The sequence below is a fragment of the Camelus dromedarius genome, chromosome 15 (genome assembly GCF_036321535.1).
Source record: "Camelus dromedarius isolate mCamDro1 chromosome 15, mCamDro1.pat, whole genome shotgun sequence".
Taxonomy (NCBI): Eukaryota; Metazoa; Chordata; class Mammalia; order Artiodactyla; family Camelidae; genus Camelus; species Camelus dromedarius.
The window spans coordinates 50,787,129-50,931,307 of record NC_087450.1 but is presented as its reverse complement, the minus strand read 5'-3'; the positions used below and the strand labels follow the sequence as shown (position 1 = coordinate 50,931,307).

Genomic DNA, 144,179 nt, shown 5'->3' with positions numbered 1-144,179 from the left:
GTTAGCAGGACAAGGTATGGTTGTCTCCCCTCTCTGAGAACCCACAATGCCACCTTCCTACCCCTGGGGCAGGCCACAATGCAATTCTGCCTCATACCGTAGAAATCAGTGTTCTCTTTAAATCTGCCCCATCAGACCAAAAAGCTCTGAGGGCAGAGACAGCCCCTTATATCAGCATGGCCCCACGCAGGGGCCAGCCTGGATGCACGTCCCTTATCTGAATCCGATCAACCTCAGTTTTACAGGTGAGGCAACAGGACTCAAGGCCTTTCAGCCCATTAGGGGTCAAAGTGGACCTGCCCATTGGTCTCTTCTGCTTCATGCCGAAACTCTGTTCCCAGGACTACCACCGTCCCCTCTGGGTACCAGAGTGGCACTCCACACCTATCTCGTGGTGGAATGGGCGCTCACTGCAGACCAAGCTCTGTCCGGGCAGGAGAGGGGACTGTGGGAAAGGCTGAGAGCCCTGCCGAGGTCCAGGGACGACAATGCCAAGATCCCAGCTGGTAACAGCATGTTGGCCTTGGCTGTGCCTTGCCTTTGGAAACCAGGCCAAGGGAAGTCTCTCCCTGATGGCCAGCACAGGCGGGTCTGGCTGAGCCTCCCGCCACCCGGGAAGCTGGCCAGCAGCACCCAGATAGTGCTTGAGCCAGCCACCCAGCTGCACTCTCCTCACCCATGTTCCCACAAGAGCCCTGTCCCCAACACTGCTCCAACCACCTGCTCCATCTGGGGTGAGGCTTCTAGAACCCAAGTCCAACCACCTTACTTGCCCAGCTCCATGCTCCTGCACCTTCCCTCTGCATAATTCCTGGAACTGAACTGAAACAGCTGGAAGATAGAAAATGGGAGTCTCCATCCGTGGCCCCCGGGGAATGCTCTGTCTCTAGGCACCTGGGCCCACTGGACTCCCAGCCTATGTCACCTGGAAACCCCTCATGTATCCGTTCACCTGGACATCAATCCAACCAACCCACAATAACTAGGAAGGGAATCTCAAGGATGAAAGGGCTGGAGAAATTAAAAGACTAGTATTTGAGCTGGACAACCAGGAAACCAGATTTTAGCCCTGGATCTGTGCTAACTCGCCATGAATTGTCTTACACTGGCCCCATCTCCTTCTGTGCTTTCATGGATCTCTGCTTTCAAACGGTCACCTGGAGCCCCAATTCCCACTACAAACCAGAGCTATCGTCTTTGAGACAGGGGTGGGGAGGGGGTGGAGACCACCCCACTCAGGTCCCCCTCTCTTTCTCTGAAGGTCCTGAGGACAAGGATCAGCCAGGTTCAGCTCTGCCCAGTGGTGCTGCAATCAGATGTGACCCAGGGGATGGTGGGCAGCTCAGCTCCAAGGAGAACGTTTTTTCACAGCAGAGCAGGGATTGTCGACTGTGGACAGGGCCTCTCCTGACCCGCACAGCTAACCCCAACCAGCATGAATGAAGTCACTGCCACCCTTAAGCCCTCCCAGAAAATGCATAAAATATGAACAATGATAGACATTTTCTGTGCCTATCAAGATGGAGGCAACCACCTCCACCCCAGGACATCCACCCAGAAAGCTGCCTGCCTCACCTGAGCAGACCCTCCACACAGCTCGGCCACCTGCTCCAGCACATCCTGCAGGCCAGACTGGGAGTCAGGTGTCCATCCGCACCAGGGAAAGGACAAGATGAGGAAGACGTGGGCCACCCAGGCTGATGAGGGGAGCAGACCGGGACCAAGGAGTGTGGTCATTGCAGGACGGAAGGGAACAGTGGTGCTGGGGACAAAGGGCAAACAGCAAACTGCCAAGGAGGATTCGGACGGGGCGGGAGCGATAAGGCGGAAGTGGCACTCACAGCTGAAATCCACACCGTGGGGGCGCTGCTACCCCTAGAGCCACAGCGCCCTCTGCCTGTGACGGGCTGCTCGGAGGACACTCCAGCCAGAGAGGTCAAGGTCCTGGCTAACCCGCAAAGGACCCTCACCCTGAGCTTAAAATGATAAACTAATTAAAACACTGTGTCTTCCCCACAAAATGGAAGAAACCGAGATAACAGAGAACAATGGAAAGAGGAAACTGGTGTTTGGGTCCTCTAGCTGTGTGACTTCAGGTGAGGCATTAACCTCTCTGATCCTTCCTTCCTTGTCTAATAATGTATAGTAGCATCTTACGTTTATTTTTAAAATGTTTAGATCACAATGTACTTGTACATCAACTATCTTGATTTAATTCTCACAAACCCCTGTGAGATAAGAACTGTCTCCTTCATTTCAAAGATGAGGAAAAATAGGATCTGAAGAGGTCAAACTTTCTTCAAGTAAGGGGTGGAGTGCCTGGTCTGGAACCAGATCTCTTAAATGGGCCCTTTACTCCTGACTCTGCCCACCTGCCTGGGACAAGCTTCTAGTCCAGGTTGTGCAAACCTCTTGTTACCTGTGGAGACTTTCTGCCTCTCGTGTCTTAAATGTCTGGTTTCCAGCATCCTGATTTTCTGCAGGCTGGGTCCCTCCAGGGAAGCTGGGGGGAAAGCCCTCCAGCTCCAGGGACACTCATTGTTCAAAGACCCCCAGATGGAACATTCTCTTCTACCTCGGCTCTGCCAGACATAGCATCTCCATCAACAGATCCCTAGAGACAACAGAGGGAGCAGGACCTCCGGGTCAGCTGCGAGGATGGGTGGCCAGGTTGGGCCAGGAGGTTGAGGGGTTCATCCAGAAGCAGATAAATGTTACAGGAAAAAGGGGGAAGGGGGCGACCACAGCAGCAACTGCCTGCATCGACGACGCTGGCTGACAACACCAGTGGAAGAAGGCACCCTGTGAGGTAGCAGGGCGGGTGATGGGACAGTGAAGCCTCAGTCCCAGCAGGACGAGGCTGCACCTGGCTCGGCGGCCCGCTGGGCCCACTGCCCAGCCGGCCTCGCGGGCAGCACTGACTCACCGGGGGGCCTGGGGGCCAGCCTGGCCCGGCTCTCAGCACATCTGACTCACCGTCTCCTGCCTGAGCCACTGTACGACATTCCTTCTCCCAGAAACAACATCCATCTTTTTTTTTTAAACTGGCAGAGGAGCTTTTTCATGTTCTTGGGACTGTAAACTAAGCATCGAATTTTCCGCAACTTTTCCTAGTAAGTATGCTTTGTGGGAAAGTGAAAAACAAGTCCATTTTAGGGCCTGAACATTTCCATAATTTTGAGCTGCCTTAGTTTCTTCCCTGGTCATTCACCTGGTGGAGGCCCAAGGCGAAAATGTTTTCGAGGGGCCAGGGACCAAAGTAAGCACAAGGTCAGGTGGCCAGATCCGCTCAAAGGAGTATTTAGCATACAATAAGCGTATCTTTACAATAAGCTGAAACAGTCAGAATTATCATCCCCATTTTACAGCCATGGAAACTGAGGCTCAAGGAGATTAAGGAACTTCCCTTAAGGTAAGGGTTGGAGTCAGGATTCAAGTTCAGGTCCCAAAGCTTCCATGTATTGCCTAAACCACATGGCTTCTCTACTTTCAGCCCCAACACGTCCAGGTAGAGAGTAGCCCATTCTCCTGCAATTTGCACACTCCTACAGGTGTGCCGAGGTGTTTCCTTAAGGAGAATCCCCCTGCATCTCCTTGGCCAGGCTCCTGCCCCACCCAACTCCTGAGGCCCAAGCCCCTGGCTACATCTGCTGGGGAAAAGGCAGACGATGGAAGAGGCACTGCCATCTGGTCAGGGAGCGTGTCCTCCTGGGAAATGACTGACCTCTGCCAAACTGTGCAAGACTCCACTCCCCAGGTCCCCCCATGAACCCACCTGGGCACAAGGCAAAGCCTCGTAACATAAAGTCTCCAGCAAGGACACAGATTGTCCTTGGGAGGATATCTGCTCATTGGCAGATGGGCATACTAACACGCAGGTGGCCTGCCCAGGTGCAGCAAGCCCATGCTGAATGTTGGATTTGCTCCTCCAAACCCACCCTCTGCCCTGCTCTGTGCCCTGCAGGCTGGCCTGGGGCTCTAGAAATGGGCTCCCTTGCCCTCTGGTTTCTGGGTGGGTTTGGCCGGTGGAAGGTGCTAGCACCAGAGCAGAGGGTGAGAGTGAGTACTTATTACTGCCCAGCAACCACCATATCACCAAGCCACGGCCTCTTCCACCAGAGTCCCCTGCTCCTCTCTGCAGCCTTTCCCCTCAGCCACCACTGTCCCTACACTGTCAGCTACGGCTCCTCCCGCTCCTCGCCCCCCACTGTTGCCTGCCCAGGGCGCTCCAGCATCCCTTTTGTGGCCCTCGTCCTTCTCACACTTTGTAAACAGTCCCTTCATTCAACTCTCCCCAGTTACCCCTTCTGTCTCCTGCCAGGACCCTGACTCATGTTGAGCCATTTAGGGCAGAGGCACTGATCTAAGCAGAAGGAAGGGTGGGGTAAGCGGGGGCTACTTCTGTGGCTTTTCTTTGGCTTTTCTCACCATCAGAGTCTGAACATTTTTCATGCTGCTCTTAGTGCATTTGCTATTCATTTAAATTATCAGATGCAATCTAGAAGTACACATTCCTGCTAGCCACAGCCTCAATGCCCTGGCAGTAAATTCCTTGATGACTAAAGGAAGAAAGACCTTGGGCTTGGAGGCTTCCCAGGAGCCACAGGTGCACATACTCACCCTCACTACACAGGCCAGGTGGCATCGTGACCCCATGTGACATCGTGACCCCATGTGACATGCTGTTCATGGCATGGTTTTGGATTTAAGTGTAGCATTTTTATCCTAACATTTTTTTTTTTTGATAAATCCATTAACATCTCTGTCTCCAATAGTACTGACTTGCTTTTAGTCTGTACAGGTCTATTCTTGATGCGAGAGATAAAGACGACCAAGATCCATGTCCCACCCTCAAGGAGCTCGCAGAGGAGAATACAGTATGTTGGAGCTGTAAGAGCATTAAGGTGGCCCGAACGCCGCCAGGAGGTAGCAGGGAAAGCTGCACGTTGGAGGTGGGACGCAAGTGATTGCGGAAAGGTGGAAAAGGAGCTCCGCGGGTGAACCTGGTGAAAACGCACTCCAGGCGGTGGGTACAGTACATGTAACGGTGTGGAGGCAGGGAATAGTAGGCTGGGTTTCGGGGGCCACGACCAGGGCCCTATGACTAAAGCTTGGCATGTGCGTAGGGACCTAATAGTCATCAAACTGGAGAGGGAGGCCAAGACCTTGCAACCATGCTCGTAATTCAGAAGGAAGTTAAAAAAAAAAAAAACAAAAAAAAACCCGTAAACCAAATTATAAAGGACTGTGTCAGCAAAGACCCACATGTGAGGCGCTGCTAAAAGACAAAATGGTCTTTTAAGTACAAAGCACTACGTAGTCAACCCATTTCTGGGTTCAAATTTATGCCCCAGAAAAATGAGACCTGAAAAGTTAAAAAACACAGGTCACATTTTTGAAGTTGTTTAAATAATAGACATTATTGAGGATACATAGTTCATGAACTAGTGTGTATCTGAGCCAGCTGGTCAGAAATAGCTCTTAAAAATGGAGATACAGATGGATGGAAGGAAGGAACATGGATGAGATAGAATGAATGTATACATAGAAGATATAAATACATAAAAAAAGAGAAATAGGTTAAAAACAAGTAGGATGTTCCCAAAGCATTCATCGGCCCCCACCCCCACCCCATCAAGTTTCTTTCTAACTCAGTGAATGAGCTCTGCCTGCTGTCATAAGAACAAAAATAATTTGGAAACGAGAGGCTGAATTGGGAGCCAAGTTCAAAACTCCCAGAGCCTTGAGAACACACAGTGCTGACCCCTACACAATCCCACAGGAAGCTGGGGAGAGGACCAACGTGCCCATCTTTGCCTCTTGTTGGCCCCGCTCCCCTGGACAAAGTGGAGCTCACATGTGGGGATCCTGCAAGAGAACAGGACTCAGGGGAGCATCCCAGACTGTAAATTCCGAGGAACATTACAACCAATTGAAGGAAACTCTTGCAATTTTGTGAGCCACAAATGTCTCCAAGGAAAGTCTGGTTCGACTTTCAGAACTGGCAATGCCTTCCTTCACGGCAAAAAGACAGTGGCCATGAAAAGACCAGTTTTTCCTTCCCCGTTTTCCCAAAGGAATGGACCCTGAGCTGGGAAGGTTGTATTTTCCCCACCTGCGGTTTTAGGTTCAAGCCAAGTCAATAAACTGAAATACTGCTCGGGTTCAGATGATCCTCAAAGAGGAAAACGGCAATTTTGCCTTCAAAGGGACAGACCCTGGAGCCAGGAAATAAGAATTATGTTTCCGGCTGTGCCAGGGGAAAGCTGGGCTGCAGGCTTTGCAGGGCCAAGCTGCCACCAAGTCCAGGGTAGCTGGGGACGGCCCAGGCCCTGGTGACAGTGGGCACCTGCCACAAAAGGAAGACAAGCATTCGTCAGTGGGCAGAGCAAATGCTGAAAGGAGAGTCAACTGAACCAGGACACAGCTGTCTGCTGGTGCCTCCAAGAGCAGGGAAAATGGGGCAAAAACACCAAGGAAGGAACAGTCAGTCGTACAGATAACTGGTAGTGGCCATGTGAAATGGATGGAAAGCTGCCCTCGAAATCACGAGGCCCCCATTCAAGCCTCTGCTTGACCACTCAGTTCCCTGTGGCTTCAGGCAAGTCATTCTGCCGGCCTGGGCCTTCATTTTCTCATCCATAAAATGGACATAGTCACATCAGCCTTGCTTATCTCACCAGCTCCCATGAAAGAATGAATGTGAGATGGCCTCAGGGTTCCAGCAAAAACCATTTTATGCAGGGGAAGGTATAGCTCAGGGGTAGAGTGCGTGCTTAGCATGCACGAGGTCCTGGGTTCAATCCTGTGTCTCCATTAATAATAAATAAAATAAATAAACCTAATTACCTACGCCCTCAAAACAAATTTTAAAAAAACACTTCATAGCATGTTCCAGAACAGGAGAGCCCCTCCCCAAGGGATCTTGTTATCACGGACTTTCCTTGAGTCTTGGCTGCCATAGCAAGCCAGACCCCTCTCTTCCTGCTCCAGTAAGTCTAGCTGCATGCCTGGCCTTGCCTAATTCCCCCATAACCAGCCCCAAATGTGGGCCTTCATGCTGTCAGACATCCCAGAGTCCAAACCCGGAGGATCTGTGCACAATGTCAACACACCCCAACACTCAACCAAGCCCTGACAATGTGTACCACGAACTCAGTCTGATTAATCACACCGGTGTCTTCCTAGGCACAACGCTACACAGAAAGACGTTTAATAGCTTTCAATACACATGGGAACCTGTGTTCCTCTCCACTCGGGGAAAATCTGCAAGATGCCAAGAGGTTTATTTTTCTAGGATTAATACAATGACAGGGAATCAGCCATATATATTGTTGAGTATGACGAGCCAAATATTTTTCTGTAATTTCTACAATAATATGAGGAAAGCTGAAAAAAAAAAAAAAAAGGAAAAAAGCAGCCGCTGGTGTTAGGCTGGTCTTAGCAGGCGCCAGCCTCCGAAACTAATAGCCATTCCTACCAATTACCAACAACGCTGTTTGCAAGACAGTTGCTTGATACACAAAATGGAATGTATGAACAGGAGCTTCCTGAGAAGAAGGGGCTTAGGGAGGACAGACTGACCCAAGACAGAGGACTCAGGGGAGGGCCGGAGCACTCAGCCTCCAGACCCTGTGATGCGCCTTCCCTGGGCCTTGCACACAGCCGGCAAGGTCATGGAGATGCTGCCCCAAACGTACACTGATTTTAGCACAACTAGGGGTGGGGCGCAGTGGCAGGAGGGAGTTTGAGCTAGGAGGAGGACACCGGGTTCCAGCCACGCATGTCCTCTAGCACCTTCAAACAACCTATTAACTGGGTTTTTCTTTCCCACCTTGAAACCTGATGGCGTGATGCTGGAGGGGCAAACATGAAACCAAAATTAAAAGAGAGACGAAGAAAGGAAGCTCAGTGAGAAGACAGGCCAAGGGTAAAACCATCTGCCTCCTTCTTCAGATGTGTGGTCGGAGAAGTGCCCCCACCCCAGTCCCACCCTAGGCCTGGCAGTAAGAGGTCCTAGAGCCTCCATGCTCAGCCTCGAGGAGAAGGGAAACTGCAGGAATGGAGTTGCAAGGTCATGTGGAGAGGAAGAGAGTGCCCCAGGCTGGGAATCCCCACTCACTGGCTCTACGGTCTTAGATCAGCTGTCCCAGCCTCGGGGCTAAGGTGTCCTCAGTTCATGAGACTGTCATACAAATGAAGTGGGAGTGAGAGAATTAATGAAATACAAGGGAAGGCTGGAAGCTGGGGTCTAGGGGCTAGGCCCTTCTGTCTTCAAACCCTACTCTAAGGGAGATCACGTGGGCAGTGGGAAGCGAGCTCTCGCAGCATCCAGCCAGAGCGGGGACTTCCTCTCATCAGGCCCAAGTCACTTCCAAGTCAGCTCAGAGGTGTTATCTGCCACTGGCCCCTGAAAGCAGTTCCCAAGCTTATAAGCTCCTAGATTATAAAACAAGAAGATCTTATAAGAAGCCAAGAAGCAGAGGCTGTGCCCCTCTCAGACCCCCAAGAACAAGGCACTATCCTGGGCATCACCCCACCCCAGGGAACTGGAGCCCTGGCTGATGGCTACTTAGGTCAACTGATGGCTGGTACTTGTTCAGAGTCACAGAGGACTCTGTGCCAGAGTCGCCAGTGTGCGCTTCCTGAACTCAGACGTCTGCGCAGTAGAAGGAAGAACTTTCTACCTGTCAAAGTCACCAGCATAGCAGGTGGCTACCTTCCCCACCCCCTCACTGGTCCACCCAACTGTGTCCTCACACTCATAACCTCCTATCTCCCTAAGGCCTTATTTAAGCAAAAAGAGGTCTGGTTTAAAAAAAAGAAGAAGAAGAATCTTGCTGGGGAAGGTGCTGGGAGGGAGGAGTGACCCCATCGTGCCCTGCACTACTCAGACTAGTGGAAGGGCTGAGGCAGAGACCCCCAAGACGAGCGCAGATTCTGACACTGTGCGGACCAGGTGTCCCAAGGGGCCAGTGAGAGGGCCCTCTGGCTGCTGGGGTTAACAGAGTGAGAGAAAAGGGAGCCAGCAAAGCAGGCTCCCAGCAGGAGGCCAGCAGGAAACCCAGTGCTGGCTCTGACCGCCCTCTCCTGCCACACTGTGGGAACACAAGTGAGAGGTCCTGCAGAGAAGATGGCAAACACTCCAGGGACAGGCAACAAGGTCCTGGTACATCCTGGATCTCCTGCACCCCCTCCCCGACTCCCCCTTCCTTGCCCCATGTCTGCCTGAGAACGCTGTCTGCTTTGTCCTTCCTCTGGGGTCCAGCGAGGAGGATGGGAGCAGCCCTGGGGCTCACTTGGCTATGCCCAGCCTTTTCTCTTTTAAAGTTCCATCCATTCACTGAGCATGTCGCGGGTGCCAGGACACGGGCACGAAGGGGACCCTGCCAGCTGTCGAGGAGCTCCTGGTCTGTGGGTTCATGGGTATCAGGGAAGGGAGAGCAGAGTGCTGTCCCCCCACGCCCGGCCAGCAGAAGGCCGTCTCCACCGGGGAGCCAGGGATTTGAGGGACAAACACCAAATGCTTTACCACTGGAATAAAATTGAAAATGTCTCTGGAACCCTCTTTCTCCAGAATTTCCAGGGGAGTTTGGTGCAAATGAGTCACCAAGGACACAATGGCTGGTTCCGAATGCCAGGCCAGCTGAGCTCGGTGGATGTTTAAACAGAGCTTGGGGAAAAGATGGTCCAAAACACTCGGGCTGCGCCTGCCCCAAAGCCAAAAGGGTTGCCTCCATCCTTTCCAGCCCAGCCAGCTGCGGGCGGCTCGGCAGCCCAGTGCTCCTCTCTGAGGCTGGCTGAGGACAGGCGGAAACCCAGAAAACAGAGCAGACAATAAATCTCTGCCTGCCCATGACAGCGCTCTGGCTCACCCAGCGTTCTTCCCTCTGTGAGGGGGAAAAAAGGCGTAACGAATAACAATCCCCAAGATAGGAAGGCTGTTAGGGAAGTTTGGTCCTACTTCCCACTCTCCTCACAGACTAAACGTAGGCTTTCCAACAATGCCTCCAGCCGCTGCCCCATGAAGCCCCTTTGTCCTTTGAGAAATGAGCTTAGGACACAGGCTGAGGAGCAGAGATCATCCTGTTCTGTTCCCCACATGCCCATGCTTCTGGGAAAGAAAACCCAGACCCCACATGAGAGAAGGTGGCTTGACTTCTTATTTTATCTTTTGGTGGGGGTGGGGGGGCAGCAGGAAGAAGGTTATTAGGTTTATTTATTTATTTATTTTAATGGAGGTACTGGGGATTGAACCCAGGACCTTGTGCATGCTAAGCACGTGCTCTACCACTGAGCTATACTCTCCCCCTACGGCTTGACTTCTAAGAACAATTTCCCCTTAACAGCTCAAGAAACTGTTTCAGAAAGTGAGAAAGACAATAACTGTAAGTGACCACTGAACATCAACCATATGTCAGCATTTGAGCCTGACAACGATGCCTCCAGGGAGAATTCCCATTTAACAGATGAGAATACTGAGGCTCTGGGAGACTGCATGCCCAGTCCCAGGTAGTAGCTGCAGTGAGATGGCGAGCGGCAGATTCACACATCAAAATCCCCATCTTAAGGCCACACTCCTGCCACTTCCCTGCCCCTTGTTCATCTTGACCTCAATAAATACCTGACCCCTAACAGGAGTGAGCTCTCAAAGTGCACGAACAGTGGAAACGGCTCTAATATTCGGGAAGCACAACAGAAGAGCATCTGTACAGCCTGGGTACACCTGGAAGTGGGGCTAATTGAGGCCCAGTGGCCACTGTAAAGATCATAATCATGATAATATAATAATAATATCACATTTTTGTTACTGTGGAGCCTTCCCTTTTTGCCCCCACTTAACGGAAGTACAGGGAATTGAACCCAGAACCTTGTGCACACCAATCACGCACTCTACCACTGAGCTATACTCCCCACCCCATATGAAGTCTTCCCTGGTGCAGCAAAAACACTGGGCTTCTGGATATTCCCTTGTGGAGAGAATCCAAAACTTGATCCTGAGGGGAAGGAAGGACGCTTCTTTCTAGTGCTGACTTCCCAAGTGAGATGCATGGAGCAGGTGGAGAGCACCCAGCTCCCAGCAGGCCCAGGTCACAGAGCCACATCAGGCCAAGCCTCCTGCCCTCACCCCCTGGCCCCAGTCAGAGCGCCCCCATCCCCCGGGCTCCTCTAACCCTCCCCCTGGGAACCAAGCAGCCCCCCAGAGCCAGGCCCCACATAAGCTGCATCTTTCCTGCCCAAGTGCAGCAGGTGCTGGACGCAGAGACACCCCAATGCTGAGCGCACCCACCACAGGCCTCCCTCTGAGAGGTGGTCAAAAGCTCAGACAGGATCAAAGTCACAGACAGGTGTCTGAGTCCTTGTGGTGTAATTCTGAGCCTCGGTTTCTTCTGTAAGTTGCAACAATATTAGTCCTCACTGCAAGAACCGTTGTGAAGATTCAAACATACAAATGGCACAAACTCTCAACATGGGGTCAGGTCCACAGTTGGTGCTCATTAAATGCTACCTATTGATACGAGGATGATTAACTCCAAAGATTCAACACACCAGAAGGCCAAGGCACATCTGCCCCATTTGTCCCCAACTATCCTGAAACCCCCTCCCAGCCTCAGCCTGGCTCTCGGGTCCCCAACACATGCAGCTCCACTGAGAATGAAGTCACTCATTCAGGCCGCCTCTAACGTGGGCAGGGCCTGGGGCAAGAGGACAAGTGCGAGACTGTGGCCCACCCCTCTGTCCATCCCAGCTCCGGCTCCGGCCCACACCACCAGGGCCTTCGTGAGGGCCTCAGGCCTAGAGCTGCCCTCACTGGGCCTCAGGCAGACCCTCACAAGGTCCCCAAGCAGGCCTCAGGGCCATCTGGGCAGAGGATTCCAGGGCCCCTGGCACCAGCTGTTTGCAGGGGAGGGGGCCTGGCTCCAGGCTCCCTTTGGAAGCGTCACTTTGAACCCGTCCTCTGGGGAAGGGCACGGCCAGAGGAAGAACAAAGCAGAGACACGGGGCACGTGGCCAGGACGGTTGCATTCACTTGTTTATCCAGTACCTTCGCAAGTATCCTGTGCGTGCTAGGAATAGAGAGATAATAATGCCCGGGGCCTGCTTGCAAGGAGCTCACACCCCAGGAGGTGATTGCTTCCTTATAACTGCAGTCAGGTGAGCCCCAGGGAGAGAGGCAGCAAAGCACAGGGGTGGCGCAGCTCCAGAGAGCAGCAAACACCAGAGCAGAGGATGAAGAGGAGTCTCCTGGGGAGAAGGGAGGCCAAGGCCTGCCAAGAGGTGGATGCGGGCATGGGGCTGAGAGAAGGGACAGCACGGGCCATGGGGACTGGCACAGTTTGGGGTGCAGAGTGCAGGTGAGGGGGAGCTGGAGATGAGGCCCAGAAGGCAAAGAGGGGTGACCCGGGAAGGCCGTTTGGGCTGAAAGGTTCCAGGAGCATATCTGGACTCTAAATCCCAGCCCCCACTCTGCTGCCACCTGCAGTGTGATCTCTGTTCACCCACAGCCCCCCAGTCTCAGCTCCCCCATCTACAAGCTGGGGGCGCCTGAGAGCTCAGGACCCTGACGCTGGCACTGGGCTGGCTGGTGTATTACCCAGTCTCCCCTTTCCTGCTGAGAGACAGCTGATTAGAGCACATTTCCAGATGGATCTCCAGCAACTCCAGATCCACAAAGGAACAAATGTGCAAAGTGGTTCCAGCTCTTTCTTTCCTATAACAGCTAGAGAAAAATTGCTCTGCTCTCTCCCTCCCTAGGTCCCTCTGCCCTATACCGGGCCAAATCCTCCACCTCCAGGCCCTGCTCTGGTCCCAGCTCCTCTAGGAAGCTTCCTCAGCCTGCTTCACAGTCCCTCCTGGTGCTGGGCCCCACCCGAGCTCTGAGCCCAACTCACCTCAGTCGTAGGCTACCTGGGGACAGTGGCCAGTCTGCCCCTTCTCAGTACAAAAACTCATCCCCACTCGGCATGGCTGGCACAGAACTGGACAGATTAGGGACATGAGTGAACAAACAAGTGCTAAAGAGAGGCATCGGTGTCCCAGAGAAGCGCCACATCCATGGAGTGCCCCACATACTGTCCGCAGGCCCTGAGCCTGTGGGCCACTCAGCTGCTAGTGGCACTTGTGGAGGCTGGACTGAGCGGTAACACTCAGCCCTTCTACCTTCTCCACATCTTATCATTGTCCCTGAAATAGCCCTGGCACCACGTGTGGACCATTCACTTCACAGAGGCCTATTGCCAAGTAACAGAGAACTGGAAAGATGCTCTAAGAGCAGCTAGTCCAACCTCATCACTTCCCAGATAGGAGGACAGAGGCCCCAGGGGGTGAGGTCTCACCCAGCTCACTCCAGGTACTAACAGAAAACTTCCATTTGAATCTCTTGCCCCTGTGGCTCGATCCTGCACCCCTGCTCGGTGCCAGTGCCTCCCTGAGAACATCCGTGGCAGCTTCAGCCCCCAGGCATCTGCAGCTCCGGACAACACCCAGCCCCCACCAGCCCGTGGCTTAAGCTTACTGAGCTGGAAGGGGCTGAGCCTCGGGCTGATTGTTGCAGGCCAGCTGAACCCTGAGCCCTCCACCGCCAACGCCTATCCCTTGCTGGGGCGCAGTCCCATGCTACCAAGGGGCTAGTTCAATCCATTCAGAAGGCCCCTCAGAACCACTGGTACCTCATTTCCTTAGCTCAGAGAGTGAAACTATGAAACAGGAAAAGCAACTTCTCCAAAACTTGAGGACATATCAGAACTACAGATTTAGAAATTCCTAGAGAACGGAAGGCAGAAAGTCACATGACCTTTTCAGGCCTACTTTCCTACAGCTGATGATTCAGTCAATGAGGTGGAGGGTCGTCAGGATTAGGGTATAAGGAAGTGGGTGAGACGCCTACCGCCCCCTTCCTCCGATCAGTAAGCCCCAGGCCTGCTTCATACCTTCCCAAAGCATCACCCTCCTCTCAGCCTACACCTACCCACCAACTCCCAGCCTCGTCGCACACGGCTCCTCAAACACACACTGCTGCACACAGTGGGGTCTCTGCTCAATCCCCTGCTTATATCTCCATAAATGCAACACTGAGCCCTCCAGGAAGGCAATACCCTAGGTCTCAAAAAGAACCTAGTAGGGTAAAGGAAGGCAGCCCAAGAAGACAGAGCAACCTGGTCACAGGCAAGGAGGCAGGGAACAGCATGACACGGCCCGTGTAGCCGGGGGGTGGGGAGCAGCAGAGATGAAATGAAAATTGTAGCTCGAGGTCAGATCACTGAGAGTCCCTAATACCAGGCTGAGAATCTATGCAAGGCATAGGTTTGGGTTAGAATTGAAGCTATACTGAGTATATCTTGGGCTACCCCAGGGCAGCCTCTGGAGTCTTGGGTCATGACTGTGGCCCAAGGACCAAGGCTGTCTAGGCCTATATGCCAAACATACCTTCAGCTACCAGACCCGAGCTCAAGGGTCACCTGCTCTCTGCAGTTTTACTAACCACCCAGATCCTTCCTTGACTCAAGGGACCTCTGCAGAGTCAATTACAGCACCTGAGGCACTTCATTGTGCTCGACGGTTGGTATTTCTATCTCCTCCCATACCCTGAGTCTTTCAGGTGGAAAGACTATGTATGTCTTATTTATCTCTGTATCTCTAGAGCCAAGCAAAATGACTGGCATGACATGCTTGCTCAAAGGACGAGTGGATGGATAGGTGGATGGATGGCCCAGACGAACAGATAGATGGATGGTAAAGCCTGCCCTGAACAGTCAGAATTTGTGGAAAAGACCTTTAGTTTCCAGCAGTCATAGACTCCATGGACATACCCTCAAGTTACCAGTTGCCAAAACTCTAAAATACATAAAAGTATTTGACCCAATTATCTTGGTTTTCCCAGTCCCCTTTCCTCTGTCTGGCTATCTATCCCAGTGGTGCCTAAATCCCTTGGCAGGCTCCTCACTAGAGCCGGGCTGGGGCATCGGGCCCAGCCTCCAAAAGACATCATGGGAGAGGAAGAGCCACGGCTGGATCCTGGCACCAGAGCATCCCTTTAGTAATTACATGATTCCAGACAGACATAAATAGACAGATTAGCCTTTCTGCATTTTTCTCATAAAAATAACAACAGTTCCTAAGCACACTGGCATGAGTGTGGACATTAAGCATTGCAACCTGCTGTTCTTGGCAGTCGAGGGCTGGCCTTCCTTGCTGCTCCCCCCCTCCACCATCTCCTCCTCCTCCTCCTCAGGCTCTTGGAGGGCTCCTCATGCCTGGCTCTATCCACCCCTCTTGCCCCAGAGCAGGTTGGCAGCCAAGCCCTGAGCCTGGCTAAGGACTTTTATTAGCATCATGTCCATGGTTTGCTGTTCTCTTGGCTGGATCTTTATCTGCTTTTAGTCATTATGTAACTAGAAATCCTGTACACACAGTGAAATAATTATACACCCCATCTGGTACTAGAGGAGATAGGGAGAATGTCTGCTCTGTATCTGCCCTGACCTAGAAGAGCAGTCTCCAAGGTGAGACTTCACACAAACAGATATGTGACCTCTCTCCTTCCCCCTCCCCTTTCTCCTCCTCCTTTTCCCTCTTCCTCTCTCCCTCCTTCACTTTCTTGCTATCACACTCCCTTATTATTTTTCGTTTCTCCTCTGGGGCCCATGCTAACCCTGGGTCATGACTGTGGCCCAAGGACCAAAGCAGCTACTCCTCTGTCTCTCTCCCCTACACCTGACCTTGACCCCTCAGGCTCAGGGCTCCAGAATCAGAGGCAGGACACTGGAGCCTGGAGTACTGATTACCAAGACCCTCCTCTCTCAGGTGCATAAATTCCCCAAGTCCTCCTGGCAGATACAGATCCAGCCAGTCCTCTGGCTGCAGGTCAAGTGTCCGGAAGTGATTGTCAGATGGCTATCACTCCCTCTGGAGACAAAAGATAACCGGAATTGCTTGCAGGCCACTGAAAATTTCATTTTCTTTTCCATGTGATGCTATTCCTCCTTGTGGCCTCCTCCAGAAAGGTCCAGAACAAGGTGTGGGAGTTTGATCAGGCTACGTGCCCCACACCCAATCAACTATGCAAGGAATCTCATGAGGGCCATGCCGCTAAGTGAAAAGAAAGAGGAATCTGAAGTCAGAGGCCTTAGGCTCAAGCCCCAGCTCCCTCCACTCACCAGCTGTGAGATTTGGGCACGTCTCAAAAACAATTTATAATATAACATTTTGATCATTGCCAAATGCTGGTGAAAAATAGTATCTCAGTATGATTTGCGTTACTCTTGTTTTTAGTGGACAAGAGAATCTTTTCATATTTTTGTGACCATGTATATTTCCTTTTCTGTCTGTAATTTTTGCCCATTGTTTTATTGTCACTGGATTGAGTCACAGGACCTTTACCTTGGAACTTCAGAGGGTCGGTCCAAAAACCTCCAAAAATTGAATATAAATGTTGTACTAGTAAGCGGGCATTCATTTTTCTTGACAATTGCTTCATTGCTTTTATCAAATTCTCAGGTCTGTAAACTTTAAAAGTTAACAACCTGTGGATGAGATCACCACCAAGAAACTTCCAGGAGTTAACAATCATTCTCATGGACCCATAAATGTGGCCACGTTTAGGGCCCGAGCATCACCAGGCTCTCATCTGTGCCCAGCACTGGCTCTACAGAGTCAGAGGACACTCTAAAGGCCTGGCTTTGCAAATCCAAAATGAGTTCGCTACACACGTTCCACCTGCAGTTCAGGTGTGCTACTCCTCGGTGGGAGGGTGGTGCCCAAGTGGTATCATCACCATTCACTTCAAAAAACTACAGTTCCCATGGTCTGGAAATTGAGTGAGAGACTATGACTTTCCATTTGTGCTGCCCCAACCAATTCGGGGCTTTGTTCATTAGATCTAAAATCTCTCCCAGTTACATAGATCAAGTAAAGCTCTCATTGGCTACCCACCTAGTCACCCCTAGGGATGTCTTGATAATTAGACACAATGGGATTCCGATTACTACTCTAGTCCTGCTGTGGGCTTCATTAACCACAATCACCTTGTTTCTAGAGGTTAAATACTGACCTTTGGCATTTACCACTCCGGGATCCTATTGTCCCCAGTGAAATGAAGAAAACCTTCACAATGGCAGTGTCTGCCCCCCATCAACCCCTGCCTGCAGAGAATAACCATCACAAAGCTTTTCAAAGCCACTGATACTTCTATCAGCAATATATTTCTCAATGACTTTGTAAAAATACTGCCGTTAGGCAACCCCTCCCATAAGGTGTTGCGTGACTAGGTTGCACATGATAAACCCATCCCAACATTCCAGTCTCTTTTAGCCTTTCGCTTTCTTTGTCTGCATTATACCAAGGAAGTCCTGATATCTCAGTTTCATTTAGCACAGGCCACCACTGAGTCCAGGTTTAAGTCAAAAAGAAAATAAATTGCTGTAGTCACTCTGAGCCGCTCAAACTAACATATTAAATCAAGAATCTCTGGTTAATACATACATCTTGATAAATCCGGCCCAATCCAACATTACATAGTTGGATTCCTCCCTAGTCTGTCTCCTTGTAATTCTTCTGGTACATATGCTTTCTCCTCCCGGGTCTCACCGCATTCTCATCCCCCTTAGTCATGCTAGGATCTGCCTTAGTTATAGATCTGGAGGCAATGAGGGTACTGGGAATACACCTTAAAGAGACTCAGCACCATATGGTCTTCAATCAAGTAGAAAGAAGGCCCCTCATACAGTGACGGGGAAGGCTGCTTCTGACAGCAAAGTAGGCACAGAGAGATTGGAGGAGTAGGTGAAGCTACTCCGATTCAGCTCAGTCTGCCCAAATGTCCCCATCCCAATTCTCGGATCTCACTCTTTCTTGAACAATGTCCCCACTTGCCCATAAGAAATCTGGTGCAGCCGTGAATTGTATTATGCTACTATCTAAGACCTCACAATCAAACTTTATAAAAAGTAATTCATTTAGGACAAATACAGAAGCACCCTGATTCTCTGGCCATGAACTGAGCTGAGAAGGTAAGACCCTGAGATTATTCATTTTTTTCTTTTCAGTGCAATCAGAAATAGCCAACCTGCCCATATCCCAGCAGTCCTCACACTGCATTTCCACCATAATATCCTGTAGCCGCAGCCATTTAATCTGCCAAAGTTTTGCCCTCCATAAGCACTTTAACCCTAGGCAACTTCAAGTGTCTAAAGACCATTTGTTAATATAAGCCATGCATTATCAGTATTTCACTTTCTATTGACAAGAGGGTCATCCCTGGCTCAAACCTAACCTGAAGGGATAACCAACCCATCTTCCCATCTTCAAAGGTCTGTTTTCTCAAAGTTCTTGTGGTGAAAAGTGCTGAATCAGTCAGGAGCCAATCAGGAAAATGAAAATTGTTCTAGGTATATCAAGCAGAAAGTAATTTCATACAAAAAACGTAGACATTTATAGAACTGTGAGAATGGAATGGAATGGAATAAAATCAGAGAAGACCACCATTAGCTCTCAGGCATACCACTAGCTTTCAGAGAGTCTGGAAGTTGTAGGAATCACACAAAACCACAAAAGATGATCTGGGCAGGCAAACGCCCACAGAATCTCCTTTCTACCTAGGCTCAGTGGAGTGAACAATGAATAAACTTTCCATTCTCTGTTATAATTTTTCTGCTGAAAAATCTGTAATACAATTAGGAATCTGGGCAAAGACACTATGCTGTTTTAACATTACATACTTAAAGTATTATATACTTTAGAAAAGCAAAGGCCAAAACAAGTTGACATAGTTGTCTCTGGCTCCTCTGGGGCTCAGGACTAGGAAGAGCTCAGATTTCTAAAGTCTTAAAGTCACCTGCTCACTTGACTTTGGGTTTTGTTTTAACTGTTTTCATGTGGACTCACAACTGCCTTGTCCACAGTTCTGGGATTTCCAGCAGCTTCCCCAGCCTTTCTTCCACCAAGGCCATCACTTTCCTAGAGAAAAGCTTTTATCTTTGATAACCACTTTCTACTACTCCCTGAAAGAAGGCCTGTGAGCTCTCTTCATAAACCCCAAATTGGGTCTGTGAGAGCCTGATACTCCAGAATGTTCTATTCTCCTGCGCAGAAATCGCTCTGCACCAGAATTCACATAAACTCACAATGACTCCGATGTACCCTCAGGCGTTGACACCTGCAGTCACGGCTCTCCAGAGAAGCAGAACCAACAGGGCATGTATGTATGGAGAGAGAGATTTATTGTAAAGAACTGGCTCACACAATTGTGGAGGCTTGGCAAGTCCAAAATCTACAGGGTAGGCCAGCAGCTGGAGATCCAGGGAACAGTTACAGTTTGTGGCCAGAGACCATCTGCTAGAAGAATTCCTTCTCACTTCAGGGAGGTCAATCTTTTTCTATTAAGGCCTTCTAATGACGGGATGAGGCCCACCCACATCCTGGAAGGAATCTGCTTTCCTCAAAGTCTTCTGATTTAAATGTTAGTCTCATCCAAAAATACCTTCACAGAAACGTCTAAAATAATGTTTGACCAAACATCTGAGTACCATGGTGCAGACATGTTGACACATGAAATTAACCATCACAACACCTCCTCCAGAAAGCCTTTCTAGGTGCCGACTCACTGAACTGCCTTGGAACATATCCTTCCTCCCTTGCAGCATCCCCAGGCCTCCTGGGTGTTAGGGTATTCTATAAACATGTCACATCTCACCTACTTGGAGCCTCAAAGACAGAATCACTTCTGTGTCATCTTTGCAGCTTACTGCCCAGCCCCAAACGAGCAGAAATCACTCAGTAAGTGTTTGTGAAATGAAAGAGTGAATGATCACTGCAAGAGCTGGGAGCTTACAGCCCAATGACTGATCCTAGTTCTGCTCTCGACAGGGTCTTGCTCTCTCAGAATATCTGAACGGACATTTGAATGTACATGAAGCAGAGTTTTAAGGCAGACCCAGTGTGATTGCTTCGAGAGGACAGGAGGCACACGTGAGATCAGTTAAAGATTACAGAGCACCAGCCTCACTAAATACCAAGTTGGTATCACCAATCATGCCTTGAAAAAACTTCTGTGGGTCCTTCTGCTGATTATCTCTCAATGAGTCACTACTAAGGGACAGGCACACTGACTAAAAGCACCTCTAAGTCAGAGTCTAAACACTGGTAGGAATCCTCTTGCTTCTCACTCTGGTCCAGGTGACTGACATCTTCCTGCAAAGTAAACACATCAGGCTCCCAAACCACACCCCTGCTGTCAGAAGGGGCTCGTGCAGAAAGGCATTCACTGCGGGGCTCCGACGGTTCCCTGTCCCGCCAAGTCACTGACTGGCTTCCCCAGACATTGGTCATCGTGCCAGCAGGTCCCACTGAGAGCCGTCTCCTCATGTCCTGATGTTCAGACAGACTCAGGGAGGGGAGTGTGAACATGACATATGCAGCAATGTGGCCATAAGCCAGGGACATCCAGAGCCCGGCCTGTTCTTTTGGGGGGTGAAGACAGACCTGGCATTCGCGGCAGGGGGACGCTAGATTTCCCCAGCAAATTCCAGACCTCTCTGCTGGGAGCCTCAGAAACTTCCAGGCTCCAAGGTTACTTGACAAGTGTTCGGTGGAGGGCCAAGGAGCCACAAGGCCAGGAAGGAGAGAGAAGGAAAGAGAGCTGGTGCAAGAATGGCCTGAGTGGGAAGGGACCTCTCCCCACCACCCAGATTCCTGGACTCTGATGATGGATGGAGCAAGCGTTGCCCCTCACGGGTGCGGGGGGAGCAGCACAGATCTGGAGTCAGATCTGCCTCTTATCAGCTGGGAGACTCTCAGCAAGGTCTCTGGATGTCCTGGTCTGTGTCATGATGGAGAGCAGCCAGTCCTCTGGCGATTAAATGATGCCTGGGTTTCTGCTTCCAGGACCACAGCTCTAGTTCTCATCAGAGAACTGGATGCTCCCTCTCACTCCCCACCCACCCCAACAGCACAAACTAAGCCCAGGGCCAGGCACGCAGATCTCTCCATCAGTTGCTCTTCAACTGACCAACTAAGAAAAGGCTTCCGAAGGGAAAACATGGTTTTCTATTGGCTGCGGGGTTAACAACCTGAGGATATCCCAAGACCCTGGACTCTAAACTGTAGTGTAATGGGCCAGGTGCTTTCCTCAGTGCTGTTCTGCTGGTAGGTTTCCTCTGGACAGGAGAGCAGGGCCTACTCCTCCTGCCCCAGCCTCCCAGCTGAGAACAGGACCAGACACCAGCTGGGCGCTTCATGAAGAATGGCAGACACAGACAGACGGATGGAAAAGGGGCCCGGTCTCTGCCGACCATGCTCGGTCCAGACTGGCTGCTTCTTTCCCAGCCTCCATGGCCGAGCTTTGTTTTGCAGGGACGTGGATCGGTGAGCTCAGAGCTCCACATACTTCCCCGGTGAGCTTCAGCTCACTCTTCACCATTAATCTCCAGGAGGTTGGCTCCCCAAGTGGCTCCATTTCCAGTTTTATCTGAAATAAAAATAGACTTTTGCAAACATTCCAGCCTTTGGGTCATTGGTTCACCGGCTTCATCCAGCCCTGGCTGGGGTTCCTCTCTCTGAGCTCACTTGGAGCACCAGGGCTGCCCGGGCACAGTCAGCTGGTTGACCCTGTGGCTTCACTCCATACAGCATGTTCTGATGGTCCTTGGACATGAAGCAATTCAGAGACACTGATGCCAACCATCCAGACACCTTAAACCGCGGCCAAGGCGCAGGCCCCTGAAGCCAATGAGGTCCCTCTTGGGGCATGATTCGGTCATCACAGGAGAGCTGCCACCCTCCCTGGGGGCTATCAGGGCCCGCTGTTTGCACAGGTCTTTCCTCATTTAACTCAGTCCACTCTGTGGGTGTTTGTTTATTTATACATCTTGCCTGGTTGTTAGAGTAGAAGCTTCTGGAGGGTAAGAGCCACATGTGATTCTGCTCTAGGACCCTGCCAGAAAATAGAATAATATCCCTCTTATACGATTTTTTATACAAAGAGCCCTCAAGAAAAGAGAAATACTTCTTGAAGGACTGACCAAGGACATGCACTCATGCTGGAGATTCTGCAAAGCTCAGGCTGGACTAGGCCAGGTAATCAAGAGCTACTTATCCAGGCTGCTTTCTTGACCATCACGTTTCCCATCAACTCCTGTTGTTTTCCTGAATTGAAGCACTGTCATTACGTCCTCTGCTTGCACTGAGACCGAGATTAAAAAGAGCCGTGGGAAACACTCTTATTTACAGGTGGAAAGTTGTCTAATATTTGACAGACTGTCCCATTTCTATGTAAAGTTTTTCCCAAGCATCTTATAGGTACTGTTATATATATAACATCATATAATACAGATATATGTAAAACACTGTAAACACTGTTTGTGGCTATATTATGCATGCTGTTACTGGTCAGATTTCCCTATCTACCCTGGCTGATAAGATCACAGACTAAATGTCCACTCATCAGTAGGAAATACACAGGAATGCATTTTGAGGACTAATTTCCCTCTGACTTTATTTTTATACCCCTATTTTCCCTTTACTCAATCCCTACCTTTTTATGTTATCCTGCTCTTTATAAACTGCCCTAAGTCCTTTTAGAACAAATGGAGGTATAAATTAATTGAGCAATAGATTAATTTATTTCATAGCTTTAGCAATTAAGGTAGGTTAAGTTTTGCCACAATAATAAATAACCCCAAAATATCAGTGGCTTAACACCACAAAGATCTATGCACACAAATGTGTGTGTGTGTTTATTCCTCACACTTCATCATTTATTTCTCACCCAGCATCACTACGAGCTGTGCTCCAGGCCTTCATCATTCAGAGCTGCAACCTGACAGAAGCTGACAGAAGCTCCTCCTTGACATGAGCTGCCATGACAATGGCAGCAGGAGAAAGAAGATAAATCATGGACTGGGTCTTAGCAACATCACGCACCACTTCTGCTCACATTTCATTGGCCAAAATAAGTCACACAGTCATGACTAATTACAAAAAGAGCAGGGACACACAAAACTACCATCAGCCTAAAAGGTGGAAAATCAGAATATTTGTGACTTATGCTAATGGCAAATGTAATAGCAATGTGCTGTCCAAATTGAGACAAACTTGAGAGTGACAGAAAAAACTAAAAATAATAAAAGTTATGCAATTTTTAAATATTTATATATTAGCAAATTGATTTGGTTTGATTGGTGGACCATAAAATTGTTCTACACAAAAAGCTAATCTCAAAAATAAAATGTTTTCCAAAACTATAATATATATATTTATAGCTGTATACATCAAATTTTAAAAATTTTCTTTATGTTGATAACCTGAACTTTAAAAAATAACATCAGCAAAATAATTTATTCTTGGTCCATATTCACACAATTTAATCAGTTTCTTAGACATATCACTCTTTAATATTGTATTACTGAATTTTTCTGAAGAATGTAATTTTTCAATATGATCTTATCATTTTAGATTTTTTCCATAAAATTGCTTGCAGTTTTCTTCAGCATTGCATGGTATGAGTAATAAATTTGAGATTATTGACTCTTTCAATTGACCCTTCTGTGTAGATCACAATTTTTTAATTGAGACAACATTCTGCCTCCTGGTGCTGAGATATCTGGTGAGCTTGGAGAAAATTTGGCTAAATAGAAGCTATTGTCAATTTCAATTATTTTTCACATTGAAAAGAGTAAATATTTCACTTCAAATAATTTCACAGATGCTTTCCTTTTGCCTCAGAGTAGTTTTCCTTGACAAAACATGTCAAATAAGTTGTCTCTATTTATGATTCTTCTGAATGGCTCACCACTTAGATGCTGCAAAATCATAGGTCTGCTCAATTTCGTTCCATTGCAGAGCAGAATATAAATTCACTTCATTACCATATGAGCACCATCACAAGACTCTTTCCTAAACCAAGATATCCCAGACCCTCTTATAAAATTTGCATATTAACTGTTGCGCATCATTTATGTTCTCATTGTTTCATTTTTTTCATCTCCTCCTTTGCTTTCCTAGAAATGTCTCCCTTGCTTTGGTAGCGATAAAGCATGCAGGTTTTGTTTTCAATCACTGCAATTCACTGAAAGATTGAAAACCTGATGTTGCAGGGTGAACCCTTCATTTAATTTTGATTAAATATTTCCAGCTGGTGTTGAACAAAATGAACCAAAACTTAGAGAGTTTGTTTACACAAAACCTGAACAACATTTTAGGACCTTTAACTTGGTTCACAACATAGTTCTTTAAAAGTTCAAAGATTCCTAAAATCTGATTAATGATAGGCAGCAAAAGGAGAAAGTCTATATCGCCATGATGATGTATTTTGTACTCAAAATCAGTTTTGTCACAAAATGCTTGTAGTTCAGTTTTTCTAAGCGTGTATAAAATTATTTCACTTTTTACAAATGCAGCTTGTGATTCAGTTGATAGAGCAACGCAATTAATAATTATGTGTACAGCCAAGCAACTCCAAGAACATTCCTGGTCTATAAATGTCTTAGTTTAGTAAGAATATTATTTGTTTCTACAACACTCAATTCCACCAAAATTTGTATTTTTATTATCAGTGCGAAAAAAAAATTCAACGTTCAACTTCTTGACAAATTCAATTGGATTCATTTCAGCTATTTCATCTTTGACAGAATTAACTTCTAAAATCTTTACTTTGATTCCATAAATTGGGTGAAAAATTGAACTAGTATTAAAATTAACTTAGTGGGTATTCTGTTTGAAGCATCTGGCAACATTGATACAATGCTGGCTTCATACAACTCTTGGAGAAGTTAATCTTCTGCTGATAGAGCCAACACATCCACTACCATCACTTCACTTTCCATCCATGCCCAGGAAAACTTGGAGTTGAGAATGAGTGGAATTAACTTAGTAGAACAGTCATTTGGTCTAAATGAGTCATAAAATGACATGTAAACACACCTTTTGTAGTTATTAATCATCATTACCTTTGGGCACAGACTTAACTACAAACTTTTGAGACTGATACCTCTTCAACAGGCACATTTGTGTCTTCTAGTTTCCATGGAATTAGTGGTATAATTACCCCTGTGGTATCAACAAACACTTTTTGCAAGTTACTCATTAATCATTAACTTTCTTGAAAGAAAAATAATCATACTTAATTTTGTATTAAACATGTATTTAGAGTTTTTGAACTCAGTGCTACAGAGTATGTTACCAAAAAAAGTTTTCTTATTACCAAACCAACAGAGTAAATAGTTAATCATTGAAACCAAAAATAAATGACAAAACTTTTCTAGAAAGAGTATCCAGATTTCTTCTTATTCACTCTACAGCAGACTTTGCAGCCTCTGTCTTCCACACATGCTTCACTTACAGTTAACACATAATTTCCCCCATTTTCCAGTGGCCCCACTGATCTGTGGCCTGGCTGTCTTTCTGTACATCTTACAGGTGGAGGTACTTGCCATAGCATAACTGGATGGTATACCAGATGAATCTCTCCCATCACTATTCAAGACCTGGAGCCCCATCATGCTTTGTTATTTATCAGGAAGCAAGGGTAACTGGCACGCTGCCCTTAAAAGGTGGATGTTGCTTATGTTCTGTCTGAAAAGGGAGCTAGATAAATATAAGTTTGCTAGAGCAAGGGGCCTACGTTTTCTAAGAAGTCATACATTTTTAACTCTAATTATAAAGCAATAAGCTGAAGATGTACATTGTGTTCCCTAGAGAAACCACTAAAATAATAACTCAAAGTGTTAAAATAATAGCTAAAATTTCAATAGGAAATCAAAATGGAACACTAACGTATATTCAATCAATCCAAAACAAGGAAAAAATAGAAGAAAAGTGGAACTTAAAACAGATGTGACGAATACAAAACAAATGGCAAAATGACATACCTGAATCCAACTATATCCATAATCACTCTGAACACCAGTGTATTAAACACTACAATTTAAAGGTCCAGACAGAGTGGATTTTTTAAGTCTCAGTGATGTGCTGTCTTCAGGAGATAAATTTAAAACAACTTATTTGTAAATAGTTGAAATTAAAAGAAAATAAAAAGACAAACTATGCAAACACATATTATAAGGTCCCCTAAAACCACTGTATTTCCAAAACCACAGGGCTAAAACATAGGAGACACACTCGGTATTTGCTCCCACAATGAATGAACTAGGTCAAGGGCCAGCGTTTCCTCACCCAACTCACCCCTCTCAGGACTTCACTTTCCACAGGTACATCAAAGCCCAACACCACCCAGCATCCTCTCTGTCCCTGGATCTCTGAGAACCTACTTTAGAGACACCACTTTTCCTAAAAAATGCCTCTAACTGGCTGCTCTCTGGACCACAGCATCCTGGGATGGTTTTGTCAGTCAACGGAAGTGCCCACATTGGAGCAAGTTCCACCTAGAAGAGTGGTTACTTAATTGAGGTGGTTTGGCTTGTTTTATTTTTTTCACTCAAAAGTATATCATGAATATCTTTTTTTCCAACTGATTTGAAGGTACTTTATCATTTTATAAAGACCACATAGTTTTCATCTGTAGTATGACCCATACTTCAGTTAAGTGGCCCCTTAATAATGGACATTAGAGGTTTTTCCAGTTTTCCATTAATCAGAAATTAATGAATATACCAGTGCATCCTAATACAACTTTCCCCATGTGAACAGCTTCCTTCTTACGGTAAATTTTTCAAAGTAGGATTGCTGGATCAAAGGATATAGGCATTTTATGTTCTGAAACTTGTCAAGCTGCCTTACAAACAGGTTGTACTAATTTATACTCTTCTGAATGAAACATTTCTCAAAACTTTAACTAAAACTTACTATTTTTCACCCAATTTATTTACCTTCACTAATAGGCAAAACATGATATCTCAATTATGAATTAGGATTTTTTCATCATTAACAAGTTTGAACATCTTTTTATATGTTGACCACTTTATTTCTTCTTTTTGTAAATTGCCTATTCAGTCTATCTGCCCATTTGTCTATGTGGGTTGTTTTTCTTTCTTCTTTTGCTTTTTAAGTGTGTTGTAAACATCGGGCTTATTAACCCTACTGGAAATGCTGCAAATATCTTTCCCGGTTTGTCATCTGGCTTTAAATCCTAATCTGATTTTCACAAGGCAGATGCTTTTTAGTTTTGTTAAATAAAACGTACATGTTACATTTTGTGATTGTGATTCTGATATCCATATACTCCTAAATAGCCCACAGATAATGCAACCTTCCCTCCAGGAGCAATGATCTAAGCTCTGGGGACAATAAGACACTGATTACATATCTTATGTGACACTGTGCCTTTGCCTCTATACTTTTCCCTTCCCAGTCTCTTCCCCTTGACTCCCAAAGCTCTCACTGAGGCATAGTGGGAGCCATCTGCATGATCACCCCCTTCCAAGGCTCCTGCTTTTTAAGGGTGATGTACATTCAAAAGTTTAGTCTTGGCACTGGAACCCAGCCCTTTGCCTTTGTGTATATGTTTGAATAATCCTTAGGAACCACCAACACTCAGCATATTCGGCCCGTGTTGGATGGCAAATCCACTGAAGTGCCTCTCTGGTTGATAGTGGAGTTGCTCTGTCCCATCCCCCAAAGAGAGAAAAGACAGGAAGACAGAGAGTCAGATCAGCAAGGAGAAAGCCCACAGTGGAGCTCTGCAGCTCAAGGTCTTGCCCCAGCCTCCTTGTCATGACTGTGGTTGCAATGCAGGTTGTCATCTGTGAACAGGCCCAGCCTTCTGTCGACAAAGCCCAGTTGTTGCCAAACCTCAAAGGCCTCCAAGTGCACCGTGGCAAGAGTCTGCTCAAAGAGATGACTTCACCAGCACAGGGTAGAGCCAAGAACCGAAATACTCTTGTCTTCTGCTGTTTATTTTAAAATCATGATTATGTGTTCCCTCTTCTTTCAGGGACATCAAACATGTAGGACATTTTATGAACATTGTGCAGGGACTTCTGGGGGGCCTGGCCACTGGCAAGAGCACAGAGGAGATATCAGGCAGGTGCAGGGAACAGTGTATTCATGGCAGATGTTCAAAGGGCTGACCACACTTGGCTAGACTTGTTATTCAATGTGTCTAATCCCAAGGCTGTGGTCATCTGGGAACTGTCGTGGGGCACATGGTTCTCCATCCCTAAGAACTGTACTTCCCCTGCTGCATCCTCCAGAGGAAGCTGCTTATCTTCAAGATCAAGAGGTGAAGCTGACATCTTCCTTGATCTCCAGCTCTTGCAAAGCAATGTTTCTTCACTCTGTGCAAATCCCAGCTCTTCGAAGGCTTATGCCTTCAAGCAATATACTCACTACCACTCCCTACCACTGTTCATTCATCAAAAACTTCAGCATCAGGTGAATAATTATCTCCACCAACCAAAGTCCCTAGGTGACCTCAACATCTGCACCCAGCACCTGGGCTTCTAACTTCCTTGACCTTCCAATCAACAGTGACCTGTACCTCCACTCCACCTTAATCATCATTCCTATTATTACACTGTAGAACTTGTCTTCATCCATACTCCTTCAACTCTGAAATCTTGAATTCAGTCACCCTGATTTCTGACCACAATCTTGAATGCTTTCAGCTCATTCATTTGTATGCACTACTGTTATACCAACATGCTCCTCCTACTGTATGCATTCTTCAGCCATGTAGATAACGTCTGCCCTCATTTCTTTGACTTTCTCTCTCTCTCTCTCTTCCTTCTACTCTTCACTTCCTCCCCTGCCCACCTGAAATTTCATGGTTTAATACCAAAATCCCGCTCTTGCCAATGTCCTCAAATCAAACCCTTGTGCCTTTGATGTTTCACCACATTCCCCCAACAAAACTGCAACCCTGGATTCTTTTTGACTGATTAATTTCCTGAGCCTAACTCTGGGCAGCCGAACCCTACAGAAGAAATTAACTCAACCCTAGGTTTGGAGTCACTGTAAGTGTCTGGCCACCAACTAACCCAATACTGTTCTCATTTTCCCAGAGAGCTGGCTCAAATCTTCTCCGCTCTCAAACCTCCGACTCGGCCCCGACACTCTTTCACCTCTGGCTCCAGGGAGATGACCTCATGCCCTCGCTGGACAGGAGTTTTGTAAGATGCTTGCCACCAACTGTCCCCTCTGCCTCCTTCCCTTCTCCCGCTCCTCAAATGGGAGATCTCCTTCTTGCCCAAGGCTAAGGATCCCACTTATTCTTCCTCCTGTCTGCTTCTTCCTTAGAAGTCTTGTTATTATCTACTCCCTCTCTTGTCTCCAACTCCTCTGTCTTGCTATTGATTCTTTGGCATCAGTACTTAAACATGCTCAAATGTGCCTGACTTTACACAAAGATAAAATAACTTTCCTCAGCCCCAGGTACCACCCCAACCCTTCTCATTCTTTTCCCCAGTCATAGTCAGACAGGTTTAACCTTTTTGTTGAAAAATAAAACACAGATATGGAAAACCAATGTACATACATAATGTAATGAATTATTACAAAGTAAATAATTTTGTCAAGATGTTCAAGAAATGGTATTTTTCTAGCCACCCCAGAAGCCATGCGGTTGCTCCATCTCCATCATATTTCCACTTTCCCAAAAAGTAATCACTTTATTGTGTGTTTTTAGAGTATCACCAAAGTTGTGTCCCTAGACGCTGTAGTTTAGTTGTGATATATCTTTTAAGTACCTATTATCTATCTACATGTTTCTCCTTGATCCCTTTTTCTTTGGTCATTTGACCTGCAGCGTTTCCCACAGTCTGGATTTTGCTGATTGCATACTCTTGGTGAAGTTTAGCACATTCCTCTGTCTTCTGTTTTCCTGTACATTGGCCCCTGGCTCTGGAGGCTCCATCAGGCTCAGGCCTGACCCCTTATTTCAAGACTATAGGTGGTGGTGTTTCTTTCATCAGGAAGTGTTTAGTGTCTGGTTGTCTTTCTTCTCAAATGTTAGCAATCATTGATGCTCATGGTCTAGACCCTAATTCTATCATTTCCTTTTGTAGCTGGAATTCTGTAAAAGATGTATCTCCTCTCTTATAGCTTGGTTACATGGTGGTATAGTTAAGATGGAAAAGACAGGATAAATGTTTGATTCTTTCCTTATCTTTACCCAGTTCTTAAGATAATAAATGTGTTCCCTAACATCCTCCCAAGGTGACAAGTAGTTTTGGGGTTTATTATTATGAAGTCATGGATTCCTATGTTTTACCAGTAGGAGCCTCTTCAGATTGGCCCCTGGGTGCCTTTGACACAGCCCTAGCAGTCACTGATAGCACCCTTGCTATCTGGTATGACAAGATGTTCCAGGCTCATCTTTTATATTTTCTTCCCAGACCCAGAATTAGCTATTTATCCTAAAAGCCTTGATTTGTTTTAATGGAAAATGGTTTTTCAAGATCATGATCTTGGTGATAGGGATGCTCATGGATAGACTTCTTAAGAGGCTTATCCTCACTCCTCCATTCCCATTTAGCCCTTAGCCCACCACACCTAATTTCTGCCACCACCCCTTTCTCAAAAATATTCTTACCAGAGTCTTTATTCGCAACTGACAGAATTGACCACTCCCTTCTTCTTGAAATACTCAGTAACGCTGATATCCATGACACCACCTCTTTTCTTTTATTCCTCCTACTTTTTCAAGTGCTCCTTCTCATTCTCCGTTGTGACCTCTGCCCAGCCCTTAAATACTGTGGTCCTGAAAGGATTAAAGGCATCTTAAAATTTTCACCTTTTCACCAGACCTCTCTGTCTCTGATCTATGGCACCGACTCCATGGCTGAAATTATTAATTTCTTCGTTGATAATTCTCAAATCTCTCATCAAGATCTCTGTCCAGAATATAAAGCTAAACTAGCCAACTCTTGGCTTGGATGTCCCACCCAAGGAGTCCAGATACCCTCATGTCCCCATCTCCCTGCTGTGATGCTTTCTATCTCAGCGATTAGTGTCTGCATCTATCTAGTTGCCGGAATCAGAACCAGGTATTCATTCACCTTTTTTTGAGAGAGAGGCTTGAGCTTTTGCATTTATTTATTTATTGGGCATTCGCCTTTGACTCACTCATTTTTCTCCATCTCTAACCCAAACAAAAATTGAAACTGACTCAGTCCATGCCCCCACCTAACTGTCCAGCATCTGTCCACCTCTCTCCACCAACACTACCCTTACCCCAGCTCATGCTGCCATCGTCCAGCTGCATGTAAGCAACAGCCTCCTACCTGATCTCTTGCCTCTGGTGTGGCCCCTCCAGTCCATTCCCAATCTTTCTAAAACACACACTGGATCATGTCATTCTACTGTTTAAATGTCTTCACATCAGTCTTGGAATAAAGTCCAAATTTTTTCTTAAGGTGTTTGTTACAAGACTTCTGCTCTTTTCAGAGAAGTGAGCTGATAAGTTCCCTTTTTGCTTAAGGTAGTTTGGGTTGTGATTTCTGGCCCTGGAAAGCAAAAGAGTCAGATGGATATAATCCCATGATGGCTCAACCCATCTCAGGTCTCACCAGTCCATGGCAGACATCTGGTCACATCAACAATAGTACGATGGCTCTTACCTTCCACCTACTGCACAGGGACTCAGCACCACCCCCCCTCCCAAGGCTCCCTCAGTTATTTCGTGGTAGGGATTTTCCCCAATGGGTGCCTCACACATGTTCAGGAACAATTCTGGTCACATTCTTTTATAACACACTCTTGTTGAATGACTGTGGCCAGAAGGGTGAGATAAATTGATTGACCCCACTATACTCATGGGCAGAGATGAGAGGAGAGTGAGTATGGCTGGCAGCCTCCACTAAGATCACTCAATTAACATGGAGGAGAGGCCACCCCGTAGAGAAGGGAGAATGATTATCAGAAGAACAGGGGAAGGAGAGTTGGGCAGACAAGACAATGGGGCCCACCAAGAATAAGGAGGACCATCATCACCAATGATGACAAAATGAAGGCCTAGGAAAGGGAAGTGATGTGCCCATGGTCACTGGGGGAGGAATTTGCAGGGTTCAAACTTGAGCTCCGGGATCCAAGGTGCTTCTGCTCACCCACTTCCTTTGCAGGAAAGCTGGGCACAATTTAGAAAGAGCCAGGAATGTTCATGAATTCACAGGCTGGTTCTTTCCAATCCACTGTCAAGTCTGAGCACACGCCTAAATAGTGGGGCAAAGGCATGATCTGTTTAACTGCCCAACATCCTCACAACGTGAACACCAGACTCCCAGGCTCCCCATGATGTAAACTGTCACAGAACAGACACCCAGACCACTGCAGCCTTCCTCAACTCAGAAAGTGGCCATTTTATGGATTTGAAATAAGGCCCTTTTGCCCCAAGCTTGATCCAAGCACTTCCTGATTCACACCCACTTCAGCCATGCCTATGACTCTAAGATCCTGCAATTCCCTCACGTTTTACTGAGAAAATTCCCCTGGTTGTTTAGACTTTTTGTCTCTCCATCATCCCGGAATTCCCTGTCCCATTTCTATACTCCAAAAGCCTTTTTCTCACTTCTTTATCTAATATTTTTCTTCTTAACATTCTCAGTATCACTAATTATTAGAGAAATGCAAATCAAAACAACACAGAAATATCACCTCACACTAGTCAGAATGGCCATCATTAAAAAGTTCACAAATGATAAACACTAGAGAGGGTGTGGAGAAAAGGGAACCCTCCTACACTGCTGGTGGGAATGTAGTTTGGTGCAGCCATTATAGAAAGCATGAAAAACAAAAAACATAGTTTTTTTGAAGAGATTCCTCAAAAAACTAAAAATAAACTTACCATATGATCCAGCAATCCCACTCCTGGGCATATATCTGGAGGAAATGCTGATTCAGAAAGACACATGCACTTCAATGTTCATAGCAGCACTACTTACAATAGCCAAGACATGGAAACAACCTAAATGTCCACTGACAGATGACTGGATAAAGAAGTTGTGGTATATTTATACAATGGAATATTACTCAGCCATAAAAAAGAATAAAATAATGCCATTGGCAGCAACATGGATGGACCTGGAGATTATCATTCTAAGTGAAGTAAGACAGAAAGAGAAAGAAAAATATCATATGATATCACTTATATGTGGAATCTTAAAAAAAAAAAAAAGACACCAAATGAAACAGACTCCCAGACATAGAAAACAAACTTATAGTTGAAAGGGAAAAGGAGTGGGAAGGGATAAACTTGGATTTGAGATTTACAGATACTATTATATATAAAACAGATAAATGCCAAGTTTATACTGTATAGCACAGGGAACTATATTCAATATCTTGTGGTAACCTACAATGAAAAAGAATATATGTATGTATATGTCTGACTGAAACATTATGCTGTACACCAGAAACTGACACAACATTGTAAACTGACTATACTTCAATTTTAAAAATGGAAAAAAAGGAAAAAAAAGATTTTTCTTCTTTAAACCAAGCCCCAATTCAACCTCCAAATCTCAGACTTCCAATAGAAAGAAGCCTGGACTGAGAGCAGGAGACGGGAGGGTGGAGCATCCTGGGACTGCTTCCCTTGACGATGCTGAGCCAGTCCCTCCTCCCCTTGGGCTTCAGTTTGCCCTTCCCGATGCCCCAGCACACAAATGCCAGAATTTCCTATGCCATCTGACCCACTATAAACACAAAAGATGGGGCCCCCTCCCCCAACCCAAATCTTCATGACACCAAATTCTCCAGCGTTCACACCAAGGCTGCATTCTGCTCCCAGGCTAGACCTGAATAGCAGGAAGAGACATTCTTGGCCCTTGGGGACACAGAGTCCAAGGCTGTTTCTGTTTTGAAAATGAACCATATGACTCTTTCAGATTTGGGGGCTGAAGAGCAAAGAGAAAGGGGATATAAGAGAAGCTTCAGGGCTGATTGCCAAAAATGTTTCCCACCCTTCAATTTCTTTAACTGGGAGAATCTCAAAGGAGAGCTGGCCACATGGTCTTGATTTATTACAACTTCACTCATCAGGCTGGTATCCTTGCAGGCGTTCTGGACGGCCAACAGGCCAGAGCCTTTTCAAAGCCCCTTCCCCTCAGTCCCGGGGCTGGCTGGTGGCCAGGAGAGAGGCCCCAAAGCAGGAGCCCTGTGCAGCCTCCCAGGAACCTACTCCTGCTAGAAAACATCCCCCCACTGAGCCAGAAGAAAGCTCTGCAGAGGACCACAGAGATGTGGGGACAAATGGCTCAGGAAGCCAAAGTCTGAATGGAAGCCTTGGGACTGGGCACGGTGTGATGGACATGCATCAGTGGGTATGGATGACAACATGGACAGCATCACACACAACCAGCCCCCCATGGGAGTCACCTCCCCTCACACCAGTTCACACTCACATACGTGGACAACAGTCCTTTCCTGCAGAAGGGACACACCCAACGAGCTCAGTCTTTACCTGCAGCTGGGTGCCACTGGCTCCCAAGCTACCTGTGAATTGGATGTTGAACCTTCGCGTGGACTCTCTCTCTCACACACACACACACACACACACATTCCTGAGAAACCATCACCATGAAAAGCCATTTTAGTTATGCCAAGAGTTTATGTTCCTCTTCTCACTCTCCAAGATCTGGATGAAGAGTTAAAGTAAGTGCATCTGTTCCCCACAACTGCCTGCAGGAGAGGGTCTGTGCTGTGATGGAGTCTTGCAACCAGCACCTATGTCCGAGGTGTGTGTCTGCAACAACAAACACGTGCCCATTAGACCCCAAAGCCCTCAGACACACAGGAGGAAATGCCCCCACTGGAGCTGGCTATTAGAGGTCAGGGAAGAACTCTGGGAAATAAAAGAAGGAGGACCAAACAGCTCATGTGGGCTCCTCTCTCACCTTGTGGCTTTTTCCAAGCATTATCGTAGAGCCAGCAAAGGCATAAACTCAGCCACAGTCTAGTGCCAAGATGCATTTTCCCACCAATGGGTCCTCACAAGAATGTTCTTTCCCCAGAGCCAGTCAGGGGCCATGTGTCCTGGCTTCTGAGCAGAGCCCAGTCTGAGCATGTCTTCTTTCCTAGCCTGGAGTCCTTGTACCCCAGATGCCCAGCCTTCACACATTTCTATTCATAGGTTGCAGATCAGCTCAGTGTGTCCATCCTGGGGTCCAGCCTGGCTGGAAGAGGACTCCTGGACCTCCCTGGGGCTTAGTCTGTAATCAACACTGCAACCAGGAGACCAACCATGGGCACAAAGGATGAGCCAGCCTGGGTATTCCCCAGGGACGAGGTCCCCTACCCCCCAGCTTAGGGAGGGGACACATTTTATGATTGGGAAATACATCAATGGTGACAGAGGAAAGGGTCAAACTCAGCAACTGGCTGTTCCCCAGACCAGGAAGTTCTAGAACATGCTGCTTCCCTAAACACCTCCCAGCCACACTCACTTTTGGGAACACTCCAGGGTGGTGGCATTCACGGATGATGGCTCTGGAAGGGGATATGGATCAACACCTCATTTTCCAAATGGAAAACTGAGGCCCAGAGGAGAAGACAGGCCCAAAGTAGTGCAGAGCCGGACCATGAAACCAGGCTGGTCCAGCAACAAGAGCATAGGCTTTGGGGACATGTGGTCCTGAGTTCAACCCAAACCCCACTGTGTCCAAGCGTCAACAGCTTAGCTGCAACTCACCAGCCAGGAAAGGCCAAGCTAAAACACTCAGCCTTCCTCCCCAACCCAGAAATTGGAAACTCACTTGCCGCGTGAGCCTAGCAAAGCAAGATCTACCGCGCTGACCCAGTGAGGGAAGTAGGCCGCCCAATGGGGGGCTACCTGTGATTGGCGCCTGCAGTGAAGCGTTCCAGGCTGAGCCTCCCAGGACACACACATCTCTGTCTGCTCAGTCTCCACACCATTAACAAGCAGAGATTTCCCTAGGCTGGTCCTCATCAGGCTAAATGGGGAGAAAGAAGTCTGCTTTCCTGGGACAAAGAAAGTCCCTTTGTCCGGGAACTTGTCGTTGCCAAAGTGGGCCATCGCTCTTCTCTGGATCCTAGACCTCTGTGCCAGGAGTGCTGACAGAGAAGGGGCCCTGGGGTCCAGTACAGTCTGAGTCCAGGAGTGGAGGCAGCCCAGTGGTCAACAAAGAGTGCTTCGAGCCACAGAGAGAAAGAGGAAACTCTCATGAAGACACAGGCTTCCTTTTCTCTGCATTAATTCTTGGGTCTTATGGAAGCTCCGTAGCCATTTTGGCTTTATATTGTTTTATCAAGGTAGGAATGCGGTAACAATCAGAATGTCGTTTATTGCCATGACGTACAGGTGACTCACCCTAGTGGTTTTCAGACTATGCTTGATGGAGCCCTGTGGGTCGCAGAGTCCTTTAAAGAGTGCTGGGGAGGGGGCTGTAGGGCAAAGTAGGGCCCTGCCACACAGCCCCCAAAAGAGCAATTCTGAGTCTGTCTATTCTATATGTGGGGCTTTTTGTCTGATGAAAGGGTCTAATGGATTTTTTTTTAATATCTACCTTTTGCTTTTTAGAAGAGAGAATGAAACCAAGGCCCAAGAAGAGCAGGGAACTGGCAAAGTCCCACTGAATGGGATGTGATGATCTCCTGACTGCCCAGCCAGAGTGCTTCTCATCAACTCACCCAAGCTTCAGCCCTCCTTCGGGGTACAAGGTGCAAAAGGAATATTGAAAGTGAGAGGTGAGGGGCATTACTCCCTAACTGAATCATAAGAAGTGCAAATTACATGGGTTTTTTCCCCCATGGGCAGAACATTTGAGCTTAACCTTGAGACCTCGGCAGGTACCTATGCTAGACTGTTATCAGGACAGATTGATGGTCTCAATGTCATCGTGCCCAGTTTCAGGGCCCACGCAAAGCCCTGCTAATGCTTCACTTCCCTGAGCCCGTCTGTGAATTTGAGCATAGAATTGATCCTAAGGGAGCTACCTGGCTCAGGTATGGAATCTTTCAAGGCCCCAGGCCAGAAGGCCCCAGGCAGGGCCTGGCGGGGCTGAGTCAGTGTCAGGAGGAGACATGGTGTCAGCGTCTAGCTAATGCGCAAATAGATCATGAATAATTTGCTGGAAGCAGCTGAAGGCCATACGCATTCTACAGCCATCAAATGTAGACTGTACATTGTTTTTAAACTTATTCCATTTTCTCCTTTGCCAAAAGAGGGGCGGGGGGGAGACACAAGTTTTGGGCCATGAGATCAACCCACTTCATTTGCTCTATGGCCCTGGGTTTCTCCGGGCCTGGGCTTTTATTGGTGTTTTGTCTGCGATGGGCTTTGGCCATGTAAACGTGAACAAAATGAGGTAACTCACACTTAAATCTTCTGGTTATATTGTGGCTGATGGCTAATGCCTCCGAGTGTCAGCGGAGATAGGCCGGCAAGCACCCCAATCATGTGGCCATCAGGTGGGGAGCCAGCATGTTCCATAGGTTAGGGGTTCAAAAGAGTGGTCTGGCGGTGGGGTGGGGTGAGGCTCGGGAAAGCAGGACAGGATCAACTGAGCTATAGGCTGCGGGGTCTGCTTCACAAAATCGGGCACTGAGAGTCAGTCTCCTGAGCTATGGTGGGGCCCCCATTCTGAGTGTAGCACAGGGGGAATTCACTGCCTGAGGACTTCCTGCCCCCAAGTGGACCACACAGTCCTGGGCAAGGAGAAATGGCCAAAAGGAGACAACAGTCTGCTTTCCTATAGCCCGTCCTTGCACCTCAAGGGAAGGAAGAGAGAAGAGGAGGAGGGGGCCAGGCATGGCAGGGGGCGGGGGGGGGACGGGAGTGGGGAGGGTGGGGAGACACACATAATGAGAGAGATTGGACATCCCACAGCCATGAGGCTGGGGACTGAGCCCAATTTGATTCAGAAAAATAAATGTGACATTTCTTACACCCAAATGATGTGGATCAAATTCACACTGGTTACACTTAAGTTTATCAAACTTACAGTTTGCCAGCCATCCACATCCACAGATACTAAGCACCCTTTTTTTTTTTTTTATCAGCTCTTCTGCTATGACCCAGGACAGCCTGGCTTGCTGACACTCCAGACCCCATGACAGGGTATGAGCTGAGCCTTTCTGCCTTGAGAGAAACTTGGGACCTGGCGGAGGGCTTTGCATTTAGAAAGCAAATGATAAACACCTGAAATGCTCCCACGTGAAGAGTAAAGAGAACACTCTCCAGATGAGGAGAGGTGCACGTGGCTTCTTCTTCCCTTCCTTGTGTTCATTTACCCATCCAACCAAAGTTTCTGGGGCCACTTCAGGAGACATATCAGTGCCCACCAAGATCTGTTTCTTTTCTTCTTCCTAGAAGTAGAAGACCCCACGTTCCAGCCCACTTGCAGTTAGATGGGGCCCCACAACTAATTCTGGCCGATGGGCCGTGAATGAACGTGATGAGCATCATTTCCAAGCTGAAGCATGAAGAGCAGTTGGGGACCCACCTTCATCCCCTCCTCCTACCACAGCATCAAGAGAGGCTGCGTGCTCCAGATGGTAAAGATACAAGTGATGGAGACTATGTCAGCTTAGGGCCTTGAGTGACTGCGTGGAGCAGAGTTTCTGCCCCCTGATCTGTGATGGGCAGGCAGCATGAACAAGACATGAAACACTGTATTAAACCATTGGGATTTCCAGGTCAATCTGCTACCTAACCTAGCTGATCCTGATTACAATAATGGCCAACCCCATAAAACCTGCCCCCAAAACAGGAGTTTGGAGGGGAGGTTCAGAAATCAGCAGAAGGTAGAGAGAATGGAGAGCATCAGGAGAAACCACAGAAAGCAGGGCCTAGGGGCTGCCAGGAGGAACTCTGCTAAGCTCATGGTCCCTGGAGGTCAATCCCACCCCGTTCCATCCCAGCCAGAGCCACACCCCACCATCCAAAATGCCCACATCCCAGCCCTCCAGAGTCACCCATCTAAGCTGCATGAGGGCTGGAAGGGACTACCTGGGGTTGGGAAAAGGACCAGGGGGCCCAGAGCAGACTGAAAATATGAGTCCTCTTATTCAAAACTTAAGAAAAGTTTCAAGATGATACTGTGAGGTCCTTCTAAGCACGGACACTCATGAAGTGGGGAGACAACAAGACAGAGGCACAGGCAGGAAAGAGAGCCTCACATGGGGTCTCCATGCCACTGAGGCTGAGTCATAGCACTCTGTTCCTAAAACACCCCCCAGGAAAAGCAGCAGCTCCTGGAAAAGCACAATGGGCCATACAGCCAGTGAGTGGCACACGTGTAACCCCTGAAGCCAGGCCTCCCCCTGTACCCCAGTGGCAGATGAGATGCCCGTGGAGCTGAAGCCATGAGCTCAGCCCTGCGGCGGCCCAGGAGGCGCAGGCATGAGGTTCAGATCCACCACCTCCCAGGGGCTGCCGCCATCAACAGAGTAAGGGAGGAATGAGTCATTCTCACATACCCACCCCAGGAGAGAGGCCTCAAGGGCTGAGCTCCCTGGCAACCCCTGGCCAGCAGCAGGCGGCCTCAGGGGAGGCACCAGGGCATCTCAGCAGCACCTGGCTCAGTGCCAGGGGTAGGGGGAAGGGAAGTCACAGGCTGGGAGGGCAAGCAATGGCTCAGGCATCCTACACAGACAGGAGGACCAAGTCCCCACAAGTTCCAGGGACATGCCTGCCTCCTCTTCTCTTTGGTCCAAAGATGCAAACGGAGGTGGGGGTAAGAGGTCTGGTCTCAGCTCCACCACTGACCTACTACGTGACTCTCAGCAAGGCTCCCCTGTCTCTCCAAGCCTGTTTCTTCCACAGTAAAATCCAAATCTGGGTTGTATGATCTCAGAGGCACTGCTGTCTCCAAAATCATGATTGTTCCTGAGAGGACTCATACTCGAGCAGGACAAGTCACGTCAGCTTTGGGGACTGAGTTCCAAGTCCTCCTGAGAACAGACAGGGAGACGGGGCTGCATGACTTTACTTCCTTACTAGCTTTTCTGGAGCCAAACTCCCGGTGGGGGCCTGGGGCCCCTCTGCCCAGCCACAGGTCGTGTAGCGCGATCTCACACCGTGGGGGCCGCCCCGGGCCGGGGCTTTGCCGTGCAACCAGCCAGAAGCCGCTGTCCAGCTGGCAACGTGTGGGACCTCGGACAAAGGCCATGTAAATCACCCATAAAATCACTCTCTTGCTCCCCACCCAGCTCTAATGGACCCCACAGAATAATTTATGAAGCCCAAGTGGGGAAGACTTCATCCCCCACCCAGGGCCATAAAGCAGTTTCCCCAACCAGCCCACCGGCCCCAGGCTGGAGCAGAAGACCTTCCCTCATGCATATGCTTCTGGCCCCAACACAGGGGGACTGGCTGACTCCCGTGAAGGCCTGGGTGTCACGGCCTCGGAATAAGGACTTGGGCAAAAGCACAGGGTTTCCAGAGCTGTTTATCACCATCACTGGCCCTGGGATCTAGAGCAGAGACTGACACACTCACGGAGCATTTTGTAAATGTTTTCCAGATATCTAGTTTCTTATTAAAATCAAATTGATGCCTATACAGGGTTAAAAAGTCAAACTGCACACAGAGTTATGCAATGAAAAGAAACACCCCCACCCCATCTAACACTGTAATAAGCATCTCATGAGTAGAGTCTAGTTCCCTCTACAGATACGGAAACTGCAGGAAGAGAGAACAAGCAGCTTGTCCAAGGTCACTCGGCTGGTCTGTAAGGAAGCCCAGGCCTGCTGACCTCACCTGAGGTGATGGGGCCCTCGGGGTGGCATTTGCCACACATCCTAGAACTGGGAGGCTGGCAGTGCCTCCTCACCATTCCTGGGCCCCACACAAAGATTGATGCACAGCCCACCCTAAAGAAAGATGGGGAAAGAGGATGGTCCCTCCCGTGCCCATGTAAGGCCTGGCGTCGGGCATCTCATCCACCAACAGGCCCCTCTGCCATCAGCTCGGCGGCCCCAGCTCCTCCTAGAGCTGGCTTCGTCCTGCCTCCATGCACAGCTCACACTGAGAGGGTCTGAGCGAGAGTTGGTGGGACATGGGGGGGGCAGGGAGAGAAAATTTCTGTCCAGCTCCTGGGGGATGGGGGTCCTAACAAGCAGAGTCAACTCATGGAGAGGGCAGGACACGGATTGGTGACTCGAATAAAGAGTAGAGAAGTGAGTACCTCATTCGGGGACAAGCTAGCCCCGGGGGAAAGGCCCAGCAGGGCAGGAGGAAGGAGGCTGGAGATCACCAGGGCCAGACCCCCAGCTGGACATGCAGGGTCTCTCCCAGCAGGGCAGGATGGTAGTGTCGGGGGGCGCTCACATTCTGAGAGAGAAACCCGCACCATCTAGGCCTGGCTCACCCAGAGCTGTGTGATCTGGGACAGGTCCCAGAATCATCTGAACCCCTCAAAGCACCCATAAGTCTAGGAAACTGAATGTTAGGAGAGCCCAGGATAGAACCTTTTATATCCTTAAACAGAATCACAGAGAGGAGGAGAAAAGCTACCTATGATCATACCCTTCTCCCCACCCCAGGGCAGGGGTCCTCCCCTCAATCTCCCTGACCAGCAGTCATCCTCACTCACCTTAAATTCTCCCTCCAAGGGCATTTATGCCCCTAGAAATCTACTCATTCCTTGGTTGAAATTTGTAATTTTTGAAAGTTTTTTTATTAGACTAAAATCCACTTTTTTTGCAATTTCTGCTAACTGGCTCATGTCTAATCTCTTAAAGCAGATTTTTGCATGGATGTAAATTTTTGTAATGGATGACCCCCAGTGCCCACACATGGGCATTGGTTCATGTAACATATTTTATTGAGTATCTACTAGGTGCCAAGCACTAAAGCAGAACAGAGCATGAAAGAGACAAAAACCCCTGCCTTGTAGGCCCTATATTTATTATTGCTTATATTATAATAATAAATAAAATACACAATATGTCAAATGGAGATACATAGAAAAATAAAGCAGGGAAGGGGTTTAGAACTCAGGGTATATTTTTAAATAGAGTGGTCAGGAAGGCTGCATTGAGTAAGGACCTAAAAGAGGGGAGGGAGCAAGCAAGTCACACAGCGGGAGCGGCAGGTGCAAAGGCCCTGAGGCAGCAAAGGCCAGTGCACAGATTGGCTTCAGGACAGGCATGAGAGTCTGGGAAAAACTCAACCCTGAGCTCTCCATTCAACAAGGAACTGGAAACGCAAGGGAACGAGAAGGATGTCGCAGAGATGAACCTTGAATCTGCTTTCATGTCTTTTAGGATGTACGTTAGTTCTTTACTATTATGCTGGCAACACACCTCACATAGAAGATGACGCCCCAAAGCGTCGCCACCCCGTGCTGAGAACACTCTCCTAGCGACAAACACAACCAACCCAGTGCTCTCCTTGGAGAAAAGGAGGGAGCGTTCCCATCCCTCACTGTCCTGTCCCCCTCCTGGACCCCCTCCAGCCTGTCTAGGCCAATCAATCAGTCTCCATCCTTTTTTAAACCACGATGTGCAGCTCGCAACACAAAAGATGGAGAAAAGGCACGCTGCATATCTGTTCACACACAACTCAGGTTGCTGTAACCCAGACGCCTGACCTCCATGTTGGGGAGTCCGCGCACGGGCCCGCCCCCCTCCCCTTGCATCCATGTCACCTCCAATACCAGAAACATGTATCATTCGGATCCTTTCCTTTTTTTAAGATGTTCCCAGGGAAATCTGTATTTAATTTATGGGCAATTTATAATGGAAATAGACCATATAAAATGTATACAAATGTGTAGGTCTGTATATAGGGCTTGGAAGGAGACAGTGGAGCTTAGCAATAATTAACATGAAGGGTCTCTTCCCTGCTGCCAGGTAGACGTTTGGATTGCCCGTACTTTCATTAAACTTAAACCAGAAAGGGCTCAGGGGCCAAGGTCCAAACATTCCTCAACTCTGCAGAGGATGTCAGGACACAGAGCCGACGACAATACATTTCACCAGGATGGCCAAAGCCTTGTTTAAGTTTAGAAGATGCCTGTATTGCATTACTTGGACAGAGGGAGCCAGCCCATGCACCACAATCAATTTTCCGGAGAAACAAAACCACTTCCAACCAGACCAACCCCAAACCAACGTGACGCCGCAGGGTTTGCAAAGCGGTCAGCAGACACGCAGGACACCTGTCTGTCCCCGCCCCGGGCTCCCCAGCTTCCAAAGGCAGGACGGCTGCTGCTCCCAGCCCAGGGCCGCCCGGCGCGCGTCAGAGAAGAGTTACAGAGAAACTCAGAGTTGCCAAAAGCTATTTCCAGGGGACTTTGATCAACTGATGCTGTAATCTCTGAAGGGAAGCATACTTCATTTAGAAGGTATTCTTTGGTGTCATTCCCAAGGAGAAGGCATACTTGTTTTTGGAAGAACAGAGCCCCCTCTCTCTCTCTCTCTTTCTTGTTCTCTCGCTCACTCTCCCTCTCTCTCCCAGCCATGAGTACTCTAATTACGATGGTGCACAAACAACCTTGCTGAACACAGGGAGAGATCATAGAACATGCTGTCGGCCAGAAAAGCGTGTTTTCAACAATGCCCAATTAGGAGCCAAAATCCTAGATGGCAGCAATACCATAGCCCAGGGGCCAAATCCCAGGCTCCAACCTCCCTCTCCAGGCTCCCCTAGCCTCCCCCTACTGAGGATTCCTCATCTCTAACCCCATTCAGGGGGAGACCCCATTGTAAAAGAGGTGGGTCCCCCTAAAACGCATATGGGTCCCTCGAATCCTCTGAATGCCATGGTAAAGGGTGGTACATTTAAATAAGTTTTTCCTGGCATATTCTGACATGGCTTAGATCAACTACCTCATTTTTCAACAATGAAAAGATTAAACAGTTGTTAAGAGTTATAAAATGATTTAATATGCTATTAAGCAGAGATGTAAACTATCAAAGTTTAAGTTTCCAGAGAGAGACTTAAATATCAATTAGATGCGAATCCAATTTGTATGCAGCTCCCCCCACACCCCCTCCCAAAAGCCCAAACCAGGGGCAGCTCCCCGACGCCTGCACCACCGCCGTGGGGACACACAGCCCCTCTGAAAACGGCTTTGGAAATCAAGTTCCCATGAGCTGGTTTCGTGAGAATCTGTCGCAGCTGGGGAAACCAGGCTCAGGCTGTTCATGACACTTTTTTCCTTGAAATGGAGAACAAAATCAAATTTTGGAGAAATTTCGGGGATACGTATCCATGCTGAATGATGGGAAAGGACTGTTAAGTACTTTATTTGAAACCAGAGTCGGGAACTCTAACTTCTGAACTCTCACTGGTTCAGGGCTGGCAACTATTCAAAGGGTTTTTTCCCCCCCAAATTACCTTGTAAGGCAAAATGTAAAAACAAAATTCTTCTCTTCATCTGTTTCCTCTCCTGGCATTAACTTTGAAAAATACAGTCTCTTCCGTCTCCCTTTACTCCCCCGGACAACTCAGCCTGAAAACCTGCAGCCCCTCATACTGACATCCTCTCGATGTGCAGATCACCCGGTTAACGTAATCAATCACACGCGCCAACCCCGCATCCTGCCTCAGTTCACCTCAGGGCCCTGGACAGGTTCTGACACTACGGGCCCATCAGGAGGATGACTCAATAACCCGTTTTGTCAATTCCAACTGCAAGATGGAAGGGAAGGAGGACCCCGCTGCGTGAAGAGTTCTGGGTCAGTTTTCATAGAACACAGATGTGCCCCCACCTCCCTACTGTCTCTCTCCCTGTTCCTCCAACTAGAGGAAATCATATCAGAACAGCACCGGGAAAGCACGCTCCGCGACACTGCCCCGTGGTCCAACAGGGATCCCCTGTCCCCGCCAGACCCAAAGGCACCCATCTCCCTCCATCAGACCCCAGGACGTCTTTAAAGATGAAGAACTGTGGGGCTGGGAAGCAGCTTGACCCTGCTCTTGACAAGAATCTGGGGGAATCCGCTGAAAGAACATTTGGGAAAACGTTTTGCAGGGTGACTATCTCCTGACCCCAAACTACTGCTGCCCAGTGTCCAGGAAACCAGACAGTCCTTATCAGGGCAAAATTTTGATGGCAATTATTAAAAAATGCACATTCCATGCTTTTCAAGGAGAAGTCAGACTCCCCAAATTAACAATAAATCAAAACTGCCCAAACATGGACAGATGTCTTCAGACACAACCCTGTTTCTCCCGCTAGTTAAGCCCACTGTGCATTCTAGCACTGCCGGGAGGAGCGCGCCTCGCCGGGCCCTCGGCAGCGCTCAGCACAGCAGGTCCTCACTGTCTGATGAGGTGGTTTTCAGAGTCCTGCTCACAGTTACTCATGAGACAAATGAAGCAAGTTCCCTGTGGGTTTGCCCTTTCTCCTCCATCAGAGCTGGCCATGCCTGTGCCTCAAGGAAGCCCCGAACATCTTAAGGGACAGACTCTCCACACCCACTGCATGTGCACATCTGCTTGTCAAAGCAACAACTCACCCCAGACGCCAAGGGTGAGGCCCTCGGGGCAGGTGAGCAGCAGCCCGGTGACTTGGAAGTTTCTCTCTTCTTCCTCCTCCCACCAGTCTGCTACAGATGAAGACATTCAGGAACCAATTCCTTCATGACTTGTTTGGTTTTCCGGTTGCGCTCCGGACAGCTTGTGACTGGCAGGAAGGGGTCTCTGAACCCTCTCCTCATCTGCCCCAGCCAGCTGCACCTGCCAGGCCTCTGGCTCCAACGGATGGGCGTGTGTCAGGGTGAGATGGGACACAGCTCTGGAAAGAACTCTTATCAATCACCCGCAACCAGAGCACCACTGCCAGAGGCCAAGGTGGGTTCTTGCCGTGAGAAGGTCTCCTCTCCCATTTCTGAAGCATCGAGTGCCCTGAGTCGAGTGCCTACAGCAGAGAGACACCCTACCAAAGGTGGGGGCACAGGGGTGGGGACAGCTGCAAGCATGGACAGAAGCCATCCTCTGGAACAATGGGCTCTGTCCTCCCTGAAAGGGGCCTGCACACACCTCCACTGAGGAAGGTAGACTCTGCGTTCTGTGAAGTGAGAGCCAAAACTAAGTCAAAATGATTCAAATTATGATCTTGAGTGCTGCAGTGAATTTCTGCCATTTGAAAACCTTGAAAGGGTCTGAAAAGGGGATCCCAGCAGAGGCAGACATACGGCAGGCTCTGTACCTGGGGAGGGGCCCTGGCTGGGCATCCCCAGCCCCACCACCACCTGCCCAGTTGTGTTCCACCAGCAGAGCACACACAGCCCCGTCCAGAGCCTCAGGAGGGAAACTCGCAGGCACTGTGGGCTGCAGACGCCCAGGATCCCGAAAAGCAGCTCTCAGAGCTGTTTCTAGAAGTGGCTCTGGCTTCCCTCCTTATGAAGGCTTCCAGCAAGGCTGAGCAATGTACAGGAGTGACCTGAGCAAATGCAGATGGTTCATTTGGGGGCATCGTGTAAAAAGATGGGTTGGAACTGATGTTCTGCTCAAAAATGAGGCTGTAAAAACTGCCCCGGAGGGTTTTTTCTCCAATAGCTGGTCTCACGGCAAGAGGAGAGATGTCAGCACAGCTCACCTTCCCAGCCCGGCCACTGTGCGCACAGCAGCTTCCCGATAATCGGGGTGAAGGAAAAGAGGTGGGTGAAGGAGCTCCTAGCGCCTGAGAAACCCCAGAATCCTCTGGAAAGACCCAAGGGCCCCACTCAGCCCTAACACACCGCAGCTCCAGGAAGCACCTCCAGCTCCCCAGCAGACAGGGGAGCCCTCTCCTCCACTCTTTACACATGACATCACAAGACCCTCGGGTGACCTTTGAGGTCAGTGTCACGCACCCCAGGTTACCCGCGAGGAGACTGAGGGGAGAGGAAACAGTGGCAGGACATGGGGGAGCAGGACCAGAGCCATTTCTCCCGCCTCAGCCTTGTTGTTTCTCACACTGACCTCACACCCACACACTCATACATACCCGCTCACACACCCACATTTTCACATACATACACACTCACCGTCTCCCACACCCACACTCACTTACACACACAAACTCAAAGTCACACGTTCTCACACACACACACACACACACACACACACCAGCACATGTGTGCAGGGCTCTCCGAGTGACAGGCTCTGGCACGACTGGAGGCAGGTGACCCGCAGCCCCGGTTTCCAGAAGACCCACAGCTCCCTCGGCTTTTCCTGGGGGAGAGTGGGGGGAGAGTAAGGACTTGGGATCTAGATAATCTAAAAAACGGATCACCACACGCAGATTGTCTTGTTTCTGTGCAACCACAATCCCGTGACCCTCCATGACTCCCCAAACCATTCTTGTCATATAATATGGGAACTACACATAAACAATTCTGGGTTTTGATGGGTTTCCTAAAACTAAGAGAATTTCAGCCATAACACTGACATTTTGTTTCTGGAAATTAAAGCCTGGGAACAGTGGAAATAATGTTCATGGACTTATGAATTGTATTTCCGCACATAGTTCAATTCCCAGCGCTTACGGGGAAACAGAAACGCGATCTGGTTTCTGATGGCGTTGCCGCTGAGGCCAGCAGGTCTGACTCTCCACAGTTTTTCACTTCATCCCGGGAAGCCGGGAGCTCCAAATAAGGGCTCTGCTAAAACCAGAGTGAACTAACATAACACTTCAGGAAACAAGGCCACACCCAAGCAAGAGGGGCTGGCTAATGGGCGACCCTTGCAGCCCAGTGATGGCAGGAAGGGGGCTCACACTGGGAGACGCTGGGAGAGGCGGCTAGGGCTTCAGCTGACCTCAGATGGCCAGGGGTGCACCTTGTTACAAACCAGGCTTGGCCACACTGCGCAAGGACTGGTCAGTGCATCTGCCTGTCCCCTGACTGTGACCTTCTGCAGGCTGGGGACACAGACCTCCCCAGTGCCCAGCAAGTTGGAGGCTCAACAAATGTTTGCTGAGTGGCGACTGGAGGGAGGTTTTTAAATGACTTCAGGGAGGTTTCTGGTGTGGGGGAAGGGCTGAGAGAAACCAGGAAAGTTTAACGAACACGGTGGGATTGGGGTCTGGACAGGACAGTAGGATTTCAGCAATGAGGGCGGGAGAACCTACAAGGCAGAGGGGAACCGAGGCAAAGCTAAGAGGCGGGGCAGCTGGGGTGCACAGAGGGAAGACCAGGAAGTTCACTGCGATGACCGACGACCCATGATGGACCACACTGAAGGTGAGAAGAGAATCAAGGATGCAGCAGTTAGGATAGAGATCCATAGTGATGTTCCTGTGCTGGAAAGGCTCTTGAAGGGCCTGCACGTCCCACACCCTCTACTTCCTGGATGCCCTGCAGGATTTCCTCAGCCAGGGTGGCCTCCCCGCCCTTCCTCTAAGACAAACCCATGTGCCCCTCAAGGCCCTGCTCAAACTCCACCTCCTCCAGGAAGCTTTCCCTGAACTCTTCGACAGACAGTAATGCCCTTCTTCATCCTCTGCTTCTGTTTCTACTGCACACAGTCTGTTCTGTCCCAGCCACCAGTTCAGGGCCATGACGAGGTGGAGTAAGCACTTCATGTATCACCGCAGCGGATCGTGCTAGGAGAAGGGCCTCTTCCTACACCATGAGCTTCCCCCGCAGCATGGCTTAACCCAGGCCAGGCACACAGGACAGTGGGGAGGGACCCACCGATCCCAAGGGAGACTTACCTGGGAGGAGGTGATCCAGCCAGCCCAGCCCCTGCCCACTTCTCCACCCACCAAGGACTCTGCTTGCCTTCCCAGCCCTCAGCCTAGAAACCAGGGCTTCTCACGCCTTCTTCAAGACTTCTGCAGAAAGAGACTCCTGCACCCAGTTCAGGAGGCAGCCCCCCCGACAAACCCCCAGAGCCCACACCTCGCCAGCCCTGCCTTCCTCCCCAGCGCCCCCACGTCGCCAGCCCTCCACAGCTGAAGACCATAGGTCATCACTCATTAAAGCCAGGCAGTGTGGCCTGTCTGGTGCCAAGACTTTCTGGGCATCATCACGTCCAGCCAGCCCGACTCCCATGAGGCCAACTAGGCCTGCAGGCCGGCACCATCCACCCCCAGGGACAACCCGTCTGGTCAGGGCGGCTGAAAACAGCCCTAGCCCCGCGAGCCATCCCGCTTTTACAAGGCCAGGCCGCACAGAGTTGCAGCGGGTGGGGAGAAGAGCCAGGAGGGCTGGAAGAGCTCTGGTCCTGGTCCCTCCGCTGAGGAGGGAGGGAGAAAACTGGCTCCTGCCTCTCCTGGCTGGGATGAGGGGTGGGCCTGCACTGAGGGCCCCCACCTGTAAAGAAGCCAGAACCCGTCCTGCGCCTCCAGGTCCACAGCACAGACACATGTTCCAGGACTCTGCCCCTCATGGTAAGGAAAACACATAACATGTTGCATGGATTACGGGGACAAACACTCACGTGACAAAACTATTCTTCATTCAACAAAGGGTCCTCTTCAGGAATCAACAAACCTACCAAACATATACATGTTCCTGGGAGAGCTACGTGAGGCCTTGCCCCAGGATCACTCCACTTAGGCGTTAGTCACTCACCCCTTAGTATGAATCTGCTGCCTTCTGGTAGAGTTCAACTTCCTGAAAGAATGGATTCTGTGGAGGACTGATAGCGGGTGGGTCATCTGAGAGCAAGGGCCACAATAGGAGGCTGGAAAGCACAGAGGAGAGAAAGAGTCCTTGTTCAGCCAGAGAGCTGAGTGAGACAACAGAGGGGCTGGCTGATCAGCCACAGGCCCGGAAGGAAGAAACGAGAATGTGAAACAGCCTCTCAGACGCGGACACTGTACTGCTCTGTTAGGGCGTCTGTGACAAAGGACCACAACCTTGGGGGCTTAAATGACAGAAGTTCATTGCCTCCCGGTTCTGGAGGCCAGAAGTCCGAGATCACGGTGCAGGCAAGGTGGGTTCCTTCTGAGGGCTGTCGGGGAGAGTCTGTTATCTTCTGGTGGTTTGCTGGCCATCTTGGGCGTCGTTGGCATCTAGAAGCATCCCCCTGACCCCCACCCTCACCTTCACACGGCCCTCTCCCTGCACGCTGTCTGTGTCCACATGTCCCCTTTCATAAGGACACTGTCGCACTGGATTAGGGTTCACCCTAGTCTAGCATGACTTCATCTTAAGTGATTAGCCTGCAACAGCGTATCTCTAAATAAGGTCATATTTTGAGGTCCTGGGGGTTGGGATTCAACACATGAACTTGGGAGGACACGATTCAACCTATCACAGGCACCTCTTCTGGGACGGAACTGCAGTAGAGGGAACTCAGCCCTGACCAGCTGAGCGATACTGAACAAGGCCCTCCCCGCTCTGACCCTCAGTCTGTGGCACGGGGAGGGCGGGTCCTTCCCACCTGCCCCCCAGCATGTTGAGAGGGACCGAGGACAGGCAGGCCTGCGTTCTGTGAGCACTAGGGCAGTGTCAAGGTCTCAGCAGCGCCTCGCCTGACTAGATTTCGAGGCCCTTCCATTCCTCAAATAAGGTCACGGGTCTAGCTACATACACTCCCAAGCCCCAGGGGCTGAGACTGGGACACTGCATGTGCAAAAACACAGCCCGACACCAAGGGCGCTGGAGAGCAGGGTACACTCAGGGACCACAGAAAAGCGTTCTGTGAACAATTTCAGTAGATTCCTGATGTTGTCTACAAACAGCTTGTGTTCTCAGGGAGCAACAGACTATCTCCGGACAAGTCAGACCCACTGCCTTCAGAACAGAGGCAGACAAGGGGACACACCTCCCTGGCACCCATCACAGGTCCGCGCAGGTAAACTGGCAACGACCCTTAGACGGCGGGAAGGCCCACTTGTGGAGCGAGAGTGACACCCAGTGGTCATTTGGGAAAATGGCACTCTCAGGCCCAGGAACTGGACAGGAGAGGGAAGCCGCCCCACACAGGTTTACATTAAGTGGCGGTGTCAGATTTGCATCCCACATCCTCTGGACTCCAATACAAGACACCAGGTCCTAGGAGGGACAGCAAGGCCTCCTTTACCTTTGCAGGGCCATCTGACCAGCTGCACAGATATTTAAAATAACAAAACCATGTGCGAGAGTGGAGCAGCTGAGCCCTCCCATTCAGACCACTCACAACGGCTGTGGACAGTCACCCTGACCCTCCAACGAGTTCTGTCCCCCTAGGGACACACGCGGCAGGGCTCCCAGGCGCCTTCCAGAAGGCTCGGAGCAGGGAGGAACTCAGGTCCCAGGCGCTTCCCAGAAGGACTGGAGCAGGGAGTAGAGGGAACTCAGCAGCGACCTGGGCTCCAGGCCTGTCTCTGCACCTGGACTGGGAGAAGCCCGCACCACTGCCTGGAGTCACAGGCCCCACCCCTGAAGTGGCGGGAGGGGGGAGGGGTGGGCAACGGGGTTATAGACAACACCTCTGAGGCCACGCGCAGCTCAGATGCCCTCTGTTCACGATGACGTGAACAACTTACTTTCAAGCCTTGGCGTCAGGCAGTGCTGGGTTCAAATCCTGCCTCTGCCTTTAACCAGCTCTGTGGTCTTGGGCAATTCACTTAACTCCCATAAGCCCATTTCCTCTTATCTACAATAGGCTTTTGAAAGAACTTACCTCGCAGGGTTCCCAAGGAGATTCCATGACAACAGTGAATGGAAAGCATGGCACACTGTACCTTTCCCGGAACAGGTGCTCAGTTACTACTTAAAATAAGGGTTCTTATTTTAGCCTCAGCTCACTGCACGCGTGGAAGACAGCTTAGGATGGAATCAAGTAATGATGGGCGCTCAGAGAAGGCGTACACTTCCTCTGCGGGTTCACAGGGCCTCTCACCCACGGACCCAGCTCAAGCTGCCAGACGCTGCTCACTGACTGCCTCAGGGTCACGTCCACACTTGACCCCGCCCAGCATTCCATCCGGGAACTTCCATCTGCTGCGGGTGGGGGGAAGGGCACTCCTGTTGTGCTGGGGGCTTCGACCCTGCGCATAGGCCCAGTCGCACCAAAAGTCATCATCAGCCCTCCAGCCTCAGAGCTCCTGCAGCTTGAAGGTCTTTCGACTCAGTGATGTTAAATAAGGGAAAACTGATGCGCCTTCCCCGCCGCAACACCCCCGGGGGTGGCCGCACGGAGCTGCAGGGCGGGCGGCAGGCGGCGCACACCTACCCCTCGGGGACGCCCCCTACCCCTCGCCCCGCGATCGCCCCCGCGCGGCCAGCCCCAACTTCGGCGCCTGGAGGGGGCGCTGCTGCTAACGCGCCTGCAGGCTCAGGTCACCGCGTTCGCAGTACCCCTGCCTCTTTCTCCTCCCCATCCGCCCGCTTCTCTGCCCAAGGCTGTCCTTGCTGTTCGGGTCCTTCTCCCCGTGGCTCTGGCCTGGGGGCGCCCAAACTATATCCTCTTGCTGCCCCCGGGTCTATGAAGGACGATAGAGGAGTCCTCGAGGGGCTCCCAGAGGGGCAGCAGGGACGGGCCCGCCCTTTCTAACTGACCCTCCCCCAGGTCTTCCCAAGGTTGGGGAGAGCAGCTGCCTCCCCAAGATTTTCTGGATGAGGCTGCCCTGAGCTTTCTGAACAAAGCCTTTTGCCTAGAACTTGCTGATGAGAGGGGAAGGGCTCTTGCAGGTTCTGATGGCCTCAACCTCCTGTCCCCCACCAGCCACGCTGACCAACCAGGTAAGTTAGCTGGCCTGGCTGGGGGCAGTGGAGACAGTGAATTGAGAGGCCTCTCAGCACAGCCTGCCAGGCAGCGGGGCAATGCCTGCCCTTCCATCTGTGTCTCCTGCCCGCCCCCCATGAGGAAGCCCTGGGTCTGCTCCCCTGGGATCAACCTTGAGCATTCCCGCAAGTGATCCTGGTGCCAGGGACGCTGAGGGCGACCTGCTCCTCCAGGCTGGAAGGTGTCCTTACTTCCACTTCAGACCCTTCTGGGGGTGCTGCCTTCCCCTGGATGCCCAGCTGGCCTCCGGCTGTAATTCTGTACAGTCTGAAGATGTTTCAATAAACACTGTGCTGGGAACCTCTGTACTGTGCTGTAACAGGGTCAACCAGGTGAGGTGGATTCTGTGAGGACCCACTCAGCTGCCCTGAGAAACAAGAGCTGACATCTCAATCACAAACAATAGCCAAGGCAAACACCGCGTACCAGTGGGAAGGACCACCAGGCCCTGCCCTTGTGGCTGAGATGCTTGGGGAATCCCTTCCCTCCTGGACTTTGCTCTGCCTCAACTTGGCACAGACTCTTGTCCCAGCTGAGAGTCGGCTTGTGTTGTGAGAGCAGAGACTGCACATGGTTCCATCTTCACCCTGCCAGGGTTGACCTGCAAAGCCTTAATGCATAGAGCAGCTTTGCAGAGTGAACAGAAAAGCCAAGTCCCACTTACTATGGCTGCAGCTTACACGGCTAAGGAAACAAGACCAGAGCTAGAACAATTTGCCTCACTCCTGGTTCATCCTCCTGCACCGCTTCTGCTGGACGATTGGTGGGAGGCCAGACTTTGCGCAGGTGAGGCTTGGGGTGGACTGAGGCTGTTCCAGGTGGGAGCCATCAGGTAGGGACCCTGGGGGGCATAACGAAGCTGTTGTCCTAGCTACAGTGCAAGTTGGTGGGCGACCAGCTTGGAGCCCCTGCACAACCTGCATGCGGGGTTTGGGGTTTTGAGGATACAGGGAGCTGACCTGAGCTCTTGAACAGAACAGGTGAGATGAGACATCAGAGCTCTAAATCCTGAGCCTCCTCTATGCTTCTGCCTGCTCTGTTCTGTCCGACTGCTCATCCCCACACACCTCCACCTGTCTGTCTACTGACGAGGTTGGACCTCAGTCCCACCAAGTCATGCAGGACTTGGCCAGGCCTCTCTGATAAGCTCTTTCCAAGTCTTCCCTGGGACTTGAGAACTTTCTTGCTCTTCTTATTGGCTGATAAGTGGTTTCCCCTCAGTGTGAACATCGAGGTGTCCCAGCTCATGAGCCCAGTGGAGAGACCATGGACAGCTACTCCACATTCTGTTCCTCTTTCATTCATTCCTCACCCCGTGAATGTGAGCCAAACTCAGTATTTACATGGAACAGTCTCTTAGTATTTAAGCCTAATCAGCCACGAACTATATCCCTTTCTGTAAGCAAGATTTGATGAGGTTAGAGGGAAGAAAATCAAGTATTTTCCAGGATCACCAGGAACACAGGCCTGGAGGTTGGTACGCTGTACATAGTTGCTACCGCCAGGTGGTACCCTGCTGTTCCGTGGGGCACAAAGGTGGTTTCAAAGCCCCTGCCCCAGCCAGGACCTCAGCCCTTCAGATGCCTCAGGAGAATCTTGTTCCCAACAAGAAAGGCATTTCCTATGAGGGATCCGTCACCTTGGGCAGATTCCCTGCTCCGGAAGACATAATGGATGTGGGTATTGGCTGGGCCAAGTCCTGGGAATGTGTGTAAACCACATAGCCCCTGCAGTGGAGGTGACACCTGACTGGGGGCGAGGAGGCCCCAGGAGATGCAGAGCCAGGGGAACCTCTCTGAGCCTCGCTCCCCCTTGTGTGTACCTACAACAGGTGCCAGGTATCCTTGAAAAGCAAGCTGCCCATGGTATCTGAAAGCCAGGCCCCTGGGCAGTGGATGTGGGAGCGCTGGCTGGGGGCCCTCCTAGAGGTAGGACCCAGCATTACCCAGTAATCCTTGACCAGCCTGGTTTAATCTGCCCACCTCTTTCCTATACAGTATATAGATGGCTGACTTCAGAAGACAGGTTCAAAACCCAGCTGTGAACCACATCACAGCCTTCCCCCTCCCCTGTGGTCCATTGAGATCCTGGAGACAGGAGTGGCACTACCTTACCTTGCCCACCTGGGAGGCCCCCTGCCTTTTTCAGTTTCCCCCCACTTGGGAGCCTCCCACTTAGGCTCCCAGCACGAGCTCCCCCACACAGGCCTCTTCTGCCGGGCTTCTCCTCCGCTCCATCCAGGGTGGTGAGGCCTGCTGAGCTGTTCTCAGCCATGCCAGTGACTGGCTTGTTTTCTAGTTGGGAGCTCTACATGGGACACCAGTTCCTGAGCCCTGGGCCAGGACCCCTTGGTGGAATCCTCCACACAGGTAAGCCGCCCCGTCTGCTACTGGCCGCAAAACTCTTTTCCCCAGGGGTGCTCTATGAGGTGGGTCCTGAGAGTGGTCAAGTTGGGGGCTGAGAAGGGTGAGGAGGAGTTGGGCAGGCGCTGCTCAGGGGCCACCAGTCACAAAGGAGTGTGTTGCCATATCGGACCCAAGAAGTGGCCACAATCTGAAGGCTGCTTCTCAGCAGCAGGACACAGGCTTGAGCCATCTCTCTCCTGGTGCTCTCATGGAGAGAAGGTCCCGGGTCTCCAAGGCGAGCCAGCAGCAGAGTTCATGAGGAATGGCCTGCATTTTGGTGCCTGGCCTGCTAACCCTTAGACCTGGGAACAAATGGCTTCCAGATCCCGGGCCCGCAGGCAAGCAGGAAACTCTTAGCAGTCCGGGCCCATCAGGCGTCAGTTGCTACATTTGCCTTTTGTGGTGAGGACTGCCAGGCCTGAGCTTCTGGTGAGGAAGCTGAACCCAGCTTGGAGAGTAGACAGGGACGGGATCTTTCCCTCCAGAGAATACGAGCCCCCTTTGAGGTGACTCTGAAGAAGATGGACACATTAGAGACTCTAGAAACCTTCTCACACATGGAGGGTGTGACTTCATTAGTGGGTGGACAGGCTTCTGTCTGCACCCACGGGGTCTCCTGCTGGGTGCTTCCAGGGGGTTCCTTGGCCTCCAACAGCCTTGTGTCCTGTTCAACCCTTGTGTCCTGCTCTCTGCACTGCCTCATTCCACCCTCCAGCCCTGCCTTAGGCCTCCTGCTGGCTCTACTCTAAAGCCATTGCATCTGCTTCTGACCCAAGTATCAAAGGCCTTGAGCATCTGTGGACACTCGGTGGAATCCCTTTCCAGACTTGCCAGTTTCTCTATTCCTCTGTGGAAGACAAATGAGATGGTCATGGCTCCAGCTCACCCCATATCACCTCCATATCTTCTTCATGGAAGTGATCCCGTCTCTTCCTGTGTGACTCCTCAGGCTTCAGAGCCCATTTCAATTACTACCTCCCCCACAAGCCTTTCTGCTTCCTCCTTCCCTCTCCCCCAACCCTCCTTCCTTTAAACTCTTGTAATCAGAGTCGTAACCACATTCGAGCTTGGACTGGTAATTTGTCCTTTATTACGTATCCTTATTTTCCCCTCTAAATGGATTTCCTTGAAGGCAGGGCCCACGATCTTTGCCGCTGGTGGTATTCAGGCTTGGCATTCAGCTCCTAAAATGTATGTGAAAATGAGTAAATTCTGATTTTGTCCACTCTTGTCCGAGGTTAAAGCTTTGCTGCAACCACTCAGGTGAAGAAACACCACCCACAGTGGGCAGGCCTGGGGACGGGCCAAGCAAGAAAGCTGTTCTGCCACCAGGAGATGGCTCGGAGGTGTCACAGGCCCAGGTTAGAGGGTGGTGAGTAGTTGGGGGACTGAGGGAGAACTTTCCTTGAGTAGCACCCTCACTCAGCTGGGCCTAGGGGGGCTTCCAGGAAGAGCCCCGAGATGCAGACAAGGGGACCGAAAGGTAAGGGTATTCTGGGGGGTTTCTGGGGGAAGGAGGGCAGAGAAGAAAACCCCCCATGAGAACATCAGCTGCTTCCCTCCCCGAAATGAGCCCCTCACTGAGCTCTGCAGTGGGGAAATGGCCGCTGAGTCAGCCGTCGGGGGCGGTGTTCTTCAGGTGGGAGCTGATAAGCGCTGCAGGCGCCACAGCAGAATTCCTCCCGGACAAGCGCTGGATGGCAGTGTCACCAGAATTTGATGGCAGCCCACAGTGGAACATCACTGCAGATGGCAAGGACCTCAGCTAGACACTAAGAGGGCAGAACCAGAACCCCAATCCAACCAGAGGTACTGGCCCAAGATTCTATAAGGACACCTCATGTGCCAGAGCAAGACCCCTAAAGTCAGGGACCCAGTCTCCCAGGGGACCGTCATGTCACCTGAGCTACCAGCCTTCTGTGCCGTTTCTCAGTTGGGATCTTCCCCTGACTTCCCAGCAGTTCCCTCCACCGCCGTGCAGGCTTCCTTGTGGGTAACAGTGGGCCAGGATGGGTGAAGGCAGATGCTGGTGACGCGAGGTTTTTCCGGAGTGCCTCACACCTTGCTTGTCTCCACATCCCTCTGGCAGCTGCAGAAAAGAAACTAACCTGTTGGAGGGAGACTTTTACCCTATTTCCCAGAGCGAAGGAGTCCTGTAGCCGCCACTGGTCAAGAGGCTGGTGGGGAAACATGTGGCCTCTGCCCCCGAAGAGGTGACCTCTCAGTGAACCAGAAAGGGCCAAACAGGGATCTAGGCTCCCGGTTACAGGGATGGTTGATGGACAATGAGCAAAGCCCCTGGGAGTCCCAGGCCCTGAGGACCTCATCAGTTTCTTTGAAGAGACTGGGCTCACACATACTGCTTGGTGACTTGGCATCGGCGTCCAGAGGGCAAGTCCCACCAGTGGTAACTAGTAACTCAGATTAAGTGTGGTCGGAGGCAGCCTGGCATCAGCTGGACCTCTGCCTGATCCTCTGCTTAGCCAGCTATTAGCTGTGTGACCTGCACCAGTCATTTCCCATTTCCTACTTTCTCCTGCAGAATGAGGACCTGAACCTCCTTCAGGTCATTGAAGACTTTCAAAGTGGTAGTAAAGTATCTAATTCATAGACTTCCTATTAGGGAGTCTCCACTGTCCTCCACTTCTGTTCTCATGTGTCTACACTGCCTGACCCCTGTGCACCTACACTAGGACCCTAGAAGGCCCTGTCCAGGCCAGTGCCCTTTGGAGGAGAGAAGACGAGATGAGATGCCTCCTACTGTGCTGTCTAGTGATGACACTGAGAAGTGCTGCCCATGAACATCTTCAACTTTCCCCTCCATTGCTCCAAAGGAGCCTAACCTTCTGAGAGCTGCCTGAAGCCCTGACCAACCCGTGAACTCACCTTTCTGCAGAGCTCTCTGAACAGCACTGTGCATCCCACGGCAACCTCTCAGCTGGGCCCGTTTTGTTCTCTCAGCCCAAGGAACTCTCCCTTGAAGAGGGCTTGCATGCAGATCTGGGTGAGTTCTAAGGACTCTGGCCAAAACCCCCTGGCTCTCACCCACCAAGCTTGTCTAGTGTCTGGCTATGCTAATTGCCAAGCATTTTATGAGACATTTAACAAGTCTGGTTATCCTTGTAGAAGAAGGAGGTCCTGGAAGAAAGTCCACATGAGCCGAGAGAGCTTAGTCTTCCTGCCTCAGTGACAGCTCAGCCCCACATGCGCCTTGAACTCGGGCCAGGAAAGTCTGCTTTAACCATATGGCCTGGGTTCAGTGCCTCTGGGGACTATGTGCCTGTTAGCCAGAAAGTCAAGATCTGAGAGGGAACTTCAGAACTCATGTCACCTGCTAACCCTAAGAGCCTGCCTTCTTCCTCAGAGGGCAGCACCCAAAGGTCCTGGCCATAGTCCTGGCCAGCTGCTTTCTTGTCACAACGGTGGCCATTGTGCTGGCATTACCCAGGATGACCTGTAAGTCATTCTATGGATCCATAGCTGATCCACATGTAATAAACAGCTTTAACTAAGCACACATCAGCCCCAGTGTCCTGTCAGTAGGGTTCCCGTTCAGGGATCTTCAGGTATCAGCCCCTTCCTTCAACAAGGGAGAATGCTCAGCGCTCTACTTCGGAGGCCCTCCAAGCTTGTTGCCTTAGAATTTGTTTTACAACATGAGATGAATGACCTCAGCCCTATTGTCTGGTTTCCTGTCAGCAAAGAAGAAATGTTAGGGACAAGAGCAGTTGTCACTAAAGTCCAAAGTCCTTTAGGGGAGGAGAAAGCTGCTAGAAACGACGTTCTCCGGAAGCACTTTTCAACAGCTCCGGTTGTTTTGTCGCCACTTTCTCACGTGTCTGCCTAACCTGTTAGGAGCAATCGCGGCCTCCGTGGCAGAACCCGCGAAGCCCAGCTGCCCACTTCCCCACGTAATGTTTTCCAGTGATGACGACTTGACCATCTTCACCCCCAGGGACCAACATGAACTCAGCTGTGGGAGTTCACAGAGCGCAGTCTGACCTTGGAGAAAATCTTTGGCGCAACTCTGTCTTCCTCCACGTGTGATCTAACGGCCTTAGATGCAGGCCTCTGGTCGTGGGCCCGGCCTGGCCAGTCCCGCAACAGTCTCTGAGGAGGGCGGTAAGAATGTCTCCTTGGGGCCCAACTACAGAGCTTGTCTCCTTTCCAGATTGTGCTGTAATGGACAGGGCTCTCAACTCAGCCTGTTCTCTCCTTCCTGGCCCACGTAATGGTCTCAGAAGAGCAATGTTTCTCACTATAAAAATGGGTGGTCCCTCCTGTTAACCTAGCTGAACATCATGGGTTGGTTAGCCGTAAGGGCTGAGGAGGGCCGAGTGGAGTGTCGCTCTTGGCCTTGGTGGTAAAGAGCCCTGGCCGCAGAGTCCCTGCGGGGGCCGGACCCCAGCTGGACCACAAAGGCTTCAAGTTGCTGGCTTCTCCCCACTGAGGCCCCCAGTTCATTATCAGGCTTTTAGAAACACCAAGAGCACCAAAGAAAAGGAAGAACAGAGTTTAAGTGCAAGGATTGGCTGACATCAAGGAGACCCTTAAAGGGCCCTAAGCCTCCAGGTTTTGCATGAAAGCACTGACTAAAACTTGAACTGCTTTGAAAAGCAAAAGGCCCTAAGTAGTGGGTATAAACTGACGGGCCTAAGTGTTCAGAGAAGGGATGACAGCCCTGAGGAGCGTGAGAAAGGCTTCAGGAAGGAAGCAGCAATCCAGAGCCTTCTTGATGGGAAGGGGCTCTAAGCTTGAAGAGCAGTGGGGGTAACGTGCCCGTGGTGCCCACGGTGGCTATGAGACAGGGCTATTCCAGTCGGACTATTGGGAGGGAGAGGAAAAGCTTATCCCCCCCACTGCTGGTGCCCCTTCCGTGTGGGCAGTGACACCCAACGGCTCTCCTCCCTCACCCATCCCTCCCTCTCTCCCTCCCTGACCTCAGGTAGAGTGACTCCCCAGATTAGTGGATGAGGAACCAAGCTCCTCCCTTTCCTTCCTCTCCTGGGAGGAGCCTAAGTTCCCGAGTCTCTGTTTCTCTTCTTTCCTCCTGGCCATAAGTATTCTGGGGGGAGAGGGGGCAGCAGCAGCAACCCCTATCCTCCCCGTCACGTGGCAGTGCAGCGGGGAATAGATAAACTGCTCTCATTCTAAGTCATCACTGTTGGAAAAGTGTTCCGCTCTCTGTAAGTGACATCCTCCAACCCAGTTCTTCTCCCAAAGAAGCCCAGCATTCCCTCCAAACGGGCCTGCCTGCACTGCCAGTTGGTCCAAACCCCAGTGCTGTTTGCTGGGCCCCTCAAGACTCCAGCAAGTCTGAGCTGGGGAGAGCCAGCAGGGAGAGGCAGCTCCCACACTCTCCCCCTCCCCAAGCCTGCGCCTCAGGCTCATTCTTGCATCCTATGAACTTGTATCCCTAAAATAAAGTCCCTTTTGACTGAAGTTGATTCTGAATGAGTTTTTGATCCTCACACCTACATTTGTCCCAAGGTGAAAACAGCAGGGATTGGCTTCCCCAATGGCTGAGCCATTTGTCTTCCTGTTGTTTGTCCACCTCTGTCTGAGCTGATGTACAGCCAGGCAGACAGCGCCTCCTGTTGGCCAGTGCTCCACAGTACAACGCAGCAGGACAGGAGCTGGTGGAGCAGCAGCAGGCTGGGGCTGTGGACCCTCCAGTCCAGAAGCAGGAGCCAGCCTGCTGCCCTGGTGCCAGGGGCCCATCAGCTGAGCAAGACCGGCCTGACTCAGGCCCTGTGGGGCCAGAGTGGCTCCTGTCAAGATGCCTGTGGTCTAGGGAGCAAAAAGAGGGAGAGCCAGGTTTACCCCAGACTGAGGGGGTTCCTGGGATGCTAGACTTCTGGTCTCAAAGCCAAGAAAGTCCTGGGCAAACCAGGGCAAGCTGGTCACCCTATAGGGAGCTCAGGTGTGAGGGCAAGGAAAGACCTGGACTCTCTAGGAGCTTTGACTCCAGCCTAATTTAAGTCAGGACTCATCCCTTTTGGTGAAATAGAAATAAATGCCAATTTTGATGGGCTATCATGAGGCTTGAAGAGATATCATGAGAATTCAGGGAAAACAGCAGGCATTTGCCTAAGGAGAAGGTTCTCTAACCAGTCCCTAGTCCCTGCCCCTCCTCCCAGCAGGTTGCTTCAGATTTGTGGGAATTAAGCTGCTTCTTCCCATACTTGCAAGTCAAATTATAACAGCACCAAAGGGGGTGGAAACACTGTTGCATCTACCAGCCCCTTCTCTCCTCTCCCAGAGTTCTTTGTGCCAGTGCCTTCCCTGCAGCCCCTCAGCTACAGCCACACAACTTACCTGCGCCTTGGGGCATCCTCTCTGCCTCTAGGGTGTGACTTGGGTGCCTTTATACATAATGCTTCTCTGTTCTCTGCTCTCTGGTTTCCAGGCCTTCGCACAGTTCATCCCAGGACTGGGCCTGTGGGGCTCCCGTTCTGGAAAACAGTCCTGGGCAAAGAATTGGATCTTGAAGCAGGTCTGGGTTTGGGGTCAGGATTCATGCAAATAAGTATAAACTGAGGTGCGTCACTAACCGGAGGTCACTCTTATTCTTAAACGGAAGGTTCGGAAGGGCTGATCCAGTCCTAGTTCTCTGATTTACCAGCTGCATGACATTTACTCCAGAACCTTCTCCCGTTTGTCTACAATAAATGAATAGGCAGAGCACAAAGGAATTTTTAGGGCAGTGAAAATATTCTGTATCATATTATAATGGTGGATACATGTCACCACACATTTGTCCAAACCCACTGGAGGTACACAACCAAGAGTGAACCCTAAGATAAACTCTGGACTTTGGATGATTATGATATATCATCCTTGGTTAAAAAAAAAAAAGGACCATTCTGGGCAGCGATACTGATAACGGGGAGGCTATGCATGTGTGAGGGTCGACAGTATACAGATAATCTCTGTAACTCCTCAGTTTTGTTTTTTGTTGAAAGCCTAATAAATAAATAAAAATAGAAGAGTAGATGATTTCTTCCAGCTCAAGTGTCATATGACTCTGATTAAAATTATATGCCCATTAAGCAATTCAAAAGGAATTATGTCTAGAAATTTGAAAGCTAGCAGCCAGCCTGAGGAGGAAGAGCACTTAAGGCAACATTCTAGGACATTCTGCTCCCCAGCCCAAGACTGCTGGCCGCGGAGTTAGTGGATGGTGAAGGAACACAGCAGTGTTTCATGAGAGCTCATGAGGAGGAGGCTATATGCTAGTCATGTCTGAGAATCCCTCTCGCTGGTAAGCCAGAGAGCTAGGCACTGCCACTTGCCCGGATGAAGGACTTGTTGATCCAGGAAAAGGAACAATGAGCCAGCACTGCTTTCTTTGCTCAATGGCAATAATGGCTTTTTCCACAGAGGAAAAGCCACGCAAAACGGTTGGAGACCGAGTTCTGTATCAGGTAAGGCCCTGACGCGATATTAACCCATTATGAAAACTACATGGTACCTACCCATGTGGTCTCTGATTTGAGAGAAGAAGCATAACACCTTCCCCTCTACCCCAAGAAACCTTAAACCCCTGAGAGACTCAGAGAACAAAGGGAAATCTCCCAGGACCCTCCCTTTCATCCTCTCCCTTCTCTCCAGCCCCCACGTGCTTGAACACTGGACAGTTACTCTGGACATCAGTCATCCCCCCATGCAGAGACCTCAGCCGCACAGACACACACAAACACTGTTCCTGGTCTCAGCGTCCCCAACTTGAAGGGAAAGACAAACAGCCAGGAAATGAAAGAGCATCATTAGATGATGGACGGAGTGACGTAGACAAGTGGTTCTCAAATCTGAGTGTGCTTCAGAGTCTCCGGGAGAAGGCAGGGTCCCCCACCCCACCCCCAGGGACTCAGTTCAGTAGGTCTGGTGTGGGGCTCACAGGTTGCATTCTGACAAGTTCCTAGGTGATGCTGGTGCTGGTGCTCTAGAAACCACACTCCAAGAACCAGCAATACGGACCCATGCTTCATACGGACCCGTGCTTCCCACACCTTTGTGTGCAGATGAAGCACGAGGGGAGCTCATGAAAATGTAAATTCTGATTCAGTAGGTCTGGCTTAGAACTTAGGGTCTGCACATCTAATGAGCTCCCAGGTGATGCCAGTGCTACTGGCCAGTGGACCATATTCAGTGGCAAAGGTGCTCTGTCTAGATCATAATGGAAAATGGAGAACAAGATGAGTTTGGGCTGATCTTGGCAGGGAAGGGTTAATGGTAGTTGTTGAGACTTGATGAATGGTAGGGTTTAAATCAACGAAGGAAAGAGCGTATTCTGGGAGAGAACACTGGGGAGAGAACAGGAGAGCAGAGGCAGGGAGGTGGGAGTGAGAATAACAGGGAAGAGCAGTGGCCCCTGGCCATTGTCACGCGCTGGCACCAGTGAGATGGAGGCTTGGGGTTCCATATGCAGGCGCCCCATTCCAGTCACCCTTCACCCCACCCTCCGATCCAAGAGGCTGCTCCTATTCCATTAAGTCTACGGGCAGCTGCTGTTCATAATGGAAATGATTATCGTTCTGCTGGACCCACCGACAGCTCCCAATCCTGCTGGCTCAGCCAACTTGGATGGCGTCTCACCTGGCTTGTTGTTTGGCAGCCTGAAGGGCCTCCCACTTTTCTTTTCCATTCTCAAGCCAGAGGAGCCTCTGTCCTCCAAGAGCCGAGTATCTCAAAGGCACATGGGGAGGCAATGAACTTCTCAGCAGGAGGCCAGGGCATGTTTTGCAGGGAGCTTAGTCACTGCCCTTCTCCTAGTTCAGTCAGGGTCGTGAACAAAGAAGGAAAGTAGAGCCCTCTCTTTCCTCCCCTCCTCTGGAAATCTTTTGTCTATAGGCTTGTCCTCACAAAATGTTCACCCCTTTTCCCACAGAGCTGCATTTTGTGGGTGCCAGAACACGAAGGCGTCTGTGTAAAAGGCTTGTCATTCGGAAACTGAACTAACATTTCCTGGGTACCTAGTTTCCCGGGGCTGCCATAAAAGTACCACAAACCGGTGGCTTCTAAGAAAAGAAGCTAATCTCTCACAGCTCCGGACACTAGAAGTCTGAAATCAAGATGTCAGCAGGGCTCTGCTCCTGCCAGGGGCTCCTTCCTTGCCTCTTTCAGTTCCAGGAGCCCCAGGCTAATGGCAGCATCACTCCATCTCTGCCTCCATCGTCACATGGCTTCCTCCTCTGCATCTGTATCCAAATTCTCTTCTTATAAGGACACCAGTCATATTGGCTTAAGGGCCCACCCCACTCCAGCATAACCTCGCCTGAGCTAATTATGTCTTTATAACCCCAAATAGGGTCACGTTCTAAGCTACTGGTGCTTAAGACTTCAGCATATCTTTGGCGGGGAGGTACACAATTCAACACATGACCCCATGACAGGCACCTGTTACAAAGTCATATTAAAACATGAAGTCCTTGTGGAATCTGAGCTTGTCTTTTAGACAGCTTTCTTCCTCTAAATTAAACTAGAACTGTGACCTATTGTCAATAAAATGAAAACAACTATAATTCAGGCCCTTCCTCAAAATCAGCAGAGAAACAAGGGGACAAACAATTGTCCGCCTCACAACTAACAGCCAGGACTGAATCTGCAAGATCCACACAGCAAGTTAATTAGCAGATTATGGTAACTAATTCATGTACCCATTGGACAGAGTCGAGGCCCTTCTGTCTGCCAGACACTGTTCTAGATGCTAACGATACAGGAGGAAACAAGAGAGGCAGAAACCTCCGCCGTGGGACAGCTTACCTCCCCGGGAGGAGAAGAAAGGCAGACAAAATTAAAATGTGATATGGATGGAGAGAGGAAATCAGGGAGAGGAGGAGTCAGATTTGGATTTGCATTTTAAACGAGATGGTCAGAGAAGAGCCACAAGGAGGTAACAGACCAGCAAAGGCCTGAAGGACAGGAGGGCTCAGCCTTGGGGTGACAGAGGAAGCAGCAGGTACAAAGATCCTCAACGGGAGCTTTTGTGAGAACTCTGCTTCTCACGGACTGATGTCCCACTGCCACTGTGTGCTTTCAAACCCTCCCGGCACAAGTGTGTGTTTAACTCAAGAACCACCAGGATGGGAAGAGAGCCTTTGAGGAACTGAGTAGTTGTGGTCAAGGAGGAAGGAGTTTGGGACTAAAGTCACTAGGTTAAAACCAAAACTGGTTAATGTCCTCCAGGGCAATAAAACCAGAACCTTTGGGGTTATCGTTTCTACCACAATCATCTGCATCTTCCCTGGAGAAAAATCTGCAAGTTAACGTGAAATTCAAGAAATCTTCAATTTCACAGAGTCTGGGCCCTAAAGACAAATATCATATGATATCACTTACATGTGGAATCTAAAAAAAAAAAAAATGATACAGATTTTATTTACAAACCAAAAAAAGGACTCATGAACATAAAAAACAAACTATAGTTACCAAAAGGGAAAAGGTGGGGGAGGGATAAATTAGCAGTTTGGGATTAAAAGATACACATTACTATATACAAAATACATAAACAACAGAGAACTACCATATAGCACAGGGAACTATATTCAATTTCTTGTAATAACATATAATGGAAAAAAATCTGGAAAATACATATATGTATGTGTATATATATAACTGAAATGCTTTGCTGTACACCTGAAACTAACATTGTAAATCAACTACATTTCAGTAAGAAATAAATTTTTTTTTAAATAAAGAAAAAAATGCTAACCCTTCCTTCCCCCCGCAAAGAGAGTAATTAGGAAATCAAAGAAAGATGCAGTCCTGAAGAACTGAAAGTCGTGGGTGGGTCTGTCAGGCTGTGCTCAGCACAAGATTTAAAGGATATGCAATCCACCTTTTGCCTTCTTTATAAATGTTGGACACTTTTTCTTAACATAAGATACAAATTTACATATTGGCAGCCGTGGCTTTCAATTTTCCAAATGGAGTTTGCTCTCAGTATTAATCTGCTTTTCACCATCTTTTGTGTCTGTTTTCAATCAGGCAGGAAGATTACCAACAAGCAATTCCAGAATTATAATAAATGTTCCATTATAAAAACTAAAAATATTTTTATATTGTTTTGGTACTTACTTTGATGAGCACTAAAACATTTTATGAGCAATTTAAATTTTGTATCAGGACACACAAAAAAAAATCTATTTTTCTGTTTTGAGTTGATGCCAGCAACAAAAAAATCAATTGACACTAATTGCAGTTGTGAACGTTTATACGTATTTTGGATGTAACTTTGGGCATGTTACTGAATTTCTTAGCCTGTTTCCTCCTCTGAAAAATAAGACCTTCATGACGTCATTGCTGCACGTTTGCTGACACACAGAGCTGGGATGACCTGCTGGGCTCTGATCCGTGCTGTTAAATGCATATTCATAGGTCATAACTGCTGCTTTTAGGGGCTTCCTTGTAGGTTTCTTCTTTTTATCATGTTTTTTGCTATGTGGATGTGTCCTTCTATCTTCTTGTGATTTTAACAAGTAAAATTACAGTTTTTAATCTTATCAATTGCTTTGTTTTTCAAAAAAAGGGGGTTTTAATTATATTTTTCATCTTTCTTTCCTAAAGAATGAAATGGTGTTTTTGAAGTCCCTTTAACATTAGAGGTGAAATTCTACAAGCCTCAGTCTCTCTCAGTCTCCCTTCTCTCTCACCAAACACCATGTTTAACTGGAATCCCTCTTCCATCACTTAGTGTCACATTTTTGAGGAATGTAAGAAACACCACAACGTGCATTTCTTTAGCAGCTGTTAAAATTACACACTTAGCTCATGTCCCAGCAGTTTCATTAACCAGGCTCTTGGAACATTATTTACCATATGTTTGTCAATAATTAGTTTTTTTAAGATAACAATCTGTTTACTCAAACACATTTAATAAGCGTGCTGTACGTGAAAGTTCCACTTCACAGCTGCGGGCAGACACGTACCTCCTGTTTACTCCACACAAGTTTCTAGTCAGAGAAGATCACATTGGCCAAATTGGAATCATGCTACTTACTTGGATGGAACCAAAGAGGCGGCAGTTCTCAGGACTCTTCCATCTGTGCTGTGCGTGTGCTGTTAGGTGTTCTGAAACACGCTCACATTTCGCCTTAAATTTGCCAGGGTGTGTTTTTCTGTTATAACTTCATTAAGTGCAGTGTGCGTGCAAAAAGAGCAGGAGACCCACAAAGCTTAAAAAACTGGTTTTAAGACTAGTACAGAAACTCTGAATATACTTTAAAACCATTGAATTGTACACTTTGTATACCAATGAAGCTGTTTTCTTATGGCACAGAAAGAAAAAAAAAGAGAGAAAGGAAGCATTAATGTCGTTACAGTATATGTAACTGTTGTAATTTCAAGTTATTACTTATTATAAACTTGTTCTTATCACCCAATCGATATATTTTTCTATCTGTGAAAAGTATTTGGGTCTCGGCTAAAATGGGCTTCAAAATGGTAGAATTTTTTTTTTCATTTCCATGGCTTTTCACTTAGCTGAGGCATTCAAGAACAAATTAAAGTTGTTAAGCAAGATTTAATTATGTGAAACTTAGAGTTAAATGTTGAAGGGGGACTAGACTCGGCAGAGATGAAGATACTGAGATGAGTAGCAGTGTAAATGCTGAACTGATTTGGGCCGGGTGGCAAGGTTAAGCTATATCATCCCCATCGAGAAAGACTAAAACTGGAAAAACGGCAGAAGGCTGAGACCATGTATATACAGCGTTGGGAGGGTCGAGAGGCCAGTGAGAGATGGAAAAGCCAGGAAAAACCTAGAAAAGGGCAAACAGATAAGGACTAAAAGCTGACCTGGAAATTTCATTTGCCATCTACCGTAGTTCGCGATCATAAAGAAGGTCCACATGCTGACTCAGTTCCAGATTTCAGAAAAAAACCAAATAGCTCCATGCTTCAGAGCTCAAAGTCATTTTCTAAGCTCAAAAGTAATTTATATCCATTTATTCTCTCTTACCTTACTTTATAAAAGACAAACTTTGTAACAAACCACAATTTTTTGCCTTGTTTGCACAGAGAAAAACTGGAAAGCAATATAGTTTGGGCACTCTTCTAGCAGAAGAGTTCTACAAATACTGAAATGTGGGAAATATGAACACTAGCAAACAGCAAGTAATGTCTTTTTTAAAAGGCATGTAGCAAAGGTATTATTAACCAACCAGAAGTTTAGAATCTGAATGTGTAATGGCTAAAGTTTTGAAGAAAAATGAGGACAACATATTATACTTTATTTATTTCCAGTAACTTGAGAAGCACCTGGGCTCCAAATCAGTAAGTGCTGGTTCTTGCCCTTCAGTGTCTTTGTTTTTCTAATGAAGAAATATTGAATAATAAAATCCCATAAATCAACATTTTTAACAAGGTTTTTTTTTTTCATATTACATCTTATCCCAATCAAGTGTAAAGAAAAGAGAATATGAGCCAAGAGGAAATAAAGTTATTGAAGCATTTTTTAAGGATTTGATTTTCTGGGTAGATTGGCTTAAGCTCTCCCAAAGTCTACAGACTTTGCTTTAATTTTTTTTTTTTAAGTTTTCTTAAGAAGGATTTTTCTACATTTTAATGCAGCTTTATAAATTCTTTTAAAGACATTTCCAACACATAGAAAGATAAGTCATCTGGAAAATGTGAATCATTCCAGAAATACAGAGACTTTTAGTTTCCTTTCAAACTTGACTTCCTTTTAATATTCATTCACCTGCAGCCCAAATTCTCCATGCATTTTGCCAGATATTAGTTATGAACTACAAACGAGGCAATTACTTCCTCTGCTTTATGAGGTCACTTAAACTCGAGACAAAAACAAAAACATGGTGAATGCATCTGGGACCACAGTGGTTACTCTGAGCTCTCCTCTGGAGACACTGGGCAAACACGCTCTTTTCTCCTGATGAGGGCAATTTCCACCCCAGAACAGTTTTTCCACCGCAATTATACACCAGTTTGGGAGATCCCAAGATGCAGGATCTGTATCTTATCAAGCCAAACATCAACAATAAAAACACATACATACAAAAAAATTCTAGATGAGACACAGCCGGCTCTGGCTTGTTTTCCCTTCAAATTCTTCCCAGTTCTTGAAAGCTTCATCACAGCCTTATCATTCGTTGGCAGCACCCAAATAAAACAGATTTTTTTAAGCCTTATATTTACTAAGTGCTTTTTGTCAGTTCCTAACCTCACTAAGCAGCCCCATCCCACTTGCAAAATGTTATAGAGCGTTTGAACGGTGCTTGGCTTACAGTGAGTAATCAGTTAATGCTGAGGATAGCAGTCGTTATTGTCAGTATCCAGAGACAGAAAACTATGTTCCACATTTAAACCTTAACCTACCCTATCAGTGGTTACTAGAGAAAAGCAACTGGAAGTTGAATTATTTCTAACTGCTCTCAAGTAAGACATATATTTATTTTTAAGACCAAATGTTACATCTCTCTAGCTTAGCTATACAAAATAGGTTTGCTCTCAAAGTGGATGCCATGGGGAGAAAATGGGCAGGGGACTACTGCAGATTAAAAGAACTCCAAGAGACTTAATAAAATGCCTAGGGATGGTATAGCTCAAGTGGTAGAGTGCATACTGAGCATGCACAGGGTTCTGGGTTCAATCCCCAGTACTACCTCTAAAAATAAATAACTAGGTAAACCTAATTACCTCTCCCACTCCAAACAAATAAAAACAAAATGCCATGTAACTTGACTGTCTCCATATCCAGAAATAAAAGTCTACACATTTTGGAAACAATTGGGGAATTTGAATATGGGAGGGGTATGGGTGATATTACAGAATTATTAATTTTACTAGATATTATAATGGTGTGGCTATAAAGAAGGCTGTCTCTATCCTTAGAAAATGCAGGCTGAAATATTTAGGTGTAAAGTATTGTGATATCTGCAACTTACTTCCAAACAGTTCAGCAAAAAGTTATATATTCAAATTTAGAGAAAAAGCAAATATGATACAATGTTAACAACTGATGAATCTAAGTGTGTTTTTAAGTGTTTACTGTATTATACTTCCAATTTTCTGTAGAGGTAAAAATATTTAAATAAAAAGTTGGGAATAAAAAATAGCAAAAAAATAGTTTTACTGAAGAGAACACCACACATTTCTTTAAATATTTTACCGTAATAATATACAATTATACATTGTTATTACTCGTTTACACTTTATAAAAAGCATACCTGCTCAACAGTTACTCAACTTGAAAGTAACTACCTTACGTACATTATTTAACTTTCAGTGCTGATGCAGGAATGTCTTTATCTTAAATATAAATCAAAATAGCTTAACACCAATGTGAAATTACAGACAATGAGATGCCAGGTGTAGGGATCAGGAATTATTCCAATTAAGTTAAAATTTTTTCAATATTTTTCAATAATTTCTTCTTTGCTTTTCTTCTTTGTCTAGAATAGTCTGTTTTAAGCTCAAAACAGCATCTTGAAATCCAGGATTTAAGTCTAATACTTTCTTGAAATCTTCCAAAGCATCATCAAAGTATCCTGTACCAGAACCCAAAAAATGGAAAAGAGAAAAAAACCTGAGTATTTCTATATATTATTCACAGCAAAGTTTGGGTACACATACTTCTGCTTTTACATTCACAGGCCTTCAACCACTCTTACTAAAGGAATTTTTTCTTCTTAATAAAGATATAAGAATGTGTGGATCAAAGTAATTTCGCATACTCTTACAGAATTAAAATTAGTTATAGGTTTACATCCTGGGATTTAACAGGTAAATACCTTAAGTCATCACAAAATTTCAACAAAATTGTATCACCTATTTGATATAATTACAGTAAAATTAAGAAACAGGAAAGCAATATTCTTTTTAACACTTTAAATGAGAAACAGCCCCAACTGTCCCTTTAATCCGAGGATCTAAAAATCCCTTGGCTTTATATTGCCTCCTGTGCCTTCGAAGATTTTAACTCAGAAAAGTTTCACAGGGGATCATCGGCATTACCCTCATGTTGCAGCTGGGAATACACAGACACAAAGCAATGGGGTCATTCTCACTCCAGCGCCAATTCCCACCCCAGTGCTCCACTGTGGTCTGTAACATCTATCCAATGCCTAAAAACATTCAGGTACGCTTCCTTTGTTCCAGGCTCTAAACCTGAATTTCATATAACTTTCACACTCAGTGATTACTACTTTAGTTTTACAACATTTGAGAGTTCTCAATTCACAGAATATAGTCAAGGACAAAAGGGGGAAAATGTTTCTTACCCAGCCTATACAAGATCAACCCTCTGTTGTAATAGGGAACTTCAAAACTGGGTTGGACATCTATGGCAGATGTGTAGTCATCCATGGCTTCATAAAAATCAACCCTCAAGTACTTGATTTGCCCCCTGTTGTTATATGCAGTAGCCAAATCCTCAGGGCGGCATTTGCTTTAAACAAAAAGTTCACATTAAAAACGTGTTACCACATTCCTCGTTTCCACTTTCATTCTCTTTGGGGTCTTGTCAAACTTCATAGCCTATAACATGCAGATCTACACTAAAAAACCAAGCGGAAGAAACAAGGTGCAAAGAAATAAAGCAGTGGAATCAATTTTTGTTTAATTCCGCAACCTGCTTTTGCAGGGTTACAGCACCACAACGTTTATCTGAAAAGCACACTCATTTTATCATGTGTTCAAAGCCCTCGTTCATTGTCAACTTGTTTTGCTGAATGCAATATTAAAATGATCGTTTATTTTCTAAGCACATGCCAGTGGGGCAAAGAAGACAAATCAGAATTAAACAGAGCAAGGAGGGAAAGCCAGCCCACAGTTCAAGTCTGTCTCAAGATGAATCGTCAATTTTATTCTCAAATTTTTAAGTGAAAACAATGAGATTTGAAGTCATTTCCACCAGTGAAGAAACGGAGGTTAACTGTAGGTGAAAACGCAACACGCCAATCCCCAGGGAGTGCCCTCCCTCCAGCCTTAACAAGTATCCTCCCCAAGGCCAGACTGGCTTCCTGCTGTAGAGTATTAAGGCTCCGGTCCACTCTGGGGGTCCTGTGTGTAGAATCGGCTCTCCATCTGAGGGCTGCAGAGCTTTGGGTGAGCAACTTTCCTGGGAGGAGTCAGACACTCAGGCAGCTCTGACCAGCCACCAGCTCAACAGGACACGGACACACACACACACACACACACACACACACACTCCCACACACACCAGCCAACCCCTGCTGGACAAATCATCTGCACAAAGAACATCAATGGTCTCTGCTCCATGTCAGAGATGGTTCTGTTTTCTTTTCTTTTTTTTCCAAAGGGATTCTCAAATTTGAACCAGAGAAGATGCAGGCTAAGCTTCTCTGTCATTCTTTGTTATGCTCCAGAGCATGAAGTCTAGTTCTTAGAAAATATTTGTGACAGCCATCAGTGTTATTAAATGTTACTCCTCTTAACATCTTGATCCTTGGGCTCTCAGACAGAGACTTGTTACTATTGCTGCCAGAAGGGGAACTCACAGCCTAGGGGGTCTCCTTCAAACCTAATTTTCCAAACAATGGAGAGGAACCACTGCAACTTCAGAGAATTTCTCTTTCTGTGCACTAGGACTGGGAGAGGGGGTACATGGACACTTCTGGTTGCCACTAGCACCACCGTTAAAACCTAAAAATCAAGAGGAAACACTCCGTCATCTATCTCTGCTATGATATTAGCTGAACTGCTGCCCAGTAAAGTGTCTTTAAGAAAAATGCAGGGGGGTGGAGGGTGGGAAGGGATAGACTGGGATTTCAAAATTGTAGAATAGATAAACAAGATTACACTGTAAAGCACAGGGAAATATACACAAAATGTTATGATAACTCACAGAGTAAAAAATGTGACAATGAGTGTGTATATGTCCATGAATGACTGAAAAATTGTGCTGAACACTGGAATTTGACACAACATTGTAAAATGATTATAAATCAATAAAAAATGTTAAAAATAAATAAATAAAATAAAATAAAGTATCTAACAAAGAAAAATGCAGCCTCGGGACCTAATAAGGTTTTAGCCATTAAATTTCTAAGCTTCAAAACTTTGTTATAAGTATCTTATTATCAGAGGATCATCGAATGTTTGATTGAGAATTAGATCTCATTATAACAAATTCTAAAAGCCTACTCTCCTTATGGAAATTGTTTCGTAGTTTAAAGATGTGGGCTAAGAGTTAAAGCGTAATTTTTTAATTCTGAAATTTTTGCAACGGTATATTTATTTTCATGGAATGTAACCAAGTTAACTGATCCAAGCATAGATTTTTTTTTTGCACTTGCTAATTTTAGCAAAGAAGAAAATATTTGGAAATTAGGTTTATGGCTAAGACTGCAATTTTGGATATTAAAAGAAAATGTTATAGACCATTCAGAGCAGCAGGCATGCAAAGATTCCAGACACTGTTTCAAAATAATTCAATGATCCATTATTTTAAAAATAAACTTAAACTCTAAAAGATATATGTAAGGAATAAAGTTGAAATAACAGAATTCAGTTTAAATCCATGAGCTCCTAGAAGAATTTCAGAACTGTAAGAAAATTAGAAGGTTCATACAGCCATGCTGAGCAACCTTCTACTAAACCACAGCAGATTTTCTTTCCTACGCTGTTAAGGAGCAGGAATTATATTTGGCAAGCAACAAATTTGTGATTTTACGCTGAGATGTACAAAGGAACAAGACTAGATGGGATCACCCTTCCCCCCTCCCAAAAAAAAAGGAAAAAAAAAGACTAGATGGCATCAATAGATCTGTTGGTGATAAACACTTTTTGAAACTTGCTAGTTAAGTCTAAAAATTACAACAAACTAGCAAATTTAACAAAAAAGAGGCAGACTCAACAAAAATAAAAAACAAACTAGTGGTTACCAGTAGGGAGAGGGAAGGAGGGAGGGAGAGTACAGAGGTAGAGGGTAAAGAAGTACAAAGTATTAGGTATAAAATAAGCTACAAGGATATACTGTACAACATGGGGAAGATAGTCAATATTTTATAGTAACTATAAATGGAGTATAACCTTTAAAAATTGTGACTCACTATATTGTACACCTGTAACATATAATAATGTACATGCAACTATACATCAATAAAAAATTTTACAAATTTTTAAAAACCTACTAGATAAATCTATTCTCAGAGCTTGAAACAAGGATAGAAAACTGCATTTTCTATGTTTCCTAACGTTTGGAGGGTTGGTGGTATCACCTTATTGCTTGTTCCAAAACTTCTATTAACTATTATTCTTGTATATTGCTGAAATGAGAAAGCTATTTAGTTTTTCTGATTTAATTACAACTGAGTTTAACAAACAGGAGAAGAATCTCAAGTTTCATACAAATAAAACAAGCTGGCATCCTGCCAAGAAAAAGCAAGTCCTTGACAGGAGAGGAGGCAGGTAAACAACTCAAAACTGTTACCAAAAAACAGCTGGTCATTCAACTGTTTTCTGTTCTTTATCTTCTCATCCTGGACCACTCAACACCACCAAGAACAAAGTCAAAACTTCGAGTACAACAAATGGTACACATTCGGGCATAAGTCCAAGATGCTTTGGGAGAGCAGGTATTAGCAGGTGAGGTTGCTAACGCCAGGAAAAGACATTACACACTCTCTGATGGAAGTACACACTACCACCTTTAATAGTATTTTCACCTTAATTCTGGATCTGAATTGGATCAAACCTCAAGGTTTAACTACCAAAGCACAAGCAATGTAGAAGATATTAAAAATCAGGGGGATGAATTCAACAAATCAAAATATGGGAAACTCTCAGGACACATGACTCGGTTGCCTCACCAAATAAACTGCAAGGGGGAAAAAAAATGGAGGGCCTTACATATATTGAGCTTTGATGTGCATCCCGACGTGAACCAACTGCTAAAAACAAACCAAACAAAACCACCATTATTGCTCAATAAGAAAATTCCAAAACTGAATATTTGACATTAGGAATTATGTGATAATGATATTGTGGTTAGGTCTTTTTAAGAATCCTTAGTATCTAAAAATGGATTCTGAAACATCCATGGGATAAATACTACGATGCCCTGGATGAACTGATGATGCTTAAGCCCAGGGATGGTTACCTGGAGGTTCAATCTATTATTTCCATATATTTAAGGTTCTTTTCACAAGTGAAAAAGAAAACACCTGCTGTGACGCTGTAGCTGTGGCTATGGTAGCACTCGCCGGCCCTCACCAGGTCCTGGCTACCTCTCCTTTTAAAATGACAAAGAAAAGTCCTATCGGCTCTAAGGCTCTGGATCACAGTAACGTGGAAGAGGGACACTCGAAGTAAAAGGCAGCGGGGGCCGCGGGGTCCTGACACCGCAGGACCGCCCCTTCGCTGCCTTTCTGGAAAGTCAAATATCTGGCCGCTACGTCCTTGCCGCCGGCGAGGTCATGCGGCCGAGAAACCGGACTGAACAAGCCCTGCCTCCCACCTTGCCCAGACCCCGCTGTCCCCAGTTCTCGCGATAGTTACCTCCCGGGCGCCTCTCCCACGGAGGCTGCACAGGCGCACTGGTGAATGTAAGCGGAGTACAGCTCCTCGGCCTCCGCGTATTCTCCCTTCTCGAAGTGAGCCTGGGCAATGGCTAGGGTTGCGTGGCTTTCTTGTCCTTGCTGCCCCTCCATAGCGTTCGGAGGCCTTGCTTTCCGTGTAGAAATGGGGTTGATCTCTGAGCGATTAGAGGCGGGACCACAAAGCCACTTCCGCACTCCGGAATTTAACTTGACGGCAAAACCTCGGCGCTAGCAAAGGGGGAAGTTTGTGTTTTCTGAGGACCCGTCGACTCGCGAGATCAGCGATAGTGCCGGCGGAGAACTCGGGCGCTCCCGGAAAGCTTGGGCAGACAGATCCTTGTGAAATGGAGTTCTCGTTACTGCTGGTCTCGCCTGGCTCGTTTCCAGAAAAGCAGTAGATCGATACTTCCACACTGGTTACCAGGTCCGCGGGCAGATGTTGCAAGGAGCTTGCCCTTTGTTACACGAATGGCGGGGGTGCGGCGGCTGACTCCCGGAAGCGGAAAGGCCTTGGTTTGCTTTAAGAATGACTAAATGCCCCCCGGATTTATCGTAGCGCTTTTCCGATTCCTGCGTCCACTCCCTAGAGGCTGGCTTCAGTAGGCTATAGGTTACACTGAGACACTTTGTGTCTAAATCTCGTGAGCTTAGTTGTCCTGTGGTCCTGAGTCTTATTTCAAACTACCATTAACTCCAAGATTCTAGACTGCAAACTTCTCAACCTTTTCGAACCTCTAGAATAGTGTAAGGATCAACTGAAAAGTATTTTGTGTTGATAGTCTGTGGGTGACAATGTTAGTTTACTTCCCTGGCCCTTTATACCAAAGGGAAACCCATGCAGTAATTTATTAAGTACAATATGTTTAATTCAAGTAAAAATTATGTAAAATGAACACTCCAGAGAGATTAAAAAACAATTCCATTTAAAATAGCATCAAAAAGAATAAAATACTTAGGAAATAACTTAACCAAGGAGGTGAAAGGCTTGTATAATGAAAACTACAAAACACTGATGAAAGAAATTAAAGCCACAGACATCCCATGTTATGCTAAAGCAATCAACAAATTCAGTGAAATCCCTATCAAAATCTCAATGATGTTTTTACAGAAATATAAAAATTCTCCCTAAAAAAAAAAATAAAATAAAAATAAAAAACTTCCTAAAAGTCGTAGGAATTACAAGGGATCCCAAATAGCCAAAGTAATCTTGAAAAAGAACAAAGTTGGAGGACTCACACTTCCTGATTCAAAACTTACTAAAGCTACAGAAATCAAAACAGTGTGGTATTGGCATAAGGGCAGTATTTTCGATAAATGGTGCTGGGAAAACTATATCTACATGCAAAAGAATGAAGTTGGGGCTAAATACCATATTTTAAAAATTAGCTCAAAATTAATTAAAGACCTAAATGTAAGAGTTAAAAATAAAATATTCTTAGAAGAAAACATAAATCAAAAGCTTCATGACATTGGATTTGGTGGTGATTTCCTGGATATGACACCAAAGGGACAGGCAACATAAGAAAAAAATAGACAACTTTATGAAAATTAAAACTTTTGTGCATCAGAAGACTATCAACAGAGTAAATAACCCACAGAATGAAAGAATATACCTGCAAATCATATATCTGATAAGGGGAGGGCCCTGCCCTGCAACTGAAGTGCTGGGGCTGCCTCTCCCCAACTCTCTGGCCCATTTTCCACACAGTCCACCTGCACTTGGTGCTTTGCCTGCGGGGTGGCATCATCAAGTCTTCCCTCAGCCAGCTCACCTAGAAATACAGCTACAAGATGATCTACCTAAAGTGTCATGCTTGCCCACAGCCCCACGCTGTATCTGCCTCAAGAAGTATGGCCACAACAACCTGTGCCCCACAAACAAAATCAAGTAAGACTCCACAGGCTCCTCCTTCCCCTGCAGGTCAGCCTCCTGCCTGAGCTTCATGGCTGTAACGTTTCCCTGTTGTTGACTGGGACAGGAAAAGTAATTAATTTAAAAAACTTTAAATTATGTGTACACACACACACACACGTAATACATATATATTTCCAGAATATACAGAGAACTTCTAGAAGTCAGATTTTCCAGAACAAGTGTACTACTTTACATTTCCACCAGCAATGTACGAGGGTCTCAATTGCTCCATATCTTTATCATTTATTTGTCAGTTTCAATTCTAGCTTTTATAGTGGGTGTGTAGATGTATCTCATTTTTGTCTAAATTCCTCTCAATTTTACTAACTAGAAATTTAAACCATGCCAAATAAGAAATGAGTAGTTTAGTAAAACAGTAACTCTCAGCCTCTTAATGTCTACTTTTTCTTTTCATTTTAGAGAAATCTCTTAAAAACAAAGAGCTCTTATTACGAAGAAAACTTGCAGAATGACAATTTCTTCAGTTTCACTTCAGTTTTCTCCTAAATTCAAAATACAAATTGTCTTATATTTCTAAAAATGTTACTAAGATTGTTTTTCTCATCTATACTCTATTTATTTTAAAACTTTCTACCATGAACATACATTACTTTTATGCTCAAAACAGTAAGTGTTAAATTTCTTCAAAAAAAAAAAAGTTGAGAAAATAATAAGAATAGACAGTAGGGGGCAACACAATATTGCTATTTTCACTTTAGAAACAGTAGCACTATTTTGGAGCTATAATATCATCAAATTAAGTAAGCACTTTTGATCTTCCATTAAAAGTATGCTAATAGTTTTCCCTCCATTTCTGAAGGAGAAACTATGTAACCTCTAAGGAGTAATTCATGGCAACCTCCAGTCATCAGACATTTGACTAGCTTTTTATAAGTTGTTGTTTTCCTGTTGGTAGCAAAAGTGATACTGCACATCTGTTATACCTCCTGTCCCTCTCTTCCCTTACCCATTCTGAAACCCAACACCTTCCTACCCAACCCCTACACAAATATTTAAATCAAAACAAAACAAATACCATGTTATCAAAAGTTACAGATAAAGGAAACAGGAAATTTTTTACTTCAAGTCTTTTCTTTTTCACTTGATCTCATGTAAAACCTAAGATCTCATATATTCATATAAAATAAAATTAGCATGTGTGCATGACAGCAGGTCAACAATGCTATGCTGCTTGTTAGCCCACTGCTTATTTGTATAGCTTTATCAGTCAGTCCCATCATCCCAATACTTTGGCCTAGCATGCTGCCTTGAAGCTTGACATAATTGAGGCCAAATTTTGTGATAAAGAACAACTCAGCATTACTTAAAGGGAGTCAGTCCATGTTTATTACAAGAAGAGAACAACCTTCATTGTATTATCTTGAACATACTGTTTCTTTCTGTCTAACCAAATTCTCTCTAAGTATTTGTTATATATAGACAATTTTGCTTCTGTTTGCCCCTTTCATCAGGGGAGGGTTTGTGGGTGTTGTCATCCTGAAATTTCATTCATGTTGAATAAAATCAACTGGGTCAATTCATACTGTGGATCCTTCTCCAGCACCATTTTCAAGCAGGACAAAGCCCATCCCCAAGACATTATGGCAGATCACTAAAATGTCCACAGATCTAAATCTCAAACAGTCCTAAGCTTTTGTAATAGTAGAGAAGATATGTCTGTATGTATATGTATGTGTATATGCATGTGGGTGTATGTATGTGTATAAGCATATATACATACAGACATATACATATGTGATAATTAGGTCTACAAGGCATGAGAGGTTGTTTTTTAGAGATTTTTGTTTCTGGATTAAACTGAACAAGAAGTAATGGCAACAACTCGAGATCTTTCTGAAATAATTAGTTGGAGGAAAAATTCTAGGGCTCAAGAATCAAAGAATTAGTGGCAAATGAGAAGGCTCCAAAAGAAAGTTCCCAAAAGATATGCCAGGAAAAACTTGAGGAGTCAACAGCTGACTGTGGAACTGAGGCAACTGGGAGTGTAACCAACAAGTCACAGTGCGGGCTAGAGGAATGGCAATCTAACTTTGAGTTCTCAGCTGATTCCTGGGATGGGAAAGGGAAAGGGAAGGAAGAGATATTCGGGCATTAGACCACGGACCAAGAATCACAACACTGAACGTGCAGTCCTGCAGGAATCCTTAAGCCTACATCCCTGAAAATTTCTCTTTTATCAATGAAGCAGAGAATAGTTCAATTCGTGAAAACAGTCTTGTGGCAAGAAGGAACTAAGTTCAGCAGGAGATATATTCCCTAGGGCTGATCTCATCGTTAGATTTGGGGGAATATTCTATTCTGTCATAGGAGAAAACCAATTAGATTAAATTCATTGTGTTAAACTTACATAAGTTAGTAACTTATGAGATTCATTAGACATAGTAAATAGAGTGTATGTATGTGACTCTGCCTAGTATTTGATGAGGCACTAAAAATACAAAAGGCAACCAAGGCACTAAGTATTCATGACACACTAGATATACATGAGACATACAAAGTGCTCCATGTGTGTGAGGTCTTGATTCAGTTGCCCATTGGTGACACTTCTGGCCTGTCCTCTGCCCAAGAAATAAAACAGAATCCATGACTGCTCAGCGGGCTCACTGGCACCTACAGTTGTGACCAGGTGAAACTGCCTCTTCTATAGAGCAAGTGTGCCTCACTGGCCTCAAGCACATTCCATTTGATTGGGGCCCCTGGCTCAAATCTCAACTCAGGAGGAAGCTGACAAGGCAGAGTGGGAGCCAGGACATAAGAACAATACATAACTCAGGAATCAGGAACCGTAATCTTTCTACCTGACTGGCATCCTACACTAATAGTGTTAATCTATCCCATCACTTTCTCCCTGTTCTTCGCTGTGTATTTCAAGCTGATTCAATAAAGCATGTGATTTGAGCATCTCATGTGGTTTGTAACCTTTTCTGTTCCGTGACTTCTGGAATGGCTTGCCTGGTAGTGTATTTGGAGGCTATCATTAAATCAAGGTAAATTCCCACAAGGCACGTGAATGCAGTCAAGACTTCTAAGACTTCTGGCCTCATTTTACTTAGGCACAGGAGCCCACTATCCATCATGAACTCATCTGGGTTCTAAACCTCTTCTCGTAGCCCACTATTCTCAATCTGCAACAGGCTTAACTTGTCTCTACAGAACCAAAAACATATCACATTGAGAGAACTAACCTAAGCACTGAAGCTGCAATAACAATGTTGCATATTTCTCTGTATTGCCTCTACTAAAATCAGCCCAAATTCTGCATATAATCTTGATAAAATAGTGCTAACGTCTGGTCTGCAGCCACAAAATGAGAGGATGTAAATTCATGAGAAATAAATGGAGAACATTATTAGTTGTATAAAACAGGTGAGAAATTACCTATTACTGATTACAATTTTTTCTTTTTAATTTAAATGACAGTGACTCAAAACATGCATAGTGAGAATCACTCCCCATAGTCCAAGAGTTGTTTAAATGAAAGGTCCAGCTTAGCAACAATGTTTCAAATGAATCTATAACTATAAACTGGATATCTTTTTATAAATTTATATCATTCTAAACAGAGCCAAGTGTTTGGCACAATAATATGAAGATTACATGCCAAATGCCATCTCTTAGATGAAACTAAAAGGGTAGATAAAAAAGGAAAATCTCTATAAAAAATAAGCTATTACAAATAATTCAAATTGTAAAAAGTCTTAAAATGCCTTCTCCTCACTGCTAAAAATAAAAGAGAAGACATTCAAGAAACTTATTTAATTAAATGCAGCTACAGATAGTGCTCATTTCAGTATTACAGCTGTTAAACCTCCTTCTCTTACAGGTTATGGTAATTCCCTAAATTCAACTTCGCCCCATTCCCATGATTCCCTCCTCCCCTGCACCAAGCTTTTTAATGAATTAGTAACCCTGACACTGTGAGAAAAAAAATTTCTTGTTTGGAATATTTCCATAGTATCATATAAACAACCACAAGATAGATAAACAGACAGACAATACGATGGATTTCCATACACTTTCTATGAAAATTAGCATCATTATTTAACAGTTATATTTTTACACAAAATTATACATAATTTATATATGTGTGTATATATCATGTATGTTATCTACTGAATTTTTTATAAAATACAACTATGAAATAATAATGCTGATTTTCATATAAGATGTTCAGAGTCAACTTTATTACAATAAACACTCCAATTATACATAGTTTGTCACTCCTTCATCCCACTGGACTATGACATAAGGGGCAGAAGTTGTAGTTACTGATTTCCTGAGCCAGAACACAGTGCTTGCACACGCTGCACATCCAGAATTGATACTCAGTGATTGGGCTTCCTGTGGCAACACACGTTGGCAGTTTCCCTTCCCCTCTGTAAAAATAAGAGGAAAAGCAATTATACTATAAAACTTCTAATTACTTAAAACTTTTATTTATTACACTTAAAAAAACTGAAGAATGAAAAACATTTCAAGGTAAATTTCAAATAAAAACTTCTTACAATGAGAAAATAAAGCATTAATACACTTTCAAGAGTAAATAAAGTAGGGTATACTGTTAAGGTAGAGTACTTCAAAATTTAGTGCTTCAATTATTGCGTGACACTATTTAGGTATAAAAATCCAAGCTTCTAATAAGGTAGACTGACATCTACTAATTACAGTTAGCCTACCCTTCAAGAAGGCTGTCCAGTTCAGATTTTCTGTTATCTTTTGGAGTATGTTTGGTGAAGATTTCTAGAGCAAGATCTTCATATTGCTGTTTCCGTTCTGAATTGAGGGTCTCTAAAGATTCAAGTTTAATAAAAGCTTTTGAACAGGTACCAAAAGCTCTACTGGCACATGCACAGAGGGCCAACAGAGAGTAGATCTCAACGGCAGGGATAATGTCTTCATAGTCTCTCAGGTGAAGAGCTAGGAAAGAGAAGACAATTTGGATTTTTAAAAGCAATCATGATATCATGAACATGCATAGGAAAGAATCTATGTTAAGCTGTTTCAGTTTAACCTACATGAACTTAAGTAAACTTAAAGAAAACAATGGTGACTGAAGAACCAGTAGGAGGATGGAGGCTACATGATCTCCACATTCTGCAAACCCAGCTAACAACTCAGGGCCTATGAAAATAACCACCACCAAATGATGCACATGGTTGTGCCATTTAGAAATATACACACAGACTCAAAAAAAAAAGTGTCAAAACACACATCTTTTGTTCCATATAAGTGTGTCAGATATTTCTGTGGATTCTCAAAATAATACATCCTGTTTCTTTTTGCTAAAAAAGCAAAGTATGAAATCATATGTTTTCTCTTTGTGTTTCTTTGAACAGATTATTGCTTTTCTGTTTGTCTTATTGAAACAATAGAACTTTGAGAAAAAAGAATGAAAATGAGACTCTAAGTTGTTAGTTCAGACAATTTATTTTGACAGCTACCGTGTCTTATTTTCAATATTTCTACACTGCAGATATAATCTCTTTCTTTAAAATGCACTGGAGAATTAATAACATATTAGCAACCAAATTGTATCTTTTTATTCTCTAGACCTGGCAATCTCAAAAATATCTTGTTAGAGTATAATACTGGAAACTTCATAAAACAATTCAAAGCAACATATTCATGTATTTTACAATAGATTCTTATACACTGGTGTTGGGGTCAAGTGTTTACAACAAAGCTCATTGGAAGAAATTTACAAAAAGGAAATTCACTGAATTAAAATAAAGAATATCCTCTAATTTCATAGGTTCATAGGCAATAATTTACAGTGTGATATGATTTTAAGTAAAACTGTATACAATTTTATAGGCGTGGAGAAATGTCTAAAAGGAGGTTCACTCAAATGTTAACAATGCTTATCCTGGAGTTTTAAGATTATTTTATAAGTTATTAGATTATTTTACTCTTGTCTTTGCATTTTTTCATATTTTAGTTGAAACTGTTACGTAAGTATCATTTTTATTTAAAAAGTTAAATGCTATAGAAATCTATCTACTAATATGGAAGTACTTGATAACAGATCATTGTCTTAAAAATTCACACAAGTATGGTCTGTTATACTCCCAGCATTGTAAAAAAAAATTATTTTTAAATATATATATACTTATTTTATTTCTATTTACACATATTTATTTTATATAATATACATTGATTCTTACATATTAAATATGTAAAGATTTATATTATATATATATATATATACACACACAAACACACACAAGGATATGGACTGGGCTATTAAGTGTTTAACTTTGCATAAATAAAATAGTGATAGTGAATGCTTTATAAATGTTCTTTTTCCTTACCTCAAACTTCTGCTTATTCTATTAACCATGTATATATTGCTTTCCATGTATTAAAAAATAAAAAGAACTTCAAAAAGAAAATGTACAAAACAAATCATAGATAGCAAATCTTGAACATATGAAAATAAATCCAGACAAAAAGTGTTACTGAAACTAATATAGGGGCAAAGTGAAGGAGCTGGCCCTTCATACTCAATTTATAATTTTTTAGGCATGTTACATAGACTAGGTTAACAGGCCCACCTGTCTTCAGTGCACTGTCAGCACTGCCCTCGTAGAGCTGCCTCTGTGCCAAGATGAAGAAGTGGTAAGCCTCAGCCCCCCTCCACGCATTATCTGTGAAACGACTAGTTGTGGACAGAGCTTCTTCTTCCAGCAAACCAGCCAAAGCAGAAGTGGCCTAGAAGTAAAGCAGACCCACATTTTCTGTCAGCACCACCATAACAATGGTCTTCCAATGAAGATGACTTCTGAAATTGTTATACATTAAAATACCTAAATTCGCAGATTTTATCATTACAAAACTCATTCCAGACTTAGTTTCTCCATTATAATTCATATTTTGTTAAACAGGTATGATTAAATTTTGTCTTCAGTTTTATTGAGGTATAATTGATTTTAAAAATTACGAGATTTTTAAAGTGTACATCATGCTGATTTGATGTATGTATACATCGTGAGAAAGTTCTCCCCATGGTATGATCAAATTTTAAAATAGAATTAACTAGCCTTTAAATTAATGTAAGGTTCCATCACACATTAAAAGAATGTACATATTCTAGGAAAGCTTTTAAAACTCATTGTTAGAAAGGATTTTCCAAGTAAGGAATTTAAACAAAGATTACAGATTAGTCTTGTAAAAAAATAATTTGCAGTATTTGCAAGTTGCAATGTCTAAAATTTGAGTACCAATTCCAAATCATTCATTCATTTTCCTCATACCATTTAAGAAAATAAATGCAAACAAACAAGTTAAATGTCCTGTCCATAAAGAGAATTTTGGTAGTTCTTTTTTCCTTAAACACTTCAGATGATTTAATGTTACTAAATAATCTACCTTACCTCTGAGTTCTTTCCTTTAACTTTTCCTCGTTGGGCATTTTTCATTTGTTCATGGTACTGCTCTATAAGTAAAGCTGATAGTACATAGAGCTTCTTAACACGTAATGGTTTAGTTCTTTTCTTTGCCTCTTCATCTGCAATCTTTAAACATTTAAAGAGTTATAGAAGGTATTTCTTAAACTATATTTGTACACTTATCATTTCTGAAATATGATTCTCTAACAAAAAGGAGGAAAGTCAGTATGATGGGATATAAATACTACTCATTTATGATAAGTATTTTAAAACCCATTTCTTGGGGGTATAGCTCAGTGGTAGAGCATGTGCTTAAGCATGGGCGAGGTCCTGGGTTCAATCCTCAGTATCTCCATTAAAAAATTTTTTTTCTTTTCCTTAGTACTGATAAGTATTTAGTTTTTTCCTTAGTGTTTAGCTATTGGAGTTAGAGCTCATAACCATCTTAGAAAGTAATAGATGCTGCTAAAAAACTAAATCAGAATGAAGAAAATTTTCATGGAATGGGTAGTATTTTCCATAACAAGGAGATTTTTAGAGTAATGTTCCAAGTACCCAGAAATAAGATGGCTTTAATATGGTACATCCTTCAGAAATTTAAGTTTATTTAAATGATTTGGAGGGAAAATTTTCCTTTTTCATTAAATCAAATGGGAAAAGAGCAGAAAAGAATGTAAAATTTGTATACATTAATACTGTACTGGTCATCTTCCCTCCAAATGCATACTATTAAAAATGTAAAGTCTTTAAAACTTGAACATTTAAAAGGACTCAAAATTCTGCTGTCAGGGGTATTTAATTTCCACTTAAGGGAATTTGTACTTTATGGTCCCTGAAAAGTCTATAATTCTTTGTTAACTTTGATATTAAGTAAATATACAATTGCTTAGGTATCATTAAAGTGCTAAAATTAATAAATAGCCTTTTTAGTAAAAGGTAATAATACTAAGATAACATATAGTTACAATAGCAATGGAATGAGAGGGATTTTGCTATAACAAATATTTGTTTCCAAAGAAAATGGAAAAGGTACTCTTCAGTATAGAAAAAAAATTGGTAACTAGAAGAAACCAAATACTCACAAAGATTATTACATTACCTTAAACATCAGTTTAGCAGCATCATAAAAGTAACTGGCTTTCCGGTAGAGTTCTATGGCATCAAAAATTTTATTCTTTTCCAATAAATGAGATGCATACCTCGCTATCAGGGAACCAATTTCCTTCATACTATGACTTTTAGCCAATTCAACAGCTTTGTTCCACTGGATAAAAATATATATAACATACAGTTACCCAAGCATTTACAGTCAGATATGTCTTAAAATACACACAATAAAGCTTTAAGTTTGTAAGAATACATGAGACTATATCAAAACGTAAAAACTGGTATCTATTTTTAAAAATCACTTAAAATCAGAGCAACTATAAATGTTATGACTCAAACATGTGTCAAAATAATCCAATGACCTAAGATATGCTTACGAAGTATATCTGAAAAAGAAAACTTCAAAGTTTATAATCACATTAATCTTATAATTCTCATTCTCTATTTGTTACTATAAAAGTAATACAAAATATGCAATTTCAGTTAAGAAAACGTCCTATCAGATTTAACATCTGAAGTTATTTTTATAAAGCAAATGAAGCTTTATAAAATACTTTAAAAAAATACTGAAAAGAATACATTGATAGTCAATAATTTCAATAATTCTGTACTTTAATTATAGTTAAATTCTAGCTCTTAAAAATATCAAATATATGGTTTCTATATAGGGAAAGGAAAATAGATTTGCCAAAATAAATATTGATAAAGCAATTCAATTCCTTCCTCTTGCAATGACCGTTAACTGTTCCTCCTTTGGAAAAAAAACCCAATCATAATAAAATGCAGAAAATTATGAAATTACTTCCAGACAAAAATTTGCCAGACTAAAAGCAGTTTTGTTCATGTTCCCATATTAAATTAGTTACAAGTGGGTCACCCTTAATGGTAGCACTTCAAGAGGTAAGTGCACATTCCAACATTTTCTTAGTCCTCAACTAAGTAAGAGACAATCTGACTCCTTTCACAAAATCCATCTCAAGCTCTCCAACCCTTACATTGGCAACAGTCTTTAAAGCATCACTACGGTGACTTTGATTTCAGTTCCTTACTTGGTTGAGATGTACACAGGTATCCACTGCTGCCTTTGGTTGATAACATTTCAAAAACGCAGTCACTGCTTGTTCACACATTCCAACTCTCACAAACATTTGTGCTATTTCCTGTGGACAAAACAATACTATCAGATTTCACAGAACAAGGAAATCACTTATATTTTAACTTACGAAACTCCATAGGGACATGAATATTAACTTCACTGGTGTCTACCAATTCTCCTTTTAAACAGACACAGAGGTAGAGGCTACAAACCAGAAAGGATGCTAAGGCATCATGTTTTGTAAAATCAGTGACTCACACCGAGGATCTGGTTTTTAACCAGGTTCTAATGATATTGCACTTGTATCTTCTCTCAGTTCAGTAGCTATTTTACAGAAATGCCAAGTTCCAAAACAAACCCCACACTAGTGGGTAAAAAAAACCTTTAAGGCAATTGATGTTACACTCAATGTTAATCATTAGAGGCTTAAGGAAAACCTCACACTCACAGAGCTCTCAAATACCTCTATAAAAAATGCCCCAGACAAGTTGACCACTCATCAGTTCAGGAAGCTAGACCAAAAACAGAAGAGGGAGAACCACAACAAAACCCAGTCATACCCAGTGGGCTGTACTCGACATTTTCAGAATATCAGGTTTTTTTTCCTTTCTTATTATCTAATTGGTTAGTTTTTCTCTCTGCATCCCCACTCCTAAAAGATTTTGGGAAATATCATAAAAGTACATTTTGTACCCAACTATCTTTTTTTAAGTGATGGTTATATTTTTCTGATTATAAAGTAATTCTTACAGTAAAAAAAATTAGAAAATATGAAAAAGTAAAGCTACTCATAATTCTTATTACCCATAAGAAACCTCTCTCCATATTCTGATGGAATGTCCTAACATCTGTGTCCTATGACTATATGTGTATGTGTGTGTATGTATGTTTCATAATCATAGTATAGACAGTTTTGTATACTGTATTCCCCACTTAAATATTTTGTTCATTTTCCCAATTATTAAAAAATCCTTCAAAACTTGATTTAAAATTTGCAGTTTAAATTAAAATATACTTTATGAAAACGAATATATGTATGTATATGCAAGACTGAGACATTGTGCTGTACACCAGAGACTGACACATTGTAACTGACTGTACTACAATTTTAAAAATTAAACTATACTTTAATTATTTAATTATTATTATTATTATAGCTATAATTAGTATTTACTCAATAATATTACTATTCTGGATACCCTACAGCAACATTTTTTTCTGCACCATCAGACACACCTAACAGATGACAGTAATATCAAATTCACTGTCCCTATATCCAGGGTTATGTTGTAAGTAATTTCAGTTTCTTTTCTACTTAAGTAAACACATAAGATTGAGAATAAGGGTATGTGAAAATGCCATTATTACAGGGATAATTGCTCTGATTCACAATAAAGAAAAAAACCTGAATTATCAGAATTATTTACTCATCTATTAGTAGACAAAACATTGTGGGAGAACCTACAACTGATATATGTCCAGATCCTGTAGTTGAGAGCTCTTACCTCTCTAGGTATCATATAGCTCAGTGATTTATATTTCAGATAAAACAAATAAAATACAGCTCATTTACATTATTCAACAATTAATTTAACGAGGCTTAAAAAGAGAAAATAGAACAAAATTAAAGAGAACTCTGCTTTCAGTTTCTCTCTTTTTTTTAACATTAAACCCCTTATTGTTAATGTAACCTAATAAAGGTCAAGCTATCTTTTTAAACTTTTCTCATAGCAAATTTCAAGCATACATACACACACACCACTCCTCAGACCCACCTCAGATTATTCTGAAGTGAAATTCTGACAACATATCATTTCATCTGTAAGTATTTCACATTTTCAGCTAACTCTTTAAAACAATTTTACAAAACTGACAACCCTACGCAAGAGTATGATCATGTTAAAATAGTAGGAATATGACTGACATTTTTCTCTCCATTTTCAAGCATACTGACAAATTTCTTTAATAACTAAAGCATCATTCTATGTCTAAGAAACTGTAAAGCTGTAGTAATTTTTAATTTTATGTATTATAGAGGACATTTCCTGACTATAACGTAAAAACCTTATAAAGTAACCTAACGGCTCCAAAAACTAAAATTTTTAATACCTACTGGAAGCAACTTGTGGTTTTCTGGAAGTGAATTGGCAAGATTCTCCAATCCTTCATAATCTTCTAACATATAATAACATTCAGCTAAGCGCTCCTGGTTCCGGCCTTGTACATAATACTGTACAGCATTCAACCTACAGAAAGAAAAAAAAAACTTTTAAAACTAATGAAACTAGTATGAATGTCCTGATAAATAAGCACTTTCACAAAAATGTTCTTTCATTAGGATTCCAGTACTAGTATTACCCTAGTCATCATCTTCATTACAGAATGTCTTTGAATATTCTTAAGAAATACTGTTTTAATCTGATATACTGTTGTATTTCCTAACACTGACATAAATAAATAAGCATACTGATCAAAATGATAACTTAAGAACAAAGCCAATGATTTCTGGGAAAAAATCTGTAATAACAAAACAAGCAAATATAAACTATATCCTCAAACAGCAGAAAGTTATCTGGGACTAAAATGTAAGTTTTGTGAGTTTTGAAACCCCGAAGGCTTATGATGCTTACATGACAGCTTGAAGGAGCTCTTGCTCCTCAACGTGAATCTAGAACTACATGAATTTAGGCGCCGGAAGGATGGCCTTCATTTACCTAGCATTATGTCATAGGGGAGTACTCAGGCAGCCCTAGCATTATGTCACAGGGGAGTACTCAGGCAGCTACAATTTTAAGTGCTGGGTGAATGGATGAGGGGGTCCAGATAGGTTACCTACCACTTTTGTCGATCAGCAAAGTAGTCTCCGATGGCATTGTGGGCTTGCTCAAGGAGACTGTCATCTGCATCACCAGATCCAGTTTTCAGGAGTTGGAGTACTCTAAACCAATCTCCCAATTTCTGCCGGAGGCCAATAGCAAGATCTCTACAAAAAAATGACATTCATTCATTCATTCACTCATTCAACAAATATTTATCAAGTGCCTACTCCATGCTAGGTTCAATTCTAGGGCACTGAGAATACACAGCAATGAATGGACAAATGAGGTAACTCTACAAACATTTTAAAATTTAGCCCCATTAGGTAAAAGGCAATAGGGAGAACCTGGAATAAGAAAAGGGAAACAATTTCCTGCCTCTTATTTTCCTAGACTTTCAAGTTACTTGGCAAAATAATGATTTAAAAAACAGTCACTTCTTTTCATCAATTTTTTAAGACATGATCAGGCTTATTTCATGTTTACATGTTTGGTTTTATACTTCTTGTGAGGGCCCAAGTTGTATTAGCAATCTCTCAGAAGTACAAATAATAAAAATTAGATAAAATGTTCACAGCTGAAATGAAGTTCATAATTATTTTCTACAAATCAAATGAAATATGAAGAATAAAACTCAGTCCCCTAATACCTTTGATTGTTATTTCATGCTCCTTGACAAAAGGCCTAAATCAAAAAAGAGAACCCAAACAATCAGCTTAGTAAATAAATGCTAAAGCTTCCAGTTTCCGCAGCCATATATGACTTTTTTCTCCTACCAAATGAAAAAACTAACCCATGGCCAGCCCTTACTACATGTATAAAAAGGGAAGAAAGCTGCCCCCAAATTACAAAGCATAAATTCATGAAGGTCATGCAGAATATCCAGGTTGTAATCCAAACTGAATTTATTTTCTAAAACACATGGTTTTATAATCCCTACTTGAGAAAAAAAAAAAAGTTACAATTTCTGGAAGTACTCCGGGTGCCGGCACCTTCATCACTGACCTTCTGTCCATATCGAGGTACATTCTCTCTGCTTCCTCGAACCTGCCGAAGTAGGCGACCACCTCCGCCTGCTTCATGGACTCGCTCTGTAGGTTGCCCAGGCGCTTCACAAACTTAATGCCTTGGTAATCCTTACAGCGCACGAACGCCTGCTCCGCAGTGTGCAAATCCAGCTTCTGAAGAGCTGCTTCAGCCAGCAGGCGCCTTTAGTACAAAAGAACAGGAAAGCATATGGCAAGTTACTGATAAACAAGTTTCGAATCAGAATTCAATTATTACACCTGTTGTTTCTAGTGAAGCATGGTGGGAAGTGATTATTTTAACACATTTATCCACGTTCATATCATTTTATGCTTGTGTTGAGTACTTCCAAATCGAAACTGAATTTCTGTATTTTTAAAAGAACAAGAACGGAAGTCTACTCCCATCAGGAGGCTAGGATGAGTGCAGAGGAAGACAGAGCTGAGACTGTAAGGCTTACACCTGACATGTGGGGAGGTTTTTTTGTTGTTGAATTTTTTAAATACCAAAGTCGGGGGTGTGGATTGTCCTCTATGAATTGAGATGCATCTTCAATTCCAACCTTCTCAATCAGTGCTCGGCTATCTCGCAGGGACCGAATCTCGAAGTTAATGATATAATCTTTGTTTGGATGTTCTGGATTCTGAAAGTAAAGATGAAAAGGAAAAAAAATAGTTCCCTGTAGAATATGTATTTCTTTTTTACAGTAAAAAGCAAACAAGGAACTGCATCATATTATGAGCAAAACCAGGAAGAAAAGAATTCCCATATATGAATCTTTTGAGTTATCTGGAAAACACCCCCAACCCACAAGTCCCTCCTGAGGTTAAAAGGGGACAGTGGTGGAAGGGGTCCCTCACAATTACGCAGACTTGTTCAGATTCTTCCTTTGGACAAATGGAATAATCAAACTTACTTCCAAGCATTGTGAGGATTAACTGAGAAAACACATCAAACATTTAGCACAGTGCCTAGCTGCACTACTCACATTATTCGCAGTCTCAGAACTGACCTCATGCTCTCTTGCTTCAAACCTTAGAAGAGATACACCTACCAACTGAACCACAGCATCCCAACCCTCTTCCGGTGGCTGAATGTCTTGTCCATCTCCCCAGATCCTCCACTTGAGGCCAGAAACTGTCTTACTAGATCTCAATAAATATTTGCTGAGTCAACGAATAGATGAACTTTGGTTAAATATCTTACCCACTAAGAGCCTTCCTCATCTACAAATGAGGTCTGTGTAATATCTACCAAGTACAGTTGTAATGACAAATAAACATAAATATGCAAAGACAAATGAACACCTCATACGAAGGAACGTCAGTAAATGTTAATTCCCTTCCTTTCCTTTTTGCATTCCTTCTTCTCTAGTCTTCCAAGAAAGTTCTCATGTTATTTCTCTTTTTCCCCTATTTTACTGAGATATAATTGGCATACAACATTGTATTAGTTTTAGGTGTATAACACTCATGTTATTTCTGAAAACTGTATGTCTGAAGGAATCCACAGTTTACCTAAACAATTCCCGGGTCGACAAGGCCTCAGTGGGAACTGAAGTATGACAATATTCTTTTCTTTATGGGTTGGCACATAGTAAGTCAGATAACAAAATTGTCACAGAGAACTTGGTTTCCCTTACAGTTTAACCAGCCCTGCCAATAAACTGGGCAACAGTACTATAGATATTCTTTATTCTAGAATTAGATATGCAAAAAATGTGTCCAGTGTATCAAGAATTTTAAAGTACATCTAACAATTTAAATATGCATTTTTAAAAATTCTTCATAAAAATATAATTATCAGGCCAACAATATCACAGGCATTTTTAAGCATTCTAGATCTTAAAGCAATCAGCAACTATGAGCCTTTCTTAAAAACTACGGTCATGAAATCCAGCCAACTGAAAGATTAATCAAAATTAATAATTCATGTACAAAGAAAATGCAGAAAAAACTGGTAATAGCTGTCTCTTAATGTGAGACTAAGTAACTGAAAATTAGGGTTACACAACAAAGTGTAAAGTTCTAAATCTCGACAACATAAAAATAGTATGTCTGAAAAAAAAGAAGGAAAGAGGGAGAAAATGTAAGAGCATCATCTTTTAGAGTGGACAATCAATACTATTAACAATGAAAATGTAGTTTAAAACCAATAAACTTAGTTTTTCATAGTTTTTTCTTACCCAGAAAAATGTATTGTTTGTGGTGAGAAAAAATTACCTAATGTTCTACAATTCCTTCAAATACTGTCACATTATTAAATTAAAATTAAATTTAACACTAAAAAAGTAGATTGTACAGTGATGCCATTCTTATAAAATTATTTCCATTTATTTTTCTAGTCTATCAAATGTATCTTTCTACATACGGGTTACAGCTTTCTAGAATAATGTTCTGGTGTTTACCTAATGTTAATCATTAAAACATCTAGATTGCAATAAAACCTCAGACATTCCCTTCTGATGTTTGACAGCTGACAACTTTTAAGCCTCATCCCTCCCCCTTCTCCTTCCGCCTCACATCTGGGCAAGGTGATGAGAAAGAACAAGTGGTCCATCCTTTGGCGCCACAGGAGTTTCAAAACTCACAAACATCTACGTACACATGGAAACCCTCACCCTAACCCCACCCTCTAACTCCGCCACGTCCCAAAAAAACCAAGCCAGTCTCCTTTCTCTGCTCTCAAACCATCTTTGGACCAGCTTGGGAAGCCTGTCCTTTCTCCCTTAAAAACCCCATTATGAAGGTAATATCTTCTTGCACCCTTTTGGTATGTCTGTAGTGTCATCACTCTTGACATGCGAACCAAGTTTAGGGTGGAGGCCCATCCTGCTGCTGCAGAGCAAGCATCATTAGCAACAAACTGGTTCACAATAAAAGAGCTGCGATTTACATATAAACCAAAATATGAAAACATGCTATAAAATGCAGCTAACATCTGGAAATTTAAAATCTATCCCAATTCCAAAAGACATACACAGTACATAGACAAAGTAAATATTTAGATAAAGTGAAGGTAAATTTTCAATATATTCTTAAAGTAAACAATTCTCAAAGAATGTTCAATGAAGGCCAAAGTAGAGATTCAAAAATTATCTGAATTCTATTATCTGGAAATAGAGTATTTTATGAAAACCTAAAAACAAGATGGGAGGATAGTGGACCTCCAAACAAAAGGTTACTCAAATATCCCTGAACAAGAAAAAGACTAAAGAAAATTATCAAATATTTCTTCAGTATCTCTATTATTAATATTAAAATAATGATGACAACAATTATCTACCAGTTTTCAGTTCCTCCCGCTGTGCTAAGTGCTTTTCATAAATTATCTTGTAAGATAACAATCATATAAGATAGGTGCTATTACCATCCACATTTTATAGAGGTAAACACTGAGGCTTATAAACAGGGAAGGAAAATGAAGTTGAAAAGATGAAGGAACCAGCCTAAAGGTTGTACAAGTGACAGAGCAGGGCTGGACCTCTTCAACCCACACTCCTAACCAGGACACTACACTGCCCGGTGCAAAAATGAATCCTAGTTAAGCCAGCAACAAAAATATAATTGTTTCTTAACAAGAATTACCTTTAATATCTCATCCAAAAGAACAGATTTGATTTCTAAGTCCTCAAAGTTACAAATATATCCAGAAGTCTGAATGGGCTCCTTTAAAGACAAAAACAAATGTTAAGTTTAATTGTACAAAATTTCCCTTCTTTAACATATCATGATTTTAAATTTTATTATCAAAATTTTCAAAACAACAAAAAAGTAAAGAGAATGTCATTAACACCCATATAGCCATCATCTAAATAATTAACATTTTGCTAAATACGCTTCAGTCAATTTTTTTGGCTAAAGTATTTCAAAGTAAATTTAGAGACATCATGACATTTCACCCCTATTTCAGCACATACCTTTAAAAGAGAAGGATGTTCTCTTCTAAATAAGTAAGTATACATCTATGATGGGTACGGATTCAAAACTTTAGAAAACCCTTGTTTGGAAAATGTACAAAAGTACAAAAATACGAAACTGATGAAAATGTGAGATATGAAAGGACTATGAATATAAAATAATAGCACCAAAGAGAGGGAAGATCCAAGACAAAGAATAAAAAAGCTGAATCAGTATCTTGAGAGGGTGACGAGATGAAAAGGATCAAGCAGGGAATATCAACATTAAACAGTTATTTTTTAATTTTCAAAGAAAATGTACTTTATCAATGAACTAGAACTTTGTACACAAATGGCACCCTTTTCTCACACATAATCTGAAGAAAGGTTTACAACTTAAGGAAAGGTATGACTCTGGAATTCATAGTTAATACTCAAATGGATAAAAATGTATTCAACATTAACCATCAAATAATAGCTTATCTCCAGAATAATAATAAAGAACACTGTGTCCTGAAGGAGTTCTAGTAAGCTCTGTTTTGAAGAGTATGTCCTCACATGCTCAGTCAGTAAGCAGCTGGAGGAATAAATAGTAGAGTAACTAACCAAGCAGGGACCACAGCCAGACAGCGTTCTCATGAATGAAAAGAACAGCACAGCATGATTTATAAAGAAATTCAGTCAGTGGTAAGGTTATAAGAAATTCACCTAGTTCTAAATCTAATAGAAACTGAAGAACTTAACGGGCCAGACAACAAACTCCAAAAATAAATAAATAAAAGGCTGTTTTGTTAAACTACTCAAGGAATGCTTTCCACCAGCCTAAGATTTCCCCTGGTACTAGATTAACTATGTGCGCTACACACACATTATGGACAGCTGGGCATAATCCTCTCCCTTTTCCAGGCATATGATTTCAGAATTACTATAAGTAGAGCCAAGGATGGAAAAAGGACCCTAACATTCAGAAAGTATTTTACTTCCATCCTCAAGGTGATCCCATGGGATAATTTTCATACTTGTTTTGTAGCAAGGGTCAGATTTCCCTCGGATCCTTGAAAGCAGCCTATGCATACAGGTCAAATGCAGCAGCCCTGAACACCTTTCTTTTGAGCCATTCCCAGTTACAAAAATCCTTAAGACTCCTAAAAACTTCAACAAATACCTTTGAGAGCAATTTACATCAGGTCATTTACTAACCCAAAGATTCTGAGTAGGGCTCAAACTGGGAAATGTGAAAATAATTTAGGATATTAAAGAGGCAAAGAGTTTACCACTAAATAAATCATTACAGAAGATCTTCAGTAGCTCAGAGGCTCAAGCGAGCAATTTCTTCCCAAGAAGGAAACTATAGGTCCAAAGAAACATCAATTAATGACACAAAGCATTTATCAAGTCATCTCTTATTATGCACAGTAGTGGAATATAGCAGGAGTACCGAAACTTCCAATGTGAAAATCCACTAATAATTCAAAAATTGTTTAAAAGATTTACTTTCTTAACGATGTTTTGATTAGGCTACTGCTCAAATGATTCTGAATTTCCTAAACACATCTACAGCTGATACAGAGCAGACTAAGTGACAGGAAAATTCAGAGGCTAAAAATTAGCTGATGAGAGCCACAAGTAGAAAATAAAACTGTAACTTGAAAATCAGTGAGAAAGGGGCTCCCTGATAGCTCAGAGAACGTACGCGAAGCACAGTAAGACCATCAGGGTGAGGAAGAACATGGATTAGTGGGTGACGGACTTCATGTAAACACAAATAAGACAAGGTAAGCACAGAAGGTGGACAGAAAGGCAAAAGTATGAAAAGATAAGGCAATTTCAAAACCACATTTTTTGTTTAGGCTGTTTTAAGCAATTTCAGTAAATAACACTATTTTCTTTCTTTTTTTTTTTTTTTTACTTTAACAAAGGAAAAAACAAAGGCTATACAGTTGGTGACCATGGTTCCATCTTTTAAAAAGGAGAGAAATACTTAGAAGCGTCTTTCAGAGAAAGTAGAGAATCTTTAAAGAATTAAATATTATTCCCACTTAAGACCAAATATTTTTAAATTCCACAGAAATGTTTCTGTTTATTTTCAGAAATTCATGGAGCCAACACTAATAAACCTCTTGAAGAAACAAAGGGGAAATGTCCAGGTTTTGATATTTGGCTCATTATTTATGCACTGTTAATGCTCATTTCTTGTTTTTACCTCAGGATCCAAGTTTCTGAAAACATACATCCTTGTCTTCTCCATCATTGCAAACAGATCAGGATTATCTTTGGCCCACTTCATATCCCAGACATCTTTTCGCTCCAATTTTAACAACTCGCCGGTGACTTGCTGTCCTGTGCTGTCTGTTACCCGAGCATCCAAGTCAAAGAAGGTTAGAACTCCTGCGATGTCTATGATTGCAAGACGACTACAAACGGTGAAATTGAAAGAGGGGAAAAATTGTGAAAGTGCCACCAGCGATCATGAATATAATTACCTACCACCATTCTTCAAAATTAGTTCATCAGAACCTGAGAATCAGGGAGAAATGGCTTTAAATAAATAACTGGCTTTAAACACATGTTTATAAATTTGTTAGACGATGTGGGCTGCTTTCCATTTTGCTTCCGTGTGAGAAAAAAATATCCAAAGGGACTAAAGCAATTGGTGTGTAAATAAGTTAAAATATTACACTAGAATTTCTATATTTTGCCCAGTTAGAGAAAGATATCTAAACATAGTATAGTAAATACAGTGTTTAAATACAAATACAGTATAGTAGTCACACTGAGCTTTATTAAGTAGAAAACAAACACATATCTTTGCATTTATTACATAAGTGCAACAATCCCAACGAATAACTTCTAAGTCCAACATCTAAGTGAGGAAAGTTTTCAGACTTACCTGGAGTTGCAATTCAAGGATAACTGGTAGGCTCGACAATTAAGGGAATATTTTTGAATCAAACCAACATTAGGAAGACTGTATCTCTGAATGGTGCCAGATTCACGACTCTATGGAAAATATGTTTGATTATGAAAGCATATTTAAACATCATAATAATATATTACAACTACAGGTCTCCCTATATGTTCATACAACTGTTTCAAAGCCAAAGTGATGGTGTCATAGTGAATTCCCAATTCCATACTCAGAAATATGTTCTGAGTACATGTTTACCTCCTAATTTAATTAAAACCTTTTTAAAGTGGCTGAAGGTGATCTAATTTTTTAAATGTAACATTCAAGAAAGAAATCAGAAACCTATTCTTTGATAATACACAAAGATTTCTATCACAAGGAAGAAATATCTAGGATTATTTACAGTTGTCTTGGTTAATATTCAGGGTACATTAAAAGCTAAAATATAAAGTACTTATATGAAATATCAATATAAGATCATTACAGGAAACAGTTGTTACTGAAAGTCTACATTTTTCTCCTATGCCATCTATGTGATACTAGTTTGTGGCAAAGGGAGATAATCAGAAAACAGTGATACAATGAGTATTAGTCTAAATGTGCTTAAAAATAAAACAGAGTGTAAGTTTCTGTGCAACTCTGTACAAGCCTCAAGGTTGACAGACCAAGAGTTAGAGCAACAGACAGGAGAGAGCTATGATTTCCAAACCCTGCCGTGCCTCAGGCCACGGCAATGGGAAAAAGTGCAAGGCTGCACTCAGCCATCCCTCCCCGCCATCCCCCCCACCCCTAATCCGAGCATCACTGCTCTTGCAGCACCTGCAGAGGGCCTATCAGAAAGGCTGGGGAGAGCGGGGTGGTCAGGACCGGGGATGTTTTTAATGTATAAAAGGGAGGTATAGTCTTTAAAAGAGTTAATATGCTGAGGTACACAATAAGATTTTGTTTTTGAAAAAGGGGGTTCTGTGGTCTAAAAACGTTGAAAAAGTAATGGTTCTAAAAACCATTTGAATTTCAACAGTGGAAACTTAAATGCAGAAGATATCTTTTCCATTAAAATTTTTGGCTGGTATTAAAACTATTTGAGTGTGTTGCTCATAGGTACACCCTGTCATCTAGGAATCAAGTCAATTTTTGTGACTGATTTGACTTGCATGTTTTTTGATTTTTCCTGCAAATGTCAGAAACACAACTAACACAGCCAAAAAAAAAAACAAAAAAACCTGTATAGCAAAGAATCTAAAAAGAAAACAAGAGATTCCTCAGATCTGACTGTAAGATAAACTGCTTAAAACATACACCAACATCATTAGATGAGGAATAATGAACACTATGTTCTTAAGATTTTTCCTCCCATAAACTTAGCTAATGTCTAAAGAATGTAAGTAGAACTGGAAATACACACTATCAAGGATCTGTTTACATAATTCAAATTCAGTGACTCCACCAGCATTACTACATTAAACATTTATTTCTAAAATTAATATTTTCAAATATCAGAGCTCAAGAAAAGACACTGTAACATTGATACACTGATTTTGTTTGAAAAATTCAACAAAAATTTGCCACAGACTTTACTTCACTGGCTAGCAAACACACTACCTCCTCATTCTAAGTCTCGTGAAACTGACTGAGCCAAAGCACCTTCTCTGGTACAAAATAACAGGCCACATAAAGGAGGCAACTTTCCAAGACCCACTACCACCATCCAGTCCTCTCCACATCTGCCAACCCTTTACAGGGCTCATTCAACCCCGTGTCAGACTCTCCCCAGCTGGCCACTGTTCTACTGCTTTTATAAACTGCTATTTCTGCAAATGATTAATAATTTGTGAGGCAATCTTTAAAACGTTCTTATTTCTTACGTTGGACGTAGTAAAACTGGAGGGGCCCAAAGATGAAATTCAAATCCAAAACATACTGCTTTATTCTATTTTTACAATTTAAACAATTCTCATTCATAGAAAAAATTTTTTAAGAACTTACCACAATCAATGTCTTGTCAGATGCAGTTATGGCACAAATTGGATCCCTTGTTCCCTAAAATAAATCAATGTTACTCTTTAACAAATATTTATTGAATGACTAATCTGGTATAAGGTAGTATGAAATTCACGAAGAAGAATACTTCACTATAGCATCTAAGTATAGAAATCTCTGCCCTCAGGGATTACTCAAAAGTCTACTGGGGAAGACAGTGGACTGACACCTAATGACAGCGCAATATGGTAAGAGGAGAGGTAAACTCAGGAGTTGTGAGAGCACAGAGGGAGGAGCGTAAACTTACAACAAAATGTGAAGAGAGCCAAAAACCTGAGCTTAGCTGTAGAAGACGAACATTCGGCAGAAGGACCAGCACATGCCAGAATGACGAAGGGGCAAACGGCACGGCACTGTACAACCTGGATGGGTCTTTAGCATTTTTTTGGTTTTGGGTTTGGGTTTTTTGGGGAAAAAAGCCAATCTCAAAAGGTTACATGCTATATGGTTCCATTCATAAAACATTCTCAGAGTGACAAAACTATAGAGACGGAAACAGATTAGTGACTGCCAGGGGACAGGGATGGGGGTGGAGAGGGTGTGGAAATGAAGTAGCATGAGGCAAGTTCCTTTATGGTGATAAAGTTACATAAACCTACATGTAAGAACTAGTGAAAACTGAGTAAGGAACTGGGTCATAGTCTAGTTAACAGCATCATTACCAATGTCGACTTCCTGACTTTGATGTTATCCTACTATTACATGTCACCACTGAGAATCTGGGTAAAGGGGTTCTATGCGCTATTTTTGCAACTTCTTGTGAGCCTATGATTATGTCAAAATAAAAATTTTTCTTTAAAAGCAAAAGAAGAAAAAAAGCAGCAGATTCAGAAAAAGTTTTTCAGAATAGAAATTTTTAAAAGAATTACTAGAATAATATGCTATTCACTGGAAATAATTTTTTTTCTGGTCTCAAAATAAAACTACAGTATTTCTAAATCTACGGATATTAACATTTGCTGGCAATAATAAAATCACCTACTTGAATGGCTTTACTATAATCAAGCACCCCATCCACTGACCCAGAAGGAGTATCATCAACATGATAAATTCTGAAAAAAAAAAAAAAAATTCAAATTTCAATGACAGTATAAGGAAGATTTTTACTATTTCATGATCTCTAGGACAATTAAAGGATTGGATGACACCAATGAATATTGTTATTTAATATAAATATCTTGATTATAAAGAGTTCTTGGCCCAGCTCAGTCTTATAAAGGCAGAAACTATCTACAAGGTGTTTACTAGTTATGTGAGTGCCATGTTCCTAAAGGCTGTGCTAAAAATATATCTGGATGCTGAATCACGTATTTCCAGTGAACTGCAGTAAGCCCCAAGAGATAGCTTCCCTTAGTCTCCAAATGAACACCAGTTAGCAGTAACTTCCAATGCACTAAGTTACTCTGTTGCTTCTCCATAACTTCCCTCCTGTCACTGTGCTCACTAAAGGTAGAACTGAAGTGTACTTGGGAAGCTCTAATGAATGGAATTTTTGTTCTGAAGTAAAGAATCCTCCCCTGTGCTTACCGGTTATGAAGCTGCCCCACCTTGTGCACCATCTCTCGGGCACCTGTGTGGTACTGCTTACTCACATCGCAGTATCACTGCTAGTGTCCTTGTCTCTCCCACTAGATGGTGGTTTTCCTGGAGGCAAAGACTGCATCTCCAGTCCCTGCCACACAGTGTCAGGGGCTCTATAATGTCTGATGAAAAAAATACTAAAATGAATGGAGGTGAATAGAGAAGAAATATCATAGGAATGCTATGAGGCCCTGGGCAAGTTATTTAACTTCTCTGAGCTGCAATTTCTCCATCTGTAAAATAAGGTTAACAATTTCCCCTTTGCAGAGTTTTTGAGAAGCATAAATAAAATGTTTGTAAAGCACACATGCACAGAGCTTGATATCTAAAGGGAGTTTAAGAAATTATAGTTGCAATATAACCACAGGAAAAATCAAGTCATTTTCTATCTTTAAAATATGAAATTTTGTCATTGTTAAATTGATGCCACATTCGTACTTTCAGCAATGTAATAGGGAGATCAAATGTCAAATAAATGTAATAGAAATGTATCAAATACAGAGAGGTATATCATTTTAGAAGTACCAAGTTTCTGCTTTCTAATACATATCTATTAAGTACAAACATAATATTTCTACTTAGTTATCACAAAATAAAAGTCGAAGGTTAAAATAGGAGGTCTCTCAAAAGATCGTGTGACCGACATCCTTTCCTTAAAACAAGCAGGAAACCACAAGGAAGGCCAATCGGGGCAGAGTGGCTCCATGTCCCATCCCTCCTTATCAGCTGGTAACCTCTGGCAAGTCATTTAAGTCTCTTTGTCTCAGTTTCCTCTCTGTGAAACAGGAATAATAAGAGTCCTAACTAGACTTACCAGAGTCTGGCACATAAGAAGTACTCAGTCAGTGTTGGCTCTGATCACCATCGTCAACTGTATTTTACAGACAGGGAAACTGAGGTCCAGAGGGAACGGACTCAAAGTCATTAAAACTAGTAAGTACATCCCAGACAGAAATATAAGGAAAAAGGAAATGATACCTTCTTTATTTAAACAAAACCCAGAATCTCTTTAGCTGGTTAATGGAGGACACTCACTCAGTGAAGATGCTAGAATTTTCTGCCCCAACTTTTCCCAAGATCCACTTTCTCCCCCAAAAGAGGCCAAAGGCCCTTCCCATTGAGTTGTTCAGAACTACCGAGAACACAAGATACAGTATTTTTCAACTTTTTTTTTTCTGCTTCCACATGAATTCACATATCCAATTTTTTTTTTAAACTGGGGTTATAACTCTTATCTTAGTACATGAGTGAGTCTTAAAGGAAAGGGAAGACTGCAGTAAGATCTCAAGTATGTGTGAAGGAAGATGACTGCTAATTATAGTTCTCACGCATGACAGTTTATAATAGCTATGTCTGATTTAAATGTGATATGGTTGAGTTACTAAAAAATATGCATCAAAAGATATACCTTTCTCTGCCTTCTTTTCGAGACCGTGTGATCTGATTAATTTCCAACGCTGTGAGCTTCTTTGCCACACGATATTGCCAGGTATAAAACGCTTCTTTCGAAGCTGCTATCACATGGGTTTTGGTCATTGTAACAAATAATGGTACTATTAAAAAGAACATAAAGACAATTAGGTTACAGTTAGACAGAATCACAAAACGTTTGTGCTTCAAAAGACTTCAGTGATCACTGAGTCCAATCCCTCATTTTACAGACAATATACTCCACACAGTCTGGGGCATCAGAAATTCTGAGTCAAAAGCTTGTAGGACTATACAAAAATATCAACTCAAAATGGGTCAAAGACCTAACTATAGAACTGAGAAGGTAACTTAGGTACAAATCTTTGTGACCTTGGGTTAGACAATGGTTTCTTAAACATGACACCAAAAGCGCAAGCAGCAAAAGAAAAAGTAGATAAACTGGACTTTATCAAAATTAAAAATATCTGTGCTCCAAAGGACACCATCAAAAAAGTGAAAAGATGGGGGGAGGGTATAGCTCAGTGGTAGTATGTGTGCTTAGCATGCACAGAGTCCTGGGTTCAATCCCCAGTACCTCCATTAAAAATAAATAAATTAATAAATAAATAAACACAACTAACTCCCCCCCCCCGCAAAGAAAACCAAAAAAAGTGAAAATACAACACCCAAATGGAAGTAGTATTTGAAAATCATATACACGATAAGGAATTGTATCTAGAATATGTAAAGAACTCAATAATAAAAAGACAAATAGGATCTAAATAGACGTTTCTCCAATGAAGATATACAAATGGCCACTAGGTCAATGAAAAGATGCTCAACATCATTAGCCACCAGGCAAACACAAGTCAAAATTACAGTGAGATACCACTTTGCACCCACAAGATGGCTAGAATCAAGAAATCAGACAGTAACAAGTATTTGCAAAAATATGACAGAGAAATGGTAGGCATGTAAAGTGGCACATTCACTTTGAAAAACAGCTTGGTTGTTCTTTGAAATGTTAAGTATAGAATTACCATATGCCCCAGCAATTCCACTCCTAGGTATATACCCAAGAGAAATGAAAACATATGCCCACACAAAAACTCATACACAAATGTGCATAACAGCATTCATAACAGCCAACAAAATGGAAATAGCCCATATGTCCACTAACTGACAGGTGGATTTAAAAACTCCCACTCCTTCCTCCCATCTCCACTACCATCACTGGCTGGTTCAGGCCTTTATCCTTCCCTCTGATCTCATATGTCTTATATTTCCTCATTAATTTAGAAAAGAAAATTCTCCAAAGTTCCTTCCTAGTTTAGGAATATATTCTCTTAAACATTTTTTCATCTGTTCCATTTCTTAGAGAACATTTAAGTAAATCCCTACTGTGTATCCTTTGATGAAACAGTCCCATCAAATCCATCTTACATATAAAGAAATAGAGGATTAAGGAAGTAAAATAACTTGTCCAAGGTAACAAACTAAACAATATAAAATTAGACACACACATTCACACAAAATATGGAAAAACAAAAACTTTTATAAAAGATCATTTTAGTACCTAGTTTCTAAATTCACAATTTAAATGGTACAAAACATATTTTTCTATTTACAAATACTTACAAAGTAATCACTAATATGGTCAGAATAAAGAAATGGTGTTAGCAGCTACCATTTACACAGTTCTTGCCACAGTCCAAATAAAGGACATTTAAGGCAGTAGGAGACTTAGAAACTGAACAAGGAACTAGAAACTAGACTGATGGTATGGTGTTAATTGAATAGATTAATAAATTTAGATTCAAATTCAACAATTTTATATGCTAAATAACTCAGTATAGTTGAATCATATTTTTAAAAATTTTTTTATTACAATTGCCAAGATTTCTCTATTCAAAATGTATACCACTACCAAACTCTAGAGGGAGCTACAAGCCTTCCTCTGGGGAACAGCTGGTGGGAAGGCACTCCTGAGAATGGAAGCAGAGCCCCTGGGGATGTCAGGCCCAAGCTTTGCTCAGCTTTTACTGACCTCATCTGCTCTAAATCATAAGATAACTGCTAAACCATTCAGTAAATTCTACCACAGATATTATGATGTTGGTAACTATTATGTGTGATTTGAAGTTAGTTCACAAACCGTAACTGCTTTCTAATAAAATACAGTTTTTCCTAAGCGTTAGAAGAGCATTTTCCTAACTGATGTTTAACTACAGTTATAAATTATACTCATGTTCCTTTCTTTTTGATACATCCCAAATAAGCACAAGTTTATCATTAGCCTAATTAATTCAAAATTAAAATGTCAGTGCTTCAAAGCAAGTCAGATTTCTTGGATTCAAACACAGGCACTTGCTAACTCTGTGGCCTTAAGTAAATTACTTACTCTCTGAACCTCAGTTTGCTTACTATAAATTGAAGATGATAATAATAATAATATTACCAACCTTACAGAGATACTTTAAGGATTAAAAGAGATAAAAAATCTAAAGCACAGAACAGTGTCTAGCATAGAAGAAATACTTAATCATTTTAAAAGCTAGTATTTATTGAATTTTTAAAAATTATATGTCAAGCATTTAATATAATTATATTGTTATAATATATAATTAATACATTACACATATTAACTCACACCCACCCTATAAGGTAGGCATTATTATTATCTCCATTTAGCAGATGAAGAAACTGAAGGATGGAATGGTTAATAACTTGCTGAAATTGCACAGCTAGACAGTGGTAAAAGCTGGGACACAAAACCAGACATTCTGGTTCTAGACTCTGTGCTCTTAACCATTGCTTCTCATTAAGGGTTAATAACTGTTAGGCATGGTTGCTATTACTTTTTATTTTTAATAATAAAACCATATACAAATTCACGAGTCAATACAAAAAACAAATCCAAATATATATAAAATATGTTCTTTGTTTTCAATCAGTATGGGAGTAGCTTCAGCAAATTCATATGGAGATAATTCTACCTACATAAATTATGCTAAATCTTTATTTATTAACCATTCCATCCAGGTGGATTTAGTTCTTAGCTTCCTAGAATTAAAGTTAGAAGACCAAATTTTAACAGAATATTTTAGGAAAAAAAAAAAACACAACCAGGATAAAAGTACTCCATGTCCTTTTCAACTATTCAATACCTGGAAAGAAAAAATTCAAAATATCTAGAAAGATTATTAGGAAAAATTTTTAAAGAAAGTAATTATGCTTCCATTAATTGTAACACTAATAGGTAGTAGTTACTAGCCAAGCGAGGATGTAAAATAATTTAAAGCAATCTAGGAATTCACTTATAAGTAAAACCTGCTTGTAATATTTTAATGCTGAGGCCCGAAATAAATGTCTACATCTGTAATGTTCCCCCACTTTCCTACTTACTCATTTCTTAGCCGTTTAAAGAGCTGGTGAACTGAAACTGCACTGAAATGTTCAGATCAAATGACGTCTCTCTGGAACACATGGAAGACCTAGTGCGTGTGCTACAGGCCGTCATTAGAAAGGTCCTACAAGCTCCCACCAAAATGGCCGCAGCACCGGCACCTGGTACTTTTCAGGCACTTTCCATGCTTTCATTCCTCTGCAAATGCTGTTTCCTCTCCTTAAAATGTCACCTGAAGAAATATTGATCCTTCAAAACTCAGCTCAAATGAAACCTTCTCCAAGTAGAAAAGAATGTCCCTGACATTCTTACGCACTGACATCCACTTATCCGGCACCTAGCACAGTACCTAGCACACAACAGAGGAGCAACAGTCATTGTTCAATAGATTAACTACATTTTATTTGTTTAGACATCCTAGAGGAAATGTCAGAATACCCAGTACAGTACCTGAAACAGTATATACTCATTGATGGCTTGCTAAATAGATGGATTCTATTTTAAAATACTTTCATACAGTCAATAAACACTTGTTATTTGTACAGTGTTAGGCAGTGGGGATACAAAAATGAATAAATGTAGATAGATCTTTAAGAAGCTAAAAATCCTGTGGGGAGGATAGGCAAGAAAATCAATAATCACAGTGCAGAGTAAGTACTTCAGATAGAAGCACACCGAATATTCTGAGGGCTCAAAGGAAGAGGCCCCCAAAAACCTAACTCCTATATGTGCAGTATAACAGAGCCCCACAAACTAAACTTCTGTAATAATGCATAAAGTTCTTGTTTAAAGTTTCTATAAAGATTTTCAGGAAGAGTAGGTGACAAAAATTACACTTCCTAGAACGATAACAGTTACATACTTTTTCTGCTTTAGCCTCCAGTCCTCATGAAAATTTGGCACAGAAACTTTAAAAAGGAATTTTACAGGATACGTATGAAACAAAAATGTTGAGTCTTTGGCTGAGTTTACTGCAGACCAATGAAAGGACTGTTTGTTAAAATTTCAGCCAGCGAGACTGTAAAAAAAAGTTTCAAGTCTCAAAAATACAAATAATCATGCCCTCAAGCATTTGCCATTTTATGAAGGTAAAGGATTTACATCTGTCTTTATTAAAAAAATAGACTGCCTGTGATTAAAATTACTTTGAGGCTAACCCTGTCATCATTATGATTCTATGTTAAAATTTTTGACATTAAAAGAAAAAGCATATAATCTGAAGGCTGTCAGAATTCATCCCTTAAGATTTAGGACTGTTATATTTCTAATAAATAGAAAATATTTATGTGATAAGAGTCTGTAATAATTTTAAGCTAAGGAACACTAACATTAACAAAGAACACTAACATTTATGTGTGTATATATATATATAAATATAGAGAGAGAAACATATAAACATACATATGTAACAGTGAATATAAGACATGAAGTTGAAAAGTTTCAACGTATAAAGATGAGTTATCAAGACCCTACACACAAGAGTATAAAATCTTTGAGGTCAGTAAGTATTTTTCACATTTGCTTGTATCACCCAAAGACCTTAACAAAATACAAACATTTAGAAGGCAGACTTTAACATTTGATTGTTAAGGCTGAGTGTGAAATCTTAAAAAAAAAAAAAAAAAAAAAAAAGGACTAGTTCTCAGATTCAGAGAATTCAATGAGTTTTCAATTTTTGAAACCAACTATTTTTTCTAATTCCTTGTCCAATAAACTACCATACACTGTAAAAGAAAAACATTATTTTGGAAATATAGTGAAATGGCAACAAAATATTGGTAACGATTTTTGACAAAATCCTTAGAACAAGATTTGTAATTTTTTAATGGTTACTTTCATAGCTATCGGATAGAGGGAATGGTAAATCCACAGTAACAATGCCTTCTGAAAACAAGAAGTCAGGAATTTTTTTAAGCTGTCCCTATTAACAGACTGATTTCATTAGAAAAATCTGGAAAGGACAAACTCACTTTCACAAGCAGCTAAAGTGTTTTTTATGGAAGAGAAGTATTTACAAGCAGTTTATTAATAATAAGTGCTTCCATGGAAAATTCTTTCTATAATCCTCAGTTTATTACATACGAATCATTAGGTTAGATACCGATTCCTCTAAGTTATACTTCCCATTTAAAGCAAATGATGACAGTATGGAAGTTGTGAGAATGTTGTCAATTTAATAACCTTATAATTTACTGTATTAAGCAGGATTCTTCTGAGAGTGAAATGGGGGAGTTATTAATAATTCTACCACAACAGGCATACACTGGTACTGAGCCTGGCAAGCCAGGAAGTACGCTCATCCTTGCTTTAGAGAATACCATTCTAATTAATAATGCCATTGTTGCACTTTTAAATTAGTTTCACAAATAAAACTTGATTAAAGAGGAAATAAATATTAACATCTCCTTACCAATATCAATGTATTTGGGATCCAGGGGTGTGCCAATAGAATTACAAAGAACTAGCACAAACTGTGAACAAATAAAATAGAAAATATCAAACCTCTTGTTTATGTACTTTCAATAAAAGAAATAATGTTTAACAGAACATGCTTATCTCTTTTTCAAGTATCACTAACATGGAAGTAATTGATAAAATTAAGTGCAAAGAATAGCAAAGATAATCTACAGCATCAAAAATAAAGAAATATGAATTAAAATTAAACCAAGGCTGATTTCTCGATTTAATGGAACATTGGTTATTAAGAGATCAGTTAAGAAACACAAGTACACTGGCTACTTTTCACCATTTGTACCTTTAAAATTCCTGATCAGCTACAACCTCAAAACTCATTTTTATCCTATATCCAGCTATATAAGAGCTAACTTAATTTGTTACCGTTGCACCAAATGTTTCCATATCGTTCTCCTCCTTTGAAGCAATATATAAATGATAGAAATTCAAAAAAAAAAAGTCAGTTAATTCAGAAAAAACAAAATCTAACCTAATGAAAATAACTTAAAATGCCCAGTGATTCACACACACACACACAAATAATTATCAATAATTAGTATTAGGAAAAATAATCAAGCACAATACACACTTTACATTCTAATAATAATTTCTCTCTTTTTTTGCCATTAGTCACCTTCTCTATATCCAGTACTAAGAATATTATTTTACATAGACATTTTCCTGATTAGAATAATAACTTCAAATAAGCCAACTTTCAATGCATGTAGACTTTTTCTTTTCTCAGTACCTCACATAAAACTTGTTTAATTTCATACATGTAAACTAAATAAGGATTATACTAAAATATCATAATTTATTCTTTCACTACCTAAAATAAGCTTATTTACTGTCACAAAATACAAATGTTTTATATATTCATCATTCACATGATCAAATAAGACTTTCTTATTAAAAAAGGAAGTCCCGCCCATCCCCACAACTTCCCGTTGCTTGCTCCCTAGATTAAGTACGTCCAGCTCCTGTATGTCATCCTTTTGATATTTACCTCCACAAATCTAAGTAACATGCTTACAACGCTACTTGTGTTTCAGTCTGGCGCATTACATAACCACTACCCACCAGGACAGCTACGTGTTGAGCCCTCCTTCACCCCTCTTTCCCAGGCTCCCATCACACAGCAGCACACACCCATCCCTCCATCGTTCCATTATAATTTTGTTAAATCAGGATTTCGTTTTTAAAATCTTCATTATACTTCAGTTTTCAAAAATGTTTAATGTTAAAAAAAATCCAGTTGAGAATAGCATTTTGACTATTTTGGCCCACAGCTGAGTCAGGTATAACATGATTTATTTTCCTTTCAAGCGTATTTTGCTTTCCTTGTAGTGGGTAATTCTTTTTTTTTTCTGTGCTTAGTTTTCTTGGTATTTACTACTAACTCAAGTCCAGTTATCCCCCAGTTTGTATGTCTCCCCTCAAGAGTTAAACCACATTAATTTAAGTATTCTATTAATTTCATCTTGAATTTCTTTTGGAGCCACGTGGCCTGTTCTCATTTGACGACTGCCTCGGCATGTGCATAACTGTCAGCGGGTACCACTCTTTACCACTGTTGTCAGGTGACCCTGTTTCTTCGTCTTTCTGTTTATTCTTCATTTTGGTGAACCATTTCCTGAAGTAACTTCCTAAGATAAGGAAGCTTGGAAGGTATATTTTTGGTGATCTTGTATATCTAAAAATGTCTGAATTCCACCCTCATATTTCATTAATAATTAGCTTAAGGTGTGGAATTCAAGATGGGAAGTCATTTTCCCTCAGAAATTTGAAAGCAATTCTCCAAAGTATTGAGGTTGACAAGTCGAATGCCATTATGACACCTGATCTGGTGAAATCTGTCCTGGGAACCAAGTGGGAAAAGAAGCCTAGGGTAGCATTATTTAACTGCCCTGTTCTCAGCAAGTTCCTTGACCCTTCCTGATGCATGGTGCCCTGCAGTGCAGACTATGTACCCTCTCTGGGGGCAAACCAGTCTCCCCTGGAGGTAGAAGGGCAGCTCCCTATGAGCTCAGTAGTGGGAAGGGGATCTAGAAATTTGCTTCTTTAGATGCCCCTCTTTTTTCCCCAAAGTTTTCTCCTGCCTGCATAATCTCTGGTACTTTCAAATTGCTTTTCTGTTTGTTTCTTTCTGCTGTGAGGTGCCATCAAGTCCTGCGTCTCTTTGGGATTCTATGATAAAAACTAGCTGCTTCTTTGCTTTCTCTACTAATGGCTGAGGATCCCATTTTTCCTGGGTCTGCTAAGGTAATTACCACTAACCCACCTACTTTCTAACCCCCGAAATTATGATGCCGTTTCCTCTCCCTTTCTGGTCCCTATGGGCGTATGGCTTTTTTAAAAATACTTTTCCTGTTGTTTTAATGAGTTTCAGGAGAGAAGAGAGCCAAATGTGGCTGTTCAAATGGCCACCCTAAACTAAAAATTCTATACTTTTTAATGTGATAAAATAATTTATAACACAGACAAAGATAAAGGAGTCCTTTTTTGAAAAATTTGCATATTTCTGGAAATATTTACATTTATAGCATATTTTTAAAAGGGCATTATTTATATTATTTATTTTATGAGACATTGATTTTTTAAGTAATATAACTCCACATAAAAGTACATTTCTGAATGTCAAAGCTACCCAAATTGTTATAAATGGTCACTGTTACATAATTTCTTGAGCATTTGTACTAGACATCTGGTTATTCATTTTTGCTTATGGAATTTTAAATTGGAAAAGAACTGTGGTATTTTAAATATATTCCAGAGACAAAAAGCTTCAGTACTGGTCAGTATGAACTGCCAATGGATTAACTGATTGGAGAAAAAATCAGGGAACACAGAACCAATGGAGTCACATAGTTTTCCAAGCAGAGGTCTAGACAGACCTGGCCAAAAGACCCAATACTTTGCTGTATCTGCCAGTATAGAGGCCATGCTTGAGAAGATGGATAACCATAGCCCAATTCTGCCAAGCAGTTAACCCACCTAAGTTTTAAGACATCAAGGAACACCTACCTGAGGATGATTTTCATCAGCTTTTGTAGCCAAAATGCAGAAATCCCCACAGGTAGTAATAGAAATGAGACTCTTGACATATTTAACATATTTCTCATTGTTTTTTGTATCCCAAAAGATAACGCAGTACTCTGGACGATCAGGTCTGGTATACGCATAAACTACAGTGTTTGAGCAATAACCCCACTGTGGGAGGAGGGAAGGGAGGGAACAGAAGGAGGGAAGATAGGAGGGACAAGAGAGAAAGGGAGAAAGAAATTACCATTGGGAAAGTCATATTATTACATTTCCTTCTAGAAATATTGCAGATATGTGGTTTATCAGTGGTGACAAAATCCATTCTTTAGAAATGGAAGCGTTAAGGGCTGAATATTCAGCTTAAGACCTTTTCTCACTAAAATAACAAAAAAATCTAAGAGTAATAAAGACAGTTTAAAAATATGCTTCAAAATAAACTTAGTTTAACTTTCCTTAATTTAATTTGTAAGATTTAAGCTTCAGTGGTGAAAATTTCAGATTTTTCAGCAGTCAACAACAGCTGCTTGGGGGCAACAGAAGGAGCGACCCCTGCCAGAGTTCAATTCTGAGTCCCCAAACCAAAATTCAGAGATAGGTCCTCTGCCTTTTTTATCCCATCCTTAAAAAAATTTTAGATTTATATAAAAACTGCAAAAATAGTATAACAATCACTATGCTATACATCAGAAATTAACACATAGTAAACTGACAACACTTCAATTAAAAAAATTAATAAAAAATAAAAATAAAGGGACTTGTACTAAGGTGAAAAATGTGATTAAAAATAAACCAATTAAAGTTATTTCAACTCAAAAAAATTTGCAAAAATACTACAAAGTTCCCTATACTCTTTACTTATTTTCCCCTACTGTTAACATCTTACATTACCGCAGTACATCTGTCTCAACTGAAACCAACACTGATACATTACTACTTACTGGACTCCAAACTTAATTTAGATTTTATTTGTTTTTCCCTAATATCCTTTTTCTAATCCAGAATCCCAATTGGAATACACCACATTTAGTCATCATGTCTCCTGAGGCTCCTCTGGGCTGTAATGGTTTCTCAGTCTTCCCTGGTTTCTGATGACCTTGACAGTGTTGAGGAGTACTAGTCAGGTATTAATGTAGAATGTCCCTCAATTCAGGTTTGTCTGCTGCTTTTCTCAGGCTTAGAAGGGGATCATTGGTTTTTGGGGAGACCACCCCACAAGTGAAGAGCTCCGCCCATCATGTCACAGCAGGGGTATGTGAGCTCCATGTGACATCACCGATGACGCTGGCCTCGCTCGCCTGGACAAGGTAGTGCTTGCCAGGTTTCTCCGCTGCAAGTCACTTTCTTTTTCCCCCTTTCCATACCCTGCTCTTTGGAAGTGAGCCACTAAATGCAGTCCAAGTTGGGGGAACGGGAGGGACTACGCTCCACCTCCTGGAGGGTGGTGTCTGAGTAAGTTAGAATACTTCTGTAAGATTTGTTTCTTCTCCCCCATTTATTTAATAATTTATTGACATTGGTTTGTACTCATGGACATTTATTTTATAATCTGGGTGAAAATCCAATGTTACGTCATTTATTTCGTTGCTGAGATTGTTCCAGCCTTGAGCTCTTTCAAGATGGCTCCTCTGTCCCTTTGGCACACTCCCACCTTTCTGTTTTGAGCACTTCCTTACTTCCTGGCACTATAAGATGCTCCAGGCTCATCTTTCACTTTCCCCACCCTAGTTCTAGAATCAGCCATTTCTCCAAGGTGCTTGATCTTTAAAAATTAAATATGTAAGTCTTTTCACAACAAATATTCTTAGTAGTTTACCAGATCAATCCCATACTTCAGATCTTGTTATGACTCAAATGTTAACTTTAAGGTAAAATACTGGTTAGTTATTACACTGCTTATTCTTATTTTCTCCTGATCCACTTTGCCCTTCTCTACCCTGCTCTCTGCCCTGGAGGATGACTTCTGTGAACTCCATCACCTGAGCTACCTTGCCTTCTGCTTTCCAGCTGGGTTTGGCCAACAGAAAGCACCAGCAGGTAGATAACTGGGTGAAAGTATTTATTCCCCCAAGCTGTCTCTGCCCAGCCGGCTAGCGGTGGCTGTGCTCCCACAGGGCAGCCCCTCTTGCACAGCCACCACACTAGTGGGTTCCAGGAACAATACTCCTTCTCTTGCCCACTGCTGCTAGTCCCTGGGTGCTGGCTTTGTCATTCCTTACTGGTCCCCTTAGCCCTGTCCATACTGCTGTAATAAACCCTTCAGGAATCTCTCTTCAATTACTCCTCTGTTTCCTGCTGAGACCCTGACTGCAGGAATAATTTTACTAATTATATACAGTATCCTAGAAAAGCTTACTAGTTCTAAGGTCTTCACACTGAAAAAGCCTCCTTTCAACTGGCTTCTAAACAAAATGGCTATGAATATAAGCAAGAAACAGACATTATACTTCCAGCTATTACAAAACTATTTAGTAAAAAATATCTTTTTTTATAACTGCTCATGATACTTACCTTATAATCAGGTCGAATATTTGCAAAATATATAAAAGAATCAACAGCTAGAGCAATTTTCAGTCCACCTCCTTCCCAGGATAGTGCAGACATCTGCTTTCCAGGAACTTTCAAAGTACCCAGATGCTGAAAAAAAAATTATTATATTTAACCTAAATTATCACAATTAAATAAATAAAATCACTTCACAGAGATCAAAAGTGGTACAAAAAATATTTTGTGAAAGATTGCTACATACTTCAAATCATTTTCCTTCAATTTTTATAATGAAAAACAAGTATTATGATAGAAGTTTACAAACCAGAGCCGAAGAATTCAGTATCAAATTTCATCAAACCTAAGATTGCAGAGATTTAAATATGCATCTTTATTTTTATGTACAACTAAGGAAAGAAAATTACACTGCTAATTAAAATAGGACAACTTCGATTATAAGATGCATCCCAATTTTAGAGTTGTAAAAAACTGTGCTTTGTAGAATCAAGTGAAATATTGGAGTAGTAAACTCAATCCTTAAGTCTTGCATCCCGTTCATCTCCACCCCACCCACAACAGCCAAGCAGTCAGCAAGCCCTATTGCTTTCACCCCTTTCTGTCCTCCACTACAGCTGCCTCCTTTCTTGGCTGAACTATGGTAATAGCCTCCTAACTGCAATTTTTACCTTTTGCCTCTTTATCATTCCCACCCTTCAAATTCAGTCTCCACTCCGATGCCACAGTTATCATTCAGGAACACAAATCCAATCATATCCTACTCTGCTTTAAAAAATGTTTAATAATTTAAAAAAATCAATAGCTCACCATCACATTCTTTAGCATAGTATACAGTGCCTTTCCCCTTTGCCCAAAACTCTTTGGTTCAGCACCCTACTAGTTAGCCATAATGACTGTGTTCTCACACAGGAGGGAACGCCCGTGCCTCCATGCCTTTGGCCCATATAGTATCTCTTCCACCTGAAATCATCCTTCCCTTTCCCTTACGCCTCCCCTATCCTGTTCCTCATCCTCCTGGAGTTCTCCTAGGCATCTTAAACAGATACAACTTAAATATTACTTCCTGCCTTCTTCCCTCCCTCTAGAGTTCCAGAGAATTCAGACAGTGAGCTACTTGAGAGCACTAACTTTATCATATCCACATTTATTTCCCTATCCCTTAATAGATTCCTTGGTAAACAAGTATTCAAAAAATATCTATTATGTAAATTAATGCAGTCAAATTAATTTCTTCATATACTAACACATTCTATTTTATGGCTAAATTTACAAATGAATAAACAAATACAAAGACTTTTTTAATGTGGCCATAGAAAGAAAACATTTTTAATCTTTGCTTATTTGACACAAGAGTATAATCCCTAGAATTTTAATAGATCACCCTGGTAGCCATTGTTCTTAAGTAAGTATGCTCTAAAATCAAATATATTAAACTCTATTTTACCAGGGAAATCAATGGGGGAAAAAAGGTTTAACCTAGGAGGGTCCACTCTATCTGTCCTGCTGCCTGTATGAAGCCAGAGGGAATAAGCAGGCTCTCACAACATCACTCTTGGTACTGACAACCCACACTGCGAGAGCAAGGCCATCTCCCAACGCCGCAAACACGCCAGGCGGTGGCAGCAGCAGGGGAGAAACCAACGGTTAGTAAACATTCATTGAGCACCGCGGTAGACATTTTCCCATTGTCATCTCCTTTAATTTTTACAACAATGTCATGAGGTGTTACCTTTATTTCAGGAAATAAGTAAACTGAGTCTTAGAAGTTAAATGACTTCTCTAAGTGAAACTACACTGTAGAAAGGGAATTCAAAGCCAAAGCCAGGTCAACCTGACTACAAACCACATGCTCTGTTACCCCTCCCATGGCTAAGACCACACTGTGAAAACCAGAAGACCCTAGCCGTCAGAATCAAAAGCAAATACTTCTCTGAGGCTTTCCTTAAGTTTAAATCTTTAGGTAATCTCCTTCCAAGTTACTTTCTCTATCTTAATAACACAGATCCAAAAACAAATCCCTCATATATTCACTCATTCAAAACACAACAAAATAAAAAATATTAAGTGACTAAATACCTCAAGGAACTATGTTAGATACTTTTAATTATAACTATACTGAAAACTACTTACAGTTTTCAGTTTAACACATAACACGTTGATTTGCAAGACAAAGCAAGAAGACCTTTGAATGCAATTTTTTATACTTAGAGAAGACCGAACTAACAAGAATAAGCTGGTAAAATAATATAATGATAAATCAGACAATGACAACAAACAAAAATAACCAATAAAGAACACGAATTAAAAACACTGTATAGCACAGGGAAATATACACAAAATGTTATGGTAACTCACAGAGAAAAAAATGTGACAATGAGTGTGTATATGTCCATGAATAACTGAAAAATTGTGCTGAACACTGGAATTTGACACAATATTGTAAAATGATTATAAATCAATAAAAAATTTTAAAAAAATAAATAAAAAGGAGGCTATCAACATTGAGATAACTAGAACTCAGATTTTTAATTATTTAGGAACCTTGAGAACTATGCTTTTGTTTTTCCTTAGCTTTTACATCTACCAGAAATATTATTAGCTGACAACGTACAGAGAGTACCTGCTCTTGAGAGCACACTGTACTGGGTAACTTTCAGCATCAGCTGACACCATTTCTTACCCTTAGAAAAATTATGAAAATACATAAAAAATATTAATATTAAAATAGTAGAGCAACTGGTATAGGCTTTTGTGTAGCCAAAAATATGTATTATTGAAGTCTATGATGAATTTATAAAAATCAACAGGATGTCCAAAAGAGACTGAATATAGTCTAAAGTTAGAAAATAAAATAGGCAAAAATGTATTAAGTTTACTTACTACTAAGTTCTCATTTTCTAAATACTTTAAAATGTACAATATATGAATCCTCTTACTTGATCTTTTCTACTGCTGCTTAAATAAAATTCTCTTCAAAAATTAAATTTATTAATAATACTATTGAGGAAGATAGCACATGTATTTATGAAAACAACACTTATATTTTAATGTAGCATCACCTAAGATTAATTATTAAGATAGATTTTCTTAAAATAATTATTTATTCCACAACAAATTAAAACTACTAGAAGTTTGGGAAAAGGACACACAGATATGTATATTTAATATCTTTGCATATTTAATATATCATATTAAAACCCCCCAAAATTAACCTCGAACAACTAAATTATACTAAAAATAACTCAAAAACCAGCTGTAAAAGGAGATGCATATTCAGATCACAGAAAATATTCTCAGCTACTCCCTAGTGATTTCTGATGTGAAACATCTGGTTTTCTAAATGTACAGATTATCAAATAAATTCCATGATAAAATACAACCATGAAGACTTATAATATGGGGATAACATTCAAAGACATTCACCTGATGGTTCATCATTTTTACTTGAAATGTCCCTTTTAAAAAATGTGACAAATTCATATCCCTCCCTCCATTCAGTTTCCCCCCTTACTCAGTGCATATTTAAATAGAAAGAAGACAAAACCTTTAATACACTTACCTCACCAAATGGAGTGTAAAACTGTACAATGTTTACATCTTTATCCTGAGTGATGGCCTTCTGGGAGCCTGCCACAGCTAGCACACTGCCAATGTGGTTCCACTGGATGCTAACTACATACATGCCAGTATCAATTAAAACAGGATCTAGTCAAAAAGAAAAAATGAAGTAATTATAGTGAAAAACTTAGCCTAGAGAATTTTATCATCTTAAAGACAATTTTAAAATATTTTTTTAATTCTCCACATTAAAAAAAAAGAAAAATTACATACTTTGGTCATTTTCATGTCTCATTATTTGGCATCTCCCATTGTCAAAGCAAATAGCAAGGCAAGGGCAATCTGGCTCCACGTAGCCTTCTGTGCCATGGTACCAATGAATTCCAGCAATACTGATTGCTCCAGTGACATTCACTAAACAATTGAGTTTCATTTTCATCTAAATAAAATCAGTTAGGTTAGTATTTTATATTTTAAAACAGGAGTCAGTATGAATCAGAGTGTTATATAAAGAACACTGAAAAAATTTAAAAATCTGGTTTGGGATGCAAGCTCCATCACTTATTGGTTTACCAATCGTGGACAAATCACTTTACCTGAGTTTCAGTTTTCCCCATTTGTAAAATGAAGATAAAAAAAAAAAATGCCTAGAGTTTTTATGAGACTCAATGACACGAGGTATACAAAAGTGATTTGAAAATAGCAAAGTGTCATGTAAAAGTTGGTTGGTTATTATCACTTTCACAAATGAGTGGATTTATGTAACATCTTAATCCTCAGTAAAAACAAAAGTAGGGGGAGGGTGGAGCTCAGAGGTACAGTGCATGCTTAGCAGGCACGAGGTCCTGGGTTCAATCCCTAGTACCTCCATTAAAATAAATAAATAAACAAAAACCTAATTACCTACCCTCCCCCCTCAAAAAAACTGCCCCAGAAGTAAGGTCAGAGATCCATCACAGCCAGATCTCACAAAGACAAGGTTTTTCTTGATATTATGCTTCCTCAGCCTATTCTATTTTGTCTTCTTTTCAGGACCTGATGTTTAAGTCTTCCATCCTTTTTACAATCTTTAGTAGCTTGCTACAAAAATATCTTTGGTATCTCATGGAAACTTTGGCTTCAGGTATTAGAAGACACAAAGATTAAACCACACATCATCCTACTCATTATCCCTCAGCTTCAATACACTGAGGTCTTGTCCTTTCCAGCTACCAGAAAATCAGAATTAAGAGCATTAATTTACCTTAAAGCAACGCAGAAGTTTTTTTAATTAAACAATTTTAGATGATTGGAGGAAAACCTGAATTGAAGACTTTCTTGATTACATAAACTATCATAATAAATAAATGTGTATACATATGTGAATGATATAGAAAATAATCATATAAAACTATAAATAAAAGTAAAGAATATATATACTTACTATAAAATTCCCCTGATTATCATAAATGTGTATTTCTCCATTTGCCATTCCAAAAAGTAAGATTTTGCTATCTGCGGACCAGGCTACATGGCATAACTGTATACCCTTCAGGTCTTTTCCCCAAATGCGATTCCCTAAAACAAAACATAAAACATAATCATTTCATTAAAAGTTCAAGGTCATGATTCTCCAATAACCTCTCTAAAAATCTTTGTTTCCTGAAAAAGCTCTCACACTCTTCACAGCATTCATGCATTTGTTCAATTTATTCAGTCAATACTGAGCACCTACTATGTGTCAAACACCCTACTAAGCATCTGAAATAGCAGCTGTTTCCAACTTTCCTCCTTCTCTTCTAAACTCTGACTCAGAACCTCACTCCTACTCACTTCCACTTTGGGAAGAAAATAAAAGCTTTCAAAAAAGATATCCCCCATTCCCACTTTCAAACATTCGGAACAGAACTGAAGCCACTTATCCTTTCTGCTTTGCCCCCTAATACACAGAAAGAGGTATGTCCCCAGTCAGACACTAATCTAGGCTAATATCCTAATTTCATCACATACAACTCTTCTCCCCTTTCGTTTTATACTACACTGATTCTCAAAATTGTTTCAATACCCTAAACATGGGTAAGTTCAACTCCTCTGGACCTCCTCAAATGCTGTTTCTTAGGTCTAGGATATTGTACACACCAACCTTCCTTGTAGCTAATGCCTCAGCATAGACATCACTTCCTCCAGGATGCCTTCCCTGATTCCTCTGATTCTGGGTTGCATACTTCTTCCATGTGTTGCTGTATCTTCCCTCCCTTAGCACCTATCACGAGGCATTGTAATTGCTGGGGTTACTTACCCATCTCTCCTGATCCAGATCTGAAATTTTTTTTGTTGTACCTAGTGCCTAGAACTACAGCTGTCATTTTGAAGGCTCTCAGAAAATTTACTATTTTCTGTACAAAAAAATTTTTTTAGTAAATTATTTCTCTAATGGACAGAACTTCACACTAAAACAAAAGTCCAAACTCTTAGAAGCCCTAGTGTTATGGATGAACTAGAATTTTAAAGATATAGGTTTTTAGCCTACAAAACACAGCAATGACATGCTCAGTTCTATTAAAAAATGACCAGATGATCATTTCATAATATATAAAAATACTGAATCATTATGCTATACTCCTGAAACTGTTATATATCATTTTCATCTCAATGTTTAAAAAGTGATCGTTAGACCTCTACATACTTTTTGAAATATTTACATATTTATAATACAGTCTAACAAATGTAAAGATAAGTCATATAATTAGGTAGATATATTTAAAATAATTCTGAAAAATTCATTTTTTTCCAGTGCTACTGTAGGAAACTTTTAAATTGTTTTTTTTTTACCTGACTATACTTGAAAATAAATGATTCTTGAATGTCATCAAATTGTAAGGCAACTATTTTCCCTTTTCATGTTCATTTCCCTGTCAGAATGCTAACATATGACAATTAATTTAAACCTCTAAAGATCAAAAATGTCAGCTAAATCTTGATCTTAGCTCTAGGTGCAAAAATGCATTACCGTCCACAGAACCAACTATCACAGCCCCATCTTCGTACACGATGCAGATCTTCTGTCCGTCGGCATTCCAGCTCATACTTCGAACCACTGATTTGTTCCTATTGTTGATCATCTCTTCATACCATGAGCCTGTTTTCACAAATAAAAACAAATTACAAGTCAAAACTCCCATCTAACAAATGGTACTTCAGAGTTGAAAACATGCCATAAAATACACAGTGGGATAAATAACTGCAAAGTTTTCTACAACTTGACACATCAAACTATAAAATCTTCAAATCCAACAGAACAAGATGCAAAATTAACTTAGGTCTTAACTAATAATTGCTTCAAAGGTTATCACAGAAAACACAATAAATGCCCATCTTTTTTTTTCCTCTTTCTTGCTTTCTTTCTCTCTCTTTTTTTTTTTTACATTTTCCCACTGATTTATTTCAATTTTTTTGTTCAGAATGAATTTTTTTTAATTAAAGTACAGTTAATTATAATGTATCAGCCTCTGGTGTACAGCACAATGTCCCAGTCATGCATATACGTACATATATTCATTTTCATAATCTTTTTCTCTTTCTTTTTTTCTGTCAATTGAAAAATAAAACTTCATTTGCTTTGGAAGAACCAAAACAATTGATTTTCCTCAAAGCCCAACTTTTCCCACTTGAGTGCATCTCACATAACAAGGAAAAAACCAGAATAACTACAATACCTTTATACGTATGCATAAACTCTCCAATGATTGACTATAGGCGTATTAAATATCAGCATATTATGTAAAAACTCTAAGCCTGCTTGAAAAAAATTTTAAGCTGTTCATATCACACTGGTGATACCACATCACTAATGCTGAGTGACAAAAACGTTCTTGTACAAGGGGCTGGAGTGAGATGTGACCTGACTCAAGGTATAACCAAATGTGAGATAAATCACAAGGCCATTTTGTTTTGTTTTTGTTTTTAAAAGGCTTTGCTACATTCTGGTACAGGGAACTCTGGCTTGAAGCCAGGCAAATAATCATGCAATGTAGATTAACTAGTCAGAGCAGGGTATCATCAAGTCAAGACTGAGGCTCAGAGAAGACCTACTTTGGAAACAGACAAAGTTTAATCTCCTGTACTTTCACATTCTACTACCTACACACATACACACAGACATAAACTCTAAAAATAAATAAATGAATTCATGTACTACAGCATATTTTAATTGAGAATATTTAAAAGGCATACCCTAAACGTTTTCAAAACAACACATATGAACTAAGGGGCCCTTTTCATTTAAAGATGATGGCTGCAGGCCTCAAGAGAATGTGTATTATTAAGTTATTTTTCTGGTAACAGTGATGCACCTAAATTAATCCTTCTCTCTCTCTTGTGGGCAAAAGGCACAACTTGTGAGCCAGTAGTCAGAGCTGAGATAAAATCTGTATCTGTGGAAGAAAAGGAAGCTACCTGACTCATTAAAGGAAATGAATTATTGCCTTTGACTTCTTCATAAATATGTTCTTATCTACTGAACTAACTCTAGCCACCAACCACAGAGAAACCAATTTTTACTGGAAAACTGAAAAAAGAAAAAGAAAAAAAAAGGCTATCTCAAGCAGAAACTATACTGCTAAGAGTCCTAAGTTCAGTTTGGAGATAACCAACAGTCATCTAATTCACCTTCTTAACGCAAGGTCACAGTTCAAAAGAAATAATGTTAAAGGGAAGAGTAGGCAGCCATAAATTCAGAAATATCACTCCTGTGAATTCCTCCTGTTGCTGGTTAAAAAAGGGTCTATTTAAAAGAAGTTATTTCCCCATTCAGATACTGTAATCCAGACTCCATTTTGTGAAAGATTAAATAAACTCTCCCAATATACCTTTATATAACATCCAAACAATGATAAGACCATTTTGATCACTGGTAGTCAACTTCTGGTATTGTTCATTCCATGTGACAACTTGAACAGAACCTAAAAAATTATAAAACAGTTTAGAAACCAAAAAGGGAGCCACAGTTAATTTCAAATTTATATTTTTACAGTAAATACCAAGGGCAGATTAAAATCAATACTGTTCCTGGGCAACTAATATTACTTTTTAATATTACTTTAATATTACTCAAAGATATTCACAGGATGTAGCTACTATTATTACTCATTTCTACAAGAACGCATAACCCTATTTCACATGTTTGTTTCTATTCCATGCCAGCTAAAGTCCCTGTAGGATCAGCTGCAAGAGCTGCCATTATATCTGACGACAGAAACAAATGTAAGTAAAATCTACCCAATTTGCCTGACTCCCAAGGATTATGATGCCCAAAGGACACCATACTAAGTACTTTTTTTTGGTCAGGGGAGGGGGTGGATATTTGTTTGTGGTTGATGTGTCCCCTATTTCTCTCCCCCCCCTCAACCTTGTTTTCCATCCTATTAGTAACAAACTCTTGAGCATATCTTAAACCTCCGGGTTATATGACCAAATGGGGTTTCTTTCAGTTTTTAATCCCTAAATATTTTAGTGTGTATATCCTAAGAACAGGAGCATTTCTCTTGTAAAACCATTTTACAAATTAGAAAGTTTAGTAATGGTACAATATTATCTAACCCACAGCCCACTTTCAAGTTTTATCAACTGTCCAAATAATGTCCTTTATAGATACTTGTTTTTGTCATTTCATGATTCAGTCTAGGCTCATGTAGTGCATTCAGATGCCTCTTTAGTCTACTTTAATCTGGGACCATAGGATAGACTCCAAAAAAGGATTATATCCTATCCATAGGCAGATATCAGTATTTTTAATATATAAAATATAAAATAGCCACTTTTTTTCACATCTGTTGAAGATGTTATTTAATCATCTGAAAGTTGGTAAATGACTCTAGGCTGTATTAATTATGGCTAAATAGAAATGATTTCTTAAAATATTACCATTATTTAAAAGGATGACATTGTTGCATTAAGTAGACAGTTTCTAAATTCCTAAAGTTAATACTATTCAAATATGATTTAAAAATTTACATGACTCACCACTATGCCCTTCAAGAGTCTGATTCATAGAAAGGTTACTAGGGGCTGCAAGACCCCTCAACTTTCCATCATCTAAAAAAACAAAAACAAAAAAATACTATGGCAAATATCTAAATGGCAGATTATAAAATTTTGACATTTCTTGCTTTTTTTGAAAGGAGTTCCTATTCCCGGATAATATTAGAAAGATTTCTTTTAAGTATGCCTCATTCTGATCCGCTTTTCTCATGGCAAAAACATGGACAATAACATGTACCCTCTTGCAAAGATGTTTTTCTGGAAAAATAAAGCAAAAATGTGTAAAGGATGTTGTTTATTCAGTATACTAAATATATAACATTATTATTGTTACTTATTCCTTCCCCAAAGATAACACATAAAAATATTTATGAGATACAGATTGAGAACTCTAAGGCATAAGATTGATCAAAAAGCAAAGATTTTGGAAACTGGTTTTTACTAGATTTTACAGAATCTTGTATTTATTCATTCATTCATTCAACAAATATTTATTGAATGGCCACACTGCCCTATGTACTGTGGAAGGTTCTGAATATAAAATGATGAACAAAATAGTTAAGGCCTCTCCCTTCAGAGAGCCTGGAGTCTACTGAGGGGACAGATATTAAATACACCCTCACACACCCACATAACTATGTATATATATATATAATTATAAACTGGGGAAGTAAAGGTATAAAAAGAGGCAGTAACAGAAGGGGATTAATTTAGATTGGACAGAGGGAGAACCAGGGAAGGATTTCTGAAGAAATGATATTTATGCTGAGACTGAGGGAGAAACTGGAAAAAGCCAAGCAAGGCAGGGAAAGGGGGGCAGTATTCCGGGCTAGGAAACAGCGAGGCAAAGGCCCCTGAGTAGAAGTGTAGAGCCTCTGACAAACTGAAAAAAGGCCGATGTGGTTGAACTGGGGGAGAATGGCCCAAGAGGAGGCAGAAGTGATGGGCACAGGAAAAATTAGGAAGTCTTTGCAGGAAACAATAAAAAAAATTTTTTTTAGATTTTATCCAAAGAGCAATGTATGCCTTTAAAGACTTTTTTTATTTAAAGTGATTTATTCTCCTTGATTACTAATCATATTGTAGAGAATAATACATTAATATGTCATCTCAGTACATTAATCTTCACTTAGAAAATCTGACTAATACATGTAAAATACAGCATTTAAAACATCTACTTAAAAACACTAATTTATGAAACTCTTCTAAGAATTTGTGAGAATGGGAATTATAAAAGTTGCTGCTGAATAAAATTCTACTTTCAAATAACATGTATGTTAAAATATTATGAAAAATATCCTTTATTCTGAAAACAATCTCAGAAAAAAAATACCTAAGTTCCTCTAAAACCACTAGTTCTAATTATCCAGTTACTGTCTTGGTAACATTAACAAGAATGCACATATATAACATCACAATCATCTGTCAAACAATTAAGACAAAATAAATATTGTTGATATACATTAGGTGGATCATTATTTTTTAACAGAAGGTTCTTTCACTCATTGAATCGCTTAAAAATTGTTCTACACACTTAAACCTTATTCTAGTATTCTAGAAACATGTTTCTTATAGCACTGAAAATCCATTCTAATGCCTATAGTGATAGTCACTGTAACCAAGTGAAATTAATGATATGTGATTCTAAGGGTTTACAGGACCTAACATATCTGAAAGTGTGATGAAATAGTTTCATCCTTCCCTTTATTTATATGGTCTGAATTCATAATTCTGCACAGCAGGCATACTTTCTCTTTGTTAAACTATTAAGTAAAGGACTCTTCACAAAATATATTCTGACAGATGAGAATAATTTTTTGGAATTCCACTTTACATGTTGAACAAGTATAATCCACATTGAAACATTGTCTTTTGCTGGCAGCAACTCCAGAACTTGATCATGCAGAAAATTTTGCAAAATTCATCTGAAAGTTCTGATGTTAAAAAAAAAAGCCAAAAGTTTTCAATGAGGTAGAGGTAGAGCAAAGCCACCAGTATCCCAAGACTCTAGTGAGTTACATTCCTAAACTCCCCATGACCAATGAGGAAACAAACCAGACTGGCATGGGAACAAAAATTGGGTAATACTGACAGAATTCTTCTAAAAGCATGTACCAATAACCGTTGGATGATGAAAGAAGACACCAATAAAAGAAGGCATTTAAAACCCATGAAAGATTCTTGTGGCGATGTCTAAGTCTGAAAAATCAGGACTGGGCTGGGGATGTTTATTTAGGAATCATCACCCCACAGATGGCATTTAAAGCCATGGGAATGAAAGAATAAGTCTAAAGAGAATGTAAAATGAAGAGAGCCCAGAACCAAGTTCTCAGGAATTCCAACAGTTAGAGGAAAATCTAGTAAAGAGATTGAGAAAGGAGGGAAAAGCAATATATAGAAATACAACAATAATTTTAAAACTTCAGTCCTCCTTTTGTCTTGAAAAACTATGATTCAAGACAGAAGGAAAGGTCAAATGCTGATAAGAACCAAAAATAAAAGCTGTCCATTGGATTTGTAACATGAAAATCACTGGTGAGGGAGAGAAAAGAGGGAGAAATCAAACTGAAACTCAAAGGAGAGAGAGGATAAAAAAAGTAATGAGGTCCATGGAAGGAGGGAGGAGGTGGGCTCCAGCAAAACATATGGAAGTTGGCCTGTGAGAGAAGAAAGTCACCCGCCTATCTTAACCTGATGGAAAAAGCTGCAGGCTAATGCTGGTTCTAGTCCCTTTCCTTCTAAGGCAAGGGAGTGAAAACCGGGTACATCACCACAGGGAATGCAAAGTAGTGCAAACTTCCTAGGAGATAAGTTGTCTAAACATACGAAGACGCTTTATAAATAAATGTACATGACCTTTGATCCAGTGGATTCCACTTCTAGAAATTTATCCTAGCAAGTAATTGAAGGTTTACACAAAGAAATATCTTTAATAAATATCTTTAGATATGAAGATATTGTTAGAGACAACCTATATGAAGACATCTAAATGTCCAACACTAGAACTGGTTAAATAAACTATCATATATACCAACATAATGGAATACTAAAGAGCCATTAAAATGATGCCATAGAAGGTGTTTTACTGATGTAGAGGATTGTTACATTATACTGATGAATGATAATAACTTAGCTATTTTGTAGCTAAACTCCAAAATGGTACTTACAAAGTCACATCTTTGCATCTTTAGTACAACACAGTACTTCACATGTACTAGGAATGCAATATCTGGTAATTGTTACTGGAGGATCTGTTGTATCACAACTATGATTATTAAATACAATAGACTGAACTTTTAAGAATCTTCCAGCAATAGTTCTCATATTTATCTCTTTAAAATATGATTTACACTCGTTACATTCCAAAACAAATAATTTACTCCATCTTTCAAGACGCTCAAGAATCTATATGCCATCTTGCTCACTAATTGCAAAGAATACTCTAACCATACTTCATCAAAAGTGCAGAACAGGAAAAGAAGTAATTTTTTTCTTGAAAAGTCTTCAACATAAGTGCATTTCTTAATGTAACTAAAACTTCCTACATGTTTTAAGCAAAACAAAAAATACATACATACACATATGTACCTATATATTTGAAAAACAACAAAGACAAAAATTATTTTCTCTTAACACAGTTAAGAAAACTAAAGCACTGGGAGATCAAATTGCTAAACATCAGAGGGCAAACTCTAATTGGTACATAAGTATCTACCTTCCAAATCTGCCTTTTATTTCATAGAATTAATCTAACACATCAAAACAATTATTCTCTCTCTACTGAGGCTGTCCATGAGCCCTCTGTGTAGTGGTTAAAGCCGAGGGCTTGAAAGTGAGACAAACTAAATTCTGACAGAAGAAATTTTCACATATTGAAGTATGGGGAAGTCATTCTGGCTTATTTATTATTTAACTTAAACTTTATGCTAACTAGAACAGCCTGTTTTGTAGCCTATCAAACATATCTTGTGTATCTGTTTTAATCATTAAAGTGTGCATTGTCCAGAAGTAAAGAATGTCCATTCTGAACACAGAGATAAATATAAATGTTCAGTGCTGGTACTCCTTCAATGATAAGGCTCTCTTCCCAGGAGCCAAAGACAAAGCCAGACTGACTCGTTGTGTAGGAAGCATATACATTCCTTGAAGGAATGTACCACTGTCAAGTTTGATGCTGTTTGTTTCAGCAAGAGATAAAACCATCTTCTTTGGAAGAGTTTCCCAGGACTACCTGAGAGGCTGCTTCCCGCCTATAGTCCTCAGTTTGGCTCAAGTAAAACTCTTTTCTATTCCCATTATTTCAAATCTTATCTGTGTCACTTATTTTCTATGTGACCTTGGGCCATTTATTAACTGCTCAGTTTTCTCATCTGGAATACCTACCTTTCAAGATTATTATGAAGTCAAATGAGATACTGAAGGTTAAACACCCCAAACATAGAAAGTGCTCAATTAATATTCCTAAATACCACTTCAAAGCTGTAAAGCAGTGCTACTCAAAGTGTGGTCTGAGAACCTATAACGTCAGTATCACTAGAAATGCAAATTGTCAGACCCCATTCCAGATCAACTCTGGGGCTAGAGCCCAGAAATCCATTTTAACAACCTCATCAGATGATTCCTAATGTCTGATAATGCTTGAGAAGCAATGCTGTAAGGAATCCAAAAAAATTCAGCTCAATCCTTTATTTTACAAAAAACTGAACTAAAACCCAAGGATATTCAGCAATGTGCTGAAAGACATTCAGAAGTCTTATGGCAAAGCTGAGGTTCCAACTCCAATCTCCTCATCTAGATCTACAATTTAGATTAGGGATCGTCTAGCTCTCCAACCTGGAGCAACACTAGATCCTAACAAAATGTGTAACAGTTTGCTATGATTCCAGAGAACCAGAAAGAGAGAAATCAAGCAATAAAACACAAGAGACTTCTTAATAAAAATGTTTTTAATCCAATTTTCTGTTCTTGGGAACTAGGTGCATACTAATTCACACATCTGAAAATCAGAAAGGATGACATAAACCTGTAAATAATCTGCCAAAATGTGAGATTTTGTAACCTTACTGAAATGCTGATTCGCATCATTTTTATTGGTCTCCTAATAACACAGCACAATAACACACATTGCCTAGGGCAACACAGTGACTCAGTTTTCTTTCCTCATTCTTTTTCATTTTCCATCAATAACTTCAGCCAAATTCATCTAACATTTACATGTGATATTCTCTGAATTTTATTACAAAAATACTCTAGAAAAACACCACAGAATGTTTGGGGTTTTGTTCTTTTCCTTTTGAAAGAATTAGAATTGCATACTGACAAATACCATGAGCAAATCTCACTGAACAAATGATTTCCCATGGAGTTCAAACATTTGGATTTGCATTCCCATTTACCTGTCTGTGTCTCCAATTTCAAAACTTTCAGTAATCCATCTTCACCACCGCATGCTATGAATCCTTGGTCTTTGTTCCAAGATATACACTTCAGCTTCACATTATTGGGAATGGCAATCTGAAAAGCAACCAGATCCACTCTCATAACTCTTCACGAAGGCGTTGGGAATGGGTCTACCCGAGACGAAGGCTGAAGACGAAAAACGGCCAGCCTTGCAGAAGTGCGAGCCGTTATGAAAATGAGCATAGTCCCCTGAACTGCCCCGGGCCCCGCCATTTGGGAAAGAGAATGAACTGCACACAAGACAAGGTGAGTGACTGGGAAAGAACCCAAGAGAGGAGTGACCTGATCGATTTTTTTTTAAAGGAAGAGGGGGTAATGGAGGTATAAACCTATACCATCAATCCATATTCTCTTTGCACACACAGTTTGTCTTCCTTTTTGTTATTATTTTTCTCCTGCTCAGCGGCCCGTGATAATCCAAAGAATTTAAGTCAACTGCATCAGCAACAGGTGACGGAGGAAGGATAGGGAAGCACGCAGGGTCCTGCAGCTCCCCCAGAAGGACCTAACCCGGGGCGGGAATGGGAAAGAATCGTGCGAGAGGGCTGCTGGCTCCACCGGGACTATCTCGGGCTCAGCAGGAGGTCCGAGGCTGGACCAGGCAGGAAAGTGGGAGGAGGGATGGCGAAGCCGCTATCACGACGCCTGGCCTCTAAGGCAGGATGCGGGAATCGCCCGCAGGGCGAGCGATCGGAGGAGGAGCGAGGGCGAACCCCGGGAAACTCACTTTCTTGCTCAGGTAAAAGAACATCCTGGGGACCCCGAGAGGACGAGCCCAGCAGTCAAAGCCTGCAACAAAGAAACTTCTAAGTCTCCAATCTAGAGTACCAACGGCTTTCGGAAGCTCCTGTCGCCCTGGCAACCGTCGCCGTCCGGTCGCATCCGGGGCGCCGAGAGACACTTCCGGCGTCGCTTTCGCATCGCGGAGCGTCGTACGCCTGCGCTGACGTCTCGGGGCTGCTGGACCCGCTGTCGCGGGGCCAAATGGGACTTGGACCTGGTAGCTTTGCGTTTTGGCCTTACTGTCCTGCGTCTGGGCCGGAGCAGCGGCCCTCACCCCTCTGCCTCATCGTCTCAGCCGCCCTCCGTTCGGGCGGGCTCCGAGGACCGGCCACACCTGGGACGGTCGCGGTGGAGCTTGCCCGAGGCGTTAGTATCAACTCAGGAGTAAAGGCGCCCATTCAGATGAAGTCCTGATGGTGGGGCATTGTGTAAGCCGAAAAGTCCCAACGTTGTCGAAAGGGCAAAGTCATTTACTGTGCTTGGCAGGCTGGCACCTTTGGCCAAATGTTGGTACAAACGTGCGTTTTCAGGTTGCAAACCTTCCTTTGTGCCTTTGGGGGTTGGAGAACTCCCTGGAGCAATCCGAGGGTAGGAGATTGTGTCAGTTCTGTTTGTTTTAGAAATTTTTAACAGTTTAAGCTGTTACTGCAACCCAAGGGTCCTTATAAACAGGAATCTGTGTGAGCTTTGGGCTCTTACAGCGTATGATTGACATTGGGCATAGCCTTCCATTTTTAAGTAATTGAGGTGTTTGGTATTTTCTTGCCTGGCATCGACTGTTCTATTTTCTCTTCTTTTTCTGCCTTATTTCTTCCTTCAATTCTCCTTGTCCTTTCTGAATGCTTGGAGAGTTACAGACCACAGTTTTAGACACAGGGCAGAAAATCCCATGAAATTATTTAGTCTCACCTGTTTTTTTGGTTTTTTTTCTTCTTAATTTATGTATTGTTTTAATGGGGGGTGGGATAAGTGTACTTACTTGTTTCTTTTTAGAGGAGGTACTGGGAATTGAACCGAGAACCGTGTGTGTGCTAAGCATGCATTCTACCACTTGAGCTATATCCTCCCCTCTGGTCTCATCTGTTTTTTATCTCTCGTTTTCACTTTTACCATATTTATAGCTACCACTGTTGTATATAATCTAGGACGTACTTTATGCAGCAGTAGGTAATTTCCCCACCTAGAGGCTTTCCCCATCTCAGGCAAATAAGGTTCAAATCCTTTGACCTGAGTCTGTTGCCTCACCTAGAATACTCAAAAGTTGACAATGGTCCTAGTTCCTTTCCTATCAAATCTAAACCCCAGCTAAAAGCAGATCTTCCTTCAATCTTAGAATGTCTTTATGTTGGTGCCCCCACTTTAAATAAGCCAGTATTGCTTTTTTCATCCCACCATGCCTGTCTGCTTCCAAAGCCATTTTATATATCCTCTGATGTTCCTACCTTCTTGGTCATTTGTGCCTAGCCAAACACACAGATCAGGTCTCCCTGAGTAATTCTTTCCAAACTTAACCCCCATCCCATTCAGATAATTTATTTATTTGTTTTCAAATGTGTGAGTATCTTTTTTCAGCACCAAACAGTACATTCCTAAGATGTGTTGACACCTGCTCATGGACTCCCTATACTGGACCAAAGAGAAAAAGCAGTTATCCAAGCCAGGGGATTCCAATCAACTGGTCAAAGTTTAAGACATGATTAGTTGAAACTACTGATGGTTGCATGCTTGAAAATTCATCTCTCTTTAATTCCTTTCCCTAGTTCTTGCACATTCACTCTCATTTATCCCTCCTATACCACCATTTTTTTGGTGATATATTAATATAACTGTGTGCTCAAACAAGTTTGGAAAATAATACTTGCTCTGTGTTAGGTCCTTTCAAAAGTGTTCAGAAATAACAATATATGTTTCATATAATATATACTGCCGTGATGTGTTCATATTTCATTTCTTTACAGTTTATATTTAGATATTTTTACTGTTCCTGGGTTTACATTTGTAGGTTACATTTGCTTTTCAGGTGCCTATATTAATGTATCCTCATCGTTTTATCTAAATTTAAGTAATTTTATTGTATTCCCTCTCCCACGAGATTCTTGATTCAAGCCTTTCTATTTAACATGAATTTACATTTTTAATCTTAAGAGCATGAAATTAAATTGTAGAAAGAGCCACAACATTGTGTCCTGTGACAAGGAACTGTTTCATATTTGAAACAGTTGTTAATTCAGCTTAATTTAAGGAAATGTGTTAATAGACAAAGTTGATAATGTCACCCAAAAAAAGCATGACAATAATATATAAAGATAATGATGTTTTTATTATACTAAAGACAACATAAGTCAAAAAAGAATGAGTAGTATACAATTTAAAGAATTGTTTTCTTCTAAAAGTTATAAGCTTTAAAGCTGAAAAAATTATATGTATCAAATATGTAAGTGAGAAAAGTTAGGCTTATCATTAACATTTTAAAAACATTAGGTTTTGTTATTTGTTATAGTAATATTTATAAATACATAATTTTATTGATTGGATCCTAAAGTAAAACGATAAAGTAAATTTAGGATTTTTTTGTCCTTGGTAAAAAGTTATAATACTCTTAATTCACAACTAAAGTCTTTAGTTGTGTGTTTCTTTCTCACATCACAGTGAATTAAAAATGGCATATAACAGTTCATTTGATGTGTGTTAACTATATTTAGATATGTGTATTATAATCCCCTGATCACAGTTTCAGCAGTACTTTAGCAAAAATGATCAAAAACCAAAAGTGTTGAAGATATAGTTCTAAATTATATTCATCTCAATTTAATGATATGAATTTTTTATGTGTAAATACTTTGTACAATTTACACTCTCAATAATAAGACTGGTTTATACTATAAATACTGTCAAGAAAAAAAATAGATCAAAAGTTCCCATTGTATGTATGGTTATCTTACTAATACAAACATTTAAAAATTAAATGGCTCAATTAGTAAAGAAAGAAAGAAATATGAAACTTTACATTCTATTTACTACCAACTATTTCACAGTCATAGCTTAGAGACACTAAAGTTTGCTCTTAATAAGGATATGGACATTTATTTCCTTAGAAAAATGAAACTGACTTTCCAGAAGGTCCTCACACTACTTATCCAGTAACATTCAAGCATTTGTAATGGCAAATTATTAGCAGGAACATTGAAGTGTGCCAAATTATTAAATACACCAAGCGCTCCATGTTTCCAGGTGACAAAATTGAGCTAGTTAACGATGTATTTGTCCATATTCATTTGCTTGCAACTTCTCCAAAATGTCATCCAGTGGCAAGTTGTTAAGGCTAACACCACATATTTTTAGACTTTAGAAAATGCAACCACACTTTCAGACACTTCAATACAAGAAAAAACATTTCAGTTCTATTTTCAACAAAAAGAGTAAAATTGTTTTCTCATCAAAAATCTAATTTAATCTAAAACTCAGATATTCTGTTTTATAGAGAGCATGATATAAAGCAGTGGTCTTCAAACATTTTTGCTCAGATGTCCCCTAAGGTAATTTTGACAAATGATATCTTATATTTAAATTATATGGATATATACATATTTAAATTATATGCATATTTACATGAAAATTTTCTTAAGTTTAGTTACAAAATATGCAATTTCTGCTATATTATAAATAGTGACTTTAAAATAAAATGTAAATCTGTCTCTCAAATGTATCCCATGTAATATTAATACCATACTGAATTAATACTACTATCATTCTAAAATAAAATATTTCCTTGAAATTGTATTTCCTTTCTACTTTCTCTACAGAATTTTATTCTACTTTGAATCTTGGAAATCTGTTCTTGACCACTCTATTATACTTCGTTGATGTAAACTTTATACAGACTACAAGCAAATACACATTTATATTGAAATTACCTTTAAATTAATTTTCTTTGACCATCGGCTCTAAATTTTTTAAGTTATCTCAGTTGAGTTATCATTACAACTATTATGGGCATGCAGTTGATCTAAACAATAAACAAATTACAAATTCTGACATAAAATCATTTAAAACAAAAGGTGTTTTAATTAAGAAATGTATCTCTTATTGGAATGCATTGGGGGACGTGTCTATAAGGGCTTCATTAAAAATCTGTTGAGTTTACCCTTTATTTGGTTCTCTGGAGAGTTTACTTTTCCAAGAAATTCACCTTAGTCAAGGGCAGGCTGAGTAAGAGGTATGCCTTTTTTGTATAAAGTTAGGAGAATGACCCCAAGTCACATTTTAGGCAGATCAGTGTAAGGAAGTGAAGGATTTGGAAACTGATTCCTTTAACATTTTCTGTGCAACCCCCCAGCCCCGCCAATACCCCTTGAAAGTCTCTGCAGACTCCTAGGTTGGCCCCATCTCAGTCTAAGTACCACTCCTCTGGGATCACTAGAACGGTGTTGTCAGTTCACTTGAGCTGTGCTAAGAAAAAGTACTTTTTCCTGAGTGACTTCTTTGACTAAACAGCTGATTTGGAAGGTTGCTGAGGTGCTACTATGTTCCATTTTGAAGTCTGCGTTTTCACCACTGGGCTGGACAGAGAGAGTGCACAGCTCTGTGTCATTGCGCCGTCACACCCTGTTAATCAGCTGATCCTGAATACGAAAGCCATAGTAAGGAATCAGCAGAATAGCACCATCTGTTACACAGAGCTCAGTGAGGAGTTTCTACGTCTGTGGAAAAGCACTAGGAAAAGAAATAATTACACAGCTTTTACACATAAGTAAAGATGGGCGTAACAATCTATTAAAACATTTGAAAACAATTCTAAATTTAAAAAATTAAAGCTATGTACTACTATTGCTCATCTTAAAATGTAACGAATTTTTTCCTTATCCTGTGGAATGTCCTAAAATGTCGGCCCAATTTTAGTACCTCGGCTTGCTTCAAGCAGAAGCAGAAAAGCTTCCAGAAAGGATATGTTTGGTGTTCAGCCTCTGCAGATACGAGCTGACCTTATCCTGGAATGCCAGTGTGGCTTCACATGCACAAGCATCTTCTGTGGAGATGAGTCTTCGTGCTTCTTCAATGGCTGACGGGAAGGACAGTACACAAAGTGTTACAGCTAATTAGAAATCATAGCAAATCAGGAAATCTGTGATTCAGCACTTCCATTTTTAAGACTTACCTAAATGCATTTCTCTAGAAGATAAAAGGATATAAGAGCACAAAGAAAGAGGAGAAAATACTGTGGAATTTGAGTGTCACAGAAGAAATTGAGTTAGGAGATACTGAGGAAAAGTTTACAGCTGTCAAAGCTGTGGGATAGTAACATGAGAGTTCATTATATTGTTCTCTATACTTTTATGATTGTCTAAAATTTTCCATGATATAAAGTAAGTGTTTAAGAAGATGATGTAGTGCGGGGGGAGGGTATAGCCCAAGCGGTAGAGCGCATAGCTCAAGTGGTAGAGTACATGCTTAGCGTGCACAAGGTCCTGGGTTCAATCCCTAGTGCCTCCTTCTGATCATAACTAAACCTAATTATCTCCCCAAATAAATACATTTTTTAATTTAAAAAAAAAAAGAAGATGCCAAGAATGCAGAGATAAGGCAATCTCCTTGTGATCCTGCATCCTCAGTAAGAAACGAAAATGAGGAAAACGGTCCTCTATTTGTGTGGTTAAAATATTTTAAGGATTAAAACTAGGTAATTCCCGATTTCCTGTACAGACTTATTCCACTGAATGGTTTGAACTCAGAATTCTAGTTCTTACCCATAAATACTTTGGAACTAAAAATTCAGGTTTCTATTAACACTCAAGCAAAGAACCTGGGAGAAAGATAATTCTAACCCCAATTTCTTTCTGTAATTCAGTGAGGCAGCTATTCCTACTCAGTATTGTAGCCCCTAAAGTTGCCTAACAGAAATAAGAGTAACTTCCCAGGTCTGAAAACGCGTATAATCTTCCAGCTGAGTAGTAGTACTGCCTGAGGACAGGCAGTAGTCCTTTCCGCCTACATTTTCTCCCACATGCTACAAAGAAGATATCAGGCTGGGGGACCACAAATTCACTTGATTAAATATAACCTATGTAGCTGTCCAAATCCTACTGAAACTTTCAGGGATAGCCAGCTCAAACCCCCATCTCAATTGGTTAATTAGTAAACCCCAAAGTATTTACTGAATATCAAGTACCTGCCCATCATCCCTGTACAAAGTATAAAATTGGTACCTATGACACTTTTCCAGTGTATCTTGCCTGACAAACTATAAGCTCTGTGAGAGAAGGGGCTCAGTGTAACATCCTCACTAAAACACCCCATGGAAAATTGGGATGTTGCACAATTGACATTTGAGAGATGGATCCATTCACAGTAGCATCAAAAAGAATAAAATGTTTAGGAATAAATTTAACAAAAGTAGTGTGATACTTGTACACTGTGAACCACAAAATATTAATCTATCTCCAGGTCTTTCCTCAGGACCTATCAGAGTACTTGATATATGACAGTAGTTCCGTGAATACTTGCTGCACAAATAAATAAGTGAATGGCTAAAACAAGTGAGGTCAGAGCCTAAACCACTACAAATCATGCTGGAATCCTCACCTTCCAGGAGAAGAAAAAATGCCCAAGACCGATTTTTCTGAAGATTAAACACTTAGGTCAGGTGACAGTACCCAGACGTATTCAAGTTCTAGAAGCAAGCTGCTCCTTCTTATTGTTACCATCCCCAAGAACTGATCCATACTTGACTTCAAATGAAGAAATATCTGCTGAGTAACTCAGGTATAATGGTAGACGCTAGGAATACAGAGATATTCTGCCCTTGAGGGCTGGGGCTTACAATCTACAGGAGCATAAAAACAAAAGTCCAAAACCCTTGAGTTTTCTTCCCCAAATATGCTTCACTCTCAGTCTTCCCTGAATAAAGATGCCCCATCCCCACCCCCAGCTGCTCAAGTGGAATACGAAAGCCATCCTTATTCCTCCCTCATTCTATCCCCAACATCCAGTTTATCACCGAGCCCTATTCATCCTCCCTCCAAAACATATCTGGAATCAGTTTACTTCTATCATCAATGCCACTGTCCTAGCCCAACTGCAATAGCCTCCAAACTGGATTTCCTCTGCTCTCCATCCTCTTCAATCTACTCTTCACACAGCAGCTAGAGTGTAATATAAACAGCATTATGTCACTCCTCTGCTTCAAACTCTCCATGAATTTCTCATAGAATTTCCCTTGCCCCAGAATATCAGCACAATCTGGCCCCTGCCTAACTCTCCAAACTATCTTACTCCACATTCCTCCTGGCTGGTCATGCTTCCATCACACTGGTGGCCTTTCACTTCCTCTCCCCTCTAAAGCCACCACACAGGGCCTAGCATTGCTTCCCCTCCTCCTGCCAGCCTCCAGTCTCAACCTACCTGCTGTCAATTCTCAGATTTCAAATGTCACCTCCTCAGAGAGAGCCCCCCAACCTGAAATAGTTTCCTCCAGCCCCTATTCTGTTATTTTCCATCATTGCTTATTTAATTTATAAATTTGTATTTTTAAAAAAAACAGAGAAATGATGAAGTCAGATCACAGAAGAAAGAATGCCTGGGGTGGAAAAGTAGAATTATCCCATTCTGAAGATAGCTGGGAACCACTGGAGGATTCTGACCAGGAGCAAGACTCAGAACTGTGCTTCAGACTTGGAGACAAGAAAGCTTACTCCTAGAAGACTGTCCTAGCTGTGTGAATTAGGCTTAAAGGGACAATCTTACCTGAACATGTCTTCTTGTCTTCATTCAAGGTGTAGCCATTGTAACAATCGCAGTGGTAAGAGGTGGCCCCGTCATTCACACAAATGTGCTGGCAACCGTGAGAGCCCAGAGCACACTTGTTACGAACTGACCGGGAGTGGGGCAAGAAATAAAATATTCACAGATTACAATAGGAAACCAAACCCAGACTTCTGGGAGAAAAGAACCTTTGGTTTGGTCCCAACAAGTACAGCAAATAACAAGCATGCAAGTCTGCAGCCTCCGGCCCCCGATCTGCGGCTCCACGTTTAATTTACAAGCCTTCCCACTGCCCAACAAGGGGAAGGCAGGTCATTGCAGGGAATCCGGCCCATGTCATGCACCCCAGTTTTAGAATGGCATTCATTATTACTTTAAAATATGAAAAATACTAACTTGCCCCATCTTGTCTTTTTCTTCTATCTCCTTTTGCTCTCCTGTGCTTTCTACCATGAGACGGTATGGCTTAGTGTTTGAGAGAATGTGTCACCACCAGGGCAAGTACCTGGATTCAAATCCTGGCTCTGCTACTCAGCAATCAAGTGACTACAGGCAAGTTGCTTAATCTGTTTGTACCTCAGTTTCCTCATAAAGTTTCTGTGAGCAGTAAATGTGTGACAGCATCTAAAATGCCTAGAACTGTACATGGTACACAGCCGGTGCTAACAGCTCCTGTTACCTGGAAGTGTTGCCTGGAGTTGTCTGCATTAACTGAAAATCTTCTCTGATTTCTTTTTTTAATAAAATGTTCCATTTTTATTCCATAATATCTGTTAGTTTACATCCAAATTTGTTTTTGTTTCCTTTTTCCAGGCCTTCTGTTTAAAGGCCTCAGTTTAAAGTACCAAGTGGGAATATTTGTGATGGTTTGAGATGTGTGACCATGAGGCCTCTCCATCCAGGTGATTTAGTCCGCCCCTGAACAAACCAACACAAGCCACGCCCCTTGCCCTTGCCTCTCTCCATCTAAACCTTCCCTACCTTCCAAAGCCCACCTCCAGCCCCACCCTCTCTGTGTCTGGTCCAGACATTCTACCTCTGCCGCTCTTAGTACCACCAGTCCCTGACTACTTAGTCCCTGCTTCCTTAAGGTGCTGGTTCTCTTTGCACCCAGAGGCAGAAGCTTCCACTTTATAGCCCCACAGTGCTTAGCACAGTCCTGGGAATAAATAGCTGCTCAGTACTCTTTTACTGATCTCATTTTTTTAAAAAAAGGAGACTTGGTGATATTCCATTTCTTTTAATCTCTCTTGAAAAGGTCATATAATATATCTCCTCAAGGGAGAAGAAAATATACATAAAACCTAAAAAAAATATTGAATATGCTAAAACGAAACACCACTCGGAGAGCTAGGAGCTTCTCTAAGGAGTGTTTTTACATTATAAATGCCACCCTGTTCTGCCAGTGAGTTTAAATCAAACTAATGAGGATTAGCAGTGCTGGCATAGGCTCCCTCACCAAGTCATAAGGCTCAGATTCACCCAAGATTGATCATAGAGAAACTGTCAGGAAAGGACTTGCTTCAAACTTACTGGAAGATCTGTGTGGGTCTAATTCAGTCATTTACAAAGTCTCATTTACTGAAACGATCCAGCTTTAAGATTAACGCTACAGAAAAGTTCCAGGCCAAGTTTTAATTGGAAAAAGATCACTTCAGCCTATCACACCAAATAGTTACTGTCCAACTGACTTCCTCTAAAGTTTCCTATTTGCTTTACAGAGCTATAAAATTTTCCTGGATAAGGACCCTGCATTCAATTAGCTTTTCTCATATCCCCTACTCCCTACCCATTTCCAAGTAATTTTCTGAAGTAAGCTGTGTTTGCAAAACCTAATGAGCTCATTGCCCTCTGAGCACTGTGTCTTGGTCTGTAAACATGGTAGAATGTCTGAGGCCCCGACTCTTTACATTACCTTTAAGAATCTTCTCTTGGTAAATTGCAAGTTGGTTTCACCACAGTAGAAAGAGCCACATGTGAAAGGGTTTATTGAATGGACTTTACCTGAACATGTTTTTTTATCTTCATTCAGAGTGTAGCCCTCATAACATTCACAGTGGTAGGATCCAGCTCTGTCATTCACACAAACATGCTGACAGCCATGTGTACCAAGAGCACACTGATCTTGAGCTGCCAAACGAACGTCCAGAAGAAAAGAAATTAAACGTGAAAAAGTCTTTTATTACCCATATAGAGAAATCTTCTTATTTGTAGGTAGAAATGCAGAAGCAGAAAACTGATTAGAAACCATTCAAAGTCATCAGTCATATTTGTTCTTACCAAGAAATTAGCTGAGTAAAACAAAATCGTACACACATAATACTTATTCTTCTATCTTCCTCAACTCATGTTCACAATCATTTTTACTGAGTTTTCAAAATCTGAGTATCTCATAAATACTCTGTAAAGCATTCCTTGTAGGTTTGTTGTATTTATGCTGAATCTGAGGGATTCCAACAGTTGTGGGGCTAATTATACTAGATTCAGAAAGACATTGAACTAGAGTTTGAAGAAACCATAGCTCAACCCTCTCTCGTAAAAAATAAGGAAACTGAGTCCAAAGGAGACCAACTGACTCAGAGCAGCATCAGAACTCAAGACCCAACTTGCCACTCAGTGATCTTTTCTCTGTACTGACATATTTTTAAACTATTTTTTAATCTTTGAACTGTTCATTTTGAAATCACTTCAGGCTCACGAAAAAGTTGCAAAAATAGTACAAAAAGTCCTGCACTTCACCCCATTTCCCCAAATGTTAACATCCTATACAAGCACAGTATCATTATCAAACCAGAAAATTAGCACTGATACAATGCTATTAAGTAATCTTTAGACCTTTTTCAAGTTTTGCCAATGGTTCCACCACTAACGTCCTTTTTCTGGTCCAGGATCCAGTCGAGGATCACAAAGTGCATTAAGTTGTCACATCTCCTTAGTTTCCTCCAATCTGGGACATTTCCTCAGCCTTTCTTTGCCTTTCATGACAGTGGCACTTTTGAAAATTACTGAAAAATTATTTTGTAGAATGTCTCTCAACTTGGGTTCGTCTGAGGCTTCCTCATGATTCTGAGTTTTCAGCAAGAATACCACAGATGTGCTGTTGGGCCCTCAGAACATCATGTCAGGGGATCCACAACATCACTATGTGTCATTGCTGGTGACGTAATTTTGCTCACTTGGCTGAAGTGGTGTCTGCCAGGTTTCTCCACTATGAACTTACTGTTTTTCCCTTTGTAAGTAATAAGTATCTTGTGGAGTGTTATGTGATTTTAATTTACTGGAGTGTCTTTAGCATCTGGAAAGGACTGTTGGGGGCTGGGTACAGAGAAGGAAATGAACAACACACTCACACATGTGGGTCATGATACACACATGCTGCTGTTTCTAACGTTTCTAATAAGAGGTGGGAAAAGCCCAAGATGGCGAGAGAGGAAAAGAGACCAAGTTCCCCATCGATGGACCCCCCTCCATAACGCTGGCTAGGGAGGCAGGTAGACAGGGAAGCAATAGTAAAGCCCCCTGCCCCACTTACCGGAACACGTTTTCCTGTCTTCATTTAAGGTATAACCCTCGTAGCACTCACAGTGGTAGGAGCCCGCTCTGTCGTTCACACAGATGTGTTCACACCCATGAGTGTTAAGAGCACACTTATCAATAGCTATCAAAAGACGATCAGGACAAATGTCAACGTACCGGAAGCGTGGTAAATAAATGATTGTGGGCCATACCACACACACACACACACACACACACACACACACACACACACACAATGCTAATGAAACAAGACAGACTGGCACAAGAAGGAGACTACTGGACTGGAGGTTAGGAACCGACGACCCCTGGTCTTGGCTCCTTCACTACCAGGCCCCATGACGAGGATTATTCTTTTCCCTTCCTTAGGTCTCAGTTTCACAACCTATAAAATGAGTATGTTGAATTAAATAATCTCTAAGTTTTCTTCCTCTCAAAAACTTTTTTCTAGGATTTTTACAAAATGGACCTAATTCCCATTCTTCACTGACTGTATGTGATGACCCATATGGCTGATGTGTGAGAACCTCCCTAAGTTTTCTTCCATTTCTAGATTCCACAAGTGTCTACAGTCACAGAGGCCAGAGTAGCTTGTATTTAATTAATTATTTAATTAAATAAATCCAGGAAAAAAATTCAAATCCTCAAAAGGACCAAAAGTTTGGGCCCCTTTCCACACTAGCCCTTTTCCCTACTGGCCCTTCTCTCTAAAACTAGTAATAAGTCCCATCAGAGGCTGTTTTATGTATTATCTCACTTTTCTTCTCCTGTTCCCTCTCAGGGAAAATAGTTGATAACAGAAAACCAGCCAAAAGGCAGTGAGGAGAAAAGCATAAAGCCAGTCTACAGCCCAGAGAGTGAGTCCCCGCGTCAGTCGCAATCAGCCGCCATCCCCTAAGCAGCCCTCACCTGAACACGTCTTCTTATCAGCATTCAGCGAATAGCCCTGGCTGCACTCACAGTGGTGCTTGCCTTCCCCGTCACTGACACACACGTGCTGGCACTGGTGTGTGCCAAGCATGCACGGGTCCGGAGCTGTGCAAAGAAATTTATAACAGTCAACGTCGACACGTAAGAAGCATTTTAGATACTTTCTCTCCCATGTCAAAAACACATTGCTCTCTGGGTTCCTCTCCAATGCTATCTTTAGTTCACTGTAAAAACTGGCTCTTTTCCTCTGTCCCTGGCCTATTACAAATACCACTCTTAGTAATGTTTAAATTAGTAACTAGTAATGTTACTAATTTAAAATCATAGATCTTGAGGTTGACTTCTCAAAGGAGAAAGAGAATTTTGAATTTGGAGCCCTAGCCAAACATTGACAGAAGGCAGGCAATTTGATATTTTATTCAGCATATCCACCTGACCAGAAAAAAAGACTTTTGCTTCCCAACAAGAAACAGGGAGAACAATAAAGTACTTCCTGAAGTTCTACGAGCTAGTGGTCCCACTGCAGCCAGAACCCAGTTTGCAAGGGTTCTATAGTTTGTGTCTAAACAGAATTCACACTCAGACATTCCTCTTGGCCTGGAACCCACTCACTCTTGGGCAGCAATATGTGTTTGAACATGCAAATGGTGGAGGGCAATGCAGGTAACTGTCTTCTGAATATGCAACATGGGTTCCTAAACTCAAATGTATTTGCATGCAACCTTAGGGGCTCTCCTATCTGCCAGGAGAATAAACTCATATGCTATACACAAACCATTAAAAAGAAAAGGAAAAACACAATAAATAAGATGATGTTAGCTAAACTGCATCTCCATCTTTTTGCTCCTGGAGTCATTTCTATCTCTTTGGATTTTACTATTTTCCTAGTGACATGTTTTGATAGAAGAATCAATGAATGGAGTCATTTCTGAGAAACCAAGGAGGCCTGTTGGAGGAGGCCAGCACCCCTGTGGCAGGTTACCCAGCATCCACTTTTTGGCAACAGGACAAGGCTAATATTTTCCCAAGAAGGGCCTTTTCATGGAATAATCTTTCCAGCCCGTTGACTACAACAAGCTACCCCTCAGTCTTTTTTCCATAGAGAGGACATTTTTCCCCAGAACAAGCAGGCCTTTTGTACCAGAATGAAAAGATGGCCACTCACCACTTGTTACTTTATGTCCTTCAACCCCCAACCCCAGGTGCTAGCTTTGAGACCCAGTCTTGTCATAGACTAGTATCTTTTTGGAAAAGCTCTCACCCACAAGCACAAGGGGTTTTCCTGGGAGAAAGAAAGCCATTTTCTTTTGGGAAACCAATGAATGCCGAGTAGATGCCACCAAAGCCAAGGACAGCTTGTGAAGGCCCAGTGTCCTGGGGCAAGAAAGACAAGGGGGCCCCGGCCAGGTCTGGCTTAGGTCCTGACCGAGACTTCATCTCCCATTTCCTGACAAATTGTTGATTGCTGAGTTTCACCTTCATTTATATAAAAAGTCTTCTTGAAATTTACAATTGTAGTTATTGATTCACTTGTTTGTCTCATCCCCATCCTCAGACTGTTGCTGGATAGTAGAGAGGGACTACCTTTCTCTTTGTATCATCAGTGATCAATAAATGCATGTTGATAATACAAAATGTGGAATAGATTATATAGCCAAAGGTATCTACATTTTAAAATTCACCTGAACGGGGCAGGGCCGGGGTATAGCTCAAGTGGTAAAGTGCGTGCTTAGTATGCAGGAGGTCCTGGGTTCAATCCCCAGTACCTTCTCTAAAAATAAATAAACTAAATATATCCCTCCTCTAAAAAAAAAAATAATAACACTGCTAAAATTCACCTGAACTGGAAATCTGTCCACACCTGCCTGGATAATTCCATAGGGGGCTTTGAAAGATTATCTCCAAATGATAAAAAAAAAAAAAGCATGAATACAGAGAAAAATAGAAATTTTAAGATGAAAAACAAAAATAAAATAATTAAAATTAAAAAGTTTGAGTCCCACAAATTCACAATCCTGATCAGTGACTAAAAGCAACATCAGCTTTGAATGGATTCATATTCGTGGGTTTGGCTGATACATGCTAACAATTCTAATTAAA

General features: G+C 42.4%; 3 protein-coding genes and 1 pseudogene across 8 annotated transcripts in view; all 4 read right to left on the bottom strand.

Moving 5' to 3' along the window:
• Positions 1-55,973: 55,973 nt before the first annotated feature.
• Positions 55,974-75,929, bottom strand: TTC32 (tetratricopeptide repeat domain 32). Of its 5 annotated transcripts, none has more exons than XR_010384261.1 (5): positions 75,388-75,528; positions 61,461-61,568; positions 61,225-61,374; positions 56,808-56,995; positions 55,974-56,649 (listed from the first exon to the last, which is right to left on the bottom strand). XR_010384261.1 is itself a non-coding variant. In XM_064494716.1 (3 exons), exons 1-3 carry the CDS (start codon positions 75,537-75,539, stop codon positions 70,288-70,290), a joined length of 447 nt encoding a protein of 148 aa, XP_064350786.1. In that variant the 5' UTR covers positions 75,540-75,929; the 3' UTR covers positions 68,129-70,287. The 5 variants fall into 5 exon arrangements, 1 of the variants encoding a protein (XP_064350786.1); XR_010384262.1 differs by having other exon boundaries at positions 55,974-56,090; XR_010384259.1 differs by having other exon boundaries at positions 55,974-56,995.
• A 2,743-nt stretch (positions 75,930-78,672) lies between these two features.
• On the bottom strand, positions 78,673-129,947 carry WDR35 (WD repeat domain 35). Of its 2 annotated transcripts, XM_064494714.1 has the most exons (28): positions 129,802-129,947; positions 129,011-129,128; positions 123,597-123,668; positions 122,444-122,536; positions 120,586-120,714; positions 119,020-119,153; positions 117,870-118,035; positions 117,598-117,743; positions 114,045-114,170; positions 111,519-111,704; positions 108,879-108,911; positions 108,451-108,511; positions 102,633-102,777; positions 100,626-100,695; positions 99,590-99,643; positions 97,586-97,695; positions 96,899-97,109; positions 94,385-94,465; positions 91,304-91,440; positions 90,777-90,980; positions 89,792-89,938; positions 89,069-89,201; positions 86,909-87,019; positions 85,852-86,016; positions 84,738-84,878; positions 83,919-84,075; positions 82,041-82,281; positions 78,673-81,740 (listed from the first exon to the last, which is right to left on the bottom strand). In XM_064494714.1, exons 1-28 carry the CDS (start codon positions 129,823-129,825, stop codon positions 81,590-81,592), a joined length of 3,546 nt encoding a protein of 1,181 aa, XP_064350784.1. In that variant the 5' UTR covers positions 129,826-129,947; the 3' UTR covers positions 78,673-81,589. The 2 variants fall into 2 exon arrangements, with proteins under 2 accessions (XP_064350784.1, XP_064350785.1); XM_064494715.1 differs by lacking the exon at positions 108,879-108,911.
• Positions 125,276-125,786, bottom strand: LOC135322992 (E3 ubiquitin-protein ligase RNFT1-like; annotated as a pseudogene).
• A 4,823-nt stretch (positions 129,948-134,770) lies between the features above and the next one.
• Positions 134,771-144,179, bottom strand: part of MATN3 (matrilin 3) — a 14,978-nt gene continuing 5,569 nt past the window's right edge. The window contains exons 3-7 of the mRNA XM_031466624.2: positions 142,059-142,184; positions 141,148-141,273; positions 139,620-139,745; positions 137,598-137,723; positions 134,771-134,916 (exon numbers count right to left, since the gene is read on the bottom strand). Of these exons, the coding sequence (XP_031322484.2) occupies positions 134,771-134,916; positions 137,598-137,723; positions 139,620-139,745; positions 141,148-141,273; positions 142,059-142,184 (650 nt within the window). The remainder of the gene's footprint in view (positions 134,917-137,597; positions 137,724-139,619; positions 139,746-141,147; positions 141,274-142,058; positions 142,185-144,179) is intronic.

Bases quoted from the DNA above. Each gene is read 5' to 3' on its own strand.
- TTC32 (XM_064494716.1), bottom strand. From the start codon at position 75,539: ATGGAGGGGCAGCAAGGACAAGAAAGCCACGCAACCCTAGCCATTGCC. The intron at 71,315-75,387 runs GTAACTATCGCG...TTTTGTTTAAAG, and splicing joins GTGGGAGAGGCGCCCGGGAG to CAAATGCCGCCCTGAGGATT. The intron at 70,416-71,147 runs GTAAGAAACATT...GTTCTGGTACAG, and splicing joins GTTGATCTTGTATAGGCTGG to GATACTTTGATGATGCTTTG.
- WDR35 (XM_064494714.1), bottom strand. From the start codon at position 129,825: ATGTTCTTTTACCTGAGCAAGAAA. The intron at 108,512-108,878 runs GTAACAAATTAA...ATTTGTTCACAG, and splicing joins TGGAAACATTTGGTGCAACG to TTTGTGCTAGTTCTTTGTAA. The intron at 81,741-82,040 runs GTAGGCTAACTG...TTATTTTTACAG, and splicing joins CTGGACAGCCTTCTTGAAGG to AGGGGAAGGGAAACTGCCAA.